The sequence below is a fragment of the Protopterus annectens genome, chromosome 9.part0 (assembly GCF_019279795.1).
Source record: "Protopterus annectens isolate FY-2018-M chromosome 9.part0, PAN1.0, whole genome shotgun sequence".
Taxonomy (NCBI): Eukaryota; Metazoa; Chordata; order Ceratodontiformes; family Protopteridae; genus Protopterus; species Protopterus annectens.
Window position 1 is genome coordinate 621,509,645 of NC_056743.1, and position 144,179 is coordinate 621,653,823.

At 40.1% G+C, this 144,179-nt stretch overlaps 1 protein-coding gene across 1 annotated transcript; it reads right to left on the reverse strand.

Moving 5' to 3' along the window:
* Positions 1-4,456: 4,456 nt before the first annotated feature.
* Positions 4,457-82,792, reverse strand: LOC122810553 (LIM/homeobox protein Lhx9-like). The gene is made up of 5 exons (XM_044082134.1): positions 82,595-82,792; positions 56,060-56,262; positions 13,739-14,118; positions 12,101-12,303; positions 4,457-5,606 (listed from the first exon to the last, which is right to left on the reverse strand). Exons 1-5 carry the CDS (start codon positions 82,790-82,792, stop codon positions 5,301-5,303), a joined length of 1,290 nt encoding a protein of 429 aa, XP_043938069.1. The 3' UTR covers positions 4,457-5,300.
* Positions 82,793-144,179: the final 61,387 nt, after the last annotated feature.

Genomic DNA, 144,179 nt, shown 5'->3' on the forward strand with positions numbered 1-144,179 from the left:
CTTCCACAATATCAACATAACAGTTTGGAGGGACAGGTGTATTTTGCAGTATGGAACAGAATCCTCATCCATCAGATAACTGATAAAGAGAGTGCTGTCTTTACAAATGAAACAGAGGTCTTTGATACAACATTGATAGATGTACTCAATTTTTATGAGAGCTTTGAAATCCTACAATTTATAACCAAGACTCAGATATTAAGCAGAGCAACCCTCCTATGGCCCAGACTGGAATTTAAAACAGACTTTTGCTACACTGGAATGTCCAGAAAACAGACTTAAGAAAAGAGCATCATGGAGATTACAGCCTTGGAATAACAGGTTGGGCAGTCATCAACTCATCCCAAGCCAATCCATACTGGATCCTCTGGACCACCACCAGCTAAGACAGGCAACTGGTAAAGCCAATTATCTTCTTTTGTTCCCAGGTTCCATTCTGGGTGAAGGTAGAAGACTGTGCAACCCATATATTGATATTACTGAAAGGCAAAAAACAGAGGCAGCCTGAAGTCAAAATGAAATAGTCAAGTAACAAATTTAAACAATACTATAATAAAAGTAACCTGCTCATTCATGATTTGTCCCATTGTAGTAAACATTAAAAACAGAAGCAATGCCTGACAGGTTAAGACAGTGACAACCCAGTGTCAAGGCATTCAACTACAGACCCAAAAGGAGCAAGCTAAGGACTATGAGAATATGTTTGCTAGTAAACATTCCCATAAAACTCTATGCTTAAGTGCCAGACCTAAACCTTAAACACAAGCGTGATCAAAGATGCAACGTATACTACTCATCACAGGACATGTAAATAGCGGAGAATAGAACAATAAACATTATCTGACATGGTTTCTACTTCTCAGATAAAGCTTTGACAGCAAAATCCCCAAACATCCAAGCGAAATGCTCCAAACACAAGCAGAGAATCATCTACAATCCTAAAATAATTATACAATTAATTTGAACACGGGAAGTTAACAATTAGAAGCATAAACATTCTGTATTTGTATTTTCACATCCAATAATACATGGCAAGCAACTTATTTCTTCAAGCAACCCATAACTGAGCCCTCCCCCAAATAGACATAGCATTTCACATTACGTATCTCAAACGGCGTACCTCATCTTTTATCTTGCCATCGGCTGCAGGCTTTCTCTTGCATGCTCCTTACCGTTCTGGCAGCAGTGATCAGCACGCGGGAAACAGCATCATTCTCCTTAACTTTGAATGTGAAAAACACACATTTAACTTCCACATGCTTGTGTTTAAGTGCATGTTAGCGTGCGATGAAAGCTGCACGCATGGATCCTCAATTGCCTATGTCTCTTTATTAAGAGACAGGTCTTGCAGCTGATAAAGTGGGGGGGTGCGCCCTCCCCCTCGCTCTATGGTTCCGGCACCCTTGATTGTGCTCAGGGAATTCATTTTCAGTGAAATGATGCTTCGACGAAATGAGTTTCAGTAAAATGCGTTTTCTATCAAACAAAGTAGACCCATATATATATATATATATATATATATATATATATATATATATATATATATATATATATATGCAAGCCCTTCATTCCTCCTTTTCCCAGCTAGCTCTCTGGCATCTGAGTTGCTAATTGATTTTGGGTCACCAGCAGCAAAAATATATGTCCTGCTTCTACAACAGCGAACAGCAAGACAGAACACTTGGATAATGGCAGTAAGCCAGGTGTCAACATATCCTGAGCTATCTTGTGGTTTTCCCGTCTACCACTATGCAGTGTATAAATTACTGAATGCCAACAATATAACAGAAAAACTGAAAAGCATGACTCTGTGTGTTGCAGTGCCAATGGAGACTAGCTCACCTGTAGCCTGTGAGCTTCAGTCATTCAGGAGAATATAAAACAAGGCATCCTACTGGATGGCACTATGGTGCAGGGTGACATAACCTTGACCACAGCGCCAATTTTCTTGGTTTTACTAGGAGCCATCTGGAGAAGAATAAGAAGATATGGCCACTCTTTGCTCACCCATCCTTGTGGGAGAGAGGGAGGTGGCAGTGCCCAGGTGAGTCACCAAAAGCCTAATGGTATAGCATCCATAAAAACCAAGCCATCTTGGATTGTGGCAATTGCCAGATGGCATCTGATCCCTACAATTTGCCGCTATAGCCCACCAGGACAGGAGAATGACTAGATCAATGGAGGGCTAAAGAATCAGACAGGGAGACCCCCAAAAAAGTTAGTCAGTTTGCCAGGCCTGAGGTCAGATCATATCCACAACTATGTACTAGGGGCTTGGAAGTTTTATTCTCACTCATCTATAGAACCACAATGCCTATGTAAATGCAATGAACAGGCAGCTGAGCCTCAGTTTGCACTTCCAAGATCATATGCTTAGCATACCTTTCAGCCTCTTAGTGCAATAAATCTGGACAAAGCCCAAAATGGGGGACAAGAGCCCCAAAATAGGGACATATTTTAAATATTGCTTTTATAAAATTAGAAAGTTGCTACAGTAACAGGGCTTGTTTTAACATATATTTTATGAAGGGTTTGAAGTCTGAAACTCAAATGTATGTCATTATTTAGTGATTTGAATCCTCAGATCAGCCCAGTGATTTGCCAGAATACTACAAATTTTATGAGGAACAGACCAAAAATGTGAGCCAAAAATGTGGACATTATGTGAAAATCTGGACAGTTGAGGGGTATGATGTCTGGGGAGGATGATGGTGCCACTCTACTTAATTCTGAGAACATCTGAGCAACATATTTTTTAGGAAAGGGGGATGACTGAATTTTCAAGTTTAACAACATGAGAGGGTATGCCGCTGGAGTCCCATAGGTTACGCCACTGGGGGCAATCAGTATACTTATGGTGTTGTGCCTGTGGATCGCGTATAATCAAGGACAGGGTTCATTTGCATTTATGTACTATCCATGGTATACAATGGAGATACACTGGGGTAACCCCAAGTACAATATGTTACTCACTATAAATCATGTTTTATGGATCACAAAAGGCACTGTTATACTGTTCTGTGGTGAAGTAGCTATGCTGCATGGTGCCCTGAGCTTGAGTAACACCCTGTGTTTATCAGCACTTTAATAACATTAAGTACAAGTCCTTTCTCAATAATGCATGTAAGTCTTATGGCTGAAGACCTGACAATGGTGATGAGCTTCATGTTCCAGTCCCAACTGTGTGCTGATATCACAGTCATGTGTGGCTGGACTAGCCTTCTTAGACATCAAATGCAGGAACTTTCCAAATAACAAATATAAGGAGGCCCATACTTTATGCACAGTGAAAAGAAGTGGACATCGTTAGCATTGGTATGACTCCTAACCCTAGTCCTGTGAAGCCAGGTGTATGTGTATCGGACTGGGCATGCCTCAGGAGTGTGGACTTTGGAGAGAACATGATACATGACAGGGTAAAAGATGGAGCTGTTCAACTGTCATACTTGCTGCAAAAAGTTTCTCAAAGTAAGATATACAATTTCCAGCTGTATCTTTTGTTTTATTATTATTTTCTCCTGCTCAGGAAACATTGAGCTTTCTGCAATTGATGGAATGTTTTGCTTCTGCAATGTTATGTACATTTTAATGTGCTATCAGTGTTACACTATCACTTTGCAGAAGTTATGAAACATCATAATGACTGTATAAGCAGCTTTCAAATGCTACTACTGCTGACACATGAGAGAATGTCATGTACAAACATTTAATTTTGTGTTAGACTAGCACTCATAGGCTAACCAGCTTAGCTAGTTTGATTCTAGTAACTGAGCAATTAGCAGTGCACACAGGTTAAACACACAATTATTTTTTCCACTAATTTCTTTACATACAGATGTTCTTTGTTCCATGAGTTTCCATACATCCTTTGCAAATGTCATTAATATATGTTTAATACATTCCACCCCATCCAGACGATGATACTTACTTCGGAAATATATTGTACTGCATGAGTACTTTTTGCCCAAGAGACTTTTGTAGTAGAATGACATATTAAATTGTGTCTAATAATAATAGCTACTTTTGTGGAATTGTTAAGAATATCATACAAAAAAGCAAGCATTAATTAAAATAAACAAATTTTAATTTATAAAATTACAGCTTATATAAAGGAAATCACCAAAGTACCAATTATCAACATAGGCAGCTCTCCTCAGATTAAGGTTTTCAGCATAAAAATATTTGACTTGCTTTCTATGTAAAAAGTAAAGACTTTGAATGAGGAACATGGTGGATGTTGCTTAACCTTTGTTTGCGGTTAAATTTGACTGTCCCATACCCTTTACAGTGTAGTATGACTGAATGGTGTACATGTTCTTCTGTGTGCAGCAAATGGAGTCCCACAGGATCTACCATATTGTCTGACTGTGAGAATTACTCTCGATAGAAATATAACTCAGTCAGTCCTTTCAGTTTTTAAGGTTTTCTGCTGAAACATTTAACTGTGGGTGGGAAAACGAGGCAGAGTCTGTCTCTATGCACATCTGACCCATGTAGTAACATTTTGCACAATGCAAGAAATAGATGGAGCATTACTTATAATTTTTACTTCAGTGCAGTTTGTTTTATGCTGAATCCAATATTACTTGCTTGTTTTTTCGGCATTACAATAATCTCTGCAGTAAAACAATGGATTGTCATTAAAGGAAGTGCGATGACTAAGAGGACATGTTATACACATAGCCTTTAAAATAAATAAATAACAATGCAAGCTGTGTACACACCAAACTGTCTAAAATTACATTTCCGTCATTCTTCTAACAAAAGGAAGAGTGTGTTATTTTCTTCTAATTAGTTTCACTTTTACTGGTCTACTGCACATTTAATCTCACACAGAACACGTCAAAATGCATGTCAAAAACTATTTGGCTATCCAGTGGCCTCAATACCGATGCTGTTTAAACCAAGGCACCTTGAGGTTAGTTAAGGACATTTAAATATGTTGCATATCAATTTTGAAACAATCAATAAGCCTAACAAACCATTGAAAGGATAAGTGAACATTAAAAGTACAATGCACTGTACATGTGAAGTCTTGGATTTTTTTTTTATTTGTTAATTTATGAGCCAAAGTTGCTCATTTAAATCTGGAATGCATTTATGTTTCATGAAACTGGAATAAACTGTTCTACAGCATTAAAGTGTGACTCGTTATATTTTTTGTTAAAACATACGGTACAAAAGTGATTTATCATTTCATTTCTCTGTCACTGCTTCAGTTTATGCTTTAGTGCAAACAAACAGGGTAAACTTCCCCCAAGTTAATAGCAGTTGTTTCTCCTTGACATACACATACATTTTCAAAAAAATCCACCCTGTGGGCTTGGGTTGACCACCTTTAAAGGTTCTGCAGGATCAATGTTCAGGAAGATAGGCATCATGGGTACCAGCGTTGACCTTTGTGGTGTACAGAAGGGACTTGAAAAGTCAGGCAGTGTGAAAAGTGGACTTGAGGTTTGCAAGGTCGAGGCAAATGTGTCGGCTGACTGTTCTGTCTGTGGAGACTGCAGCTGCTCTGATGTGGTTTCAGGAACACTGTCTGTATCTGTGTTCTCTTCTTGGGAAAGCGATTTTCTCAGCTTGGCCCGAGCATTCTGAAACCAAACCTAGGGATATTTTTTATCACAGATAACTTAAGCAGTTAAACAGAAACCCCTCCCACCCATTTCCTTGGCACTGTTAAGATTTCTTCTGGTACAAAACAACAGATACGTAATCAGCTCTCATCTGCTACTAGCACAGAGACTGTTTAAATCCTCCTGAGAAATGGAGTAATAGCTGATAATTACATGGCTCTGAAGTATTATTTTTACAAAGCAGGTTCTAAAAATAAAATGAAAGAAATACAGAAATAGACACAGATATTTTTGCTTAAGAAAATATTTTTGGGGCACAAAATAGACTAGAAACACAAAAATAAACAGCATTTAAAACAAGGTTAACATTAGTAGTTGAAATCTATTTAGTTAAAATGACTGCTAACCCCTGAAGTAAATTTAAGACATTAAAAATAACAGTCGTTAAACCCCTGGTTTTGATACCAGATTTGAAACCAACAACCAAATTCATTAGCAGCTCAGGGTCTGAGTTCTCACACAAAAGTAATTTCATGCCATCTTTTGTTGCAGAACTCCTTAAATAATCAGTCCCTACTGCACAAATCAGACAAACTTAATTACAGAAACTCTTGGAATCTGATTACAACCTAACCAGTGACTTACACGTTTGTAACAGCTGCATGTCTTACCTGAAGTGGTTAATATACTTCTGTGAAAATGGTCATGGTGGAACAGCATACCTTTTATCACTTAACACTCAGCTCTGCTCATACCTGATCAACTACCCTGAGGTTTTAGTATTTTCTAACAACTTTAGCAGCCTATGTGTATTACTGTTTGAAGTACTAAATGACAGATAAGTGTGTGTAACTTTCCTAAAACATCTTCTATAAGCTCATATTTTTTTTAAATAAAGAATAAGAAACAGTATTAAAATAAAGCAAAACAAACATTGATGTGTAACTTTCCAAAACCTCTTAAATAAGCTTGACTTTGTAAAGCAAAACAGAAGATGTGGTAACACAAAGACCACTTGTCCTGTCCCTTTCTGCACAATTTGCTACTGTCTGTGATATCACTCATCATGCTTGTCTGGATTTGTCATTTTCTTAAAGAACAAGAAGTTTTCGATGTTATGACCACATTTACCTCCAATCCCCCATAAATCCATAGCAACCTTACATGCCTCTAGTCTAAAAAAAACTGTAACAGTGTGAGTTGTGTACATTCATGTAAAAAACATCTATTCAGATATCAGTAGAAGAGTTCTCTTATTCCTATACAGATGTCAACCTACGGCTTGTCTGCACAGCACAACAAAGTGAGGCTCAATCTTCAGGGATGTCTCCAGAGCTTGCAGGAACAGAAGTATAACGCTCATCCACTCATGTGAAGGTGCCTTTCCCATAGATTCCCAATGCAAACCTAAAGTGTACCCCTCAAGACATATAAAACATAAAGACAGCATCAGAGAACAGGGAATATAGGGAAATCCTCTCTCTAGGTTAAAGGTGGAAAACCACCATCCTAAAGAACAACAAAAGAGTCCAAAACAAGGAAGAGATCTAAGAGGCAATAGCTGCAATCAGTGAACCATCAACTGGATGACCTGTTTAAGGAGGTAAGGCCAGTAAAATTGTGAATGTTATTGCCATAGTTGGCTCCAAAAGAGACACAAGAAGTTGAGAATCAACTCATTGTACACAACACAGCTGGATAAATCCATGAATTCATAGCCCTTTCTAAACAAAGAAGATGTATCCGAATTCATCCATCCATGCGCATGAGTTGCAGTCAACTCCAGCAGTGGCCCAGTGAGTAGCTACCATCACCCATGGAGTTTACTATGTAAGTAGGGAGCAGAAAGAGAGTGTCAGACCTTTCCTCCATGTCACTTGCACACCCAGTGCATATAGCATCTCCAATCAAAACACTGCGTGTCTTTGGGAGGTGTGAGGAAACAAGGTTACCTGGAGGAAAGCCAAGCGAAGACTGGGAAGACATGCAGACTCTGCACAGAAGGCACCCCAACTGAGAAGGCACCCCATTCGAGACTGAAAACAGGAGAATCTTGTTCTGAGCAGCAACAACATCATCCATTGCATCACTGTCACCCATTCATCTATGTCCAGAATTCTCTGTCTAAAGGGAATGCACTGCACTACAAACAATGAAGGCATGACCCAGATGATGGTAACCCCAAGCAACTACTGCTAAAATAAAACTCAGGCTCACACACTCTAGTGGCTCCTGGGTGGGATCTGCCTGTAAACTGTAATGCAGATAAGGCAATGCAACAACATATGGATTTCATTGGTGTTGGTGTTTCAATAAGCTGTATTATGCTGTGGACATGGTCTGTTGTTTTTAAAATATATTTGTTGCTTACTATGGATTATGAACTGGCTGCAACTTTTGTAATTGCAGCAAGTCCTGTTGTATGTGTGTTTCAGATGGATGCCCTGTTCCAGGAATTAGGCTGGCTGAATGGAGCTTCTTCACAATAAATAGTTCAACATTTTATACCTGTAGGAAACATGATTCTGACAGTCCAATACTTTGAAGAAGGGAGCTGTCCTCTACCAACATTTTATACCCGTAGGAAACATGATTCTGACAGTCCAGTACTTTGAAGAAGGGAGCTGTCCTCTACTATTGTATAACATGTAATAAAATATCTCCTTGCCTGAGCTATATCACAAGCTGAAGTTCAAGACTTTTTGCCTCTCATGAGTAATATTATTTAAGCAATAACTAATGGGTTTTGATATTGTGGCCAACACCATAGCAAAGGCCAGTCTCTGTTACCATGGCAAACACCCTGCTTAAGACCCAGGTAGAAGAAAAAGATAGAAAGCAGCATCCTGTATTGAATAAATATTGGCTATATGGCAAAATATGGGAACCTCTTGTGTGGCTTTCAGATGCTGATGTGCTAAATGTCATCTATCATGCTTATGAACCCCTTTGAAAAGTTGACTAGTAAAATTATCATCATAGCTTGAAGGATGACCATACAAAACTCTGCATGATTGATTTGAAAACTGAAGTTATTTAAATACAGTACTAGTCAGGCCTCACAACTCATTGAGATCAGGATAAGACAAGAATAAAAGCTGCACCTTTTTTGTGGTGAAAATGTCTCTAAGGGCCCCATGGTTAGGAGTGAAATGTCTCTATGGGCCCTATGGTCGGGAGCGGCTTCTCTGATGCCAACTATGTTAGAGGGGGGATGAACTAGAAAAGATCTAAACAATGCAATATATGTCCCCTTCCTATGAGATGCACATCTGTCCTGACAGTCCTCCAGACTATGCCAAAGCCACAGAACTACCTTCCTCCAGTGCAGCAACAGAGAAAGACAGAGTGTTAGAACTGTCAGGAAATGAAATACATCCTCTTATGAGATATACAGAAGGGCTTGGATGGGCTTTGTTCATTTTAGCAACCTTCTTTGTCCTAAATAACCAAAAGCGTTTAGGGGTATGTTGTAGATGTCTTAAGTAGTAGAAACTGACTTTTCCTCTTCTGAAAGTCCTCAAAGATACATTGGAACAGTTTACCAAGAAGAGTATTGCTCTGACAGGGGCATCTAGAGTACCATGCCATACTTCCTCAGGGAGTGAGAACAGCCTGTGTCTTGCTGCTCTCTGGAGAGAGATGTAATTAGCTGCAGTCTTGGCCATCATTTCTACAAAGCTGAATGTATAACAGACTACACGGAATTCCATCTTAGGCATAGCAATAATGGCTTTCTCTACAGTTACCTGCTCTTTTGAATTAGGAAATATGGACCACATTTGCAGAGAACAGTCCACCAAAGAAGTCAAATTGAGACATAGAATGAGTAATTAATTATCCAAATACACAAGATGTCAGAATGTTCCCTTCAATACACTTTTCAAATATAAAGGACATCAGAAAAGAAGGCAGAAAAGGAAATGAAATCCCCCTGTTATTGGTTGAAGCCCACCCTAAGGAACAAAAAAGGGTCAAGAATATGGATGAGTTCCAAGAGGGAGTGAGTCAGTATCAGTGAATCACCAACTGCAAGGCCCACATAGGGAAGTGGTCCAAAGACATGCGTTGGCTGAGTTATAGATGATTTTGCCATACCTGCCAATAGTCTAGGGTCATCTGCCAAAGAAAAGGCCCTCAAATTCTGAGGTTCCTTGAACATATGCTGAGCAGGACAAATGACAAGATAAACCTCGCTGGACAGTGCAAATGTCATGCATTCTTAGAAAAGGGAGGGCCCAAATTCACGTAATTCCAAGAAGCAAGCACTACATTCCAAGGGAGAAATTATACAGGGTCCTACCTGCATTGACACTGTATTAGTATTAGTACTAGGATTAAGTTTAGGGTTAGTATTAGTATTACAATTATTAGTGTTAGTATTAGCATTAGTATGCATCTACGGGAAAGAAGAGATGTTTGAACACACCAGTGTGGACTTTTTGTACCCAAGAATGTACCCAAAGAGAGGGGGGCCCACAAGAAGTAAAAGACAGGCCAGGATGTCTCCAATGGCGGAGGTCTCTCAGAGAGAGGCCAGGGATGTCTCCAATGGAAGAAGATGAAGTCTCAGGAGAAAAATTGGTAGGGAAGAAGTTTACCAATCCCTTTCATTCTTAAGCAAAGGACGGAGACTCCATGGTTGGTCTCAAATCTTGCATTCTCCTATCCATTCAACATTAAGTAAAAGAAGCCAGTCATCTGACTGACATGTAGTATGATGATGGTTAAGGATATAACAAGGAGGTGTGCACCAGTGGGTGAGACAAATGACCATGATGACAGTACAAGATCTAAAAGGCCAGTGCAGCCCGGCACTGCTGTAATCCCTAGCTTTTTGATCATCCCCTTGTACACCTGCTTAACCATCTGCACAAATATGGAACAAAGATTAAATATCCAGCAAGAGAATGAAGAAGGCTGAGGATCCAAAGATTTGAATAGAGTAGTCTGTAGATACCTTTTCATCCCCTTTTACTGATGGCTATAGACTCAAGGAGAGGCAAAGGGAGTCAATGCAGTGCATGCTCTGGCTTAATCTCATGCCAGTTTGAGGAGGAGAAGTGAGGTAACCTCCTTTTATCTGAGTAAAACTCCAAGCTTATTTTCATGCTTATATCTAATCCCGAGTATGGAAAGTCTAAAAAATAGAAAACAGATTATGAAGTAAGAAAAACAAGTAATAAAACCAAGTAGAAAATAAATAAAGATCTGAATAAAGTGTAGGGAAAACAATGGCACAGTAACAGATACAGCTGCTGTAGACTCAGACTCTTAAGACACTGCAGGCATAGCCTTACCTTCTACCCATCTAAATAAAGCAGATCAATTAAAATAAGTCCTGGCCACCGGGTACCTTTCATTCTATCCACCTAATAAACTATAAAAATTAAATATATAAACAGAATAAATAAAATAATACCTTGCATGTTTCTGCCTGGGCACTTGAACATATCCCCATCTCATGTTTCTGCCAACATGCCCTCCATCCATTTCATGTGTTGAAGACCATTTGCTAAGGCATTACATGTTCATGAAGGTCTGTAGTGTCTCAGCAGTGCCAACTCTGAAACACCAGCAGTGGCAATAGCCATTAAAGCTGTGATCTGGTCCAAAAAAAAAAAAAATCAGTATTGATGGTGGTCTGGATTTATTATTTGTGCTCAGTGGTAAACCTAGATAGTGTACTCTTTATAAGTATTAGTCATAGGAGTTTTCCAATGAAATTTTAAAAAGAGATATGAACTGTGTGGGCATTAATAAAGAATAAATGATGAGTGGAACATATACAGCCCTTGTACCTGGTACAGAGGCTCTCTATATAAGCCAAGGGGATATACCATCACTGAGCGTAAGAGCTCAAGATTCTTAGCGTCACATGATGTGTAGCTTAGCAAATACCTAAGTGTTAAGCCACCTTTAGTGAGTACCTTAAAGTGAAGGTAGAAACACTGCATGAGAGTTTTTTTTTTTTAAACATAGATTCATTTAATATAATTATAATTATCATTTAATATAAATGGGGCCATCTCCATTTCTAGCATATAATAGCATCTTGGTAATCTCCTGTCAACACTCTGGCATTGAGCAGTTCTATTCTGCCTTCATGGCAGTGAATATTGTTCTATTATGACCCTCTACTTTCATAACTTACAGGTGTTGTCCATTAGGTCCCTGTCTCCCCAGTGATGTCTGAGAATTTCTCATGCCCTTCACTTCCCTTCAACACTGAAAGAGACCCTTCCTGACACTAAATGATGAACCATCAGGAAGTCTGCACTGTTTGACACTTTGACAGGAAATTTGTGCTTCATTAGTACAAGATCTGCCCGCAATTTTACTTCACTTGACTTACACAACAATTATACGGAGCTATTTCCCCCACCTGATGCTGTGTATCCTCCATTTTTATGTCACCTCAGAGAGACATAACAGGTGACCTATAAGGCATCCCCGAGTGCCTTACTCCTCCACTCTTACTTTGATAAGACATATTGAGACATCTGAGATGAGTTGGAATTTACCTGCAGTACACGCTTAGGTAAGCCGGTTTTCTTTGATAGCTGCTCCCAGTCCTTCCCATCTGGATTGTGTTTGACAGCAAAATAGGACTCCATGGTGCGTAGTTGGTGGTTCTTGAAGCATGTTCGAATCCGTTTGGTCCTCTGCTGTGGACAGCCATGTCGCGACTGCTCATGCAGTGCAGAAATGCCACTCATTACTGATCCTGGAATAAAAATGCATACAAAGCCGTAATAAAGAAAATGCCTTTGTATGAGGTTCTTGCCATAAAAATAGATCTTCAAGGAAAAGGTACTTTAAAACAGATAAATTTCTTATCAAGAGATTGGTTATCTTTGGATCAGAAACTGGCAGGGGTTACTGGTTACTTGTTAGGTAAAGCCTGGTTTGCACTAACACCTGCAGAGTGGCTCATAGAAAATCTGGCATTATCCCAAACCAATAAACGTGTCACAAAACTATAACGTCAAACATTAAATGGTGATAATTGTGACACACGCACAACTAGAGGTTAAAGAAAGGGGGAGGGGCTAATCGGCAAGGATATCTACTGCTACTAGGGTCTCTCCTTTAAAGATATGTTGTTATGGTAAATAGAACATGCCACTATACTGTCTTGACTGCAAGTTCTTACAAAAGTCTTAAATGGATAGAATCAGACTATTTTGTTTTGCTGCTGCACAGATGGTAGTGGATAGTGGTTAGATTATCTATCATAGGTCCCTGTGATAGCCATAATGCACAACATAATCCTGCTATTTATGTAATTACTGACTATTGTATATGCATTATCAGGAAAAATAATAAAATGCTGAATATTCCTCTCAGTAGATTTAAATGACGATAGATGTGAACCTGGATGTGTGTTTTAATGTATGTCCTGTCTCAGGGTCTGCATCTTAGCATAATGCGGACAAATAGTACCATTTTACTTATATTGTTAACAAATGAATGACTGTAAATAACTATGACCATCTGAAGAAGTCTATGTTTGGACAAAAGCACTCAATCATGAATTGCAGTGGTTTTACCAATAAAGGATTGTTTCTTTTTACAACAACTGTGAATTGGAGTGGTTTCTACCATTGTTGGATTCATTTGTTGTGGTCTTTGGCTTTCTGGTCAGTTGTTTGTTGTTCATTCCATGACTAGGGGAAAATAATGGGACACAGTGCAGATGTAGCCTCAAAGGAATATCACAGTCACTCGGCTGGAGCGCCTTCTGTGTGGAGTCTGCATGTCCTCCCACAATCGAGTGACGCTAAAGATATGCAGGTAGGTGCGAGCGTGAATGGGCATGCCTTCTTTGAAGGTTGGGCATCGGGCTAGCAACTCGGCACTGTAAAAATCCACTGCCAATCATGAGCGGACTGGAGTTCCGCTGTGGTGACCCCTAACTGGGAAAAGCCGAAAGAAGACTATGTAACAGTGTAATAAATAATTAAAAATGAGATTCAAACGTAGTCTAAGTATTTTTTGTCAGATAAATTTGAATAAGGCCTTCTTGGAAGTACACAGACAGATGCCTTTTACGCCACTCAAAGCCTGAGTAACTCTACATTTATTCAGGCAAAGTATTCATTGCTCTGTTCTTCCTCATTACTTATCTTGGGCTCACATGGAATGGAAATGCTACTCACCTGCAGGAACAACATTGCTCTCTGTATGGTGTACATGGCTCCTCCTCCTTCTAGATCTGGGTTTGGGTGGTGCTTGCTCAAGGCTTTGAATTCTATGAGACAGTCTTTCCTCCACCTTTAGTCCCTCATCCCAAAGTATCACTGGAGGCGATGGCAGTGATGTTGTCGTTGTTGTCACTAGTGACTGCTCAGACTCATAGTGAACGTGACAGTAGATTTGTCCTTCACGCATCCCAAAGAGATCACCTGTCAGCAGGGGTCTGTCACAGCTTCTACAAGTGAAACAGCCAAGGTGAAAGACTGCATCTCGTGCTCTCATCACCATTTCTGAAGCCAGAATGCCCAGATGACATCTGTCACAACTTTTTACTGAAAACCGCCTAGGTTTAAGAAAAAAAAATCAGAACAATCAGAGCATACTTGCAGGTTATAAAGATCATCTTTTGGCATCGTACACTTGGACAGAATTTTTTCATTCATATTGCATCTCAAAACATTTTACAGTATAATTCACAATACTTCTGTAATGCTGGATTAAATTCAATATTATGTGAAAGGGCTCTCTGAAATGTATTTGACTCATTTGTGATTGCCTCTCACAAGTGCAATCACAAGTGAGTGAAATCTTCTAAATGCAAACAGCATCAGGGAGTAAATGAAAACGCTGGGAAAAGACATTTTTAGGGGGATCCCCATCCCCTGCTACTTACATATAGCACCTGTAAAGTCGTACCTTTATGGAGAAAGAGGAAATCAATGGTATACTGGCAAACTGTTTTTCCAGGGAAAAGATGGCCTTCACACACTAGTGATCACACAAATGAGTGTTTATCACTACTGTTTCAGAAACAAGCCTTTCTCCCATGGTACAATAATAGCTATGTTTGTAACGAAAAAGGCAAAGAATTCTAGTTCAAGACGTGCTTTTCCCACCACAATATTTTAGTCATAAAGCTATTTTCCATTCAGTACCTAAAGTGCACATTTATATAACAATTCATTATACTTAATACAGCTTTACCTCACGGACAGTAATTATTTTATTACTACAAGTTAATTGTTGACTTCTTTCTTTCAGACTTTAATTTATACCAAATAGGTAGCAATATGAGTTTGTTGATTCTTCATGAAATAAGGAAAAGAATCATTTTAGAGGATTTGTCAAATGTGTCTGCCACATGGCAGGCTGTATATTCCAGTGAGGTACTCCTTTATTAGAAATCTAGTCTTCTGACAGGTGTCTTGGTTGAGAAACTTACTTTGGTACATGGAGACAGATGTCCTACAGTGGTATCAGCATGCACAGCTTCAGCATACTCATTGTGCTCCAATACACTATCATTATAGTTGTCCATCCCATCAGGCAGCATATGAAAATGTCAGAGTACTACACTGTCTGGCCTTCATCATGTGGTGCAGTGGGTTCATTTCAGACTCCTCCCTTTTTCCAAGGAAATGATAATTGCCTTAGGATGTTCATTCCTTTTCCAAACTAGGATCACCAGCTTTAGACTCAGACGTCTCCTCCTTCTGTCCATCTGGATTGGCTGTATTGTGCTTCTTAGATATGTAAGCTATAGATCCTAGTTCTGATATGCTCCTGATAAAAACTGTAGCACAGCAGCATAACTTGGCCATGTCTGTGACACCAGTTATTGACTAGGCCTTAATGATGGGCTAACAGAAGAATGGTCAGTGTAGAATGGATCAAGTGACATGGTGTTTCCCAACCAGAGAATTGGGATTTTGGACATAGTTTCAGTGGCTTCATGTAGTGGCTGGTAGACTCATGTGGGGAGTTAGTTGGAATGGAGGAAGCGCACTGCAGACGTTGTTCATTTTTCTTTTTTTTTTTTTTTTAATCAGGAGTGCAAAAAACAAAAAAAAGACTGTAGCTTCTTCCTGTCACCGTGTGACCTTTCCTACATTTCTAGACTTCCACTGATGAAACAGTCCCTCTTTATCTTCAAGGCTGATTTCCTCAAACAAATATCATGAAATCAACTGATGGTCACATTTCTTTGAAGGAGTAGTTCCTAATCATAACAGTGGGAATTGCTGAACATCATGTATAATTTAATAAAACCACTAAAAGAAGTGATCTATACTAATAGATATGACCAAGCTCTTGGTTGTGGTAAATCTATATTGCCTGAGAAAGAAGCTTTCTAAAGCAGCAAAAAATATATACTACTGCTCTTTTATAGATAATAATTTTGGAATCAAACATTAATTTATAAGCAGTGGAAAATTATAACATTTTGTTATATCATGGATATTTGGAGACTTGATGCATGTAACAGTGAAGGTGCATTCATTTTATTCAAATGACCCACTTTAATATTATATCATACACCAAATAGTACCGCACAGTGATTTGACTTTTATATGTAAGACTGTGGATCTAAGATAATAAAGAGACTTTAATCATCAGGTATGAATTAGGATTATTTTGTTTCCAGAAACAGATCTTCTTTCCTGCTATTGCACATCAAGGTGATGCTAACCTCTGGTTTAGATGCATTCAGCTTGTTGACATAGTCAGCATCTCAGGAGTCAGATTTACTTTGCTGGCAGTAAGTACTTTGGCCTGGAGGTTCCCTCTGTGGGAACCCCTTCTTCTTAGTTCCAGTCCCATAGGGTGGCACATTTATTTTCAGATGCTTTTTCTGACTGCTTAGCTTGGTGGCCCAGTGGCTCACCACCCTATTCTCCATGTACAGTAAGCAAGCTGATACCAATTTTTCCACTTTCTAACAAACTGGAAAGTATTCTTTCTTCACTAGTGGTTGGCTGCCATGCACTGGCTTTTACTATAGGCAATGGCTGCTCTTCTGTCTTAGTGACTTCTATTCATGTTTGTTTTAATTTGGTCCTTGACATGCTTGGTTGCTACACATTTTGGTTTGAGGTGCTCTACTTCTCTATGTACTTTTATCTGAATAATGACTGTGGGAGTTGAGCCTTCTCTGGCTGCACTATTATCCCAGGATTCATTCATCTGAACTTTGTTTGGGTACAGCCCTGTGGCTGTTTCTGTTCCAATGGCTTAGTGCTTGGGATTTAACTCATATAAAGGTGGTATGAAGGACTGTCCTCGTTGTTATCTAATAAGAGATATATTCTTATACTATCAATTGAATTTGTAGTGCACACGCAGGTGTAGCTGAAGAGATATGAGTTCCTTCCTACCTGACTCTGGTAACACCCCTATTAGCCCCAACACACCAAGGTGGCAAGAATGACAGATTTTTTTCTAGGTGACACATCTAGTTTAAAAAAAAATAGCACATCCACAAACAAATTATTTCAACAGTGCACCAGTTAGCAATAAGACAAGGTGAGATATGCATGCAATGAAACCATACATCCACCCCCTTCCCCAGAACTCAACAGAAAAGGTCTTGACATTCAAACATGCACAAAGAAGGCAATATCATTGAGCAGTAAAGCTTTATAATGCAGCAATATGAACACAGGAGAAAAATGCAATGTCATTAGGCAGTAACAGAGTTATAATACAGCAATACAGATATGAGAAAATGCAATGTCTTTGAGCAGCAAAATTCTTGAAGGCAACAGTACTAACATGAGCAAAATGCAATGTCATTGAACAATGAAGATTTATAATGCAACAATACAAATATGAGAAAATGCAATGTCATTGAGCAGTACTAAGACCCTCAACCCCCCCCCCTTGATCAATTCTAAAAAAAACAACTATGTAACACTCTATTCTACCTTGTTCACTGGCCAGTGACTACTTACAGTCTTGCTGCCGGCATGATGGGGCCCAAGCTGTAGCTCATATGAGTCCCAGTTATTTGTAATCTGCAAAGCATTTAGCAGGGGAAATCCACAATCTTATAAAATATAAAATGATAGCCAAAGCCTCTCACCACTCCATCCAGAATATCCTAGTGACCAGGCACTGTGGTTCCTCTGATGAGAAAAGTAGAAAAATCACCTGCCAGAACTCTGGTAATCATCTATGGCATCTCTGTACTAGGCCCAAAGGAACTCCTTTCTTGCTGAATCATATGCAGGTGAGGAACTACTGGTTTCAGACCTCTCTCCTGATTCCACAAAAAAACATCATCCAGGATTTCAGCAAAAGACAGACACAATCTACCACTTCACTTCCCTGTCCCCAAAGTACTAGAAAAAAAGTCCAGTCATGCTGCAAGGCCCTTTTTCCCTTCAGCTCCCTGTTTCAGTTTTCCCTCCTTCAGCTAGTGTTCCAGAGTCTCCTCTTTCACTTTCAAAATTGTCTTTTATATTCCTGAAAAGAGCTCCACCTTGTGGTGTAATGAAAAACTACAGTCTATTACCTCTACAATGAAATACAGTGGGAGCTACACTCTCCTCCCACTTGAAAATCTTGTGTCCCCCAAGTCAAAGGTAGATTAGCAGCAAAATATTTACAAGCAATAATGCACCATCAACTGAACAATATTTTTGCATTCAAAAGGTACATTCCACCAAGGGTAATCAGCCATATCCATAACTTGGGAAGGGGTGTCACCACTAGAGTAGGAGGCATAGGGATCATGGGTGCAGACTCTATGATGAACTGTGGTCACAAGTTCCTGTTTACTATGTCCCAAACTGTTATATGTAAGTCTCTGTGGAGGCCGAATCAGTCTCTGCAGTTTTGATTCGGAAGAGACAACTAAGGACTTTTGCTCGGGAGGTTTGTCACCCACATCACATTCAATATCCAGTTCTTCAGTAGGCATATTGTCTACTTCTAAGATCTCCTCTTGTATAACTTCACTTTCATTTTTCGTAACGGCATGACTGTCCTCAGCACTATTTTCTGAAGTTTGTATAGCAGGGCCTCCATCAGTATCAGGTTCTGTAAGAGGCAAAGAAACATTATTAGTCTGTTAGGTCTGGGCTGCTCAAAATAACAAGGAATCAATTTCGGTGCATTTACATTGAGATTACAGCCCATGGGGTCTTGAACATCCCAAAAAAGAAAACTCACTGAAACCCCAGTCATCATCACTGTCCTCCATTCCTTCAGCAGGAGGGAGCATAGGCTCTTGAACAATTGAGTGGATAATTCCTCTCCGCCTTAGCCTTCTGGATCACCTTGAGTTAGGCTTCCGCTGAGCCATTCTGGATTCTGGATTCATGAGTCTCACTGATTTTACCAAAGGCATTAAGTTGTTGCAGTACCAGGTTTTAATGGGTCCTTCTTTCCCCTCTGGGCAAACATGGTAGACAGAGATATTAGGTAGCTGAGAACAAATTATGTAAATCTCAGATCCCCAGTGGTCAGTGAGTTTATGCTTTCCTTGTAGTCCCAAATTTCTCAAACGAACTGTCCCCTGGCTGCAAGTCATGCATGTTTACTTTTTTGTCATAGTGAGCCTTGTTTCACTGATGTCTTTGTCCTGTTGATTCTTCAGCAAGTTCATAAGCCCGTCTGAGGTTCTTCTTGAGTCTCTCCACATAACTGCCATGAGATCGCACTGGTGTATCATCAGCTGTGACTCCAAAGGTGACATCAACAGGAAGATGAGCTTCTCTTCCAAACATTAGCAAGTAAGGCGAGAATCCTGTAGCATCATTTTTAGTACTGTTGTAAGCATGCACCACTGAGGCTACATGTCTACTCCATTGACTCTTCTTCTCAGCAGATAGTGTCACCAACATGTCTAGTAAAGTTCTGTTGGAACCCTCAGGCTGAGGATCCCCTTGAAGATGATACGGAGTGGTGTGGCTTTTTTGGACTCCTAACAGAGTGAGTAGTTCATGGACAAGCTTGCTCTCAAAATCACGTCCTTGATCAGAGTGTATCCTTTTTGGCAGGCCATAGTGTACAAAGAACTTCTCAACTAGTAGTTTTACCACTGTAATACCTTTCTGATTGAGAGTGGGAAATGCTTGAGCATATCTGGTATAGGGGTCTGTCACCACCAGCACATTATTGATCCCGCCTTCATCCGGTTCAATGCACAGAAAATCTATACAGACCAGTTCCATGGGTACGCTACTTTCCATTTGACCCACTCAGGCAGCTCTGGTCGACAGAGTCTTTCTCTGAATGCAACGAAGACATGTATGACAGTAATCCTCAACATCGTGCTTCATGCATGGTCAGTAGAACATGTCTCATACCAGACCTATAGTTCTGTCATAACCAAGATGACCATGCTCATCATGCAATGACCAGAGTATTACTTCTGTATACTTCTGGGGAAGCAACAATTGCATTTTTCAATGTTGAGTGCACTTGGACATCTCCTATACATAGTCCATTCTGTATCTGGAGTTTGTCCCATTCTTAGGCCAAATGTCTTGCCAGAGGATGAATATCCATGCAAAGCATATTTACTTGTCTCTTCTCTAAAGCAGCTACCATCAGCCGACCTAAGGGGTCTTCTCTTTGATCTTTCCTGAGGTCACTGTTACTCAAAGCTGGTAGCGATGAAGCCTGTAAAGTGATCAGATTACAGTAAGCTTGGGGTATGCTTGCTGCAGATAGACCCAACGTCTGGGCCCAACATTCATTGTGTTGATAGCAGGTTGCAATCTGACACATAGCTCTCACCCCTGGTGTTGGAATATCCACCTACTCATTGTCAGGGTATAAATCTCCCTGAGGTCTTCTGGACAGACCATCAGCATCTCCATTTTCATGTCCTGGGTGATATTACAAACTGAAATTATAGTTGCATAGAGCTACCATCCATCTGTGGCCAGTAGCATCTAGCTTTGCAATAGTCTGGATGTATGTCAGAGGATTGTTGTCAGTCTGCACTTCAAATTCAGCCCCATAGAGATAGTCATGCAGCTTGTCCACTACCACCCACTTTAAGGCAAGGAATTCCAACTTGTGTGCAGGGTAGTTTCTTTCTATGGGGGATAAACTCTGATTAATAAAAGCCACAGGTCTCAGCTTCTTGTCATACCCCTGGTAAAGGACTCCTCCTAAGCTATCCCTGCTAGCATCCACATGTAAAGTGTATGGCTTTGCTGAGTCAGCATATGCTAGCACAGGGGCATGTGTGAGGCAATACTTAAGCTGTTCAAATGACTCTTCGCACTCAGGAGCCCAGCGACTCTCAATGAGTTTTTTAGAACCTCTCGGTCTCTTAGGTTTTTTCACAAGGATATCTTCATCTGTTTCATCTGCTTTCTCATTATTTTGGAGCAAATGGTTGAGGGGTCTTGCTATCTTTGAAAATCCTTCCACAAATCTTCTATAGTAACTGCACAACCCCAGGAAAGATCGCAGCTCTGTGATAGTTTTGGGTCTGGGCCAAGATGTCACAGCTTCAACTTTGCTGGGATTTGTGGATATTCCATTTGCAGACACTACATGTCCCACATATCATGGAAAGTTGGAAGAATTTGCATTTGTCCAATGACAACTTCAGGCCTTCCTTCTCAATCCTGTCCAATACCTTCATCAGTCTTTCCTTGTGCTCCTCTAAGGTCCTCCAAAAACAATGATGTTGTCCAGGTAGACTAAGACTTCCAGGAGATGCATGTCTCCAACTGTTCTTTCCATGATTCTGTGGAAAGTTGACGATGCATTTGATATACCTTGAGGTAGGCGATCAAACTCAAAAAATTCCAAACGGGTGATGAAGGCAGTCTTCTCTTTATCTTCTGGGTGCATAGGGATTTGATAGTATCCACTCCTTAGGTCTAGCACACTGAACCACTTACTACCTACCAGGCAGTTTAGAGCATCTTCAAACTGGGGGGGTGTATACTGGTCTGGAACGGTTCACTGATTTAGAGTACGATAGTCAACACACATGCGAATGGACACATTCTTTTTCCTGACAATGACAATGGCAGAGGCATATGGGCTTCTTGATTCTCGAATTATCCCTCTGGCTTTTAGTTCTTCCAAATGTTTTCTTAAGTCCTCCAGGTCTCCTGGAGCTACTCTTCTGGAACATTCCCTGAATGACCGACCGGTCCTCTTTTACTCTTATTAGGTGTTCTGCACTTTTTGCACAGCCCACATCTAATTCACTAGTAGAAAAACAATTTTTCTTTTTCATTAATAGCTCTTTAACTCTGGTTAGCCACTCAGAGGGCAAGAGACCACCTCCTATATCAATATCTTCCAGCTTCAGCTCGTTGACCCTGCTCTCATTCCTTGTCAACATGGAAGCAAGTAAGCGAATGGCAGCATAAACATTTCCTAAAACCACTTGTGAACGCAGGACAATGGGAGTACTTCCTTTATTCTTTAACCCCACAGGCAAAATGTCATAAGGATGCTTTAACTTGTCCACAGGCCAAACTTCTGGGACTAGTTCCATCCCCAGTGGCAAGTCACTTTCTGGATCCATTTCCATCATGAGATGAGAGGAAACTGCTTGTCCACACATCCTCCCTATGGCTCTCAAGCAGGTGACCTGACCAGGATGAATTATATGCTCTTTCCCAGACAGGGTCCACACATGACCAATTTCATCTTTCTTACTATCCTTCTCCCTTTGAAGGGCACAGAAAACGGATCTCAAGAGAAGATGTAGTGTTAGGTGTTCCTGGGTCAACTGAGGCATTAGCATTCTTCTGACAAGGTCAGTATTTGTCCCCACTAAAATAGATGCCAAATCCTTTCCTTTTGGCCTGGGGCACACAACAGCGAGTGTTTCAAAAACATCTGTTGACCCAACAACTGAAATGAAAAATTCTAACTTGAGTGAAACATAACCATCATAAGGGAACTTCATGTCACTTAGCCCCCAGATCTCCAAATCCTCTAACTTTTCAAGTGGCAAATGCTTTAAGTATTTTTGGTAGAAGTCTCTGTACAGAATGTTGATTTGTGCATCCATATCCAACAGTGCTTTACTATACACTCCTTATATTTTTACTGACACAACAGGGGACGGTTCTAGTAGGCCATCGGGTAGTTTCTGTTTCCGGTGCTGTTCAGCTGTCTGGCAGACAGCATGTGGTTGAGGTACCACCGGTTGACCTCGCCATTTTAATGGATATGACTCTTGCTTAGTAATGCTTTGCGGTCTCAGATGCTAAGATTTTGGCTGAGATGGCTTTCCATTTCAGTTGTTCACCTCAGATGAGCTAGAAGTGTGCATAGTAGGTAGTTTCTCTCCCCTATTACAAGGATTTGTGTGGAAAGGAGATCCAGGATGCTGTCTCTTGATGTTAGATTTTATGGAGCTCTTTGTAACTGGGCACTCAGCTGGCTCCTTCACTGAGGCCCTTTGAAGTTTTCCTGCATTGCACTGGCCAATAATAGTTCATTCACTTTTTTCAAGTTCTCTGCATTAGGATACTGTCGCTTTATATGCCCTGCATCCCCACAGTGAAAACAAAACCCAGTAGGAACTCTGAACATTGGCTGATTCAGTTATTCCCTAAGTCCTTTTGTGGAGGTTCTAGCTGATGTATTTCTCCCTTCAGCTAAAGTTACCATGGCTTTCTGCAATTCTGTAACTGTCTTGGTGATTTGAGCTATGGCATTGCTCAGGGAAGACACCTGCATCTGCAACTGTGACACCTCTACATTGCGGACACTCTGGGCAACAACTCCTGTTTGTGTAGTGAGCATGACTATAGGCTCCTGCTGATGTTCACTCACTGTTTTAGTTGCTGTTGAGCACTGAGATTTGTCTTCCAACAGGGCTTCCTCTTCCCTCACCTCTTTAACCAACTGAGAATAAGTTAGAGTCTCTTCTCTATTTCTCATCCTTATTTTCCACACAATGGGGTCCATAGCTTGAGCTCCCTGTAAAATTTGTCTGATCTGTACTTGGTCAACTACTTTCGGTTCCACCCCCCCCACTCTTTAGGATGATCTGGTGGAGCATTTTATCTAATCGCTTAATGTAATCAGATAGTTTCTCACCAACTTCTTGGTATGTATTTTCAAACTGATACAGTAGGTCAGCAGCCCTCTTGGTGCTTCCAAACACATCCTGAAGTACTCCTAAATAGTCCATGGCCGTGCAATCTTGCTTACCCATCCTTAGGTTGTGTATGGTATCCGCAGCTAATCCCTTTAGACTTTCAGCTATCCGCTGCTTCTTCTGAGATTCTGGGATATCCCACTCCTCTAGGGCTTGTGAAGCCTGATCCATCCAGGATTCAAAATCTTCCTCTCCCTGAGGTGTGGTTTGTTTGCCAGAAAAGAAACGCAATTTGCATTAGCCAAACCCAGTGAATGGCTGTAAAGGCTTTAAGCATTTTTCTACAATATTTCCCAAAGCATTCAAAACTTCAGGCCCTATAGTATTTATGGGCAGTGAAGCTGCAGCTTCTGGTGTAAGGTTCTGACCTACTTGGATAGCTTCCACAGGTATTTTCTATGTTGCTGAGGTAGTGCACTTCTCAGGGATTACCACATGGACTGCACTCTCACCTGAAATTTGTACACTTGACGGTATATGCTCATACACTAAAGGACTTTTACATTCTAATAAGGCCAATGTGCTCTGTTCAGTAGGGTCCATAGTGCTATCTAACAAAAATCCACACCCTAAAACTGGTAAGGATTCTGTGACTTGATGTATTCGCATATCAGTCCATGTGACCCCCTGGCAACACCAGAACTAAGCAGTGCTCTGACTGAGCATTGTGCTGTTTGCACCACTTAATGGCTACTTCTGGGTTCATGTTTCTGCTAGATTTGCTTTCCACATGTACAGGAGAATAGGGTGGAGTCCAAGGCAGGACAGGCAATCCTGGACGAGCCCTCAAATGTAGTGCACCCGCAGGTGTAGCTGAAGAGATATGGGTTCCTTCCTACCTGACTCTGGTGACACCCCTATTAGGCCCAACACACCAAGGTGGCAAGAATGACAGATTTTTTTTTCTAGGTGACACATCTAGTTTAAAAAAACAATAGCACATCCACAAACAAATTATTTTGACAGTGCACCAGTTAGCAATAAGACAAGGTGAGATATGCATGCAATGAAACCATAAATCCACCCCCTTCCCCAGAACTCAACAGAAAAGGTTTTGACATTCAAACATGCACAAAGAAGGCAATATCACTGAGCAGTAAAACTTTATAATGCAGCAATACAAACACAGGAGAAAAAATGCAATGTCATTAGGCAATAACAGAGTTATAATACAGCAATACAGATATGAGAAAATGAAATGTCTTTGAGCAGCAAAATTCTTGAAGGCAACAGTACTAACACGAGCAAAATGCAATGTCATTGAACAATGAAGATTTATAATGCAACAATACAAATATGAGAAAATGCAATGTCATTGAGCAGTACTAAGACCCTCAACCCCCGCCTTGATCAATTCTAAAACGAACAACTATGAAACACTAACAGTACTAACATGAGCAAAATGCAATGTCATTGAACAATGAAGATTTATAATGCAACAATACAAATATGAGAAAATGCAATGTCATTGAGCAGTACTAACACCCTCAACCGCCTTGATCAATTCTAAAAAAAAACAACTATGAAACACTCTATTCTACCCTGTTCACTGGCCAGTGACTACTTACAGTCTTGCTGCCAGCATGATGGGGCCCAAGCTGTAGCTCATATGGATCCCAGTTATTTGTAATCCACAAAGCATTTAGGGGGGAAATCCACAATCTTATAAAAATATAAAACGATGGCCAAAGCATACCTCTCAACCTGGAAACATCACAAATCTGGACAAGGCCCATGAAAAATAGGTACAGATCTGTAAGCTAATTAACATAACATTTGCATACATAATTATGTAACCCCACCCACTTCAATGGACTTGTGGGATACCAACTTTCAAATGCAAACTGAAGAACAGACAACCAAAATATGGCACCAGAGTCCCCCTGCAGCCATTCCAATGTCCCATTACCTGGCTATTTCACCCCATTTACCATAAACACTAATGTGTGCATACTGCTTTACTAATACAATGATTATTTGGATTTTATTTTTGCATTTTACAGCCCAATGCATAAACACCAATAGAAATCTGCTAAACAAAGCAACACTGTCACACAACGAAAATAGACTTGGCATTAAAACTTTTCTGCCCTTGTAACTCACATTCATTGAAACAGCATTGAAACCCACACCACATTCAAAGAAAATGCATTTGACCAGTAGTGGATAAAGATTACCTATAGGCTATTTTCAAATCATTAGCCCCTTGACCACAAAACAAGAAACATACATGTTTTCTTTGATACACCTTCCTGACTTTATTAAACTATATTCCTTGTATAATACAGCACACTTGTTAGAGCGCATTTTACATTTATTGTTTGAACATTTTTTCCAGTTGGCTGTAGGCAATAAAACAAAATGCATGAAGCAATAATGATAAAACTGCCCAATTCAGAACATTTCCATCATAAAAGTCTGCTTCCAGTGTGTCCACAACCACACTATAAATAGAATGACAGTAGTGTAAGCCATAGGCATCTTGCACATCTTCTCACACTTATTTTCAATTTCAGTTTTTTTTTTGGGGGGGGAGGCACAAAAGGCCAAAAACCAGGGACACATTTTAAACATAGCTTGTATAATTTTGGAAAGTTGCTAGAATAAAATGTGTCACCACCCTGCATTTCACTGGCAAGTCTCAAACCTAGGACCCTATACATTACAGTCAGAACAACATACCACTGTGCTAAATCAGCAGTTGCCAGAAAGATAGGAAGACTAAAACTTATAAACTCCACAAATAACCACAAACTATTGAACAATGAATCCAGTAGTGCAATAACAAGTGCCGGACCAAAGTTAAATTGAAATCCAAAGCTTTTATTGTGATATATATTCACAATAAAAGCTCTGGATTTCAATTTAACATTGGTCCGGCACTTGTTATTGCGCTACTGGATTTATTGTTCAAGACTAAAACTTAAATGGCTATCATTTAGTGAATTCAGTTTTCACTTCTCTCAACCTCTTTGCACAAAAAAAACCTGGACAAAGCCAATAATGGGGGAATACAAATTCAGTTCTCACTTCTCACAATAGCTCACAACTCTTAGCACAAAAAAACTGGACAAAGCCAATAATGGGGGAATACAGTCCCAAAATAAGAACACATTTAAAATACTGATCTTATAAACTTAGAGAAAATTGCTAGAATAAAAGGAGTTGTGTTACCATTTATTTTCTGAAGAATATGAAGTCTGAAATTCAAATGCCTTATTATTTAATTAATTCAATACTGCAGTGATATGCCATAAAAATCCTGAAAACCACAGATATTATGAGGAACAGTTTCAAATCAAAAATATGATGCACAAATTTACAAGTGGTGGTGCTGGGGATTTTAGGCTCTTTTTACCCTGTACCCAAGGTACAGGGTTTGAGCCTGAGTACCTCTAGCCCTCTTTAGGGTACATACACTTGCCCCTCTTTAGAGCACACTGTAGATGTATATTTGTCCATCTTTAGGGCACATTGTAGATGTATATTTGCCCCTCTTTAGGAACACATTGTACTTGTTTATTTTTATTTTCGTTGTTGCTCCACCAGGAAGTTATGGTCCCTCACCAGGTCGCTTTTCAGAAAGCTATGACATTCACCTGGTCATACCTGTTGCTTTATTAAGCAAGTGAGACACCTCATAGGATTCCTAGTTGGCCCAACCAGTTTTAATGATGTCATTAGGAAGCATATACATTGATGATGTGGCATAACTCTCACAGGGTGAGAACAATTAGCATCGTCACTTAAACATTGCTGCTGTGATGACAAAATAAACATTCACAACTTTAATGACTGGTATTAAAGAAATACATTTTAAGTTTACCCCACCTCACACCACCTTATTAATGTTGGCTAACCTTAAACTTGTCACGTGTCACACCCTACATCTGACCTGAAAAAAAAAAAAACCTTCCCGTAGCACTACCTTTATGTAATAATGTAAGACAAACATGGACACAAAAATACGAACCAGTCCAGCACATACCGCTAACATTTTGTATATCCCCTTTAACCCCAGCACTAACCCACACACTCTTATCTCTCTCTCTCTCTCTCTCAAACACACACACACACACACACACACACACACATGCATGCATACACTAAAGCTGTGCATTTGCTTAACACTTTCCTTTACCCTATCACACACACACAAAATCACGGTACCTTACTTCTAAATATACAAGGTTCCTTACTTCTAAATACATCCAGCCAGGTTCCAGAAACAGCGAGCATCTTCTTCTAAATAAATCCATAATAACTCCAGCTCAGCCAGCGAGCACCTTCGTCTTCTAAATAAATCCATAACAGCCAGCCTTCTAAATAAATCTTTTCCGGCTCTGGCGACTTGCCGCTCACAAAAGCATTTGAACTAGAGCCGGAAATACATGCGCAAGCTCAATTCCAACAGGATGGTGGAGCTGACATCATCATGCACACGATGATGTTAGCTCACAAAGCGTGAAAAATAAAAAAAAAATTTAAAAAGCGTGGAAAAGAAAATAAATCGGAAATGAAGGGGTGCCACTCGGGAATCGTGACACCCCATTATTTGGACCCCAAAACTCAGTAAAAACTGAGTAATTCAGGACAGTTGGGAGGTATGGGCCAAAGCCTCTCACCACTCCATCCAGAATATCATACTGACCAGGCACCGTGGTTCCTCTGATGAGAAAAGTAGAAAAAATCACCTGCCAGAAATCTAGTAATCATCTATGGCTTATCTGTACTAGGCCCAAAGGAACTCCTTTCTTGCTGAATCATATGCAGGCGATGAACTACTGGTTTCAGACTTCTCTCCTGATTCCACAAAATATCATCATCCAGGATTTCAGCAAAAGACAGACACAATCTGCTACTTCACTTCCCTGTCCCCAAAGCACTAGAAAGAAAGTCCAGTCATGCTGAAAGGCCATTTTTCCCTTCAACTCCCTGTTTCAGTCTTCCCTCCTTCAGCTAGCGTTCCTGTCTCCTCTTTCACTTTCGACATTGTCCTTTATATAACTGAAAAGGGCTCCACCTTGTGGTGTAATGAAAAACTACAGTCTATTACCTCTACAATGAACTACAGTGGGAGCTACAAATTATAAAAAGATCCTAATTGATGGGTCAAGAAAACCTTCCTGCCATCATGAGAATTTCATCCAGTCAGCATCAGCCACAGCTTCCTGTAAGTTAGATAAGTGTGTATTAAACATTGTTTGTTAGTAGTGAGATGCCACATTTTCACTGTTATTGCTTGATTTGTGGAAAGGTCCTCACTAAGGGGAAAACAGTTGGATATCAGGGATGAGCACACTTATGCACTCAGCATGTGATGTCATAGCATGGATTGGCATAAAACATGCATTCATCCCCAATTAGTAACTTCTAGAAAAAGAAGTAGAACTATCATTGGTAAAAAAAGGATGAAGTGCAATTACAAGACTAACCAAGGAGGGTTCTCTTGCAGATCAGCTAGTATGTTAAAAAAAATTCTGTTGTGTCCAGGGCTGGATTTAAACATACATTGTACAAGTGTTGGAGACTTGTATCCATCCTTCAGTTACAATTGCTAGGCAGTAGCACTTCAGTGAATGTTTAAATTTGTACATCAAAGGGAAGTGGCATTTTTTACCAAGATGTTGAAGAAATCATACCCATATATTCCTATGTATTCACACAAAGACATCCATTATAACTAGTTCATATAAGACAGATTCAGAGAGTTCATGCATATGCTCTGCAATGCTAATGAGCATAAATATTATGCCCAAAATTATGCATCTAAACCCGTCTTAAAATGTTCATTACTAAAGTGTCATTACTGAGCTGCTGATGTCATTCTAACATGTGATCCTGGAAAAGCAAGACAAGAGTGCAGAGATGGAGAAGAAGATGGCAAATGCATTTTCCATGGGGGTTCTGACTGATTCAATGTACTACAAAAACTGTTTTCCTCGGACCAGGACCAAATCTGCAGTACATCAGCATCTGTTGAAAGTGTAGCATTCTACATGTCTGATAGCTGTGCATGGGCTCCATTGAAGGATCAGAGTGCCCGGTTTTGAAAGACCAACTTCTGTGGGGAACATATTTTGATTTTTATTGACCAACTTTTTGCAGGAGAACTTTACATGCTTTAAATAGTCAGAGGTTTGCTCAGCTTAACACTGTTCACTGCTGAGCTGTAACAGTGTTTCACTGTGCAATCTAAAGAAGACAACAGGAGACTGTAAAGGTGAAGGAAAAAACATAAAACATTTTCCCATGTGTTCTGACTGATTCAATATACTACAAGGACTTCAGCAGCTTCTAATGGCAGAATCTGGAGTATACCAGTCTATGGCAAGAGTAGAATCCCCCACGTGATACTATATTTGATCTTTGGTTTCACTACAGGTAGGTGTGCCTGGCTTTGATTGACAGTTTCTGTGGGGCTGTAGGCTTGATTTTGCTTGGTCAGCTACTACAGAGGCTGGGCCTTACAGATATTAATCTAAAAGAGGTTTGCTCTGTTTGACACTTTCCTGCATGGAACAGTGCCACTGAGCTGTGTCAATCCCAGTGATTAAGCAGCACAAGGGCCTAGTCTGCAACAGGTTAGGCCTCACTGCACATTACCTACATTTTACCATCTTTTCTCTGTCTCTTTAACTTCTGATAGTTGCACTATTGTGATTGATTTCTATTGTGTATCTTGAATTCACTACATTTCTGATACCTATTCATTAGCCTTTGACTACTGACTTAGTCACAGAGCCACATTTCTGTGTTGATTGCTTTATTAATTGATATATCAATGGAGCCCCATTTTAGTACTTTGATGGTACCTATTATCTGACTGCTCTGCTCTCATTTCTTACTCATACTACTTCAAATTCAATGCATTTATTGATTATTGCTTTATTAACTGAACCCCATTTTAGCGCCTGCCATTGCATATTTATTAGCTGAAGAACACTCATTGGCCATCTACTGTTGTTATGTTTGCCCACTTTTTCTTGTTACAGGTGCTCACTTGGCAGTGTGATTTATTTATTTATGCTGATGCCTAATTGTTGACTATGGTACTTCAATATGTAACTCAGTGAGACTTTTCACTTCCTGCATATATGCTAGTTGTTAGTAATTTGTTCACTGCTACTTTTATGTTAGGGTATGTTTCTGATAATCTCTCCCCTTTCTAATACTACTCTAAATCCTAGAGTTATCTCATTATATCTTCAGTTTTTTTTCTTTCCCTTTGGAAATCTTTATTCACTCAACCACTTCACTATCCTTACTTCACTCTCTCACTAGTCTGCCTAAACCTACCAACACAGCAATAGTCAATCTTTAGGCTAGAGCTGTACTTAAAGCAGCCCAAGTGACTAGCCTGTTACCACCACTAGAAACAGCTTTTTCAGTCAGTAGCTCACACCACCCTTTGTTGCCACCAACTTTGGAGTTACAGACTGATAATGCTGTATCCTTGGCCAGCCTAATCTCCCAAGTATCCAGAGGCAGTGGAGTGACTGTCTTATGTTTAAAGACAATCCACTATTATTACCTAAGAAATTCAATTCATTTGTGTGAGATGCATATATGATTGCTGACTGGAAATAGATGTGTCTGATTCTGTCACTAAACATACCTATAGATATTCTGAGATAGTAAAAAAATTACCCAAGTCCTCTAAGACACATGTTGGATCACCTTAGCTACAAAGCCCAATACCCACATAAACCCACTACTCTCACAGATATACCAACATCAATGTCTACAACACATCAGCATATACTGTTACAAGGGATCACCCAGCTAAAATAGGCAATGTCCTTAAGATAGATGCAGCCTACAGAGAAATAGATTATAATACCTTAGGGGGTCTACTTATTGGTGACACCATTATCAGACATATAGATTCTACTCTTAGTAGATTGGTAAATGAAAGGGTAATTGTCAGTTGTCTCTCATTAGCTTGTGTTAGGGACATCATCCTGGTATTCTGGTGACTGAAGTATCCAAGATAGGAGTATGACCTTGTTGCTCATGTTGGAATGAGCAGTCTCAGGAAGTCCTCACTGAAGGAGATGCAGAAAGAAATGGTGGACCGCTCATCATATATTCTTAAGGAGGGAACTACCTTTTTGCCTTTGTCTAGAATTATGCCTAAATAAAAAAAATGTAAATGATGTCATTCTAGGGGCATCTAGTTTGTGGCAACCAGGAATAATGTGGTAGACAGCCTTCCAGCTTTGCCAAGAATAGGCGGCACTTGCTAGGGTTTTCACATACTGACAAAATGCCATTTTCAGTCTGATAGTGTTTTTTTAGGCAAAGTAAAATTATTCAGTATTCTGTCCTAACAAATTGAAATCTTCCTTATGTCAACATGTCGGTGCTCAACACATGAAGCTTCAGAGGAAATATTTCTGACTTGGGAACTTTTCTATACCTTGAGGGCACACATGCATTCTATTTCAAGGTTCACCACTTTTCATTCATCCAGGACCACTAGCATTAGCTGGGTCATATTCAGATTTATCAGAGAGGTCAAACTCACATTTCTGATCATAAATGACCTCATCTTTGTTACTCTACATGTCCAAATCACTCTCAACAAAAGAAAAATGTATTTTTATATATCATTATAGGCCCCCCATGTGGAATACCTAAACATGATACTCTAGCTGGAGTCAAACCAAACACTTTTTGTATTAGCAGACTTTAATTGCCAAAATACGAACTAGTCCATTTTCTCATTCAACAGTTATACCAAGGCCTTTCTCTTTAGACCAAATAGATGCTGTCCTTATAAGAGGCGTAAACCTCCTAGACCTTATTATAACCATTCCTATGCCCTCTTCGTAACCCTACATGTATTCCTTTCCTGGCTAAAACAGATCACATAGGCATCACATTCTGCCTCAAAAGACAGTTCCCTAGTCTCAATAATTCATATATATATATATATATATATATATATATATATATATATATATATATATATATACATACACACACACACACACACACACATATATATATATATATATATATATATATATATATATATATATATATATAAATAATCTGCAACTTCGGTAAAATCAACCTGCTAGATTTTATTAAGTTTTTGAGAAACGTAAATAGTCCACTTATCCCACATCCCTGAACATTGAGACAGCGGCCATTACAAAGACATTTCATGATCTATTAAATCACTATACAGAAAAAAATGTCCCTTTCTGTCATAAAACAAATACATCAAATACTCAATCTACTGGAGTCATAGACGCAACAGATTATCTAACAAGAAATACGCTTCTAGCCTTATATAAATCTTGACCCCTCTCAGCACATAGAACAAAACTGAACCATATTAGTAAACAACTCTGAAGCACCAAGGCTGGCTATGAGCACAAGATAGCTACCAATAGTAAAGGCAATTTTGGCAGTTAATACAGAGGATTAGATGTATGAGCTGTTAATGAGTCACTTCCTGTATACTAGGGTTTGATTAAATCTATCTCCATTTGCCTAGGATAGGCTCCTCAGTGGTCTGTTGGGCTGCATGCCTAGTAACTACTTATGAACCTCTGAATAACCATAAGTCATTTAAAAAAAAAACTCCAGCTGGCCAGACAATATACCCAGCTACTTGATAGTAAGCCTAAACCATCAGCTAACCAACCCTTTACTATACACCTTCAGTCAAAGTCTTTCCACGGGATATTTATTTATTCATTTATTTATTTATTAATTTATTTATTTATTTATTTTATTCATTTGCATTTGTTTACTGGAATAATCCACAGGGTCATCAACAGCTGATTTTCAGTGGAGGACTGAGGAGAAAAGCTCCACAATAACATGAACATAGAGGTGAATATGTACAATGTGAATACATTTCAAGAGTATGTACAACAAAGGCAAAATAGTTAACAATTAATGGTAAAAAAAATGACAAATAGAGAACAACTAAATTAAGGTTAGCATTACATAAATCTTTCTGCCACTAGAATAGTGAGGTTTTCACCTGACATTGCTGAATAGTGGCTATGAAAACATCAATGCCATCATTAAGTAAAGGCAGCTAGGTTAAGAAAGATGGGGAGGTGATAGCAGTGCGAATCCAGATAGAAGACAGGTAGTCTCGCAGAGACGTTTTGAAAGAGGTAAGATTCTGGGTAGTTCTGTTAGTTAATGGTAGGGCATTCCAATTTTTGGCTGCAGAGCAAGAGTAATGAAGCTGGCCAGCTGAAAGGTTTGGTTTGTGGATATGTAATTGAAGAATGGAGAAAATGCATACTCATCCTTCTCCATAAGGCTGCCCTCTGGACTGACCTCTGGTAGTTATAGGCTCATTAGTATCCTTTCCATAAAGCCATGGAATATATCACTGTAGAGCTAATCAGTAACGATATACAAAATCTGCAGACTCTAGACCCCTCACAGTTCAGACTTATCAGGGGTATGTCATACATTCTTAATCTTTTTTGTGACTTCAGAAAAGTCCACAGAACTCTAGATAAAGGACTCTCTATCCACAATGATTATCTAGACTTAACTGACAAGCATTTATAGAGGAATGATATATTTCAAATCCAACTTAAAAAAACAAATCACAGAAAAAAAACAAGACACTAGTTTTTATTCAACTTTACTTATTTCATCTACTATTACAAAGACTTCCTCGGAACTAAAAAATAGCACTACTAACTTTCTATTTAAACACTGAATCACGTGTCATGTGACTCAACAAGCCAATAAGAATGAATACATAGTACAATGTTAATACAGTATAAAAAGGAAAACAAACTTTAATGCAAATTATAATGTGTTAAAATAATATAAAACTATATAATGTATTTTAAAACACATGGGAAGTGTGTATCTTGATGTTAACTTTAATACCTAATGAGCATTTTCTTCTAAAATACATTTAATATTAAAGTGATTTTAAGCCCTGGAGAAACAGTGAATTTATTAAAACTTGTCAGTGTAGCTCTTTTTTCTTTAAAGCATTATCCAAGTCACCACCCCTTGTATCCAAAGTGACATGATCAATCACAACCCCCCCCCAGAAAACTCCTAAAATCTGCACACTTAACAGGATGTTTATGCAAAGCATTTTGTTGTCCTTTTTCTGTAGATTATACAAATACTCATAAATAAGTTTTCATAGTTTTTTGATGACCTTACCCATATAACAGCTGTCACATGCTGTGCAAGTTGCTATGTAAACAATGTATTTAGAACTACAAGAGTAATGGTGTTTAGCACCATAACTTCTAGACAAACATTGTATATAAATATAGAATCCTTCATAAATGTAACTACCCCATTTACAAGAAGACATTTATAAGTCCCTCTGTGTTGAATTCCTGTATGTAAGTATCAAATTTTAACATTGTTTTAGATATTGTTTCTCCTTTTCATAACAAAGTTAGGTGTACTGCAAAAAGCATAATGTAATTCTTCATAACCAAGAATAATCATCTAATTGTTAGAGAGCACTCCATTAATACATTTGCTGTCCACTGATGTATTGACCATAAAGGCCATCTTGTAGTCTAATTCCTGCTTAGTACTGGTAATTTGCTAAATACTGCATATCAAAATGGGACCAAATTTAGCATGTCTCAAAGGCAAAATTCCAGAGGGAGGGTGATTCATCCCTTTATCTGGAAAACCTCTGTCCAAACATACAGCCTTAAAAAAATCACATTCCCCTAAAACATGTAATCTTTGGATGTGAATATATTCTAATTAGTTGTCCCGTTACAACATTGTTTTTCAACTTTAATGGGTGGCTACTTGAAGAATGCAAATAATTATTCACAAATGTTATTTTTCTGTAAACATTAGACTTAAACCACTACCTGTCCAAGTCCATAATTATGTTTACCTCTCAAAAATGTATTTCTTTATCCTTACTACTTACTGTGATTTTCAAAAAATCAGTTCCCTGATTTAAAATAACTACAAAACTGAAAAAAGTCACTTTCACTACTTTTCAGAATGAAAAAAATAAACAATGTATTGCTTGTAGAAAAATGACACAAACAGATCTAACTTATATGCAAAATCACTTTGCCACCAACCAAGAACCACATCAGCAAAAGCAAAAGCCGTGAGATCACCCATAGCTACACCATTCAAGCTTGCATTGGAACAAAGTCATAAAACTCAGTTGTTTGTAGGCATCATGGGGATAAAGTAATTGAAATATAAAATTTAATTCCATGTACCTGATACAGTGAGTGCTCCATCAGATGTACATGACTGGCTTTCTGGAAGATTGGTACGTTTTAAAAAATTTCATGATGTGAATGCAGACTTAGGTTCAGTCAGGAAATGTTTAACTTGATTGCTTGTTTAAGAGTATGGCTTTAGTTTATACGAGTAGTTTATTCTATTAAACCATATCTTTCTTGCTTATACTGTACTCTCCAAAGATAGCTCCAGTAGCTTTTCACAGTAAACTCAAGAAGAAGTTGAATTCCATGGAAAAATTAAGTATGCTTAAGAAATGGATTCAGACCGCTGAATGGATTAACAGTATGGTTATTGTTGCTAAGCCAGATAAAGTGTGTGTGTGCGTGTGTGTGTGTGTGTGTGTGTGTGTGTGTGTGTGTGTGTGTGTGTGTGTGTGTGTGTGTGTGTGTGTGTGTGTGTATGTGTGTGTGTGTGTGTGTGCGTGTGTGTGTGTCTGTGTATGTATGCCTATGTATATATGAGACACACACAAAATTTTAATAAACACATGAAAAGAGCAGCATCCACATCATAAATATGAAAAAGTTGTGTTTTCCACCTAACAGGCAAAGCATTTTTTTTTATTTTTGATGCACTCCATGAACTTTAGTGAATAAAGCTTGAAGATGTATGTTCCTGTGTTGTTTTAAGAAGGTGCAGACTGGAGAGGTGCAGATTTTTAACACTTCCATTTGGTATTTTGCCAGCAGTTGAAGTGTTTCGTAGAGAGCTGTCACACAGAAAATTGGAGATCTTGGTAGTGGTTTTAAAAGAAATGATGAAAATGCTGTATAGTTCAGACCAGACAAGAGAATACTGGGACACTGAGTGTGAAACCTGAGGCAGAATATCCTCAAGATGAATAAAAACATGTGTAAAATCTGAGATACAGAGCTAAATTTTGTGGGTCATGTCTTCATGTCAGAAGACATGAAACCAGATGAAGAGGAAATAAGAGCAACATCTTTCCAGGAGATATAATTTCTAAAATTTAAAGTTAATGCTCACTCATCACTCAGCTACTTGGCATAATTCTTTACTGTCAGCTAGACATTGACACTAAATGTATTTCAGCTTGAGTCAGAATTTGCAAATATGAAATACTCTCCTTTCTTTATATAGAAAACTGTATTACTCTTGAATAACACCTACAGTTATGACTGTTAATGATGGAGGGGTGAGTTGACAATCACACTAGACATACTATTGTAAGCCATGTCATGGGTAGTCTCCTGTTGTCTATGTTTGAGTTTCAACAATTTGGTTTACACTTTTTTGCCTCTTTACTCCAGGCATGCATTCCTTCCACTCAGTACTTTAAAGAAGTCTGCTTCTCCATCTGTTTGTATGTGTGTGTGTGTGTGTGTGTGTGTGTGTGTGTGTGTGTGTGTGTGTGTATATATATATATATATATATATATATATATATATAGATAGATAGATAGATAGATAGATACATGCTGAAAAGCACTGCTCCCCATTTTTATAGACTACAGAACAACTGGGTTCCCCAAATGGCAAACCATTTAATAAGCATTATGACTTTTGTGACTTAATCTAGTCACATATTTTTGCTGATTTTTCTCATTTACATGAAGAGCTCAGTCAGTTGCTTAATCATAGCCAATTGCAATATTGTGAAAGGTTGGACATTATTTCTCTTTACATATGTTTACTTAAGCTGTTCATAACAGCAGTGGGTAACTGTATATATCATTTATGTATCCTTAAAGTACTTGTGTATTTTCTTGCTAAAAGCAGTAAAGAGACCTGGTAAATATTGCAGCAACAGAAGAAAGTCTCCATTCTCAGTCAGCCACTTTGCACTGCCCAGCAGTTACATGTTTAACTGTACTCCACTTCACAATATTTCCTTTATAGTAATGCCTAATGGGATACCATGGCCAGCTATATGGAATCTAGGAAATCATCAACTCATTTTCTATGTGTAATTCCTTGGCAACACCACTGTGTATATGACCCCACTAAAAGCTTATTATATATTCCTTCACCCCTGACACAACACCTATTACTGTGCTGACACACCTAGAAAAACATTACAACAATGATATATTATTGTATTCCATATATGCCATTCAATAAATAAAATGGGACATCATCATGAAAGGTAAGAATTTAAGACCAATGAAATGTTCTTTTATTACAGTAGAATCACAGAGCATACTGCAACACCTTTGGAATACCTAGAAGGGAAAAAGTGATTATCCATTCTCATGTTATCCAAATATTGCTGAGCAAGTAGCACTTTATTACCTTTTATAATAGATACTTACTATCTGGTGTCCACTTTACTCTTCATCTCATACTTTTCACACATGGCACACTGTTGCACAAACATTTCCATACTACCCAACTCTATAAGTATCATTGTCCAGTTCTCTGTTGTTGGTCCTTCAAACCATCTATCCCCCACTCCAAATTCTTGTTTGATAGCCATTCCCAAGTATCAGTTCCTCACTCCCCAGCAAATCATTGGTTTTATTGACTGGTCTATATACCTTACTGCCAGTCTTACAACAGCACTGCCTTTCTTCATAAACATTCTCACTGCTGTTCATTACAATCTTTTGTCATGTGTATGTATGGGACTTAGGGGACAATTATGCCCATGGTTGTCACACGAGATTAAGAAACTTAAGAAAAAAATTGGACTTTGCTGGAGATCATGGAAACAAAATCAAAATGATATATATCTCTTCATAAAAATTACCTTAACCTAAGGAAACAAAGTGCTGTAGTAACTAACACTGCTAAAGCCAGCTACCCATGAGGTAAACAACCAACATCTATGTCTAGTTTCAAACTGTTCTGGGAAGAACTTAAGCATATTACTGGTCACATCCACAGCAGCTCTCACCTCAATACTATGAATAGCATGGAAACAATAGTTATAACCATGCAGAAGACTTTAATCTTCCATACATGAAATCACTAACTCAGTCTGTCCTATTAGTAATGGTTCTCAAACTTCCCTCAACAGTTTTACTTAACTGCCTCTCTACCTTCATGCTGAATTTACAGCCACTTTCTGCTTTAGCAAAATCACCATGAAAGAAGCCAAAAACTTATTTAACAACATTAAACAATCCAAATAAAAGTTTCATCCCATTTCTCTTAACAAAACTGCATGCAAACTTCATTGTTAAAACCTCTTAGATGCATCTAAAACCTATCCCTTAATACTGGTATACTACCCCTGCATCAAGGAATGCTATCATTATTCCCCTTCCAAAGCTACCCTTCCCCCAATCCCAAAAAGACTGGCACCCTATCTCTACTCTGTCTATTGAATAAATACTCTGATAAACTTCTCTACAGACAACTGGTCTCTTATCTGACAAACAACATGGCTTCAGAAATGCTTTCATCACCATAAGAGCTCTACTGACTGTTACCAAATACATGTACTGTAACATAAAGGACTCATTACTGCTGGTATTTTTTGTAGGCATGACTAGAGCTTTTGAAATGGTTGACCACATCCTTCATACCAAGCTTGTCAATCTTATCTTTGGTCAAAATACTTTTAAATGCTTCCAAATCTATCTGGTGAACAGAACTTCCCAGGTGCATTCAAATGATTGTGTCTGCAGTTGGCCCACTCACCACTTGGGTCCCTCAAGGTTCAGTGCTAAGCCCTCTTATTTTTTCCTTATTCATCATTGACCTTCCAGATTAAGCACTCTACTCTACACCGATGACATTTTATTAATTCAAGTTAACAAATGTCAGCATACTTTACAAATCCATTTACTACAATTCTTCACCTCAAACTCTGCCAATGGGCCTCAACTAATAAAGTGTTAATAAACCTTAAAAACATAATGCTCTTCTCTTCTCATCACAAATTCACCAAATACCCACAATTACTATATCAGACTCCCAAAGAATTTTCATACCCATGGTCACAGAGTACAAATACTTGCACCTGTCTACCCATACGGCTAACATCATGTTTAAAGTTCTCTCCAAACTGAAGCCATATTATAGAATCTCAACACTTTCTTTCACCTGTCACTAGATTGGCCATAGCTAAAAATATTCCTCTTCCCAAACTGGAATACGATCTTCCTCTACTAACCTTTCATTCTTCCCGGAACACTAAGTGACATCAGACCACTTTAAACACAATCTGCTGATCTCCACTTCTGGCAGGCAACTAAACACATCATTGTCTTCTTCTGCAGAAGGTAAATTGGCTCCCAGTAACTGAAATATCCACCTACTTACTCAGTTCACTAATTTATAACATTTTAAATTAGGTATGCAACCCAGCATTAAAAACCTCCTTCCCATTAGGGAACCAAAGAATTGCCTTAGAAATTCCCATAGTTCCTTTCATAGGACATCCTTAAAACAGTATTTGGTGAATGGGCCTTTTTAAGGCTTGGTCCTGCCATGTAGAGCAATCTCCCTTCTGACCTAAGTGGCAAAGAAACAATTACAGATTTAAAAACAGCTCTTGTTGAGCAACTTCAGAGAGATGTAGCATGTTTATGTTTTATAGATGATGTCTAGCAGCTCTGCCATGTGCTCCATTTTGTTCACTGGACTTATCACCTTGACTATGTGACCGTTATACTAGGCAGTAATCATTATGTGCATTGTATACTTTGTCTTCCAGTATTTCATGTACAAACTACCTTATATATAAATATATTTATACTAACTAGTTCCGCTATATAAGTTTGTAAATAACTTTAACCTTATTATCATGTATGCATAGTGTATAGCTTTACCATTGTATATTTCTCTTACTCTGTCTTTTCCCTATTTTGGGCCCAAGTTGTAGCTGAAAATGGTTGGACCAATTTACCGACATGGTTATCAAATAATAAATAAATAAAATATAATTGTTAATGTACTGAATGTTTATTCAGCTTTATGCTAATAAAACAAGTTCCTTTATCTTGGAGCAAAAAATCAAGTATGTCTTCCCCAGACTCTTGCATGGTGTCAAAATTTTGCCCTTTGGATTCAAACTCGCAAACACATTTCGAGGCTTCTTGTGTTTCAATAAAAAGTTTCACTCGTAGGAAAAATTATCATGGAAAATACTGGATACGGCATCTTAACCTTTAATTTCTTAACAGTATGTTACTACATGGCCTCAAAAAATTAAATTGAAGGTAATTTCTGCATGTCTGACAGGAAAAGCGTTCAAAAATAGTCCTCTTATTTTGCAGAATGTACCAGGTTTTCAGAGCATATTGAATGCTTGCTTTTTTAGGTACCACTGTAGTTTAAAGTTGCCCTGTTGTTGCCTTCTGGCTCTGGCCAAGAAACCTGATGTTCTTCTATGATTTCTGCACAGTTTGTCTGCCCAGACAGTTCAGCACATCAACATGTTTTCGATAAACACAATACAATTCATCCCTTCTTATTTTTTGTGGACTCCATTCACACGGTAATCCTTATTCTATGCCATGTCCTGTTACTCAATTAATTTGAAATAAACAAAAGTGCCAACTTCACTTAAAGACCAAACATTCCTCCACTACTTTCATGACATTATTCAACTGCTCATTTTTACAAACAGATAGTTGTATTTAGGTTGTACTTGGCTCTTCCACAGTTGCATGACTTCCTTAAGCCCCCTCCTTAGTGTTGTGTTCTAATTAATTATAGGCAGTTTTACTGAGGTTTAACATCTTTGGGCTAGGATGACAAGCCATCAACTAGGCTAGCGACAAGAGCATGCTGCATGAGAACATGTCCAATAACTGTCATTGCTGGTCACAGATGTCCATTGTCCCTATGATCCTACAATACTCAACAGGCTACATAGTCAGGAGTAAGTGAGTAATGGGTCCATGGCGAGGAATATCCTCATCTGTGTGACATCCTTGTGAGACCTGCCTAAGCCATGGACTGGTAACCTGATAGCTTCTTAATGAGAAAATTTAATGCTGGAAACACCTGGAGCATGCATTCCCAATCCTCCCCTCAAGAAGTGGTGAGCAGGCTCTGTTTTATCACTTTTCTCTTCTCCCATGCTGACTCAAACAGGTGGCTGAACCACTAATCAAACTTTGGTTTCCTTGGTGGTACTCAAGAATGGGTCTATATTATAAGATCGACGGTTAAAAACATCGAACACCATATGGTCGACACCATATGGTCAATGTCTTCAAACATCGAACTTATAAAAACAAAAGCAAAAAAAAAAAAAAAAAAGAAAGAAGTAGCCTAATGGGTTTAGGTAGGGGGGCAAGCCCCCATGCACCCCCCACACCACCCAGCTACTTAAATATACCAACTCAGCGACTGCACTACATTGAAGTAAACGGAAATCTCCCCTTACGGAGATTTCTGTTTACACGTTCGATGTTGTGCGCTTTCGCTATTCTTGTGTCGACAATATCAGCTTTGATATTGTTGGCTTTCGAGAATATAATATAGACCCACTCAAGACTTTAGCACTCTAGGCCATCAGAGAGGGTACCACATTTTATAGGTGCTTCAGTTACAGAACAGAGTATTACAGCAATTTTATTACCACTAACAGGCACTGTATCCATAAATGCCTCTCATTTACCATAGACATTTTGAATTTCAACTGGGATTGTCTTTAATGACATCTCCATGCTTCACTGAAATCAGATAAGTTTCAATGTAGCTCAAGGACAGCTACCTCCTTGTCTGTATCCATCATATAGTCTGCTGATGCTCCCAAAGCTTTGGTCTTCCTGGACTCTTTTTATCTTCTTATCAGCTGTCAGCATAATTACAAAATTAACTTAATATGTAGGTTTCATTTTATTGTATTCTGTAATCATTTGTTATCAATTTCCAAGATGCATTTCAACCCGAGGTACCATGACCTCATTCTCTTCATAATAAGATATGTAGATGTAAACAAGTCAGTCATATTATAGGTACATACCAGCCAGAAAAGGAATGTGTAGCGATTCTGCAAAAGCCAAACTGGTTGCTTATGGACTGACAGCCTTTATGGAATGTGAAAGAAGGTATTCTCAGAGAGAAAAAGGTGCTACTTCACTCAGTATATATAAGCATGACAAATCCTGTAGTTCAGCTGAAACAGATTATAAACCACGGTAGAGCAGATTTAAGAAGTCATTTTATAAAGCCAGCAAGGCTGCAGAGAGTATTGTTGAGATTACATTTTGTTGTGAAGTGCACGACTAGAAAAGACATGCATATAGCAGATATGTAGAGTCATTAATATTTAGCAGGGAAACAAGAGGATTTTCTTGAAGAGTACCTGGAAATAAACTAGCTAATCCCACAGCAGCCTATGGCTGAAAATATGATTATAGCGTTTTGGCAGTGCACTAAGAATAAAAATCAGAAGATGCAAATACTTTGAGAGAGGGCAGTGAAAGTCTGTCCAGAACAGAGGTGTGCTGTGAGGAAGAAAATTAAAAGTGTGGATGAATTTCAAAAGAAAGTAATTGGTAAGAACACATGAGGTTTTATTAGACACTGGAAAGGAATAGTCTGCCATGTCTTGTACTGGTCAAGAATGTTAATGCAGAATGAGCAGGAGGGTTGTGAATGCATGCATAAAACACATATCACATCATTAAGAGAATATATGGCTTGGTATTCAGTTCCAGAATGAAAGTGGAGTAAAGCAGGAACAAACGTGCTTCAGATTCAATGTTCACAAATTGTTTTTCAAAGTGTCCTGAAGTCATAAAGTTAATTAACACAAGAAATGATGTGATCATTGCATTGAAAACTGTTTTCTAGATATGGTATGGCATCCCTAATGTGGTAATATCAGATAATGGACCACAGTATGCAGGCATTGAAGTAAAGATATTTTCACACCAGTGGGAATTTCAGCATGTGATCTCCAGTTCAAACTCTCCACTGTTAATTGGTCATCTGGAGAGGACAGTTCAAACTGTGAAGAACTTATGAAAATAAACAAGGATTATAAACAGCAGAGGTGTAAGAAAGGAGTCTGGCACCCTGAATGAATTAACCAGTTTGCACTCTATTAAACTATAACATGCATTTATAATGTTTGGCTGTGTTGGTGACCCATAAAAATGGTATCAAGGACTGAAACCCCATGCCACTCTGACACTTGAATTAACAGTAGATGCTATTAGGTAAATGTATACAGCTGTATTAGAATGTGGGAATACTCCCTTGCAGGGTGCAAGTATCTATTAAGTCTATTATTACTGGGTCAAAAATTAAACAGAGTAGCACCTACCGCTTCTTCCTTTCTTTGGCCTGAAAACCTGAGTATTATAAGACAGACTGAAAGAAAATCAGTTTAAACTAAAATGTTGCTATGAACAAAGAGCCAGATGTCTACTGTGAAACAGCGGTATGCATTGCATGAATAAGAACACTCATCCATCTACCTACTTCACTGAATTAACTACTGGGAACTTCAACAAGGTGTCTTTATTCCTTCCACGGGCAGGGTATCAGAGAGAGTGACTCTCCTAGATCTGCTAGCTAAAGTGATTTTACCTGGACTAATACTTTGTACTCAGTTTATTATGTTATCTGAAGGGAGGTGCCTGAGGAATGCATACACTGCTGCTGATTCCCTTCTGGGTGAAGAAAGTAAACCTATATTTTTTTGTTTGTGACTTGCTGATAGAGCTGCTGTCTGATGTTCTTTGTGTTTCACTGTTGCAGTCATCGCATTTTGGGTATCTGCTTGCAGGTAGCCCTCAGCCAGCCTGAATACCAGAGTCTTGGGTTCCTGCATCGGATGCTGTCTCTTCTTCCATGATGTCAGGTCGTCAGGGGTATAAAGCATACAGCCGATGCCATTACATCAGTCTTTCTTGCCGTGCGGTGCCTGAAGCAGAAGCAGTTCGCAAGTGCCGGTCAGCCGACTCCTGAAATTTTCATTTTCGAGTTTCAGAACCGAAGTCTTCAAAAAAAGATAAGTACCCTGTTGGGGGTCTTTTTTCTTGCTCCAACCAATGTCAGTTAAAGTTAACAATTGTCTTACCTGTGGAAAGCAAATACCTCATAAAGATTTTCATTCGTGCTGCATTCCTTGCTTAGACCCAGACCACGGCATCCCTCGCTGTCGGTTTTGTGCCTTGTTCAACCCCCAAACTATTCATCATCGGGCTATATTTGCAGCAAATTATTTTGGTACTCAGTATCCATACTCCGAAATGGCTTCGCTAAGCCATCCGACTACTGATCTTCTGAAAAACCGTAAGGATAAAGACAGAGACAGACCGCATAGGTCCAAAACTGCCGACAGTGCTTCCGTTAAGTTAGTAGCCAGTCCGCCAGTACTCAGTGAGGCACTTTCGCAGCCCCTGATACCCACTACTTCAGATTCGCAGGGCTCTACTGAGACCCATTTGGAGTATGCCGCGAGATGCTTCTTCGACTATGGAACCTGCTTATGCTTCTACCTTGGTTGGCTCCAGAGTCACTGCGCAGGCACCGGCTTCTGAAGGTGTATTCAGGCCTACAGACTTATATTTTAAACCAATGCCATCTTCTTCATCCAGGCCTAAAACTCGCACCATGCCTAGAAAACCGACATCCAAACTGCATGGTCAGGCCCATATGCCTAAAAAAATAAATGTTTAGAATGCTGAAGACCTTATTACCTTAATTAGGGGAAGCCAGCCTTCCCCCTCTAAGAGACCTAGAACTGATTTTCCTTCTGATTCTTCTGATCAGGAATCTGATATTTCTGTTTCTTATGATTACCAGGATTTACCCTTATCTACCTATCAGAATTCTGATGCAGAGGATTCCATTCCCTCTGCTTCCCCTCCAGAAGATTTTTCTTTTGGTGAAACCTTGCACACTCTTAGGAAGAATTTCTGCTGGGAAGGCCAGGATTACTCTGACTCCAAAAAGAGGCTTAGAGAATTCTTACTCCTTCCTCAACACAGACCTTTAGCTATCCTTCCTGTTCTGGACATTGTAGGTGATGCTTTCTTAGAATCCAGCCTTTCCCCAGACACTTTACCTCCAGCTCCCAGAAAACCTGACAGGTATTACAGAGTGCCTGACTCTCACAAGTTCCTCTTCAAGAAACCTACTGTGGATCCAGAGACCATTTCCCAAGGACCAAAGGGTATTAAGGCTACTGCTGCAAAAAATCCTACCCCTTCTGATAGAGATTCTAGAGCCTTGGACAGATGGGGTAAGAAGGTATACACTTCTGCTACTTTGGCCATTAGGGCTTTAAATTGCCAGTTTCATATGTTAAAGTACCAACAGCATATTATGGGACTACTTAAGCAGAAGATGATGTTGATTCCTGACTTTGCTGAACACAAAGAATTGCGGAATTTAATGCATTCTGCAGAACAAGTTGGTAAACATACTTTGCAATGTGGTTTTGACTCTTTAAAAGCATCTTGCTTCAAAGGCATGCTTGGCTTAAGGAGCAAAACTTGCCAGATCATGTTAAAGCTAAATTAATGGATGCTCCCTTAAACCAAGACCACCTGTTTGGCAACAAAGCAGAAGAAGTCCTCAAAAATATGGAGGAAAAAGCTAAATCTATGCAAACTGTTAAAGATTTTCTGCAAGTACAGCCTCACGGATTTAGGAGGCATTGGCCTTTCAAAGAATTGGTCCTTTCCAGTCTCTTGCAGGCCTTCTCAGTCCAAACCCAGGAACAGCAGACCACCTAGGTTACAGTCTCAGGCTACGCACAGGCCTAAGCAGTGGGGGACTCCCACTTCCAAAGCAGGGAGTAGTAAGGCACCCCCATATGGAAAAATGGCGCAATGACTTAACCTTAACCCTTCCAAGCCCTGCTCTACTGCCTGCTCCCTTAGGATAAAAGCTCACCCTGCATGCAAAAAACTGGGAACTCATGACCCAGGACAAATGGGTTTTGAATATAGTTTCCCAAAGATACAGATTCCACTTCCACACCCTACCAACTGCAAACGGTTGGCCAGACCTACCCCCAAATCAGTGGGCAGAGGCCCAACAGCAGGTTCTCTCTCTTCTAAGTATCAGGGTTATTCAACCTGTCCCAGCAGAAGAAAGGGGACAAGGTTTTTATTCAAGACTTTTCCTGGTACCCAGAAAAGACAGGTCCTGGGGTCCTATTCTGGACCTCTCTATTCTAAACACGTTTTTGGTAATCCCAAAATTCAAAATGCTAACACTTCAACAGCTGCTTCCTAAGCTAGGCAAAGATGTCTGGTTGGCAACCTTAGACTTAAAGGAAACTTACCTGCACATTCCATTAAGGGAATCTTGCAGGAAATACCTATGCCTCAGGGCAGGGCCCATGCACTATCAGTTCTCTGCACTACCCTTTGGCTTATCTACTGTGCCCAGGGTATTCACAAAGTGTCTAGCTCCAGCCATTGCATTTTGCAGGCAGAGAAAAATTCAAATATACCAATACTTGGACAATTGTCTGATTTAGGCAGAAAGCCAGGACTTGCTATTAAATCATCTGGCAGGGTGGCCTGGTAGTTAAGGTGTTTGCCTTACAAACACAAGGTGCAGGGTTTGAGTCTCACAAGGGATAATTCGCTAGGCTTAAAATGACTTGCAAGGGCAATTAGCCTAGTACTAATCTATGAACCAATGAACCTATTCATAAATAAACTTCTAACCTCTCTGGGGTACATCATAAATGAAAAGAAATCTCACCTACTACCTTGCCAACAGATTGTATTCCTGGGAGCAAGCTTGAACACAACTTCCCAGATGGCTTTCCTCACTCCAGAGAAACAAGTTTATTTGACAAGCTACTTAAAACTATTGGCCACAAAGACCCATGCTATCTGCAAGGAAAATTCTGCAAGCCCTGGGGTTCATGGCCTCTTGCATTCTACTAATTCCATATGCAAGACTGCATATGAGGAAACTACAGTGGTATCTAAAAAGCCTATGGTGTCAACATTCTCAGGACCTGGAATCAATGATTCGTATCATTCCTTGTATAAAGACAGAGTTCCTTTGGTGGGCATAGGCCTGCTATCACAACAAGGGGCTCCATTTCACTCTACCCCCTGCTGCCCAAACCCTAACAACAGATGCCTCAGACTATGCATGGGGGAGCTTGGCAGGGCAGTGCATTCAGGGCAAATGGAACCCGAGACAGATGCACCTGCATATCAACCAAAAAGAAATGTTAGATGTACAGAATTCCCTGACAGCCTTCAAAGACCGAATTCTTCCAGGACAATTATTGGTAAAGATAGACAACACCACAGTTATGTGGTACATAAACAAGCAGGGGGGAACCCACTCGTACCCTCTCTGCAGACTAGCCATGGCTCTGTGGAACACAGCCTTGAGCTACCAAGTGCACCTGCAAGCTCAATTCCTGCCAGGCAAGCTAAATTCACTGGCAGATGACCTAAGCAGAAATCTCATGGACCCACATGAATGGAAACTGGAACCAAAAATATTCAACCTCTTGAAGAACAAATGGGGGACTCCAGAGGTAGACCTGTTTGCCTCCCCTCAGAACTACCTATTGGACAAATTCTGCACAAGGACTTCCCACAGTCAAGCCTGGAAAGTGGATTCCCTGTCCTTTACCTAGGAAAGCCTCTCAGTTTATGCCTTTCCCCCTCTGCCTCTCTTCTCAAAGGTTCTGCTAAAGATCAAACAGGACAAGCCAAGGACAATATTGATTGCACCAGACTGGCCATGCCAGCACTGGTGCCCCCTCTTACGCAGTATGACACTACTGGAACCATGGCACCTGCCTCAGACCCCTTCCCTGCTGTCCCAGCAGGTGGGCCAGATTCTGCACCCTCAGCTTCAAGCCCTGAACCTTGCAGCCTGGCTAATTCCTTGAGCTCCCCAATAGCATCCCTCAGTAAGCAGGTGCTAGATGTCATTATGGAGGAAAGGAGGCCTAGTACTAGAAAATCCTATGCTGAAAAGTGGAAAAGATACTGTACCTGGAGCCAGACTCAGGGGATGGGCACAACGGTGCCCAGCTTACCTCATATTCTTCAGTACTTAACAGAAATGCTCCACAAGGGCCTATCTTTCTCCTCAGTTAAAATTAATGCCTCTGCCATTTCAGCACATTATAATACTGAGCCACCCCTGTTTTCTCACCCCCTGCTAAAGCAATTCCTTAGAGAGGCCAAAAACATAAGACCCCCCCCAGGAGAGCCCCTACTCCATCCTGGGAACTTAATTTTGTATTGGAAAAGCTCGCTCTCCCTCCCTTTGAGCCAGCTGCAATTGCAGAGTTGAAATTCCTTTCTTGGAAAACAGCCTTCCTTCTAGCCATCACTTCAGCTAGGAGTGTCTGAATTACAGGCCCTTATGGCGATGGAACCCTTCATTATCTTCCATGCAGACAGGGTCTCTCTCGGGGCCAACCCTTCTTTTATCCCCAAGGTGGTGTCTAGTGTGGCCCTAAATCAGTCCATTCATCTGCCTACTTTTTTCCCTAATCCACAAAACAAAGGAGAACGAATACTGCACTCTCTGGATGTGCACAGACAACTTAGATTTTATTTGGATAGGACTAAGCCTCTCAGAAAATCTGAACAGCTGCTAGTTGGCTTTGCTTCAGGGGCAGAGGGGAAGGCCATTTCAAAGCAAACCATTTCTAAATGGATAGTCCATTGCATTAATTTCTGCTATAAGCACCATGGAAAACCTACCCCACAGGGGATAAGATCACATTCCACCAGGGCTGCATCTACCTCTACAGCCTTCCTCAGAGGTGCCCCTACCAGGGACATCCTAGAAGCTGCTACCTGGAGCTCTGTACATACTTTCACCAAGCATTACCACATGCCTATTTTTTCTAAATCCAGAGCTAGTTTTGCCACTGCAGTCTTGCAGGGCTTAATACCTGGTCCTAATGCCCTCTTATGTCCTCCTCCCTTCCTTAGCTTTGGGAATCTACCCAAATTTGATGAATGCAGCAGTGAGACATGAAGAACATAGTACAGTTGTGTGTACTTACCATAAATGCAGATGTTCGAGTGTATTCACTGTTGCAGTCCTGGTTACCCTCCCTCCAGGCCCCATGACTTATCTTGGTTCTAGCTTTCCTTGTTGTTTGGTGCATTTAAGCTTTCTGGTGTATTTGTTTTTTATTGGAGGTGTACCATAACATATAATTGCTTTCCATTGTGGGGGCACCTGACATCTGGGGCAAGAAAAACTGATGTAATGGCGTCAGTTGCATGTTTTATACCCCTGACGACCTGACGTCATGGAAGAAGAGACAGCATCCGATGCAGGAAACCAAGACTCTTGTATTCAGGCTGGCTGAGGGCAACCTGCAGGCAGATAACCCAAATGTGATGACTGCAACAGTGAATACACTCGAACATCTACATTTATGGTAAATGTACACAACTGTACTTTCTACCTGCTCCATTTTGTTTTCTGTTTTAACAAATGTGCATGACCTGGTGATTTTGTTCTACATGAGAGATAGACACAAATTATCTAGGCTGCACATTTCACACATTTTGTTCACTGATTAAATTGTTTCTTGACTGCATTTTTTAAAACATTTTAATTAATTGCTGCATTATTTCTGCTTTTTACTGATTTGTTACTGTGTCATTTTCTGCACTTGATTTCAACTGTACTGTTAGCAAAGACAGCATAGTCTAGAATCAGATCTGCTGAATCCAGCCTATTATTGATACACCTGGGAATTAAACCGCCATCTTACATTAAGAAGAGTTCCCCCTGCACACTTATGGTAAAAGGCTGTATAGCAAGCCTTGTCTGAGCTGGTGATTGCTGGAGAAGTATTCACTGTGTGCTTTCCTGTTGGTAGACTAGTTTAAAAGTTTTTATTTTCACCTGTATTTAAGCCTCCCGTTTGCATGAGTTTGTGCTCAATTAACCAGAGCTACTCTATGTTTGGCATCTTTTGCCAGAGATCAAGAGTGTTTCTGCTGAAATCCAAGGTGTCTAAAGCTAAAAACAAGAAAATAAGTATACCAAAGTAGATATTGAGTAAGAGAGCACAGCGGTTCAATTAATCAGGACTCCTTGTTGAATATACAGGCTTTAATCCACAGTTCCAACAACGACAACAACGACAGTCATAAAACATATAATGCTGCAGCTGATGAGCACTTTCACTCACAAAATGAGCTTCTTCAGATCAATTGCTGCTTCCCATAGTGCCCCTATATATACACATACATCAATAAAAATCAATTAATTATTAAAGTTGCATCCCTTAGTAAAAACATTGAAATAGTTCATATAACACCTAAGACATGTTTCATTGCAATACATCCTGTAAACATATCTCCTACAGTGTCCATAAATACATAAATAATTCTTAAAAACCTATATATTAAAACTTTTGAATACTATTTATATATATGTATATAAAAACATATGACACAGTCAGACTTAAAGACTAAAAACAAGCAAAATGCCAGTAGGTCAGCATGTAAACATCTAAACATCCACACTATAAACTTTTTGCAAAATCTTCAAGATATTTTCCTATACTACTTGTGTTTAATATTAATGTTCCTTCTTTTCCTGAGAGCTGGTTTTATTGAGGCTCTCTCAAGAAAATAAGTATATCCAGTGAGTCTACTGCACTTTTAAAACTGTATTCTAACAGCTGCATTATTTCTGTTTCCTACTGTTTGTGACTGCATCATTTTCTGCACTTGATTTCGACTGTACTGTTAGCCTAGATAGCATAGCCTAGATTCAGATGCACTTGAGCACTAAACCAGCCATCTTACTTTAAGAAGGGCTCCGCTGATCCCTTGTGGCAGGAGTGGAAGGTTCATTGTGTGCTTCCCTATTCTTAGATTATCTTAAAAGTGCTTATTTTCACCTGCATTTATGCCTCACATTTGAGCGTTGGTGTGTACAATGCAATGGGGTTAGCAGTGCCCTGTATAAACACAAATGCCTTTGAAATATAATTTTTTCCTGCACATTTGTCAGTGGAGCTATCCCAAGCTTCTTTGCTGCACTATGGGCAACTCAGCTGCACACTGAGCAGGGTTGCCACACTTATCATCCCTAGTCTTCAATAGAACAAGCCCCTTTATTAGTCCAAGCGCAAAAAAATAGTCTAACCAGCCACTCACTTCCCTAATAGTACATACGGTAAAAAACCTGCTATAATGGCCAGGCACTTTCCCATCATTTTTCCAGCCATCCTGATTGACATGGGCATCTTGAGGCAATAAAATAATTGCTTCATGTATAATGACAGCCACTTACTCCTAAAATAAACAAATACCCTATGTGAGAGATGTAATTACAATATGAAATTGGGTAATTTCTCTGATGTAACAACAAACTGGACATCAAACAACTTGTCAGCTCACATACTTCACCTCTCACACAAAATGAGGTCATGACACATAAGCCCACATATATGGAGGTGCTCACTAGAAACCTACTAAAAGATCAAAGACCTTCCAGACGTAAACCACTTGCACACACATGCAAATAGTAACCACTACACATAATAACACATACACCAGTGTCTCAGCAAAACACTTCAAAACCTAATGTGAGACAAACATAGTGTATGTCTCTCTCACCAAGCAGGACAAAGAGAAGGTCAAGGTCAGCTTCCTGTCAGGTGCCAGGATCCGTCAAATCATGCATGTGCTCAAGTCACTCAACAAGTACTGTTCTGACTCTGTCATAATCCATGTTGGAGTGAATGACTTTTGATGTACCTTCTGGACTATATGAAGAAAGACATAACTGAACTATCAGATTATGTATCCCAGGCAGGTATGACTCTAGCCCTAAGCAGCATTCTACCTTCCCTCAGGATGGTGCCATAATATAAACAGCCCAATACCTTAGCCATGGGAGATTTCAGCTCTCTCTACATCATCTGGGAGATGTAGATGAGCACAAACATGCTGCCCAAGGTTCCAGGACTTTGTCAACACAAATGCTCTGGAAGAGATAGTCTGCACCCCCACAAGGGTCAAAAATGTCCTAGACATAGTACTCACCAACATGGGGGAATCACTGCTCTCCCACCTGTTTGATGCCATCTCTGGTAAAGTCAGACCATAAATCAGTCTTGTTCAAAGTAACTATTGGATCTGACACCCCCACAAGAGCAAAAAAACTAAAAAACTTTTTCAAAGCAAACTACAGCCCACTAAGTGATGGTATACAAAGTTTTATACTTCCCACAATCACAGACAGCAATGACGCCTGTGTAGAGGTGTACACAAATGCCCTATATAAACACTTAAACAACTGTATAGACTCAGCTGTAACTGCCCAGATCAAAACCATGTCCTTCTGAAAAAAAAAGCCACCCTGGTGAACCTCAAATATAAACAGATTGTATAACAAGAGGAAGAAACTGATGTCTAAGAACAAGAGGGAACTGACTCAGCAGAGGAAGAATTCCCTCCACAGCTTGAACAAGCAAATTAGAAATCGTGTAAAGTCCTCTAAAGTGTACTTCTTCTTTTCCCGGTTAGGGGTCGCCACAGCGGATCATCTGTCTGCTCATGATTGGCAGTGGAGCTTTACGGTGTCAAGTTGCCAGCCCGGCGCCCAACCTTCCACAGAAGGCACACACACACACACACACACACACACACACACACACACACACACACACACACACACACACACACACACACACACACACACACACACACACACACACACACCTAGGGCCAATTTTAGAGTGTCTAATCCACCTACTGCATGTCTTTGGGATGAGAAAGGAAACCAGAGCACCCGAAGGAAACCCAGGCAACCACAGGGAGGACATGCAGACTCTGCACAGAAAGCACCCCAGCTGAGAATCGAACCAGAAAACCTCTTGCTGTGAGGCGACAATGCTAACCGCTGCACCAAAGTCCTCTAAAGTGCACTATGAAGCTAAAATAGCATCCTTAGCCAATGATAAACATAAGGCATTCTTTAACTATGTCCAAAATCTAAAAGGGAATGCCCAGCTGTGTGCCGAACTGGTAGTGGATGGCACCACTGTACCAGAGGAAATTGCCAACCTGCTACCTGACAGATTTGGTGCAAACATCACCCCCCCCCCCATCTCCACCAGCCATACCCCAAGGCATACGTGACACCAGTCCTCTGCCTAGTATCTCTAGACATCAGGTCATATCTGCACCCTCCAAGGCCAAAAACACAGCCTCAGTGTGACCAAATAACATCTCAGATTACTTACCAAGCAATCTAAAACAGGACCTAGCAGACACACTTGGCATTCTTTTTATCCATAGCCTGAGAACTGTCTTTGTTCTAGCAGAGAGGAGAACAGCAACAAGGGGGGCATCAACTGACCCTGGGAACTATAGACCCATAAGTCTAACAGCTTCATCTGAAAGACCATGGAAAGAATCATCATGGAACTTATCAACAAGGCTATAGGTGATCTTCATACTCTATACTCTACCCAGTTTGGTTTTGTTAAGGGTAGATCATGCTTATTAAACTTAGTAGACTTCTTTGACAAAGTCACCAAAATCCCTGGATGAAGTTAAGACAGCGCATACCACCTATCTTGAACTAGCCAAGGCTTTCAACACAATCTGCCATTCAGATATCATTGAGAAACTCATCCAGATGGAGTTCAACCTTTACATCATTAGATGGGTAGCCAATTGGCTCAACGATAGAATGCATAATGTCAAAGTTGGTGACTCCACCTCTACGAGAAGACCTGTCACCAGTGGCATACCATAAGAATCTGTACTGGGCCCTTTACTGTTTGGAATGTAGTTCTCTGAGGTCCAGGCTAAAGTAAATAGCCTTTGGCTTACCAAGTTTGCTGCTGATTTAAAACTGGGTGCAATCATTAAGCCCCTTAGCAATGTTAACATATTACAGGAGGGGCTAACACAGACAAATGATTTGTGCCAAAGCTGCAGTCTAAAACTAAATGTAAAAAAGTGCATTATTATTGCCTTTGGCAAAGTGAAATTCCCTGCTAATTACAATATTGACAGCACCTCCCGAAATTCAAACCCAGTGGTGTGAGATCTGGGAACACAGGTTGATAGCAGTCTGTACTTTGACCACCAAATTTCCACAGTGGTAAGGAAAGCCTTCTATGTTGTGCATCTCATAAGTAAGGGCATCATATCCACGTCTAAAGATGTTATCTCCACTGTACTCGACCCTCATCAGACCATTAATAGAGTACACTGCTCCCTTTTGCATCTACCTCACCAGACACCTGCAGCAGCTGGAGAGACCACAGAGGTTTCTCACCATAAAAATACAATGCCTCCAAACCATGAGCTATGTAGATAGACTGAAAGCCCTGTCACTGCACTCTGTATCTTATAGGCTGCTGAGAGGTGACTTGTGCCTGGCCTACAGGGCAGTCTCTGACCCTGCCCCGATGGAAATGCTGCACATCTGCAAGTCAAATGGCACAAGAGTCACTCACTCTAGAGATCATAACCTAGCCGGTGACATAAACAGAACATGCCAGAGAGACAGATACATTTCCCAGAGACTGCCGCTACTCTGGAATAAACTTCCACTTCACGTGAAGCAGAGCTCCTCACTGACCGTATTCAAGTGCAACCTGGACAAATGGATGGGAGACTGCAAATTCACCTTGGGGGTGGCACCCACGTCCCTCATGGACAGGGGTAGTCAATGCTGATCATAGACTCGTTCTGCAAATTACATCCATCTAACCAAGGAAAATTGGGGCAACTCGGGATTAACTTGCCTAGGCTTGAAAGGCTCTAGGGCAGCTAGCCTAGTAACTTCTTATAAACCTATTAACCTATGAACAAATCAAATTGTTTTCTGTGGGGAACTTACAATCATCTTCATCTTCCAACTGCTTGTGAGTTGCCTACTGCTAAAATTACAGGTATACATATAATTTTGTCTTTGCAGCCTACTATGCTAGTTTGTTTTCAGTAGTAATTCTAGCTTTTCTATACATTGTTTATTCATAGTGTTTTATTTTGCAGATGCTAGAAGAATTTTTTTCTGTACCTTAATAAGTGATCTTACCCCCACTATTGACATTACATAAAAATATTCACCTGCAGGTAGATATGAGTGTTTTATCTGCTACACCTTTTCTCTATCAGTTGTCCCCTTTTTTTGTGCAACAAATGTATTTCTAGCACTAGTACCATACTTTGTATGACAGTGCAGGTAAATAACTGGTGCTGACGAATGCCTTTTGAATTTTTGAACCATTTAGAACACTGTTTTCTCATATACAGTACATGGACATCCTTGCAATTACCTGTAGTAATCACTCTTGCAGTAGATGTTGCCTTCTTTTGAAAAGCAGGTCAGTTCTGATTCCAGTGGTAATAGACAGACACAACACTTGAGACAACGTGAATGCCATTGTTTGTCAGCCACAAACAAGAAGTACCGGTCACAGATTTGTGCACCACACCCAGCACATAAAACAACCTTCTCCTCTCTGTCTGTCTGGGGACCCTGTATAATAAACAGAAAACAATCTCAGTGGAATTGTGCATAGCTTTATTTCCAAGCTTTTCTGTGACAATTGCAAAGAGCTATGTTAGATTCACACACCAATGTCTGATGACTAGAAAGCTGTATGTACACAGCTGTAACATTAATAAAAATACAAAAAGAGGCATGGTTATGTTTTTCCATGTACACAGCTGTGTAACACTAATAAACATACAAAAACTGGTATTGATAAGTTCAGGCTCTCATATGTGCTATTGTGATATAGCATTTTTAATAATACTCCAAGTTTTACCAAGCCTGTTACTTTTCCCCCTTCTCATAAAATGTGTTTCTGCCTTCTCAAGTTCATTATTTTTATCAAGACTTTCCAGTATATTCCCTATCCCAACATTCCTGCTTCATCCTAATTTCTCAGATAGTATTTAAGGAAATCTCTAAATAACCTTTTGTTTGTAAGACACTCCGTAGGGGAACAGCCATGTAGGGGTTGAGGATGCAAAACCAGAGAAGATGGAGGGGGGGTTAGTTGCTATTCTGTCTTAAACAATGGGTTGGGTCTAGGATGTTAGTGATCGCTGACAAAGAGGAACTTTCTTTTTCCTCTCCTTTTAGTAAAGGCAAGCATTTAATTGTGGTATATTTCACTAAGACTCAGTAATGTGTGCCTAATCCAGCTGATGGAATTCAAACTGCATAAGTATTTTATACATCCCCTTATTTAAGCCTACCAACTCAAATGTTGTACAACATTAGAGCAGGTTTTAAATGTGGCTTGCATTTGATCAAACAGGACTTGTTGACTCAAATAAATTCCATCTGTACATTACTGGGAAAGTTTTTTTATTTTATTTTTTTATTTTACATTTGTTGACTGGGCTAGTCCAACTGGATACATGTCCATTTTCAGTAGAGGCCTGGGGAGAAAATCTCCACATTTACAATATTATTTACAGTAAGAGAGAATTTACAAAAAAAAAAATTGAGGCACATTACAGTTTTTTTACTTTACTTTGGAATTTTACTCACAAATTTAGTACATATCTGGTATAGTTAGTCATAGCAATGAAATCACAAGTAAAAACTGTTTCAACTGTACAGATGCATACTTTTTTAGGTAACAGAAAAGTATCTAGCGCATGCAGATAAGATGAGTAATACCCATTGGTAAGTGAGGTAGTTAGTCAGGGTTAGCACAGGGGTACAACCATTGTGCTTTAAGGTATGGTTTCAGTTTGCTTTTAAATAGGGTGCTTGAGGTAAGGGAGGTTAAATCACTGGGAAGAGAGTTCCAGGTTTTGCTAATAGTGTTGGAGAACAGAGAGTCACCAGCTAAATTGTTAGTTTTACATATTTGCACAAGTTGTTTATTAGATGAGCGCAAGGTCTTTAGGTTGCTATAGGGGGTAATAAGATTTGTCAGTATTGGTGTGTTAGTAGGTTGATACAGGATCTTGTGGGCAACTGTTAGTTGGTTAAATGTTAAAAGATTTGGCAGCTCTAACCATCCTAGCTATTAAAGATTGTGACAATGATGGGTTCTGCAGGAAGACCCAGTTGCAAATCTGGCAATGTTATTGTAGGAGATGGCCAGCTTGCTCAAGTTGCTTTTACATAGTTTAGTATATATAGGGGAGGCATATAGTAGGGTAGAGATTAAGTGGGTATGGGCAATAGTGGACCTGGCTAGTGGGGTTAGAAAGGGTTTGATTCTATAGAGGGAACCTAGTTTCTTGCTGACTGTTTTTATAGTACTGTTTATATGGGAATCAAAGGTAAGGTTGTTATCTGTTAGTGCCCCAAGCAGTTTTGTAGTGGGATCTGGAGAGATAATAGTACCATTACTTGATGTAACAGTAAAATTAAGTGGGGAGGATCTACGGGTGGGAGTAAATAGTAGAAGCTTTGTCTTTTGGGGGTTCAAGATAAGATATCGGTGTAGAAGCCATTTCTCAATTGTATTAAACACATTTTGGGTTAGTGACTGTAGATCTACTGGAGAGGTGGCTGAGCATATCAATGTTGAACCATCTGCATACTGGATACAGGTAGCTTGAAGTATTGCAGCATGTAGGTCATTTATAAATATGGAAAATAAGAGTGGTCCTAGTATGGAGCCTTGAGGGACACCAAGGGTATTCGGGAGGTTAGAAGATAAGTTATTCTCCCATAATACAACATGTTGCCTGCTGTTTAGGTAGGATTGGAACCATTGTATAGCCACTGTATCTAGTGACAGGTTTTTGAGTATGTTAATGAGTAGTTGGTGGTTTACCATGTCGAATGCTTTTGACAAATCAATAAAGAGGGCAAAGGATAGAAGCTCATTATTCTAATATTTATTAATGTGATCAGAGAAGGATAAAAGAGCAGAGGTGGTGTATGAAATGGTCTGAAACCATGTTGGCTGTTAGCTAATAAGTTGTTTTCTAATAGGAAGCTTAACAGCTGTTTGTGAATGCATTTCTCCATGATTTTTGCCAGTGGAGATAATATGGCTATAGGTCTATAGTTTGATAATTTGTTGGAGTTACCACCTTTATGCAGGGGGATGATATAGGAAATTTTCCAGATTGATGGAACTTTACCTTCAGTAATGGTTCTATTAATCAGGGTGGATATGGGGTAGGCTATGGCTTTTGCAGCTTTTTGTAGGTATTCTGCAGGTAGTAGATCTGCTGAAAGGGTGGTAGGTTTAAGTTTTTGAATTAGGGTACGGATAAGGGATGTGGGGACAGGTTGAAAGTGAAATGATTGAGGTGTGTTAGAGTTTGAGGTGGTCGAAGATGAGGTGTCAGAGGATAGCTGATTGGCAAGTGATTGAATGGTCTTTGTGAAGAAAGTATTGAAGGTGTTGCCTATTTGCTTGTGACTACTGTGATCAGAACCTGAGGGGGTGGGTGTGAGTGGATCAACTTGGGTGTAGAAGTTTATTAATGCCTGACCAGAATTTCTGAGGTTTGTTTTGGTGGGTTTGTTGGAGCTGAAAGTAAAAATTACTTTTGTCCAACTGTATGGCTTTTTTTGTTTCATTTCTTAGCTGTCTAAACTTTAATTTATCTGCAGGGTCTTTAGTAGTGCGCCAGTTTGCCCAGACGTTGTTTCTAAGGAGGAGTTTTTGTTTAGTCGCTTTAGAAAGCCATGGGGCTGGTTTAACTCTAGTTCTAATTGTACGAGTTGGTGCTTGGTGGTCAAGAATAATTAAGAATTTGGAATTGAAATATATAACTGCTTCTTCTAATGGTAGTTGTTTTAGGGGAGGCCAATCCCATGCTTTAAGTTCTTTTTGAAAGGTATCAGGGTTGAAATATTTGTTGGATCTTATTGTCCTATATGTGATTGGGTTTGGAATGTCACTCTTATTTCTAATTAAGAAGGTAAGAGAATGGTCACTTATGTCTTCGGGGAGGGTTTCTACTAGGTAATTTTGGTGGTGACTATTTATGAGGATCCAATCAAGGATGCTTTCCTTGTTGTTAACTTTATTAGTCCTTGTGGGGGATGTAATGGTTTGTGTAAAACCGTAAAGGCTTATATGGGTAGAAGGCTGTTCTGTGGTACACCTCTTCCAATTGATATTAAAGTCACCAAGTACTATAGTTTCCTGTGGGTAGTTTGTGGAGAGCCAACTAAGGATATTCTCTAAGGGTGTTAGTGTTATTACCTGGGGGAAGATAAATACAGATGATATAGATAGATTTATATTTATTAAGCTGAATTTTGGAAATAAGGATTTCTGTATTACTGGCTAAGGGTGGATTAGATTCTATGGAGTTTACTTGTAAACCAGATTTGTATAGTATAACTACTCCACCACCCTTTTTAGCTTTACGGTCTAGTCTCAAGATATTATATCCAGGTGGTATTACCTCATTGTCTGGTGTTGTTGCCTTGAGCCATGTTTCAGTGAGACATAGGATGCCAAATGAATGTACATCCATGAGAGCATGCAGGTGGGCAACCTTATTGTTAATGCTCCGAATATTAAGATGGGCTATTAGTAGTGAATAAGAGGGTCTAGTAAGCAAATGTGAGTTAGCAGGGGTTGTAATGTGTGGCTCTATATTTGTAGTAGAATTTGGGCCTGGATTTGGGTGGATATCACCATCTATTAAGGAGTGAACTTGTAGTCTCAATACAGATTTTAGAAGTTTATTAGGTTCTGGAGTTTCCTATCCCTTGAGTTATGACATTTAAAGTGTGTCAGTCTATGATATTTAGCTGGTAGGTAGTTTGAAGTGCTGGGTATGTTATTATGGCTATGAGAGACTACAAGTGTGGGTGTGGAGGTTTGTCTTATGGGGTACTGGAACCCTAGGCAGTTCAGGTGTTCATAGAGAGTAAGGTATGGATAGAATAGTTAGTAGTGAGAATAATAGTAGGAACATAAGCAATGGTGAGGTAGATGCCATAATGGAGTGTTATAAACAGGTTATTGTGGAGGAAGAGTGCTGATTAAGTACTTTGTTAAGGGGTCTGGTTATATATCTTTAAGAGGTCTATCATGTGGTTGGTTGTATGGATGTGGGGGTGGTCAGGGTGTATAAATGTAGGAGTAGTGGGGGCGGGTGAGAATTGGGGGCAGGATAGGGGAGCGGAGTGAACCCGCAGGGTGAATGGAGTGGGTATAGCCAGTGAAGGACTGACTCTATGAAAAACAATCAGTGTAGTTCTGCCTGCCCATGTAAGAGTATGGGAGATACTATGCAGGGCAGTTGAATGATATACAGTAAAAAGTAGAAAGATAGTTTGGAACTGCAAGAGAGGTAATTTTAGGAGAAATCAGAGTGCCTGAGAGTTAAATGTTGATAGTTGGGTGGATGCCTATAAATGAGCAAGGGACAGCTGCCAGCAGTCCACCCTGTAAATCTGTCAATTTAGTGTATGTACCACCTATCATCTTTAGTATCATATCTTACTGCTATACCACCAGGCTGACCATATGTCATTTTTTTTAAAAAGTAACCAGTTGGACAACATAGGGAAATTTTCCCCTTTCCCCACTGTAGTGTAATCTCAGAGTTGGTATATTTAGTTAGGATGGTGTGGGGAGGTGTGGTCCCCACATTGGATGGTCTGTGTGGCGTACACCCCCACCTGGGTGGGTTGGAGATAGTGCGGAGTATTTTTCTTTACACGGTTAAATTATTACTTACCATGGGAAACGTTTTGGCAATGTACTCATTCGTTAAACTGAAGCTTTGGTGAACTCTTCTCTGCGGTCATCTTCCAGTAAGTGGTCTTTCATTTATTTGAAGTAGACCGATTATACAGATGGTGTCTGCCTGATTTGGACCTTATTCTCCAGGGATGTAGTTGAAAGCACATAACCATTAACGTACTAGTCACAAAGATGCAGCTATGACAAGACATATTAATTCTTCAGCAGAGCCAAAAAATGAGTATTCTTCTGCAAATGCACAGCAGAGTGGCAAAAAGGTGGGCTCACGTGGCAATCTGGCAGTTTCATATGGGAGGAAAAAGAAGTAAGATTATGAGGTGTTAATGAAGTACTTCCTGTTTTCTCGCAATTTGATTGCCTCAGCCTCCATTTACCTAGTGTACGATGCCGAGCAAGTCACTTAACCAGGCAGTGCTTCCAAGCTAACTCTGAAAAAGGTCCATGTTAAACAGTGTTCTCTCCTGATTAACAAATAAAATATGTGGTGCAAGAGGCATGTGCAATTCATGTTGCTGAAAAAATGGAAAAGAAATTGTGGTGTAGTCATGATTAAATGAATTAAAATAAAAATACATGGAAAAGCAATTATATTGTTAAGTTGTAACATTATAAAACAACTTCTGCAGTGGGAGTTTGTGACACAGACATTATTTTTAATATGATAGAGGAACAAAGTCTGTATCTGCTTTGGGTCCATAAGACTAGGCTTGCACCACACCTCCAGCTGCAGCACTGGCAAAAAATGCACATAAATGCACAAAATCATACTCGGAGGCTCTAAATTAAAAACCTGCAAAAGCATCCGAGACCTCCAAAGCAGACACCCAAACAACCTGCACCTCCAGTCACAAACCAGACAACACATAAAACACAAAATCAGTGTGCAGCACAATCACAGCCCTTAAGGCGAAATAACATACCTAACACACTAGTAATAGGTGACTCTATAGTCAGGCACAGTGACACCCCACTCACTAGGCTGGACATGCAGAAGGTTACTGTTAGCTGCCTGTTGGGAGCCAGAATCCACCACATAACACAAGCACTCAGGTCACTCCAGAGCAAGTACAAATATGACTCTGTCATTGTTTATGTTGGTGTGAATGACCTGAGACGTACCTCCCTGGACTACATGAAAAGAGACATTGAAGAGCTCTCTGATCATGTAGCCCAGGCTGGTATGACCCTGACCCTGAGTAGCATTCTGCCCTCACCAAGAATGATACCTCAGTATAAAGAAAAAAATGATCAATTTCAACAACTGGCTAAGCTTCTGTTGTCATTCAAAGGGGATCCAGCATCTGTCAGCCTGGGATGACATGCTCGACAAGCCGCATTGCTTCGCAAAAGACGGCTTGCACCTGTCACCCCTAGGCTTTTGAATACTGGCCAAGGCTCTTGCTGCCCCCATAGTGCCTTTTTTAGGCAAGGCTCAAAAGTCAAACCCACCTCCGTAAACAGCACAAGTAACAAAAAACTGAGAGTTATGCTACTCAATGCCAGGAGTCTAAATCTCAAAATGCATGCACTCAAAGCACTCCTCAGTATGGAGAACGTCGACATCTGTACAGTAACTAAAACCTGGTTCAAGGCTCCAGAGAGCACCCCAGCACTACCAGACTGCAACTCATACCACACGTTTCGGCCACTGAACACAGACTGAAACACAAAAGGAGGGGGTGTATCCATATTCATCAAGGATACCTACACCTCCAGGTTAGTGATGCAGCATGATACCTCTGAGATCATCCATGTGCAACTAGCATCAGGCAAATCTGCAATGCAAATTGTGGCCTGCTAAAGATCACCCTCCATGACTCAGGACCACCACTCCACCTTTCTGGAGACACTGGAAAACATGAAGGTCCTACTGAACACCCTGATATTGGGCAATTTCAATTACCCTACCATTCACTAGGAAAGCTGCTCGAGTACAAACTCCCAGGCCCAGCGCTTCCTGGAATTCATCAACTGAAACACCCTGGATCAGCTGGTAAACTCCCCTACTAGAGGTGAAAACATATTGGACCTGGTCATCACCAACATGGGTGACAGGTGTTCCACACTGGAGGTCAACCCGTCACTGGTTAGATCAGACCATAAACTAATCACTCTGGATGTCCACACCCCACCACCACCCCCAACTAAGGAAACCACAGTAATAAACTTTTCTAAAGCAAACTTCACCTTACTTAAGACAGAGGTGGTAAGTTTCACAGCCCCCACGCTAAAGGATAACACTGCCCAAGATGCAGAAACCTTTACAAATGCACTCTATGAGCAACTACAAGGATGCATGGATTGTGCCATCCCTAGCAAAACCAAGACTCACTCCTCTAAGAGAAGGAAACCAGTTTGGTGGACCCCTGCCATAAACAGGCTATACAATAGAAGGAGGAAACTAGTTCAGAAAAAAAAAGCAAATCCCAAGAAGGAAAGACATCCCTGATAAGTATCAGTAAGAAACTAAGGTCCTTCATGAAATCATCCAAGGCGAACTTCGAAAGAAAAATAGCCAAGGATTCAAAAGATAACCACAAAGCCTTCTTTAGCTATGTTAACTCGCAGATATGCACTGAACTAGTGCAAAATAGCACAAAATATACTGAACCTACTGATATTGCCAACATCCTGGCAGATAGATTCAGTGCAAACTTCACCCCTCTTTCACCTCCAAAAGGGCCCACAACAATACCGGAAAAGTGTAGTGTCCCAAAGATCACAGTCGCATAGGTGAAAACAGTCCTTTCAAAAGCTAAAAACACAGCATCAATGTGACCAGATGGTATCCCAGGCTGCGTCTTGCATGAACTACAGAACAAACTAACCTCCCACCTAACCACGCTGTTCATCCTCAGCCTCTCCACAGGCGACGTGCCCATAGAATGGCGCACAGCATCTGTTATTCCTCTCCACAAAGGAGGGGCCACAACTGACCCTGGTAACTATTGCCTCATAAGCCTGACTAGCCTGGTCTGCAAGGCTATGGAGCGCATCATCATGGAACTCATTAACAAAGATATTGGGAACCTCCAAACACTTGACCTGACCCAGTTTGGCTTTGTTAAGGGCAGATCATGCCTACTAAACCTGGTTGACTTCTTTGAGACAGTCACCAAGGCCATAGACGAGGGAAAGGTGGTTCACACAGCCTACCTTGACCTCACCAAGGTTTTCGACACCATTCCCCACTCGGTTATTACAGAAAAACTCACCAGCCTGAACATAAGCCCCTACGTCACGAGATGGGTTGCCAACCGGCTTACAGACAGAACTCACACGGTAAGAATAGCGGGCTCCAGGTCCAACTCTAAATCAGTCACAAGTGGTGTCCCGCAAGGCTCAGTCCTGGGACCCCTACTGTTTGGCATACATTTCTCAGAATTACAGGGAAACACAGGAGGACTATGGTTAACCAAGTTCACCAATGACTGTAAACTTGGAGCCATAATTGACTCTCTGGCTGACACGGACATCCTTCAAAAGGGCCTTACTGAGACGGACACCTGGTGTCAAAGTCATGACCTCAAGCTACATGCCAAAAAATGCATAGTCATCCCATTTGGGAAAAACAAAACACCCATGAATTACCACATAGGTGTCAGCCACCTTAATACAGAAGAAGTAATAAGAGATCTGGGGATTCAGGTAGATAGTAATCTCTCCTTTGACAATCATATTGCCAAAGTAGTTAGGAAATCCTTCTATGTGGCCCATCTAATTACTAAAAGACTTGCACCTAGAAATAAAGAGATTATAGTGTCCCTCTACTCGTCACTCATTTGACCCATCATAGAGTACAATGCCCCATTTGGGATGTACCTCACAAGACACTTCCAACAGCTGGAAAGACCACAAAAGTACCTCACCAAGAGGATTACTGGCCTCAAACATACTATGCAGCCCGACTGAAAAAATCTCCGGCTCTACTCAGTGGCATATCGCTTACTCAGAGGTGATCTCTGCCTGACTTACAAAGCCATGTCCAACTCAGAATTGATGGACATGCTCCACCTAAAGAAATCCAAGTCACTGCGAGCCACGCAGTCTAGTGAGCTAAACCTCACCACAACAATAAATAGAACATGCTGGAGGGATAGATTCCTGTCACAGAGACTCCCCATGCTTTGGAACAAAATTCCAAACTACATTAGGCAGAGCCCGTCACTAACACTCTTCAAGAGAATCCTTGACGAGTGAATGGGTAACAGAAAATACACCCCTGGGATCACTTCAATGGCTCTGCTTGACAGAGGCTCAGTTAATTAATCAATGTGGCGGCGAATGCCGATACGCTCTGGCTAGGCTTATAAAGGCCCTCGGGCAGATAACCTAGTACTTACCTATGAACCTATGAACTAATGATCAGGTGCTGAAAGTAATCAACAGATTGAATGCCTGTAAATTAATATATTGTGTAAAAACCAAATAAAACAATTTTCTTGTATTAGCATAATTGATTTTTGGGGCTTTTTTGTACCTGCTAAAGTAAACACTGACAAACAGTGTTTCAAATGAGAGCAGACAAAAAGTATATGTGTGTGTTGCCACAACATTGATTCACCTTCTATGTCATTGCATGAAACAGTCATTATGTACCAATATGTGTGATGCAAGAAAGGTTAAACAGCAAGGAAAAAATGCCTGCGATTGATCATGGATGTAATTTTAAAATGGCTGAATATATTGGACGTATTAGGAATAACGGGTCACCATCATAGCCCCAGCCTCTTAATAAATCCTCATTCACTGTACAGTCCATCAAAAACAAAATCAGCTGATTTATTTCCAACTCCTTCCCTCCTTCAGGTACACCATTGCACCGCCATCTCTAAAGTAAGATGGCTGTCAGTCACTTACAGTTTTGAGCTACTTTTTGGGTCTTTTCTTTTCAAGCTACTTCAACCAGGTATATTCCTAAAATATTCCAAAATAAAACCACCCCATACAGTCTCTGCAACTTCTCTATGTTGACTTCCTCTCTCCAGACCCCTCCAATCAAATTGTGCTGTACTGTCCACTAGTTCTCCATTCTTGCTCCCAAACTCTGGCATCCCCCCTCCCCGAAAATAAATCTGTTTCCCCATTTTCAGAGCACAACTCAAAATACACCTCCATGTGCTTTTCCACTGGAGACATCACCTAACTCCTTTGTCATTTACACTTCTATTTCCACCCCCTGATCTCGCTTGCTGTTTATCTCCCATATTTACTAACTAAATTAATCCACATTTATTTTTCTCCTCTGTTAATAATATTTGCTCATTCTTTCAACCATCTGCTGAACTTTGTACCTACTGTGATTACTCTGTGTTTGTGAATTAGTTCTGACTTTTTTATAAATTTCTTCACTCATGCTGTGCCTGCCAATGGTTTATTGTGATCAGTGTATTATCATGGTAAAATAGTTAAATGGCATTAATAAATTATTATTTTAAAGCTAGCATTGAGAAACATGAGCTCTGTATGTTGACAGAACAGAGCTGTGTTATGCAGGAAGTTTCTGAAAGACAAAAGCTCTTAGCGTTTCTACATATAATGGACACCAAAACATATGACTGTCACTTGATGTCATAGTACTAGCTAAACCTTCTGAAAATTATTCAAAGTGATTGTAGTGACTTCCTAGAAGCATTTGAAACTGAAACCTTGATTAGTGAGTACTTTCTTGTTATAGGCCCTAAAACTTACTACAATCTATAACATAGCCTAATGAACCAATGTTCTTACTACTTTTCTAAACATAAAAGACTATCGTATGATTATTGCCATCTCTATGTTCTATTTTGTGTCTAACCTCAAATTTGTTAATTATTAATCAGGTGTCCTAAGCAAGCAATAATGCCCAACAGGACATGCATTATCATGAATTAACAAACACTCAGAGGTATTTTTGGCCCCAACATCACAGATGGAGGGACTTACCATCCTTGCAGTGGTGTTAAATCCCTAGTAACACCCACTTTTTTGTGCTTAGAAAATGAGCTTTTGCTTAAATTCTTTTGTATTTGTTTCATTACTGCATATTTTTCTATTTTTGACATAAAATAGTTCCTTTGCTTAATATTTCAAACTTGCTGCAGCATACTCAATTGCTGTTGAAAGTATTTCACATCTAAAATATACGTTATATATTTAATGCCTAGACACACACACACACACACACACACACACACACACACACACACACACACACACACATCCTGCCTACATAGAAACTTACACATACGTGCCCAGCACTTAAACACTTTAAGTGACTACACCTCAGATGTCTCACTATAATCAAATGAATGAAAAATAAATTAATAAATAAATAAATACATAAATTGCAACATAGCTCTCAAACTCCATCACCAGAAAGCAGAACATTACCTTACATAATGTGGTAGAAATGGGTAAAATGTGGAATGCATACTAATAGCTTATTAACAACTTCAACTAGGAATTTAAAGGATGATTAAAATCAGATGCAAGCTAGGGTGGATAAAAGGGGAAGCTGTCTTGGGTGCAAGGTGCTCTAGATGATCCATTTTTCTTTTCTTAATTATTTTTCTTCTCACATAAATGTGAGGCTAGGCAGTATAGAATTAGGGCAACCAGGGTCTGAGGGGTGCCAGACTGGGGAGAGGCACTGCACGCCAAATAAGCCAGCTATATCTCTAGTTAAAATGTATTACTTTACACCTTTAAAAAGCTTTTTAGCTAAATTAATATGATTCAGTATTATTTAACATGGGCCTTAGTTTAAAAAAAAATTCTTAACACTTAAAGTGTGACAGGCCCTTTTAATGCCAAACATTGAGGAAAATAAACATTTTAAGATTAAAAATGAGTAATATTCCTCATAATGAGGTATACTTGAAAGGTATGGAATGCAAAGCTTTACAAACAACTCTTCACCTGTTTCCCTTAACTGTCCCTGATTTTGCTGCAAAGTTCTGCGCTGTCCTTCACAGATTTGTTGATTTGCCGGCAACTCACCGAGGATTAAAGTTAATTAATAATGCCAGGTATTCTAATTTCATACTTTTTAGGCTATGTGTATTAATTGACTGCCTGCTACAGTCAAAAGAAGTTGGTACGTGCTACCTCTGTCTCACTGATGCTTTTTCTCTTCTCATATGCACAGATGCACATGCATACACATATGTGTGCATACACACACACACACACACACATGCACACACACACACCACTTATTTTTTTATTTTCCATTCACTAAATAGAAAAGCCGTGTTTATCAGTAGTAAAAAAAAAAATAAATAAATTGGCAGCCATTTGCTTTTTTCATGTCTGAGTTTCACAGCACCTTAATATGATACAATGAAGTGGCAGGCTTGTTTTTGTATCGAGGATAACCTGCACATTAACACCCTGTTGTACAATGTTTTTTTCTCTAATCAGGGTGAAGATATATGCTTTCCCTATTCTCTAAGACAGTTTAGCAACTGCCTTCTGCATATTAACTGCTCACTGATTCTCTCAATTGACATACAATATATAAGAGATGTAACTATTTAAAAACATGGAGGCAAACCTCTTTCAATAGCTCACAGTCAGTTAACATCATACCTCTACAATGCCATGTCATTCACAACACACCACTAAGCTTTTGATATATGGTAAAGTTGTAAAGAAAATATTGCCAAAGCCTCCTAGAACACAGTCTAAAAGATTCCCTCACAAGGCAACACCTACTCCTTCAGCACGCATACATTTTTGCAAATCCATGAAACTTACCCAGGAGTCATCACAAAAGCTGGCCTCAGCCTAAAAGTCCCACTAACTCTGCTTCCACAAAGGGAAATATCTTAGTCATAGGTGGCTCTGCAGTTAGGCATACAGACTCCAGACTCACCAGAGTGAGCAAGATCAGGGTGACTGTAAGCTGTCTGTCTGTTGCCAGGATCCAAGATGTCACAAGGGCTCTATGATACTTTAAACTAGACAAAAATAGAATTATGATTTAGTGGTGCCCATGCAGCAGCGAAAGCTCTGAGGTGCTCCAGCCAGAGGGATGCAAAGAGAGACATGATGCAAATTAACACCCATGTATTAGAGGTAGCAAAACACTGGTCTAGAGTAATATGTTGCGTTCATCTAGAATGATGCCTAGATACAAAGCCAAGATAATTGTTTTTAACAATTGTCTAAATAGTTGCTGTCATTCTAAGGGGCTCCAGTACATGGTGGCCAGGGAGGAGATGGTAGATACAATGTCAGGTTCACCAGTATGGCTTATGCCTCGCATGCCAGAACTTCCACTTACTGGCTAAACCCCATACTGACCCAGACGTGTATTTTTTAGACAGATGTCCCCATACAAGACATTCAATACATTGCAAACACAGACTCAAATTCAGATAATATTATGGTAGCACTTCACAAAGCTTGGAGTCTAAAGTTGCCAAAACTTGAGACTCTCCTGTAACTCAAGTGCATTCATGTTTGTGTAGCTGCTGAGACATGATTTAAATACAACACCACTATATACCCAACTGAACACACCAAATTGCTAGGAGTGGAAATAGACAATAAACTAAAATTTGACATTCACATATCCATGACCATAAAAAAAGTCCACAAAAACTAGGAACATTATACAGAAATAAGCAACTTCTCACCAAAGCAGCAAAGATTTCAATAGCAAATCCCCACCTTATCTCCACCCTACTTTATGCCTCTCCAATATATACCAACCTAAGGCAATGCGATCTAAACAAGTTAGAGATCTGCTACAACAAAATCGCCAAATTCGCCACAGGGGCATCCTACCATAGTCACTACTGTCTCTCACTTGCTGAACTGGGCTGGCTTGAACTCCCTCACCTCCTTCAATGGTATCAACTCTTACTCGCCCACAAACTAGTAAACCATCCACTAAATGTCCCATCCCTCCAGAATCTTCTCTAACTCTATCGCACCACCAGACCACTAAGATCCAGCAACAAAAATCACTTGCAGATCATTAAAGCCAATAACTCTGCTGGTGAAGCACTATTCTCTTGCGCCATAGCCAAATTATGGAACTCCCTCCCACCCACAATTACCTCCGTACCATCATGCACCCACTTCAAAACTTTACTAAAAGCACACCTAAAAACATGCTGTCTATGCCCTTGCAACTCCCACTCTAAAATCACCCACCCCATCCAACCACTACCTTTCTTTCCACCCCACTAACTACCTTGATTATAGCAAGCTCAGATGCTCATAAGCCTAGTACTTATTATACAGCAGGAGCTTCTTATTGTAACATTTGTTAATGTCTGTTATGTACTTCGCATATAAAGATTCTAGTTTGCTACTGATGTACTATGTTCTTCATCTGTAAATATGTTTGTAATTAATTGCTATGTTAATTAAATTGTTAATCGCTATGTAATCCAATGTAACTACTGTCTGTTTATTTTAACTGTGGAGCTTTTCTCCCTGGGCCTCCGCTGAAAATGGACCTACGTCCAGTCGGACACTCCCAGTCAACAAATGTAAATAAATAAATAAATAAAAATAAATTTAGATCACTCCCTCTTTACCAGGGTTTGGTTTATATTATGCCTTGGTGCCCATGTGTAACTGCGGGGAACTGTCTGTATTTGTCAGAAATATCACATCACATGAAATTACTTACAACCCTAACTAGGGAGATCCCAGAGATCCAAATCACCCATAGTAAATACAAATATTAATTCATTGCTAGCTACAGGTCTCCATTAATATCCCCCAGAGATCATGAGTATTACCTAAATACCACAGAGGGGTTATATATCAAAACAAATATCTCTTTGCTAGGGGACTTCAATTACCTAAGCATTGATTGGCACATTTATATTTCTAAAGATATGAGCAGCATTTTCTAGGTGTTATTAATACTGATGCAGTGAAAAAAATTGTAAAACTACTCGCTAGAGGTTGTAACATCCTTCACCTGGTCCTTGCTAACCTAGCCCATGACAGTACTCCAACCCACTTCTCCCAATGCATGGTTTAATAGGTTCATAGGTTCATAGGTTCATAGGTTCATACTAGGCTATCTGCCCTAGGGCATTTATAAGCCTAGCCAGAGTGTGTTTGGCTTTCGCCACCCATTTTAAATTAATTTTGCCCTTTTTCGAGGTTAGTATACTGTGCCTCTGTCTAACAGTGACACAGAAGTGATACCCGGGGTAAACCTACTATCTCCCATCCACTCATCAAGATTCCTCTTGAAGAGAGTCAGTGAGGGACTCTGCCTAACCTGGACTGGGATTTTATTCCAGAGTGAAGGGAGCCTCTGGGTTATGAATCTGTCCCTCCAGCATGTCCTATTTATTTCAGTGCTGAGGTTCAAGTCTCTCGAGCGCGTAGCTCGATGGGATTTGGATTTTCTGAGGTGCAGCATGTCCATTAATTCCAGGTTGGACATGGCTTTATACGTCAGGCACAGATCGCCTCTGAGCAGGTGGTATGCCACTGAGTAGAGCTGGAGTTTCTTTAACTGGGTAGCATATGGCATCTGTTTGAGCCCTTTGATCCTCCTGGTGAGGTATTTTTGGGGTCGTTCCAGTTGCTGCAGGTGTCTGGTAAGGTACATCCCAAAAGGGGCATTGTACTTAATTATGGGCCTGATGAGGGATGAGTAAAGAGGCACGATGACCTCCCCTGATCTAGATGTGAATCCCATCATGATTAGGTGGGCTATATAAAATGTTTTTCTAACCACTTTGGCCACGTGGTTGTCAAATGAGAGATTGCTATCAACTTGGGTCCCCAGGTCCCTAATTACTTCTTCTGTGCTTAATGGATTACCACCTATGTGGTAATTTGTGGGCACTTTGTTTTTGCCAAAGGGGATGACTATGCACTTTTTGGCGTTAAGCTTGAGGCCATGGCTCTGGCACCAGTTGTCTGTTTCTATGAGGCCCTTTTGGAGGATGCTTGCATTGGCTGGAGAGTCGATTATGGCGCCCAGTTTGCAGTCATCTGCGAACTTGGTCAGCCACAGTCCTTCCGTGTTGGCCTGTACCTCAGAGAAATATATACCGAACAAGAGAGGTCCCAGGACTGAGCCTTGTGGGACGCCACTTGTAACTGGTTTGGAGTCTGACATGGCTCCAGCAATTCTAACCATGTGGGTTCTGTCCTTGAGCCAGTTTGCAACCCATCTAGTGACATAGAGGTTTATATTTAAGCTGGTGAGCTTATCTATAATGCCCGAGTGTGGTATTGTATCAAAGGCTTTTGCGAGGTCCAGGTAGGCTGTGTGGACCACCTTCCCCTCGTCAATGGCCTTGGTGACTGTTTCAAAGAAATCAACCAGGTTTAAGAGGCAGGATCTGCCCTTAACAAAGCCAAACTGGGTAGGATCCAGTGTCTGTAGGTCCCCAATATCTTTATTTATGAGGTCCATGATGATCCTTTCCATAGCTTTGCAGACCAAGCTAGTCAGGCTTATGGGGCGATAGTTTCCAGGATCCGTTGAGGCACCACCTTTGTGGAGAGGGACCACTGTTGCTGTACGCCACTCTTTGGGTACATATCCTGTAGTAAGGCTGAGACTGAACAGTAGTTTTATGTTTGGGTTTAGCTCTTCTTAGAGTTCATGTAGGACGCAGCCTGGGACACCGTCTTGTCCCATTGATGCTGTGTTTTTTGCTTTGGAGAGGGCGGCTCTAACCTGAGCATCTGAGATGTCAGGGGGCAGCACTCTGCTGGGATAGATATTTGCCCTTTTGGTGGGGAGGGGGGGGTTTGCGTTGAACCTGTCAGCTAGGATTTTGCCAATGTCTGTGGGTTCGATGTATTTTTTGTCATTTTGGACTAATTCTGAGCATATCTGGGAATTCCCACCCAGGTTCCTAACATAACTAAAGAAAGCCTTGTGATTATCCTTAGTGTCCTGTGCAATTTTTCTCTCGAAGCTGGCCTTAGACGATTTTATGAGTGCCCGTAGTTTTTTGCTAATACTGATCAGAGATGCCTTCCCTTTTTGGGATTTTGTTCTATCATGTAGTAGCTTCCTCCTTCTATTGTATAGTTTGTTTATGGCTGGGGTCCACCAGACAGGATGTCTGCCTTTGGAGGATTGGGTCTTGGTTTTATTTGGGATTGCATGATCCATGCATTCCTGAAGGTGTTCATAGAATGCGTTTATAAAGGATTATGTGGTCTGGGCCATATTTTCCACAGGCTCAGGGGCTTTGAAGGATTCCACCTCGGTGTTGAGGAGTGTGAAATTTGCTTTAGAGAAGTTTTTCACTGTGGTTTTCTGGGCAGGGGGTTGGGGTTGGAATGTGAATATCTAGTGTGATTAGTTTATGGTCTGATCTTACCAGTGAGGGATACACTTCTGGTCTGGAGCATAGAGTCCCCATGTTGATGATGATCAGGTCCAGTATGTTTTCCCCTCTTGTGGGAGTGGTAACAAGTTGTTCCATAGCATTTGAGTTTATAAATTCTAGGAACCTTTGGGCTAGGGCATTGGAGCTAGAGTAATGCTCCCAGTCTATGTTTGGGTAGTTGAAGTCGCCCAATATAATGGTGTTTGGAGAGACTTTCATATTTTCCAGTGTTCTCAGGAAGGCCGAGTGGGGTCCCTGGGTTTGGGAGGGTGGTCTGTAGCAGGCTATAAACTGGAAGGCAGTTTTACCCACTGTTAGTTGCACATGGATAGTCTCTGATGCTTCGTGCTGTGCCACCAACCTGGAGGTGTGGGTATCTTTGACGAATATTGATACTCCCCCTCTTTTTGTGGTTCGGTCCAAGTTTTGGGGCCGAAAAGCATGGTATGAGGTATAACCTGGTAGTGCTAGGGTGCTCTCGGGAGCCTTGAACCAGGTTTCTGTTACTGCACAGATATTGATGTTCTCCATGCTAATTTGAGACAAATCATTTATTTTCTCTGATGGTACCACCACACAACCAAATGAGGCCATCTTTAGCAACTTCTCCAGGGGAAGCCTACTTCAGCTTGTAGAAGACATCCTTTCAATTCACAACAATCCCCCTTGGTAAATGGACCCAACTGACAAGTGTGGTCCTCCAGAGTTTTTTTGCGGCCCTACTCTACTTTCAGGTAGAACACTAAGCCTAGACTCCGAGATACCAACACACCTCTCACTCACTAGCAATTCCTAAGTGGGGCTTGTCTTCCTGACCATGTAAATTTACCTAACACTATGGATGGACAATTCCCCATAGTTTCTCCAGCCATCTTTGTCGACATGGGCATCCTGAGACAGTGTAGCAACTGTCTCATGTTCACAGACAACCCTCTACTCCTACTCCTTACAAACTCAACATATGAGAGATGCAACTATATTATGAATCTTAAGTCCATGCTCTCTCACACACGAGTCAGTACATATGACAATGAGGGGGTTGTCAACATGCACGTCTCACCTCCTACTCCACCCAAACCCACATCACACATACCTAAATATGTAGAGATCCTCACCAGAAACATTCTTAAAAATAACCAGAGACCTCCCAAACACAAATACAAGCACGCTGTACATAATTCTTTCTCTGCAGAACACAATACACATAATAGCTCACACACCAGTGTCTCACCTGTCAAGCTCTTAAGGCAAAACAAAAAGCCAAACATATTAGTCATAGATGGTTCTATCATGAGACACACAGATGTCTCTCATCAGGCTGGATAAGGAGAAGGTCACGGTCAACTGTCTGTCAGGTGCCAGCATCCACCATATCTCACATGCACTCAAGTCTCTCAACAACAGGTACTGTTATGACTCCGTCATAGTCCATGTTGGTGTGAACGACTTGAGACATACCCCACTGGACTATATGAAGAGAGACATGACTGAGCTCTCAGACTATGTGTCTCAGGCAGGTATGTCCCTAGCCTTAAGCAGGATTTTACTTTCACCTAGGATGATGCCTCAATACAAACAGAAAATGATTGACTTCAATAATTGACTTAGTTACTGGTGTCATTCTAAGGGGACTCAGAATATGTCAGCCTGGGATGACATGAACGACAGATGCTTTGCCAGAGATGGTCTTCATCTGTCACCCCTGGGATTTTGGCTACTGGCCAAGGCTCTTGCCACCCCTGTGGCAGTGTCTCAAGGACAAAATTCTTATAAACAGCCTCAAGGTTATTCTGCTAGATGCTAGGAGTCTTAACCTGAAACTTCACTCACTAGAAGCAGTCCTCATCTTGGAAGGCATAGACATTTGTGCAGTCACAGAGACCTGGTTCAAGACTATGGGGAGCACCCCAGCCATATCGGGCTACACCTCCTTCCACATATTCAGACCACAAACTGAAGGTGTGAAAACTAAAGAGGTGGTGTATCAATATTCATTAAAGATAAATACATCTTCAGATTGGTTCAACAGCATGATTTCCTGGAGATACTTCAGGTGCAATTAACTGTTGGCAGGACACTCATTTAAGTCATTGCCAGCTACAGGACCCCCTCCATGAATTAGGGCACCCACTCTGCCTATTTGGATCTACTTGAGTCTATCAAGATACTTTCAAACACCATGGTTTTGGGTGACTTTAACTACCTATCCATTGACAGGATAAGTTATTTGTGCACAAACTCACTTGCTCAAAGGTTCCTCGACTTCATTAACTTCAATGCCCTGGACCATCTGGTTGACACCCCCACAAGGGGTGCCAACATCCTGTATCTGATGTTTACCAGCATAGGGGAACACTGTATCACCCTCATTGTGATGTCTTCCCTGGTGAGATCTGACCACAGATTAGTCTCATTTGAATTAACTATCACACCTGCCCTCCCCCCCACAGCAGCAACTAAACTAAAAAACTTCTCCAAAGCAGATTATAACCTCTTACAGGATGGTATAAATAGCTTCACTGCACCTCCCACCTCATGTGGAACTGGCAGCTATGCTGAGTTCTACACCAATGCATTACACAAACACCTGTATAACTGCATTGTCTCGGTCGTATCTGATATGACCAAGACAAGCTCCTCAAAGAAGAGCACCTGCTTGGTGGACAACTTCCTATCCCAAGCTTTACAATAAGAGGAAGAATTTGCTGTCTAAGAGTAAGAGGGAGTGAGCCCTAAACTGGAAACACTCCCTCCTCAGCTTAAACCAGCAAATAAGACTTATTATGAAGTCCTCCAAGGCAAACTATGAATCCAAATTAGCTTCCTCAATTAAAGGCAACCATAAGGTATTCTTTAGTTACATCTGTAACCTAAAAGAAAAGGCCAAACTTTGTGCTGAAATGGTAGTTAATGATATCACATATACTGAGCCTGTGGACATAGCTAACCTGTTAGCTGACAGGTTTTGTGAAAACTTCACTCCCTTGTCCCCGTCACACATAGCCCATGACATCCCTACCACCTGTCCTCTACTTTGTATCTCTAATGAGCAAGTCATAAATGCCCTCTTTATGGTCAAAACACAGCATCTATGAGACCTGATAACATGCCAGGCTGTGTCCTACATGGGCTCAAACAAGAATTAGCAACACCATTGGGTGCTCTTTTCGATTATAGTCTAAGCACCGGCTTCATCCCAGCAGAATAGAAAAAGACCACTGTTATCCCCTTGCACAAGGGTGGTGCTTCCAAAGTCCACAGGAACTACAGACCTATTAGCGTGATTAGTGTTAATTGCAAGGCCATGTAGCGAATCATCATGGACCTTATCACCAAAGATGTAGGTTATCTCCAAACACTTGACCCTACTCAATTTGGATTTGTCAAAGGGAGATCATGCCTGTTAAACCTGGTGGACTTCTCCGAGACAGTCACTAAGGCCCTGAATTAAGGTAAATCTGTACATACAGCCTACCTAGACTTAGCCAAGGCTTTTGATTTCACCCCCCACTCAGGCATCATTGACAAACTCACCCAGTTAGGTATCAACCCTTATATCATTAGATGGGTCGCTAACTGGCTCACTGATAGAACCCATGTAGTCAAAGTAGGGGAATCCACCTCCAACAGCAGACCTGTAACCAGTGGTGTTCCATAGGGATCAGTCCTGGGACCTCTACTGTTTGGAATTTATTTCTCTGTAGTCCAAGCTAAAACAAAAGGTCTGTGGCTGACAAAAGTTTGCTGATGATGAAAACCTGGGAGCGTTCATAGAATTTCCAAATGATGCCAACATCCTACAAAAGGGTCTTACACAAACAAATGATTGATGTCAAAGTCATGGCCTTAAACTCAAAAGAAAAAAATGTATTATCATCCTTTCAGTAAGAGCAATGCTCCTGCTAACTACCACATCAATAACAACACTCTAAGTATGAGTATGTACTCAGTGGTGAGAGACCTGGGCACAAAGGTTGACAGCAGCCTTAACTTTGATCACCATGTCTCCACAGTGGTAAGAAGGGCATTCTATATTTCTCATTTTATAAGTAATGCCATTGCCTCCAGAAGAAAAGAAGTTATAACCTCTCTGTACTCTTCCCTCATCAGGCCAATAAGTGAGTACAATGCCCCTTTGATATGTACCTTTCCAAGCACCTGCAGCAGTTGGAGAGACACAAGGAAATTTTAAGTTCTTCAGCATCTGTGCTATGAGGATTATCTGAAATCACTGTCACTTTGTTCTGTTTCATACAGACTACTCAGAGGTGAACTCTGCCTTGCATATAAGGCAATCTTTAACCCGGCTTTATTGGAAATGCTGTATAACCACAAGTCAAATGGTACATGGGTTACTCACTCTAAAGGCCTTAACCTGGTATGTGACATTAATAGAACCTGCTGGAGTGGCAGATTTGTCTCCTAGAGGTTACCACACCTTTTGGAACAAACCCCACTTCATGTCAAGCAGAGCAGCTCACTGACCATCTTCAAACGCAATCCAGGCGATTGGATGGGTAACCATAAATTCACACTGGGGGTTCTACCTGTGCCCCTCTTGGAGAGGGGAAATAGGTGATGAATGCGGAAATAAGGGTAAAACTTGGCTAGGCTTGTAAGGGTCCTAGGGTCATTAGCCTAGCAACCTCCTATAATCCTAGGAGAGGGTTTATTTTTCAATATCCTGTCATAAGTCACATAATTTCTGATTTGCTATTATACCAGATTGGGGGGGGGTAGGTATATATATCAGCACACAAGACTGTACCACATTGATGATTACAATTCATAGATTTACTATGTTGAGAATTTGAGATATAACATTAAAAATATACTGATATTTCTGCAGTAGCAAATTCAAGTGTAATAGAGTTACTGCTCTGTATGTTTTTATTATTTTTCTTGTGCAATCAGTGGATTAGCCATAGCTAAATGTGCTATAAGGGTAGTTCAGCAGAGGAATTGATGTTCTATTGGGGTCAGTCCGAGTCCAGGCACTTTTTAGTATATCCATGTATCTGTGTTATATATTTCTTGAGGTATTAACAGCATAATTAGCCTATTCACATATGACGAGGGATGAAAACAGATGGAAGAGTTTAAAAAGAGATTGCAATAGACTAAACAGATGGGTAGATAGCTGAGGTTCAATGTTGCAGTGAGGTCTTACACCTAGGGATGAAGGACCTCAAAAGTGAGTATAGCTGAAGGGTGCAACCAAAATACTATTTATTAAGAAAAAGAAATGGGACCTCTAGCTGTTGCACAAATGCACCAGCAGGTCCAGACTCTGAAGGTTGGGATGAGTGCAAACAAGCTACAGGCAGACAAATTCAGCTCTACAGCTTATATAGAACGGAAATTATTGAAAAAGAAGAAAGGTAGTCATACCACTAGAAATCACCGGTCAACCACAGATGGAATATTGTACAAAATTCTGCTACCATCTCAGTACAAAGTGATAAAACTAGACAGAAACAGTACAAAGGAAAGTCACAAATCACAGTGAGGGGGGGGGGCATACAATGAATAAGTTTTGGAACTGCATTTATCAACTTTGGAAGAGTGGAGGAGAAGGGTGTATGAAACGAATAAATAAAATGACAGACAGTGGCTTAAGTCATCGTCCTGAAAAGGAAGGCTGGGGGAAGCACAGGATGCAGCTAACCAACTGCAGGCATTAACTTCATTGCGGATACAAGGATGGACTTCTTCACAGAAGGGCAATAAAAAGCAAGAATATGTTACTGGAGGAGATGTTGGGCCAGTGAAGATGTTTTTGAAGGCATAGGGCAGATGGTGGAGCGGAGAGTGGGCAGGGAGAGCAGGAGTACAGTCTTCACTTGTATTAGAAGGGCAGAATTGGGGTAAAATTGTAGCTTTTTCAGATGTCATGCATATGTAGCCAGATGATAGCAGCAAGCACTCTGGCAAATACACATATAAAACAAAATCTAAAAATGTAACCTTTACTACAAAGCCTTAGACTGTGATATACCCCTTCAGCACCAAATTATTCAGGACAGCTGGCAGTAGCTCCACACACAATCCGGCAAAGTTCTGCTTAGGCATCAGCATGTTAAACTATGTATGCATAAATGGTGTGAGTGTTTAGATGTCTCTGCACATCTGATTCAGTGGAACATGACAGCAGTACAAATGAACATCAGTATAAAGTGGTGTTATTTGAAAAGGTAAGAATTTTTTATAACATCATTGTACAGTCATAAAATGCCACAGCAGGGACAGGAATAAACTAGATTTTACCCATGCTGTATGTGTGTGTGTGTGTGTGTGTGTGGGGGGGGGGCTTAGTTTGGTCACTTAACAACACCACCTACCATCATGAAAACATTACTTACACCCTTTCTGTGGTGTATCATTATAATATAGTCCCTTTATTCCTTGAGTTTTGTCTTCTATCTGGAAGGTGATTAGAGCAATATTCCTATATATATCGAGCCCTTCCAATGACTCTCAGTGCCTTCTACCTTGTTTCTGTCTGTACTGTATAAAACTTATGAATACTATATATTTAACCAAAATACTAATTGTTTCTTTCTCTCCTGACCATCAGCAGTACACTATAAGATAATTTCACAGCATCTTAACTGGCCTTTTCTAATTTATTCGAGTATCTCGTTGGAACACAGTGGAGTACATATGACTCAGTCATTTTGATGTTTCTCAATTCATCACTCTTAACAAGTACAAACTACGTATATTCAAATTTAGATGCATTCATCCTTTTCATCTCAGAATATCTTTGGAACAAAATACAAGCAGTACCCTGTGCAACTCAGCAATCTGTTTCTGTACCTCCCTGTATCATCAGAAACCTCTGTTAAAAATGCTGCCCAAAAACCTCCTCTATAAATCTGAAAAGATTTTTCTTCAGTATAACTCTGTTTTGAGATTACAGAAATGTTACTACCTGTTACTCTTTCCAGAGGACATTCCTTATTTGGCAGTTATATCTGGCAAAGAAATGTGGAAAATGAAAAATGTTCTGAACATTTTCTAAATTCATTTAAATGTTGTTGAAATCAGTAATTCTACAGCTGAAGCACTTTAAAGTGATGTAAAACAGCACATAGATCTAAAAGTGAACAGTGAACCTTTAGCACAGGGAACTAAAAGTGAACAATGAACCTTTATTTTTGGTAACAATGACGAAACAGGCTTTGGTTTGGTCTACAGAATTTCACATTTCTCGAATGAATGCCCCACTTTGGTCATGTGAAGAGGTGATAATGCAATAAAACTTCACATAATCATCGGGTTTAGCTGAAATGAAACACAAAAACTTTGCTTATCTGTTAATAAAGCAGACTCAATGAATAAACAAATCCTTGCTATGAAAAACACGCCACCGGCCACCGCTACATCTGAGTTATCCTGTGAAAATCAACAAAATGGAAGCTAACCCTGAAGGACAAACCAAATTGTATCATCTCATCAATAAGTTAGGGAGTTACCAATAATCTCATGCTTTCATTAGCTGAAATTAATAAAAATGAGTTATATGGTACATCATTCCTTAGAGTACAAAGCAATACTTAATTCAGTGTGACAGAGTAAATGAAAAACATATATTATGCAATTGCATAGGGCATGAAGATGTAAAGGAATGGCACCTTAATGTGCCAGGCTCTAAAGTACACAGCACAGCCAAATGATAATGAAGCACTATTCTCTGCTTTTCAGTTTTAGCACCCAGTTCAGTAAAACTGGAGCTGTGCTGGGCAGGATCCAGCCATATGTCAGATTGTGTAGCTTACAGCATTATATTGTAACTCCCATTATGGTAAAGCTTCTGTCTCTTTGAAAGTCAGTCAGTCCCATAGGCACAACATCATTTCTTGCTACCATCCTGTCATGAAAGCTAATAAATAAATAAATAAAAGTTTTCTTGTTTTCCCCACCCTTACTGCTCACTTTGAAATGTTTCCTACAGATGGGTTTCTACCATTCTCTACAAGGCATATGGCATAAAAGAGGCCTGGTTATGTATAAATAAGATGCATTAACAGCTGTTATCAGGAATCACTACCCGCTTCATTGAAAAGGTTTAGTGTAGCCTAGAAATGCAGACCAGCAATTACAGAAAATATTTGTGGTATACCAACTGCATTACAATACCACTTCATAGGGTGTTGGAGGGGTTATATGTTTAATTATTCAGATTATACTATGTGTTACAGTGAACACTACTGCTATGATATTCTCTTTGGTGTGCCTACAACTACCCCACTTCATCTGCTAACCCAATAAGCTTCTTAGGCACAAGTATCTTTGTAGCAGGATATCAATAGAGCACTTTCTGGTCAGTCCCACAGTATCCAAATGGAGATTGCTAGAATCTAACCCAAGATTACAAGTTAATGCTTGACAACAATTAATTTTATTTATTTATATCCTACCAGTTGGGAAAGATTTATGTGTGCACCCCAGTTGAATGTGTTGGCTGCCAGGATTGGCAGCTCACTGTGACAGTCAAAAAAACATACTGATCACACACCTGACTTCTGAAGATGGCGTGTATGGAAAAAGGTTTTAAATGTAGCTATGGACAATTTTGTATTTTTATTCTAAAAATTCTAATGTAGTCTAGCCAGCTATGATTTATTTACTTAATTTTGCCTTTTCAGAATTTGTGTCTACAGAAAGATTTATACAATTTCTGTCCTTATTTTTCTTATATTATACATCTAACCTCAAGGAAGATGGATTCCACTGAAATAAAAAATACACAGACCAACTGTTCCAGGACTCCATCCTGTTCATCCCTGCCTTAATTCAAGATAAGGGTCACCATGACGCAAAAACTCACTTGTTTCAAATTCTTCTCTTCCAGCTTGTATTGAATATTGCCCTCTTCCAGTAAGGTTTCCCTGATACTGCCTTCAGGAAAGCTGTGCACCAGAAGTGCAGGGAAGTGGAATCCACAACCACCTTCCATCAGATTCTGTAGCTCTTTGGAGTCCGACTGAGCCACTGGGGATCCCACCAACTTCCAGGAGTGCAGCATCTATTGTGGTACTCAGAGTCCTGTTCTACTCTGTTCAAATCTAGAGGGCCAGACATAAAAAAAAACATAATATAACACTTAAAACAGCAAGTTATGTCACAAACAAAGTAATTTTCATTATACATTTGAATTTCTTTTCAAGAACTTTTACTAGTTAAGCCTTGCAGTTCATAGGTATGTACTAGGCTGTCAGCCATAGGTTCATAGGTGTTTACTAGGCTAACAGACACTAGGGCCTTTTTAAGCCTAGCCATGCATCCCAAATCTCTGGCAAGTTCTGGTATCCTTGATAAATGTAAACAGGGGCTTGGGAGATGAAACATTTACAAACAGGGACTCTAAGAGATGAACAATTTACAGGCTGCCTGTGTCCAGTAGAGGCACAGTAGTCAAAACAGGGATTATTTTCGTGTTCCCTATCCAACTGTCCAAGTGAATTGAGTGAGGGAAGAACTTTTCTTCATGTGGATGGAGAGCCTGTTCCAGAGAAGTGCTAGTCTCTGGGATACATACCTATCTCTCCAGCAGGTCCAAGGTTTAGGCTTTTAGAATGGGTAATTCAAGTGCTGTTTATTTTGTGGATATACAGGAGGTCCATCAGAGTGAGGCTGTGACACCAGTTTCCCTGTATGCCAGGCATAGATCTCCCCTCAACAGCTTGTAGGAGACAAGATAAAGAGTAGGGCCTTGAAGCGGTCTACATAGGACATGTTACTTATGCCCTGTATTCTTTTAGTGAGGAACCTATGTGGATGTTCCAATTTTTGGATTGGGTTGGTTAAGTACAGACCAAAGGGGGCATTGTAGTCAATGATAGGTCTGATGAATGCTGAATACAGTGGAACCATGACATCTTGGACCTGGATGCCATACCTTTGTTTCTAAGTTGCACAACACAGTCCTCACTACTGTAGACACATGATGGTCAAAGGCTAAATTATTGTCTATGTGTATCCCCATGTCCCAGATTGCTAGGTCAGGTCTTAGGGGTGTGTGTGTATTCAGTATGATAATTACCAGGATGTATGATATCTTGAAGGATATTATTATGTATATCTTGGAATTTAGTTTTAGCTCATGGCTCTGAAACAAGTTATTTATCTGTGTCAGCCCTTCCTGGAGAGCATGTGTGTTAGTGGGGGTTTCTATGACTGCTCCTAATTTGCAATCATCTGCGAATTTAGTTAGTCAGAGGCCGTTGACATTTGTCTAGGCTTCAGAGAAGTAGATGCCAAAAAGGAGCATTCCCACAGCCAATCCCTGTGGGATGCCGCTTGTGACTGGCCTCTTTGTAGAGATGGACTCCCCAATTCTAACTTCCTGGGTCCTGTCTGTAAGCCAGCTGGCTTTCCACCAAGTGACATAAGGGTGCATGCCTAATGTCTTCAGTTTGTCAACAATGCCTGAGTTTGGTGTTGTGTCACATTCCTTGGTCAGGTCAAATTAGTGCGAACTGTTTTGCCCTCATCCATTGCTTTGGTGACCTTCTCAAAGAAGTGCACCAGGTTGATGATTTTCTTCTTTCTGTTATACAGCTTATTGATGTTGTGATTCCACCAGGGTGGCTTGTTTTTTGACTTAGTTCTGAACTTCTTCCTGGTGGGTACAGCTGCCTCTATGCAGATTACATGCTTGTCTAGAATTTCTGTGAACAGTTCCATGTAGCCAGCAGTGTTCTCAGGGTTTATGGGGGCCAAGTTATAACTTAGTAGGAATTTAGCTTTAGAGTAGTCCCTATACATTCCAAGGTTAGCTGACGTTCTGGGTTTCATTTTTTTTATTTTTTTATGTAAAGTATTATAATACCACACCTTTCTAGTCTTTACATAATACTAGATCACACCTGCTTAATGGAAGGAGGAGAACACTGGCCATTCTAGACTGTGCTTTGATGACATTTATCATTCTTCTTTCCCTTCCACACCACCTTTATCTTGATGGACTCCCTGTCCACCACCCATTCTAGTCGTCTATTCCATGGATCTACAGCTCTAGCTTAAAGATGTACTTTCACAATGCCAGGGAGTAGTTGTTCTTACAATGTGCTGCCTATGTCTCCAGCTCCATCTCTGTCATTCCTGATCAGAACGAGCCCTTCTCATCTCCCTGACATGATCTCGTGCACCTACATTTTTTTCATGACTCTTCTGTGCTCTTGTCCAAGAGATACAGATTCTCAAATCTTTGTTCATAACTTTTCCTCTTCATGTCACACGTTTCTAATAGCTCTCCTCTGGACTGCTTCCAGCAAACTGAATGCTTGTTTCTTTGTATGACTTCTGTAGGACTGTGGAATGGGGGTTAGCATAATGGCTAAGGTACAGGGTTTGACTCTCAGCTTTGAGTGGGAAGTTGGCTTGGCTTAAAATTGCCAAGGGCAGCTGGCCTAGTACTTACCTATGAACTTCCAGAGGTCCACGTGCTACTCAATGTGTGAGACCAGGCCTGGTAGTGGCGGAAAGTATTCTGTCCTTTTTCTCTGCTTCTGGTATCTGTCCTGCTGAGCATATATCCCAGGATTCTGATAATGTTTTCAATGGCCTCTCTCTACTCATTTTGGTTCTGTACAAACATGATGACACCTCTGCTCATTTCCTGTTTTACGTCCATCATTTCTACTTTCCCAGATGATATTTCATAACAAAGTTATTCTGGTCTAACTGCAACTGTTTGCAGTTTTCTGATCTGTACCCTAATTGCCTTGTTTATTTCCACCCATTCGGGTATTCCAAGTCCTTTCTTAGACTCTTTCCTTCTCCTCTAGTTATGCATCTGACTTTGTGTTATTATAAGTAGTTGATCCTGCTCCCCCAGATAGGTCTGGAAAGAGAGCTTAATAAGTAATACTGGACCCAGAACCAACCCCCACAATACCACATTAATCAGTTCCTTTATTCTTGGCATCATGTCTCTCAATGCAACCCTCTATATCCTATCCTTCAGCCATATATAGTACAGTTTAAAGGCTTAGTTTACCCCAGCTGTGCAGATTTCATAGTAGCTAATTCTATTTAGATGAAATGGGGAGCTTGGTGAAGTGTAATGTAGGCCATGTCTGACAGTACTCCCCTAGGAAGATCTTCCATGATCCAGTCATAAAAATGGATCATGTTCATCTGATAGCTCTTTCTGCCCATAATGCAAAAATAATACAGTGATGTGGAAGATGGATACACAAACAGTTCCAAAAGTAGAAGAATTGGGTCTATTAAAAAAGAATTTACATTTGAACTTAGATATACTACAATACATGTAACTCCATATGAATTACAGAAGGAGGCAATTTTGGGCACATTCCGGGTGCTGACAAGAGCACTCTTGGCTAATATCAAAAACTGAAACAATACTAATTTCATGAACTGTAATCGTACCCTGACTTAGGAATGGGGTCTACTCCAGTTGCGGCATTAGAAACCAAAAACACTTGAAGAAATTAAACCTGGAGAAAACAGAACCCATAAAATTATATTAGGCATTATTCTGAAGACTGTTATCCTTAAGAAATGCATAATTGTCTTTCCCTTCAGGATTTTCTCTAGAACTTTCACTGACAACACTGTTATGCTAAGATTTTTGTTGCTCACAGGTTTTTCCTGCTCTTTTCACTTTATGCAAAGGTCCTATGCCTGTTGTCTTTCTATCCTCAGGCACTTCTTCACTGACTAGTGACCCACTGATAAACACCACAATGACACCAGCCAGCACACTTATCAGATTTTTAACAACCATGGAATGCAGCTCATTGGGGCCTCACACCTCATTTTCAAATTGGGCAACCAGTTCCACTCTCTCTCTCTCTCCACACATCCTTCTTTTCTATCCTGAAATTCACCACACACACACACACACGCACACACACACACACACACACACACATGCACACAGGCACACACGCACACACGCACACACGCACACACACACACACACACACACACACACACACACACACACACACACACACCACAATTCCCTACTGGTATAACTACCCTCCCTTCCTTTAACCTCATGAAGGTTGAGTTTTCTGTGATCTCCATCATTCATTGTATTCTGTGAACTTCATTATGTCCCTTCCCAGCCACCCTTCCTCCTTTCTGCTGTACAGCTTAAAAAAAAACAACTCATTCCTCTTCTTGACCTCCACATTCCAACTTCTTTTTAACATGTGTTTCGGCTGCCCTAACCTCATTTATCTCCATTCTGATTCTGTCCATATACTGTACATTCCTCTCCCTACCCCCTCCCTTGCACATCTCTTTTGTCTAATTCACTCGTTTCTTATTGTTATACAGCCACATCATCCTTATACTCTTTCCCTTTCTGTCTCTTCACAGACATTTATCTAAAGCCTTGAGTAGTCTGTCTTTGACAAATTCCTTCTGCTTGTTCACTCTTTCACTTTGTTTCTACTCTGTTGTACTGCTGAATGTCTCCCCATCTCAACACAACCTACCTCTTGAAATACCACATCCTCAACTTTTGGTATCTAACCTTTCCCCCATTATAAACTCTACAATGGCAAAATCACTGTTAGTTTGCAGCACCTTAATCTGAACCTCCTTGACACCTCTGACTTGGTTAGGACAACATGCAGAATGCTATATTTTCTGGAAGTGACCAGCCGCATACAATAATAATCATTTGTTAACCAGTAAGCCCACTGGAAACATAGTTGCTTTTCAGTGGTGACCAGTCTGCAATGTCTGGTTAAGGGCTTGCTCAAGACCACACAGTAGGTAATTGAGGGCTGAGGGAATCAAACCTTCTGGACATAATCCTTCTTCAATACTACAAACTTATAAAATTTCTTTAATCTTATATACAGGCCCAAAGTAGTCATGTGGTTAGCAGCCCAAAAATCACATGACCATAAGTATCACTCAATAATGCAAAGTTAAAACAACACAGATAGCAATGATTCTATAGTACATAACAAAAAAAAAAAAAATTAAAATTCAGCTTGCTAATATGATTAATAATCAAAGTTACACATTATTAATCATATTAGCAAGCTGAATTTTAAATTATTTAATTTTTTTTTTTTTTTGTTATGTACTATAGAATCATTGCTATCTGTGTTGTTTTAACTTTGCATTATTGAGTGATACTTATGGTCATGTGATTTTTGGGCTGCTAACCACATGACTACTTTGGGCATGTATATAAGATGAAAGAAATTTTATAAGTTTGTAGTATTGAAGAAGGATTATGTCCGAAAGCTCTGCTATGTTTTGTCATTAAAGTGGTTTTTCCTTTTGGATTGTCTGCTTGCAGTACTTTGGCACTTTTGATATTTGTTTGGAATCAAACCTTCTACCACAGGAACTACAGCTCTCCATGCTCCAACTGTCGGACCCAAGACATATCTTTTTTCTTCTTTAGATCTCCCAGAAATTTTGCAACATTTCTTGTTTGAGTGCTCCTTAATTAAAGATTCTTAGTTTATTTATTTTTAATAAAAGAAAAATTAAATGTTTTATTTTCTACTGATCATGTGATATATAGGACATGGGAGAAGATATAAAGAATAGATTGTGGTACTCTTTTGATTTTTTTTTTTGCCTCAGCACCTACTAACCATCTGGCTGATTTTCACAATTCTCTGGCATGGCCAGAATATAGGTGGCCTTCAGGGGAGTTTTGCTGTGCACCCTAACCTTCCTCTTTGTGCTACAGTAAGCATTCTGGGAATGCCTGTGTAACTGGCATAGTGTGCGAACATCACTCAGTGGATGATATAGATCCTGAAGTATGCCTGTCTACAAATGTGAGTGGATGTGCAACCTCATCCATCATCCCATGTAGAGGCAAGCAAGCACTGCTTCCTCCTTCCCTTCCCTCCCTGGCTAACCCCTTCAAAACCTGGAGCACTAATTTAACCAACATTAACTGGCTCATATTCAGGATTCCAGAGCGGTCCGGCCATCTATTACCCCAGGGCCAGCCTGACTGTGGTACCTGGCAGGTGGCACTTCCTACTTTGCAGTGGCATATTGACACACAGAGTGTTTGTTTAACTGTTCAGAAAGTAATCCTCACTTTGTGCAGGATTGGGTCCATGTGGATCAGTCTACTACTGTATTTAATAAACTTAAAAAATAAACACGCTTGCAAGTAAGTTCATGCAGATGGGATAAGCAGACATACTTTAATAGATTAAAAAAACCCACTGCAAAAGACTATTCCCAAAACAACTTCAGCCTTAATATGGACACAGATACAGTCTTATTGTGGTGTTCCATTAACAACGTCAGCCTTAATATGGACACAGATAGAGTCGTATTGTGGTGTTCCATTAACAACGTCAGCCTTAATATGGACACAGATACAGTCGTATTGTGGTGTTCCATTAACAACGTTAGCCTTAATATGGACACAGATACAGTCATATTGTGGTGTTCCATTAACAACGTCAGCCTTAATATGGACACAGATACAGTCGTATTGTGGTGTTCCATTAACAACGTCAGCCTTAATATGGACACAGATACAGTCGTATTGTGGTGTTCCATTAACAACGTCAGCCTTAATATGGACACAGATACAGTCTTATTGTGGTGTTCCATTAACAACGTCAGCCTTAATATGGACACAGAAACAGTCTTATTGTGGTGTTCCATTAACAACGTCAGCCTTAATATGGACACAGATACAGTCGTATTGTGGTGTTCCATTAACAACGTCAGCCTTAATTTGGACACAGATACAGTCGTATTGTGGTGTTCCATTAACAACGTCAGCCTTAATATGGACACAGATTCAGTCGTACTGTGGTGTTCCATTAACAACGTCAGCCTTAATATGGACACAGATACAGTCGTATTGTTGTGTTCCATTAACAATGTCAGCCTTAATATGGACACAGATACAGTCGTATTGTGGTGTTCCATTAACAACGTCAGCCTTAATATGGACACAGATACAGTCATATTGTGGTGTTCCATTAACAACGTCAGCCTTAATATGGACACAGATACAGTCGTATTGCGGTGTTCCATTAACAACGTCAGCCTTAATATGGACACAGATATAGTCGTATTGCGGTGTTCCATTAACAACGTCAGCCTTAATATGGACACAGATACAGTCATATTGCGGTGTTCCATTAACAACGTCAGCCTTAATATGGACACAGATACAGTCAGCCTTAATATGGACACAGATACAGTCGTATTGTTGTGTTCCATTAACAACGTCAGCCTTAATATGGACACAGATACAGTCGTATTGTGGTGTTCCATTAACAACGTCAGCCTTAATATGGACACAGATACAGTCGTATTGTGGTGTTCCATTAACAACGTCAGCCTTAATATGGACACAGATACAGTCGTATTGTGGTGTTCCATTAACAACGCCAGCCTTAATATGGACACAGATACAGTCGTATTGTGGTGTTCCATTAACAATGTCAGCCTTAATATGGACACAGATACAGTCGTATTGTGGTGTTCCATTAACAATGTCAGCCTTAATATGGACACAGATACAGTCGTATTGTGGTGTTCCATTAACAACGTCAGCCTTAATATGGACACAGATACAGTCGTATTGTGGTGTTCCATTAACAACGTCAGCCTTAATATGGACACAGATACAGTCGTATTGTGGTGTTCCATTAACAACGTCAGCCTTAATATGGACACAGATACAGTCGTATTGCGGTGTTCCATTAACAACGTCAGCCTTAATATGGACACAGATACAGTCGTATTGCGGTGTTCCATTAACAACGTCAGCCTTAATATGGACACAGATACAGTCGTATTGTGGTGTTCCATTAACAACGTCAGCCTTAATATGGACACAGATACAGTCGTATTGTGGTGTTCCATTAACAACGTCAGCCTTAATATGGACACAGATACAGTCGTATTGTGGTGTTCCATTAACAACGTCAGCCTTAATATGGACACAGATACAGTCGTATTGTGGTGTTCCATTAACAACGTCAGCCTTAATATGGACACAGATACAGTCGTATTGTGGTGTTCCATTAACAACGTCAGCCTTAATATGGACACAGATACAGTCGTATTGTGGTGTTCCATTAACAACGTCAGCCTTAATATGGACACAGATACAGTCGTATTGTGGTGTTCCATTAACAACGTCAGCCTTAATATGGACACAGATACAGTCGTATTGTGGTGTTCCATTAACAACGTCAGCCTTAATATGGACACAGATACAGTCGTATTGTGGTGTTCCATTAACAACGTCAGCCTTAATATGGACACAGATACAGTCGTATTGTGGTGTTCCATTAACAACGCGAGCCTTAATATGGACACAGATACAGTCGTATTGTGGTGTTCCATTAACAACGTCAGCCTTAATATGGACACAGATACAGTCGTATTGTGGTGTTCCATTAACAACGTCAGCCTTAATATGGACACAGATACAGTCGTATTGTGGTGTTCCATTAACAACGTCAGCCTTAATATGGACACAGATACAGTCGTATTGTGGTGTTCCATTAACAACGTCAGCCTTAATATGGACACAGATACAGTCGTATTGCGGTGTTCCATTAACAACGTCAGCCTTAATATGGACACAGATACAGTCGTATTGCGGTGTTCCATTAACAACGTCAGCCTTAATATGGACACAGATACAGTCGTATTGCGGTGTTCCATTAACAACGTCAGCCTTAATATGGACACAGATACAGTCGTATTGCGGTGTTCCATTAACAACGTCAGCCTTAATATGGACACAGATACAGTCGTATTATGGTGTTCCATTAACAACGTCAGCCTTAATATGGACACAGATACAGTCGTATTGTGGTGTTCCATTAACAACGTCAGCGTTAATATGGACACAGATACAGTCGTATTGCGGTGTTCCATTAACAACGTCAGCCTTAATATGGACACAGATACAGTCGTATTGCGGTGTTCCATTAACAACGTCAGCCTTAATATGGACACAGATACAGTTGTATTGTGGTGTTCCATTAACAACATCAGCCTTAATATGGACACAGATACAGTTGTATTGTGGTGTTCCATTAGCTGGTCTTACCTCTACTTTCATTTTCTATTTTTTTTAACATCCAAAAAAAATAATACAAATCTTCTGAAGATATGACTTGCAAGATCTTAAATGGATTCTGATTCCTAACACTACCATAGGTATGCTTTAATTATGATTATATCCCCTAATGTGCCCTATGGAAGGACTTCAAGTAACAATCGATTATTGTCAACCTGAACTTAAAAATGGAGTTGATTGCTGTCCAGATTTATACTGCTGACTCAACCAAACCCTTCCCTGTTGAAAAACGTTTACAAAAGGCTGAGACCTAGTCACCAAGACAGTAAATTTATATTCCAGTGCACTATTTTTATAAGTACTGGTTCAGTGAATGACATTTGTTTACAATGTACAGCTTATTACATGCTGACTTTTGCTGAACATGAGGCTTTTATAATGTCTCATTTGCCTCTGATACCTTAAAACTGTCCTTCATTTTTACATGGTCCTCACAAAGTGCTTAGTAGTTAGGTATGCCATGCATTCCAAGACATATTTTTTGTCTAATATGAAGCAGTTCAACCCATCACAGTACATGTCAACACCTTTGATATAGTCCATCATGGTCTGCATAGTCCAGCTTCAAAGCAGAAGTAGCAGAATAGAATGAGTGTCCTCTTTTGCAAACTTGATGTTTCCTAGCAACACTGTCCTTGAAATGGGTATATATGGGGCAATGGGATTTACACTGATGTTATGCTTAATAAATATTTAAGTCATTTTCTTCTTTGTTTGTATTTTTTTTTTTTTTTTGTTAAGATTGCTCATCTCCCACTAATAAACAGTGCCTTTGGACCTCATATGCCTCCTGCCAGCACACTGTATCCCATCACGAAACCTACTACTAGATCACTATTGCTTTATTTGGCTCATTGCTGACAGCCCAGTATGACTCCATCTGAAGCATCTAAAGTATTCTTATATTCCAGAAGATAGAACTGCATACCTGCACTCCCTGACTGGATGAGATCAGAACTGCCACTCCCTGATTGGATGAGATCAGGTTCTGGTAGTCTATCTGTATTCTTGGCGGCAGTGCAGCACAGTATCATTATGCAGCTTGTAAGGAAACATTTTTTTACCTATTCCTACTTAGTTTAGAGGCTCACTGCATTGGAGTCAGACAAGAAAACCTATATATTCTCTATACCTTTTATGTCTTTACAGTATAACAGCCTTCACTTAGTGCATTTATTTTATTTTATTTATTTATTTTATTTTACATTTGTTGACCGGGCTAGTCTAACTGGATACATGTCCATTTTCAGTAGAGGCCCGGGGAGAAAAGCTCCAAGCATAAGCAATAACAATGTAAAAAAAAAGGAAACAAGTGTAATAAAGTCATATAAGGTAACAGTACTATGGTAACATTAGTAAAAGGAGAAAAGTAAAATGGCATTAAAAATATTGACTATAAACATTCAGGTAAAAGTTAAACTAAATATAAATAAACAAATGCATTAGATAGAATTAGGGTATGTGTAGAAAAATTAAAGTTCTTAAATTTTATCATATTTCTAAGATTAAAGCAAGAAGAGAAGTAACTAGTTTTGGAGGCAAAGAGTTGGGGGGGAGGGGTAGGGTAAGAACAGGAGTGAAATAAAAGTTTCAGTCTGGGTTTGCACAAGGACAAAGCCACTTAGTTTTTAGATGTTCTTTTATGTGTTTTTTGAATTGAGATGCAGATGCTAGGGTAGATAGTTCAGGAGGGAGCTGATTCCAGTTTTTCCCTATAGTGTTTGAGAAAAGTGAATCACCAGCTTTGTTGTTAGATTTAATTGAGGAGACAAGGAGTTTATTTGCAGAACGCAGTGTAGCCAGATTTTTATATGGAGAGATCAGATTAGAGAGGATAGGGGTATCATTGGGGTGGTGTAGGATCTTTTGTGTGATAAGTAACTGTTGACAAAGTATATGGTTTTGTATTTCTAACCATCCTAGTTGTCTAAGGTTAAGACAGTGGTGGGTTTTAAAGGGAGAGCATGTGATGAATCTAGCTATACTATTATAGCAGGTAGAAAGTTTAGAGATGTTGTTTTTAGATAGGTTAGTATATATATAGCAGAGGCATAGAAAAGGGTAGAAATGAGGTGGGTTTGTGCGATAGTTTTCCTGGCTAAGGGGGTAAGGAAGGGTTTAATTCTGTAGAGGGTACCAAGTTTTTTATTGACAGACTTTATGGTGGAGTTAATATGGTCGTCATAGTTAAGATGATTGTCGACTGTGACACCTAGTAGGTGGGTGGTAGTATCTGGTGCTATGTTAGTAGCATTATTAGAGGTTATAGAGAAGAATGGAGTGGGTGACTTATGAGCTGGCGTAAAAAGCAGTAGTTTTGTTTTTTTAGGATTAAGGAGAAGGCGATGTTGCATGAACCAGTTTTCTACTTTTTGGAATACAGTTTGGGTTAGGGACTGGAGGGAGGCTATATTGTTGGAAGTACACATCAAGGTAGAGTCATCTGCATATTGAATGCAAGTGGCATGGGGTATGTTCAAGTGGAGGTCGTTAATAAATATGGAAAAAAGAAGTGGACCTAAGATAGAGCCTTGAGGGACTCCAATATTTACAGGAAGTAAGGAAGACAAATTGTTATCCCAGAGTACAGCTTGCTGTCTATTTTGAAGATAACATCTGAACCATTGTAATGCTTGTAGATCGAGAGAATGGTACTTTAGTTTTTCAAGAAGTAGGGTATGAGTAACCATATCAAAGGCTTTTGACAGGTCTATAAACAGTGCAGAGGAAAAGGAGTTATTATTGCAGTTTTTGTTTACAGTGTCAGTGAAGGAGAGAAGAGCAGTAGTAGTACTATGGAATGTTCTAAAGCCATGTTGGCAGTTGGCTAGTAGGTTATTTTGTAGAAGGTGGTTGAGTAGTTGTTTGTGAATACATTTTTCCATTATCTTAGCTAATGGGGAGAGTAAGGCAATGGGTCAGTAGTTAGTGAGGTCAATTGAAGTTCCACCTTTATGTAGAGGGATAATGTGGGATACTTTCCATATGGTAGGGATTTTGCCTTCAGAGATAGTTCTGTTAATAAGGATAGATATGGGGTAGTCAATGGCTTGTGCGGCAGTTTGTAGGTATTCAGATGGGAGACGGTCAGTGGATGGGGTGCAAGGTTTTAGTTTAGTAAGTAGCTTGTAAATAAGAGATGTTGGAACAGGGTGTATATGAAAGGTTGGGGAAAGAGTATTAGAGGAATTCGATGGAGAAGCAGGTAAAGGTGGTAGTGAGCTGGCTAGGGATTGAATGGCTTCTGTAAAGTAGTTATTAAAGGCATCAGGGATCAGGTTGGAATTATTTTGGTTGAAACCTGCTGGGGTGGGAGTAGTAGTGTTTCCTGGCTGAAGAAGTTTATTGATTCCTGACCAAAATTTTTTTGGCATTTGTTGTGTAGTTTGTTGGAGATTTAGGTAGAAGTCTTTTTTATCCCTAAGGGTATCTCTCTTGGTAGTATTTCTTAATTGTTTAAAGAGGAGGTGGTCAGATGGGCATTTGATAGTTCTCCATTTAGCCCATATTTTGTTTCTAAGGAGCATTTTTTGCCTAGTTTGTTTAGTTAGCCAAGGGGCAGATTTGGTTCTTATTCTAATGGAGCGGTATGCTGAGTGGTGATTTAGTATTTGAAGAAAGTTAGTATTGAAGTAGGTTACAGCCTCATTAAGTTCAAGATAAGTTAGTGGTGATCAATCACATGCTTTTAGTTCGTTTAGAAAACTGTCAGGATTAAAGAATTTTTTAGAGCATGAAGTTATGAGATTATGAGTAGTTGGAATGTGAACTTTTTGTCTGATAATGTAAGTGAGCATATGGTCACTGATATTATCAGGAAGGGTTCCCGGAGTATAGTTGTTAGGGTGGCTATTGATAAGGATCCAATCAAGGGTAGATTCTTTCCTGTTAGGTTTGTGAATTCTAGTAGGAGTAGTTATTAATTGAGAGAAGCCATAAAGATTTAAGTTGTTAGTTGGGGTCAGGGAATTACAGGTGAGCCAGTCTATGTTGAAATCACCCAGTACAATGGTCTCTTGGGGTAGTTGGGTTGATAGGTAATTAAGTAGGTTTTTGAGAGTATTAGTATTGTTTCCAGGGGGAAGATACATACAAATAAGGTAGATAGATTCTGAGTTGTTTATTTGGAGTTTGGTTGATAATATTTCGGATTTGGTGTCAAGTAATGGGATCTCATTAAATAGGGAAATCTGAAGATTAGCTTTATAGATAATAGCAATTCCTCCACCTATTTTGGTTATGTGGTCATGTCTAAGGATGTTGTAACCTGGAGGGGTAATTTCCTGGTCTAGGGTAGAAGGTTTTAGCCATGTTTCTGTGAGACATAAGATGTCAAAAGAGTGCAGGTCTAGGAGTGCATGTAAGTGTGAGATTTTATTGTTGATACTTCTAATATTAAGATGAGCTATTAGGAGGGAGTTAGGTGCTTTAGATAATGTGGAGTGCACAGTTAAAATTATATTATCTAGGCTATTGGTATTATTATATTTGGGGCCTGGGTTTGGATGAATATCACCATCTGAGAGGAGGAGGTGACATTGGTGAAGTAGTTGAATTTTAAAAATGTTATTGAAGTTATTGAAACTTTTTTTGGAAGTGAGGTATGTTACATGTGTTGTTCTGTGATATTTTGGGAGTATGTAGTTAGAGGTAGAGGTTATGTTACAATGAGTAAGGGTGTTGATACAAGTAGATGATAGAGTTTGTTGGAAATGATGGTTTTGTTTAAAAATAGTAAGGTTTTCAATGAAGATGAGGGAATAAGGTATGGTTAGAGAGGCTATTATACAAGTTAAGGGTAGCATATATGTGAAAATAGTTATTTGTGTTATAGCCATGGTAGAGAGTAGTTATTAGATGAAAGTAGGTAGTGTGAGTAGATGGGGTAGAAAAATAGGAGAGGATGTTAGCAGAGGATGAGGAGGGTTAAGAGTATAAGGTTAGAGAATTAATGGAGGTTGAGAAGGAATTGCAAAGGGAGGTAGTTAGAGCAGAGGATGGATTAGCATAGGTAATAAGGGTGTAGTTCAGGTGAGTGATAATTAGTATTAATTATGTCAGAAAGTGATAAGGGAGTGGTCTAGTGTTATGGGGTTTTGTGATTGGTTGGGAAGTAAGAGGGGAGTGATTAGTAAAGTATAAGTTTCGGAGTAGTGGTGGTGGATGGGAATTGGGGGTAGGGTAGGGGAGCGGAGTGAGCCCGCAGGGCGAACGGAGTGGGGCAGACCCAAGTAAGGGGAGCAGTGAGAAGAAACAATCAGTAAGGAGGAAGGTAAGCACAGGAGACAGTAACAGAGAAGTCAATGTGAGAGTCTGTAGAAGGAGGACGTAGATAGAGAGGGGAAAACCTGGGAGAGTAAGGGGACGCCTGAGAGGAGTGGAGGTAGAGGGGAGGACTAGGTAAAGAGATGTATAAGAACTATGAAGGAGATGGGTAGCAGGGTTAAGAAGACTTTGCCAAAAGAAGATAAAGAGAAGAGTGCAGCAAGTGTGAAAGCTTTAGAGTAAGTGGTAGGGTAACCAATGAAGTGAGATTACAGGTGGGTGAAGACTGCCATCTAGTGGCCAAAGTCTGTAAGAGCTATATAGAGATGGAAGCAGTGGGATATAAAGATAAAGTAAAGTAGTAAAAGAGGATAGAGGGGTGTAACAAAGCAGAAGGGGAGCTACAGTAGTTAGAGGCAAACAGTAGAGAACAAAGATAGTAAAAACAGGGGGGGTATGGCTGCTCGCAGATATGGCAGGAGAATTAGTGCACCTAGGAGGAGCAGAGGTTAGATATTTAGATGAAGTAATTAAAACAAACAAGGATTTGTTTGTAACATACAATAATAGTTGCCGTGGCTTTTAGTCCAAGGGCAATTGGATTACCCTGGACAGAAAATACTCAAGCAGGTTTAGGTAGGTGGGTTGAGCTGGTCTTGGAGTCGAGAAGGGCACAACAAATGTGGAAAGGTGAGAATAGAAGCTTTGCAGAAAGAAATAAAAAAAACAAAGTCAAGAGGGTTAAAAATTGACAGTAGGTGAAACAGAAGTCTTATCAATAGTAGTACAGTTTTAACAGAATAAATAATTTAGGACAAAAGTGGTTCTTAAGCACCAGGAGTACACAACATCAAGTTGTAGAACAAAAGAACTAGAAACTAATAATAAACATCAGCAATCAGGTTAAAACGGACAACATAGTATAGGTAGTATAGTATAGGTTAAAAGCCCAGAGCAATCTCCTAAATACATAAAATAGCTTGACTATCTAACACAGCAAAGTGCAGGGCATTCACCTGTTTGCAGAGATAATTTCACTATGTATAACACATCAGCTATTCTTGAAAAATACATTAGAATATAGACAATGAAACTATTAGGATTAAGCTACAAACAGAGCCTTTTAACTAAATGATATACATTTCAATACTGTAGAATTAAGCTACAAACAGAGCCATTTAACTAAGTGATATACATTTCAGGTTAAACATGGGACCAGAAATAAGCTAAGAGTAATAATGTGAGGATGTCTTTCAGCAGTCTGGTTAGAAGAGATAATATATAAACAGTGATAAAGCCGTTATATCACAAAATATAGCATGAATAATATATGCAACTGGTAGTAAGAATCAATCTGCCAATATTTAAGTCTCAGGATAACAGTAGGGCTTTTAACAGAGGCGACTGGTTTGTATAATAGCTTCATGATTAGTTTATAGAGTTAGAACTTACACCAATTTCTAAACATGTGAGCTACAGAGGCATCTCAGTGTAGCCGTGTAAATTGTAGTCTCAAATATCTCTTGGAATCCAATTCCTGTCGTTTTCTGCAATTGTCGTATAATATGGGAGATTTAAGGGAAGAAAGTACATTTCCTGATGTACATGCATGTTCGCCCATCACAAAAGGAGCCTTATTCTTAGTTAAGAGCACACTAACTTGTATTCAGTCCTAAGAACAGGATCCCAATATCATAAGACGAAACATAACCACTGCACTATGATACCAGCCATTTTCCACATACAGTATCAGTCATGAAGAACTGCAGCCACATTAGGAATGATTTGTGGCCACACCATGAATGCCACAATCTGAGGTAACACAAACTAGAGAAATGTATTTTGCTTCTGACCATCTATTTACAGTCACCTCTGAATGTGGGCAAGGCTCCCATTGCTAAATACTGCCTCACGTAATGGCTAATAAAAATTAGCAGTCTGGGGTGCTGTGCAGAAATATGGCACACCAAGCACATCAGATTTAACATCTGGGAGCAAATATGTAAACTGCCTTCTCTCAAACAAATAACATTAAATGAGTTGCAAAACCAGAAAATCACAAATGGAAAACAAACAGCTAGAAGGTATACTGGTGATAACCACATGCATTATTATCAAGCTAATGCAAGCAAATTTTTAAAGGCTATTGTCAGATTCATAAGATATTTGTAATGACCAGTTCAACCATTAACTCTGTCTTTCTACTGAACAGCTATATTAATTGCACAATCATCCCTTTAACATGAATAACAAAGGCAGTATTAAGCTCCTAGGTAGTTTGCTTACTGAAACAGAAGTTTGGCATTAAATAAAGATCAAACATTTGTTCATTTACCAAGTAATAGATGATTCTTCTTTCAAATACACAGTGTATAAGCTGACTTCAGGACACAAACAGATGGCTTGACTGCAACCGAGATGACCCAAGACCAATTAGTGGCCTGGGTGCTGAAGAGAGGACAGTGAAATCATCCAACACTCTCTTCCATTATTGGAAGTGGACCCCTGTTGTATTAGGAAATAGAGGTCCACAAAAATGGATAGGCCAATAAAAGACATAATATGACAGAATGGACTACTGAGGATAAGGAAGACATTATGCAATGTTACTTTTATGCAAGAAGCTCAACATTTCTAGATAGAAGCTATTAAAGATTGGGAGAAATAAGATGAAAGAAAAGTACTTGCCCAAGAAAAACTGTCAAAAGCTTCAATGCAAATTTGCATTTGTTAATACAACAGATCCATGAAAAGTTTTACATAGACAAAGAAACTTTGGGCTGGCTAGAAAAAAAAAACAACAGAAAAAGTGCAAAAATATAAAGAACAAAACCCAGAAATTTTTGAAAGGTATACAAAGAAATATGAACACGGGAAAGAAAAAGAGATCTGGTATGGTGCAATATTTATGCAAAGGAGAAAGCCAAACTAATCAATACAAAAAAGTAGCTCCAAATACATTTGAAGAGAAATACATGCAAAGGCACTCAGATATGGAAAAATTGCATAATACAAAAAATAAGAAAACAAAGTGGAGACTTAGAACCAAGTATTAGTAATGGGATTACCTCAGTGTCACTGCTCAACAGAGGCACAACAAAATAATGGGTATAGTTCCCCATACTAAAGGGGTGGCGTAAGCCACAAAACTATGGGCTAGGCTTGTAAATGCCCTCGGGCAGATAGCCTAGTATGAACCTATGAACCTATGAACCTAAGAAGTTAAACAAATTGAAACGGAAATTATGGAATACCTACAAAGTGATGGATTTAGTGTAGAAAATTCAACACAGGTTATGTCACAGAATGATGGAACAATGAAAAACAGGAGGAGCAGTAGCCATCTGAAAAAGAAATATGGACATGGGAAAGAAAAATTATGCAAAGGAGAAAGCAAAACTAGTCAGTACAAAAAAGCAGCACCAAAGATATTTGAAGAGAAATACAGGCAAAGGCACCTGGATATGGAAAATTTTCACAAAACAAAAAAAAAAAGAAAACAAGGCAGGAAAGTAGAAAAGAGGATTAGTAATGGAGAAGTTAAAGAAATAGAAACTGAAGTTATGGATTACCTGTGAAGTGAAGAATTTAGAGTAGAAAATCCAACACAGGTAATTCCACAGCATAATGGAACAAGACATCCCCAAAAGAACTGGAAGCATCCAATGATTTGCCACATGATAATGCTCTGGAGCCTTTAGTAGGAAATCAGTAAAAAAAGCTCAGTTGGAGTTGCACAGCAAGTGAAGGAGCAGGAAATAGTGGCAACACTGACACAGATAATGCTGTGGAGCAATGAGTCAATGAGTTCCCGTATGAAGGACCAGCAGATGACGCATATGCAACTGAAGAAGATATGTTAAAGGAAGATGTTTTGGAACTTTCTATAGAATCCCCACAGGAAACATAAAAGAATGTGCTCTCCGTTTAGGAGAAAATGATCTAAAGGAAGTATTGCTTGATTTAATAGAGATGGCTAGACATATTAGGATCAATGAAAGAAATAGTTTACAGGAAGTAAATAAGACCCAAAATGATAAGTTGCTGTTTGTCTTTCGGCTTTTTCCCGGTAAGGGGTCACCACAGCGGAACTCCGGTCCGCTAATGATCGGCAGTAGATTTTTACAAAACGCCGAGGTGCCAGCTCGACGCCCAACCTTCAACGAAGGCACGCCCATTTACGCACGCATGTATTTTGAACGCTACCCAACTGCGGGGAGGACATGCAGACTCCGGAAGACCCAAAATGATAAGAAGTCTGATAAAACAGATAAACACAGTAATCAAGACTATTAACAGAAATATGATATAACAGAAGTGAATAAGACATATTAATCTGTGCAGTCAAATTAATAACAGATAAAGTCTTACCACAAAAACACAGAGAAATAAGGGAAAGAAAGGGAAGAAATAGAATGCCACCATGGAAGCGTCGAATAGAGAAAACTATAAAGCAATTAAGGCATGAAGTGTCACTGTTAGAAAAAATATAGAAAAGGGAACAGAACAACAAAAAAGAAGACAGATGTGGTAAAAGCAATGCACAGTATCAGAAGCGACTAGAACCTTTCATACAGTATTGCAAATAATAAACTAAAGATATAAGCAATTTATTGATGAACGAAAAAATATTTATAGCAAACTGGGAAACAAAGCAAAAGGAATAGAAACACTATAAAAAAAGAAGAAAAAGACACATTTTGGATACATATGAAGACTAATGGAACATAACAAAGATGCTGAATGGAAAGAAAAATGAAAAGAGACAATAAGAAGTTCAAATGTATCCAAAGGAAGTGAGCTGAAGTTAACAGCCAGAGAAACTAAAACAAAATTAAGAAAAGCTCCTAAATGGAAAACCCAGGCCCAGGTGCAGTATCTAACTTCTGACTAAAAGTATCAATATCTTTACACAAAGATTTTGTCTTGAGTAAGAATTACTTATAGGCATGTCCTGAATGGGTGCCAACCTGGTTAACAACAGGAAAAAATGATACTCCTCCTTAAGAATGAAACTGTTAGCCATTTTAAAAACTATAGACCAATAACTTGCTTCCCAATGATGTACAGACTATATACTAGAATTGATACAGACAAAGTTTATAGTCACTTAGAAGAAAATTCAATCATGGCAGTAGAACTAAAGGTTAGCAAAAGGAAAGTCAAATGGAACAAAGTTACATTTGTTGCTAAATAAAGCCATAGTAGAGAACTGTGAAAAGGTGAAGAATCCAAGTATGGTATGGATAGTTTACAAAAAGCATTTTACAGCATCCCACATTCATGGATAAAGGAATGCTTACAGATGTATAAGATACGTCCTACACTGATGAGTTACATTACAGTGACCATGAAAAAGTGATAGACCACTTTACACTTGAGCCGTGACAAAGGGCAATCTATAACCCCAGGGATAAATTTAAAAATGCAATTTTACAGGGCGATTCTTTGTTACTACTGCTCTTTTGCCTTGCCCATAACATATTAGGCTCTTTACTGAACAGTCTGGGTCACAGTTACAATTTTGCACCCAGAAAACAGCTTTGTTTATAGACTTCTCATCTACTTTTTTGTGGATGACATAAAACAGTATAGCTCATCAGATGAGGAGTTGAAAGCATAACTGCATGTGGTTAAACCTTTCTCAGATGATATAAGAATGTCATTTGGTCTTGTTAAATGTGCAGTAGCAACATTTAAAGCAGGAAAGTTGCAGTACCAAGAAAATATCAGTCAAAACAGGAATATGATATAAATGAACTTGAGAAGGAGGGAATGTATAAATATTTGGGAATAGGTTCATAGGTTCATTGATGTGTACTAAGCAAATGGCCCTGGAGCCTTTACAAGCCTAGCCCATAGGATTACCCTGGCATCATACCACCCGACCTTAGTTCCCAGTGCTTCTGTCGAGTAGAACCACTGGAGTGATCTCCGGGGTGAATTTTCTATTTCCCATCCACTCATCAAGATTTCCTTTGAAGAGGGCCAGTAAGGTTCTCTGTTTGACATGTATGGGAAGTCTATTCCATAGCATATGCAGTCTCTGGATTATGAACCTGTCCCTCCATCATGTTCTGTTGATTGTGGTAATGATGTTGAGTTCTCTGGAGCATGTGGTGTGGAGGGATTGGGATATATTTATGTGTAGCATTTTTAACAGAGCTGGGTCAGACATGGCTTTGTAAGTCAAGCAGAGATCGCCTTTAAGTAGGTGATATGAGACAGAGAACAGATGGAGTTTTTTTGAGTCTGTCAATATAGGACAAGGCAGCCTAGGATCCTCTTTGTGAGGTACTTTTGTGGCCTCTTCAGTTGTTGCAGGTGTCTAGTGAGGTATATGCCAAATGGGGCATTGTACTCGATGATTGGCCTAATGAGGGAAGAGTAGAGGGAGACAATGACCTCTTTCTTCCTGGATGCAAAACCCTTAGTAATGAGATGTGTCACATAGAAGGACTTTCTGACCACGGTGGCAACGTGGTGGTCAAAAGAGAGGTTGCTGTCAACCTGTGCTCCCAGATCTCTTATAATGCCTTCTATGTTCAGTGGACTACCATTGATGTGGTAATTCATGGGAACAAGGTTTTTCCCAAAGGGGGTAATGACACATTTTTTGGCATTGAGCTTAAGGCCATGTTTCTGACACCAGTCACTGGTCTCAGTGAGGCCTTTCTGTAGGATATCAACATCACTTGGAAAGTTAATAATACCTCCCAACTTGCAATTATCTGTGAACTTTGTCAGCCAGAGTCTCTTTGTATTGGCCTGGACTTCAGAGAAGTGGATACCAAACAGGAGAGGACCCAAGACAGAACCCTGTAGGACTCCACTTGTGACTGGTCAGCAGTCGGAGTTGGAGTCAGCTACTTTCAGACTGTGGGTTCTCTCTGTGAGCCAGTTTGCAACCCACCTAGTGATATTGGGGTTGATGCCTAGCTTAGTGAGTTTTCTATGATTCCTGACTGGGGAATGGTATCAAAGGCCTTGGCCAGGTCAATGTAGGCTGAATGAACCACCTTGCCTTCATCCACAGCTCTGGTGACTGACTCAGAGAAGTCGACCAAGTTGAGCAGGTATAATCTACCCTTCACAAAACCAAACTGTGTGGGATCCAGAGTTTGGAAATTCCCTATATCCTTGTTTATTAGGTCCATGATGATGCGTTCCATAGCTTTGCATATCAGGCTCATCAGGCTAATGGGTCTATAGTTCCCAGGGTCTGTAGTCACTCCTCTCTTGTGGAGAGGGATGACTGTAGCAGTGCGCCATTTGGTAGGGACAAAGCCTGAGGTGAGGCTATGATTGAACAGGGCACACAGGTGAGGTGCCAGTTCAATCTGTAGTTCATGTAAAACATAGCCAGGGATATTGTCAGGTCTCATAGAAGCTGTATTCTTGGCCTTGGACAGTGCTATTTTAGGGGTAAAGTTGGCACTGAATCTGTCTGCCTGTATATTGGCATTATCTGTTGGCTCAGTAGCTCTGAGCAAATCTGGGTATTGCTGTGGAGATTCTTTACATAACTACAGAAGGCCTTGTTGTTGTCTTTACTATCTGCTGCAATTCTGTTTTCATAGCTAGCTTTAGAGGATTTGATGAGGGATCTCAACTTTTTGTTGGGGCTGATAAGGGAGTTTTTCCATTCTTGGGACTTCACCTTATTCTGCATCAGTTTCCTCCTTCTGTTGTAGAGTTGTTTATGGCAGGGGACCACCAGATTGGCTTCCTTTTTTTGGAGGAGAGCATCTTGGTTCTATTGGGTATGACGAGATCCATGCATTTGTGTACGTGTTTGTACAGTGCATTGGTGTATGATTCCGTGGTCAGGCAACTATTCTCCATTTGCATGGGTGCTGTGAAGTTAGCCACCTCTGTTTTTAGGAGCCCAAAGTTAGCTTTGGAGAAGTTTTTCATGGTGGTTACCTTTGTGGAGCAGGTGAGAGGGATGTGGATTTCCAAGGTGATTAGTTTGTGGTCGGATCTAACCAGGGAGGAGTTTACTATTGGTGTAGAGCAACAGTTGCCCATGTTAGTAATGACCAGGTAAAGGATGTTGCTACCTCTAGTGGGGGTAAGAACGAGCTGGTCCAGGGCATTGGAATTAATGAATTCCAGGAAATGTTGGGCAAGTGTATTGGTACATGAGTAGTTTTCCCAGTTAATGGAGGGGTAGTTGAAGTCACCCAGTTTGAGAGTGTTAGGTTGGACCCTAGTATTCTCCAGGGTGCTTAGGAACATGGAATGTGAGTCTTGGGACATGGTTGGGTACCTGTATCAGGCTACAACCTGAATCGCTGTCTTACCCAGTGTTAGCTGCACCTGAAGTATCTCTGATGCGTTATATTGGGCTACCAATCTGGAGGTGTGTGCATCCTTTATGAATATGGAAACACCACTGCCTTTGGAGCCTCAGTCCAAATTCAGGGGCCAAAAGGTGTGGAATGAGTTACAGCCTGGTACTGCAGGGATGCTTTGTGCTGCTTTGAACCAGGTCTGTGTTACAGCAGAAATTTCGATGTTCTCCATTTTAAGGAGTGTTTCGAGAGAGAGCATTTTGATATTTAGACTTCTAGCATTGAGATTGCATTTGTTGTAGCTGTTACGGCAGTAATTTGTTCTTTGGAACACCACCTAAAAAGGCACTATAGGGGTGGCAAGAGCCTTGGCCGATATCTGGAAGCCCTGGGGTGACAGATGCAGGCCATCTCTGGCAAAGCATCAAGGTCTGTCAATCATGTCATCCCAGGCAGACAGATACTGGATCCCCTTAGAATGACACTAGAAACTTAGTCAGTTGTTGAAATCAATCATTTTCTGATTGTACTGTGGTATCATTCTGGGTGATGGTAGGATGCTGCTCATACCCACCTGGGCTACATAATCTGTGAGCTCCTCCATGTTTTTTTTCATGTAGTACTTGGAGGTAGGTTTCAGGTCATTCACACCCACATGTACAATGACAGAGTCATATTTCTACCTGCTGTTGAGGGACCTGAGTGCGTGTGTTATGTGGTGGATCTTGGCACCTGACAGGCAGCCGACTGTTACTTTCTCCTTATTCAACCTAGTGAGTGGGACATCACTCTACCTCACTATCAAGTCACCTATGACTAGTGTGTTGGGCATGCTGTTTTGCCTTAGGGGCTTTGGTTGAGTGGCACACTGTTTAGGGGAGTTATGTGTCTCGTGATTAGTGTTGTGATGGTTGAGTGCATTTCTGCCTTAGAAGTCTCTGCTGTTTGGGTAGATTTTTATTGAGAGCCTCAGCGAAGGTGGGTGTGTGGTTTGTGATTTTATGTAAAAACAGTGCTGATGTGTGTTTTGGAGGGCTATGTGTTCCATGTGGTGTGGTGAAAGTGTTGACCTTCTCCTCTTGACAAGCTATTCCAGTCTTGGCTGGAGAGTGCGTGGTTTCTAATATGGATATATAAGTGCATCTCTCACAAGTCTGAGTGTTGAGAGGTAAGAGGAGAGGGTTGTCAGTGTGCATGAGGCAGTTGCTACATTGCCTCAGGATGCCCAAATTCACCAGGTTAATAGGAGAAAGCACAGGGAACTGACCTTTAGACATGCCTGGAGGGGTGGTCATTAGTAATAAGTACTGGAGCTGTTTCCTTGTAGAACGTTTAGTGCTGGTAGCACTTTTGTGTGGTACAATAATTGCTACAAGAATTCTGGTAAAGTTCTAGACTAATAAGCTAGTAAAAGTTCAGGAGAGGAGAGAACTAGCAGATCTAGGGGAAAATTGAAGAGCAGACTTTGACACCACAAAGAAGCTTACAAACAGTCCTGGATACAGCAATTCAGTACCTGGACCAGACTAGTTACAGGAAAGGCGGGAAAAGCACAAACTCTTGCTTTTAATCCAGAAAGTTGAAAGAGATGGAAAAACTGCCCAAACGACCAATAAACTACAATTCATGGGCTAGAAACTATCCCTCTTGTGGTAGATAGGCTACCTAGTGCTTACCCCTCCCACTGATAAGCTAGAAAGCTTCCATTCAACACAGAAATGCTTGGCAGGCTAAGAAGTTTACAAACAGTCTTGGATACCACAAATCTGTATCTGGACTAGACTAGTTACAAGAAAGACAGGAAACAAGCTTAGAATTTTTTTTTTTACAGAAAAGCAGCTAGACCAGCACTAAAAACAATTCAAGTGAATTGCAAGCTAGCACACTTGAGTGTGTAGCAATATTAAAGCAAATATAGTTTAAATAAATGCAATTTATTCAAACTGCATTCTGAACTGAATTCAATTATTGTTTTATTCAATTCTGAACAATTAAAAAGTGCCAAATATATACTTATCAGCTGAGAAGCACACTCAGTCAGAACATAAGGAGATTATAGCAAAGTTTTTTTTTTTTTTTTTTTAGTAAAGTGGAAAGGGAGAAAGTAGGAACAGAAAATAATTCAAGGTTAAGAACCTAAGTGGGTTGGCCATCTCAAATTTTCTCCCTGCATTAGATAGAATGAGCGAATGACATTAGACTGGAAGGAGTGTCCCAGATCAAATTTACAGTAGGGGTGGGCAACTGCAAAGCCACCAAGTATGAGAACAAGACACCAATAGAGATGGGGGATGGGAAACTATTACAGCTACTAGCTACACTATTTTAGGCAGAAAACACTACAGAAATGTTTATCACAGCAGAAAAACAGCAGTGAGCCACTAAATTAAAGCTTTAAACAAATAAAAGAGCAAGGAGACTCTAGAGGATGCTTTTAACTGCAAATTGTAGTTTACTGGCCGTTTGGGCAGTTTTTTTTTCCACCTCTCTCAACTTCCTGGTTTTGAAGCCCATGTTTGTGCTTGATCCCCACCTTTCTCATAACTAGTCTAATCCAGGTACAGATTTGCTGTATCCGGGACTGTTTGTAAGCTTCTGAGCCCCCCAAGCCTTTGTGTTGGAGTGCAGCCTTCTAGCTTATCAGTGGGAGTGGAAAGTACTAGGTAGCCTGTCTACCCCACAAGAGGAGTGGTTCTTGGCCCAGGAATTGTAGTTTATTGACCATTCGGGAAGTTGTCCATCTCTTTCAACTTTCTGGTTTAAAAGACCGCATCTGCGCTTGTTTCCCATCTTTCCTGTAACTAGCCTACTGGAAAGCCCTAGAAAGCCTTAAACTGATATAAGCCTTCTATCTTAAAAGAGAGACTTTGGAGTGATTGAGTATCAGTTTTCTGTATTTTATTGCTGTACTTAACTGTTTTCCGCCTAAACATTGATTTTCTAGCACTTATTGTGATTTAAAAGCTTGTTTTTTTTCACATATTGTACTTATTTGACTGCCTGCACTTATAAAAAGTTGTTTTTTGTTTAAATAAATTGTTTAACTGTTGTAGGCTGCACACTATAGTGTGATAGCCTTTTCTGATCACTTGTAGTTGTTTAAAGCGGTTTTAAGTGTACTTTTTACTGTTTTTGCCTTATCTTTTAAAAAAAAAAATAAATAAATAAATTTCTTGTTTCCCGCCTTTCTAAGCTAGTATAGTCCAGTTTTCAGGCTAGTGCTGAATTCAGGGCTGTGTTACAAGTTTCTGCGTTGCCCATACCTTACTTGGATAGAGGGGAGTTTCTCTGTTCACCTGTGAGAGAGGGGAACTTTGAGCAGCCATCTGTGCCTGGAGGAGTGGTTCCATCCCAGAAGTTAGTAGTTTAAAAAATGTGTTGCATGGTTTTGTGCGCCGGGCAGCACCGGTTAGCTAGGGTTAAATTATTCCCAGCTCCACTAAGTCTCCTCTTCAGTTTTTCACTTGAAACTAGTCTAATTCTCAACCTAAGCACTCAAAAAGCATTCTACAGTCCAGCACTTGCTCAGACCTAATAGCATGCACTAATATACCCCGACATTTGACTGCCCAGCAGGGCAAGGCTCTTTATCCACCCCTCACCAACCAAGCGACTAAGCAGCTCACCCTACTATTCAGGCATGACCAAAGGGCAACTTCAGGTGTACTCTCCAGTCCAGCTGGTGAATATGGGTATCCTGAGGCAATGTTACAACTACCTCATGTACACAGACAGCCCTCTCCTCCTACCACAAAACACTAACATATGTGAGAGATGCAATTATACAGCCAAGCTGGAGGCTAAGGTATCTCCACCCAAGACTGAAACAGACAGTCATGAGGAGAAGATTAACACTTGCACCACACCTCCAGCCTCACACAGACCTACTAAACCAGCACTGGCAAAAAATACACATAAATACATGAAATCATACTCGGAGGCTCTAAATAAAAACCTGCAAAATCATCAGAGAGCTCCAAAGCAGACACCCACAAAACCTGCACCTCCCGTCGCAAACCAGACAACACATAAAACACAAAATCAATGTGCTGCACAATCACAGCCCTTAAGGCGAAATAACATACCTAACACACTAGTAATAGGTGACTCAATAGTCAGGCACACTGATGCCCCACTCACTAGGGTGGACAAGGAGAAGGTTACTGTTAGCTGCCTGTCGGGAGCCAGAGTCCGCCACATAACACAAGCACTCAGGTCACTCCAGAACAAGTACAAATATGACTCTGTCATTGTTCATGTTGGCATGAACGACCTGAGCTGTACCTCTCTGGACTACATGAAAAGAGACATGGAAGAGCTCTCTGATCATGTAGCTCAGGCGGGTATGACCCTGACCCTGAGTAGCATCCTGCCCTCACCAAGAATGATACCTCAGTATAAAGAAAAAATTATCAATTTCAACAATTGGCTAAGCTTCTGGTGTCATTCAAAAGGGATCCAGTGTCTGTCAGCCTGGGATGACATGCTCGACAAGCTGCGTTGCTTCACAAGAGATGGCTTGCACCTGCCACTCCTTGGCTTTTGAATACTAGCCAAGGCTCTTGCTGCCCCCATAGTGCCTTTTTTAGGCAAGGCTCAAAATTCAAACCCCCCTCCGTAAACAGCACAATTAAAAAATTGAGGGTTATAATATTCAACGCCAGGAGTTTAAATCTCAAAATGCATGCGTTCAAAGTACTCCTAAGTATGGAGAATGTCGACATCTGTGCAGTAACTGAAACCTGGTTCAAGGCTCCAGAGAGCACTCCAGCACTACTGGGCTACAACTCATAACACACATTTCGGCCACAGAACATGGACCGAAACACAAAAGGAGGGGGCGTATCCATATTCATCAAGGATACCCACACCTCCAGGTTAGTGGCGCAGCATGATACCTCTGAGATCATCCATGTGCAACTAACATCAGGCAAATATGCAATGCAAATTGTGGCCTGCTACAGATCACCCTCCATGACCCAGGGCTACCAATCCGCCTTTCTGGAGACACTAGAAAACATGAAGGTCCTACCGAACACCCTGATCTTGGGAGATTTCAATTACCCTACCATTAACTGGGAAAACTACTTGAGTACAAACTTCCAGGCTCAGCGCTTCCTGGAAATTATCAACTTAAATGCTCTGGATCAGCTGGTAAACTCCCCTACCAGAGGCCACAACATATTGGACCTGGTCATTTATCAAATAGCTGACTAAAGCTAATGATATTTGTAAAGATGGAAATGTACATTATTCAAAAGAAAAAAGACAAAACTGCACCCTGTGTTGAGGTATCCTATGTACACATTTGTCAGTATTACTAAAATCACAAGAAACACAGGTGTGGTAGCCAAATGAAGGAAAACAATATGTTTTAGATTATTCCAAACTACTCTATAAAGTCGGGGCACCAAACTCTCTTACTGTGTTTTTCAAAGTCTCAGCTTTAAAATGCACATTTTCTCTTTATTGTAGATAGATATACCAGCATTACTTTTGCAAAAGATGTTGACAAGTGAGTATATATGTCATGCTACTGGTAAAGCTCCCTCTCCTTAAAACAATGTCTGGGCACACAGTGCCAAGAGACTGCACTGTACTGTACTTGTGCAACTAGCCCCCATCTCTACCCATGGAAAGTTTTCTCTGTAGTGACCACTCCTCCTTTTTCTGATCATTAACCACTATCCTAAGCTCGGTTCTGAATACAGAATGTTGCCATCAGAAATAATAGCATTACTTGGCTGCAGATTGGCCAGCCACAGTTCACTTTTCTCTTCAAAAGCATATTTTCTATTCTTGAAATTATTTCATTCTCGCTTCTCATCTTCCCAGGGGTATGGTATTAAATACTAAAAATACAGTGAACCACTCCTTCACTTAGTATTCACTCATTTTTAATGTGATATAACCATCACTGGCCCTAAGTAGAACAGGTGCTCAAAACGAAGGTGGAAAACATGTGCTCTTGTGAAGAGCGTTTTATAAGCCTTTACATATAGGGCTCATTGTGATGCTTGTATCTTCCAATGAAATGCCCATTCTTTTGCCTGTGTCACATGTATTCTGTTAACTGCATAATAATGGGATATGTTACCTCGTGCATATTTGCCACAGTCCTTTATAATGTATATTATATCTATTCAACTCTCATTCTATCTTGTCATTTTCCCCTATTTTCTAATACACCTTTTCTCCTTGCAAGGTTTGTTGGGTAGATGAAGCCCCTCCTACCAAGAAATAAGTGCAAGGCAGAGAAATGGTTCTGGAAAGGTCACCAGCCCACCACAGGATAAATACACACTCACTCTGTTCACATATCTGTGGGCAGTTTAGAAGATCATCATTTCATATATCATGTCTTTCAGAAGTGTGACAAAAATAGAGACCTCCTCAAAAATCTACTCAGACCCATACAGGACATGCAGACTTTGCACAGAAGGTTGTGGGAGTCAAACTGGTACTCCAAGTGTTGTGAAACAGAAACATTAAAAAACACAACACTGCTCCATCTTACTACATATTCTTTAAATCCTGAGTAGTCAAAATGCAAAGAAAACCAGTTGGTTGACCCTTGTTACATTGTAAGTTTTTAAATGTCCAGGAACCCAATGACAATGCGAGAAGACTAATGTAGTTCTCAGTCTTCTATGGGCTGGTCCTGTAGCACATGATTATTCCAACCGTAGATTATTGCTACAGGGTTAGCAGCAGTTTGGAGTATGAGGAAAGGGTGACCTGGCAAAGCCCAATGCTCCAGAAATTTCCATACATCATGGTACAATAGAAGGAAGTACATATGGATCTGCTTAGTACATTTCTAAATGCATTTATAAAAAAAGTGAAAAAATGGTGGAGTTATATCTTCATGCAGTGGGTTACCAGAGGCTAAAAAAAATATATATTGAAGTTATAATTGATTAATGCATTCCCTTCTGCACTTGCAAACTACATCAAAATTAATCGCATTGTTTAAACTCTGTGTTTTCATGTTCATTGATATGAAACAACAAATTTATTATATTTATGTCTAAAGGTTGCAGATTAAGAAAGTCAAAGATCCAAAGTTTACATGCCTATATATTACAAAACATCATTCCTATAAAGTGTTAATTGTTTGAATATAGCACACAAAAATGAATGCAGCCCTGAAAATTTCACACACCCAGATGTCAGACTCAGCCAGTATAGCTCTTTGTCTCATGTTACATGTAAATGTGCTCAGCATTAAATAAATGATAAAGTAACTGAATACTAGGGCTGCAGTTCCCAGCATCAAACATAGTTGGGACAGCCTAAATATGTGCTAGTTTTGTATGATTACCATGCAATAGGGATGATGTTACAGATAAGAGCATAGCTTTTTGGGTAGTATAGCTATATGAATACTGTAGGTTCTCATGGTCAGATATACAGGAAGCTTACTGCTATTTTGCAGGCTGGTGACATGCTAAAAATGCTTTATTTCCTCTCCCTATGCTGAAAGTTCCCGAACTACTTGGTAGAATACAGCATGCATGGGTTAGACCTATCTCTGAGATGAATGTCCTCTTATTCCATGATATAATACAGAAAAGGTGACTTGGTTACACGTGAGCACCACATGTCATAAGGTACTTCACCATAGCACAGGATGGTCTCTACAGCTATCTGCTGCTGCTACAGGGTTCCTGATGTTCTAGAACTTTACATTAGAGTTTATGCACACAAATTTCACTACCATAATTTCCTGTGTGTGTCTATAATTCATATGTTTTGATGCCTTTCTGGATCTCTCTTTTAGCTACTTTGATTTATTTATATAATGGGATAAGAATACAGCAGGCCAGGCTCCCAGCAACTCTGATGCAACACATCAAATTATATGTTTTATGACAATCCTAAAATGCTCCAATATAATACAGAAGAATGAATAATGCAAACATTTGTCAAAGCTACAAGTTACTATGAGACATAATACAGGCCAGGGGAAATCAGTGCTGCTATGTGCTTGTCTTTTTAGTTCTCTCAAGTATTGGGAATATAAACTGGGCATATGAAGAATCTAAGGCAGATACAACATAATTCTGCAGGTTTTAGGGACTCCAGCATAATTAGCTAGAGGAAACACAACTATATTTCACTTTTATATGATGATAAAAGTTTGTGATGTTAAATAGGACAGCAGGTAAAGTTATGTCTTGTATTCCTGACTTTGTGGTAATGATACTGGAAGATCACTGCAGTTCTGCCACAGTATATGAATTTTGCAGATGTTTGTAACACAGAAAAGCAGATTTAGGCACCAGTTATTGGGCATTTCTGATTGTTAAGGTGGTCAGCAACCTCCACTAGGCACATTCTCTCCAGGAGTGCACTAAGGCTAATGTAATTGTCAAAAAAAAAAAAAACCCACAGACCTGTCCGCCATGCAGTTTTTCATAGAATGTCCAGATTTTTGCCTCATATTTATAGTCTGTTTTTCATAAAATTGTGGTTTTCTGGCACAGTATTGGCAAATCACTAAAAGCTAAAGTCAGAAAATAATGACAGACATTTGATACTAATGCAAAACCTGTTATTCTAACAAATTTGTAAGTTTGTAAGAGCAATATTTAAAAAGTGTCCCTATATTGGGCCTTTGTCCCACTATCAGTTATGGCTTTGTCCAGATTTCCTCCTCTAAGAGGTTGAGAGGTAAAATAGTCCTGTACATTTTAATTATTAAATTATTCCATCACAGTCAAACACCACTCGGCAATTAACTGCCAACAATAAATTAAACATCAGGGGTGTGTATTTTACAGATGATCAGATTTGGAAGCCAATTGTTTTACGACACCAAACTGATGGCTTCCTTTCCTAATAAGTCCTGTATTTCTTGTACTTGCTACAGCTATAGGAAAGCTGCTCTATAAACAAGGCATTATATTGTTATTGTTACTGTAATTGCTATTGTCAAACATAGCCCCTATGATAATCTGCACTACTAATGAGCTGGCTGTTACCAGTTGCAATGCCACTAATCGAGTACAACATCTTCAGTACACTTTGAAAAATCTACAAATGCTTTCATGGCGGAAATGTTTTCTCCAGTAATAAAAAATACCTAAATGTAAAATAATAATAATAATAAATTCTACCTGTCGTAGTTTACACCACTCTGAGTCGTATCACTTCTGGCAGTTGTCCATGTAAACAGGAGCATTCACGACAGCTTTTGTCTAAACTTTTGTGTCTCTCTGCTTCTACCTTTGAGGTTGGCAGTAGTATGTTGGTGCCTTCCGATTGGGTGTGGGGGTCTCCAGAGTGCAGGGGGCTGCCCTGTGCATAAAGAGGCATGGCAGTAGGTAATTGCAAGCACTGGGACCAATTTAAATTGATAGGAAAATATTGAAGCTCTTTTAACCCTTCAGGTTCAGGATCAGATCAATGCAAAACAGAAAGCTGGCATGGGTTTTTCATTACCTGCAGATCTCTTTGCCATGAAACTCTTTGAACTTGTAGATAGAAATACTGTAATAGAATAGGCTGACCCACCTTCTCCTGTTCCCTAACAATGAAAATGTCTGCAATGTCTGCTTTATGCAAGAAATGAAGGACACAAATATAAATGTATAAGTGAAAAGGAGGACTGTCTAGCACAGTACATACACAGTGTTTCATTTATTGTTATTGTTTGTTAATTATTGATTTTATTTTACTGCGTGAACAGTGGAATCAGAAAATGCTTTCTGGGTTATTCCTGCTCTAGGAGTAATCAGAATAAATAAATAAATACACTTCTGATAATAATGTTTTACAACATATTGTTTATACTGTAAAGCTGAAGTCCTAGGTATGAATCCTCTCACTTCCATGTTCACACTCCCTGATTCAAAGACAGCTACTTAACTTTTTTTGCTTGTAACTCTCCACTATAAAAGAACCGTAACTATTCTCATTAGACTGCATATCTGCTAAAAATAATAATCCTATTGCTGGCATTTTAATGGCTAGTTAAAAAAAGTCAGAAGATATAATAGATTTTGGGTTATATCTCTTTTTATGATGTGGCCTTCATGTGTTTTATTTTTGGGGGGGAGGGAGGTAGGTGTTTTACTATTTTGCAATGCATAAGGACACAATGCTGCAGAGAAACAAAAGTATTTTGTGCCATCTCGTATATCAGTACACATTTAGGTTTAATCAAAAGTATTGTTAATACTACTTATGGAAAAATTTCAGTGACATTTTTGGGAAGCTGCTTAGTTCTGCTTTGACAGGTCAGATGGTATAGTGGTATGTTGGTGTGATTGTTGAGGACAGTGTCCTGGGTTTGAGCCTTAGCAGGGCTGACTATTTAAGCTGAGGTAGTGTAGTGGTTAGAGTCCTGGCTTTACATGCAGGCGTTTATGGTTCAAGTACCAAGCATTCTCACTCCTAGCTTATACAATATCATAGGCCACACTTCCATATATTTTAATCAATTTATATAAATGTTGCTTGAATCACAGATCATACCCCTCACGTCATAGCAGACCATTTCTATGAGTAAACATTCGGAGTATTCTCCATTCCCGACATCCCTTCTCTTACTCCTGCTCAGCATTCTGCTTTATAAAATGTCTTCAGTTATAGTCATAAATGAATGTAAGCTGTGTACAAGTTTCAAATACATTATTTCATACATTTTCTTTTTTTATTTCTTTTTTCCTTCCTTGCTTCTGCTTTAGTCCTTTCTTTCTCTCTAATTAAAATCATTTCTGAAGTAACTTTCCCAGATGTCTAGTTATGCATTTTAAATTGTCTAATAATGCCCCTGCTGTAAGTGCAGTAAATGTTGGTTTTACTGTACAGGAGCAGATTAAGACATTTGTTTTACTGAGGAGGTAGCACATTCAAAGATGCTGATGGGTGTAAAAACTGTAAGATATATCCATTCAATTTCATACCCGTGTTAGCCATTTCAGAATCACAGGGAGCTAGAGCCAATGCCAGTATGCAAGCAATGAGCGTAATATGAGAAACAATCCTTAACTGCATATCAGTCCACAACAGGATGTACAAACACTCTTCTGTGCAAAGTACATACAGCTAGGAAGAATTTCAAAAATCACCATTTCACCTATGTGTGCATTTTTGGGGATGTGAGGGGACACTGATGACCTCCAGCAAAAGCAAACAAGTATACTGAAAGAGAATGAAGACTCCACACCCTTACCAAGATGCAAACTAAAATCCAAGCCCTGTGAGATATAAATGCCTCCTACTGCATGGCTGTGCTGCCCACAAGCAAAGTAAATGCATAAGAGAAATTTCTGGGATTCAGAGGGAAGTAGCCTGGCGATATAGTCCTTAATTAAGTCTTTTCACAGCAATAAGTGGAGACTATGTAAGTGAGCAATCCTTTTCAGTAGTTAAATTCTAAGTTTCTGTGCACTTTGAGCATTAAGGTCAGCACACAGCATACAATAACCCAGTATTGCTATACACCCTTTTTAATGTCACTGCTTGCTTTTTGTATTGGTTTGGCAGTCAGAGACCTAATATATAGATATTTTCCTGAATAACTAAAAGCAGCTCAGCATAGTCATTCAGTTCCCACGCAACACGCTGCAAAATTAATGCCACTGACATATTGTGTACTGCTGACTGTAATGCATTTACCTTAATGGAGTTTGCATACAGCTTCCACTTCAACCTGCAGGGGCTTAATTGTGAATCTTGGAACTACAAGGCTAAGTCTATTAAAATGGAATATATGAACAAAGTCTGAGGTTGTATTGCTTTATAGTATTCACTGAGGAAGAGTGGGAAAATAAATAAGTAAATAAATATATATATATATATATATATATATATGTGTGTGTGTGTGTGTGTGTGCGTGTGTGTATGTGTGCTTGTGTGTATGTATATATATATATATATATATATATTTATATATATATATATATATACACACACACACACACACATATATATATATGTGTGTGTGTGTGTGTGTGTGTGTGTGTGTGTGTGTGTGTGTGTGTGTGCATATATATATATATATATATATATATATATATATATATGGTTTTACTTCATATACTTGAAATACTGAAATCTCGAATTTCAGCATTTCGAGTGTATGAAGCTGAAACTTCAGAATAGTGAAAGTGCATAAGCGCGAATGTGAATATGTCAGATTCGTGCTTATGCAGTGATGCTACGTTATGGGAAGTGTTTGCTTGGGATGTTTGTGTTCGGACTTTCAGGTGAGTGAGTGTATGTGAGCGTTCTTGTAACTGATGTGTGTGTGTGTGTGTGTGTGTGTGTGTGTGTGTGTGTGTGTGCCCGAGGGATTGTAGAATGTGTGTGTTTGAGTTTTTTGTTTTTTCTCTGTTTGTGCGATCTCGGAGTTAGTAAATAAAAGTAGGGGGGTGTAGAGAGTGCAGCTTATGTTTAGTGTAGGTATGTGTATGTGTGGTGTTTTGTTGTTTTTATGTTTTTTGTGTTGTAGGTGTTGTGGTTTGTGTGTGGTGTAGTGTATGTATGTTCGGGCTTGTGATTTTGGCTTTATGGGGTTTCGGTATTGTGATGGTTTCGACTTTATGCACTCAAAATGCTGAAATTCGAGATTTCAGTATTTCGAGTATATGAAGTGAAACTATATATATATATATATATATATATATATATATATATATATATATATATATATATATATGTAGAGGGAGCAAAGGTAATGGGGCAATGCATCCATACAAAAAAAAAAGGCTTTAATGGCACTACAGCAAGTTTCAAGGTGAACTGGAAGTTTGTTTTTTTTAACTTGGCAAGCCCACTGGATGCAGGTGTCCCACTTCATGGATAGTGAGAACTGGCTAAAATGACTTGCACAGTCACATAATTCTATGTTTTTTAAACTTTACATTTAATAATTGAAGAGGTAATAATTATGGATTTTGTACTTTTAGAAAGCCATTAAATACACAATAGCATTAATAAATACATGGAACTACAGTTGTGATATATCTTTTACTTACTGTGACTACTATAAAGCTGTCCTACATACCAGTTAAGTCTGTTTATGGTATTATGCATATGCTACTTTTAGAAAAATAGGTATTAATGTGTGTATTAGCAATATGCTTAGTGCATTTAGAAGCTTGAAAAGGGTTAACACATTTATTCTATTTCATACTGCATAAATCTGTACAAACTGCAGTTGCTTTCTGACCTTGTACTGTTAGCTAAAAATCTTGCTTGTGCCTTGGAAATTTACTGAGAAGCAGGTGATTTCTGGTTGTGTTAGGAAAATAATGAATAGAACAATACTACTTTTATGAAACTTAGACAAGAAGTTCCGCTGTGCCATGAGAAAATACACAGCTGTAGAAGTTACAGATAATTAGTACAAAGCCTGCTTGAAAATATGAACTGCAATCAGCATTTGCTTGTATCTGTATTAGAAAAGTACCTCGAAAAGTAACACTGTACAATAGATGCTTGTAAACGGATTAATAGTCACCAAGGCCAGGTTGTTTTTCTGAAAAGTGTCTCACAAATCTAGTCATGTCAACAGAAAATCTGAAGTAACATCTGCTGTAGAACAATGCTAAAAGTTGTGTTTGATTACATCAGCTTAGAAGGCCATGTCTTGTAAAATAGTATAAGAATGAACATACTTCCTGTTAGTAGTTAGACAAATCCTTGTATTTGCATGTTTTTGTCTCCTTGCTGCAAGTAAATTAAAGTGCCTTAACTGAACCTTACGTGTATTGGTCTTTGAAGTTTTTTCCTGTGACAGATTGGTCCTTCGGACCGGAAACCTTCACTTCACCTCGGATCAGACAGGCCAGGTGGCTTGAAACCGTACGGGGAAGAAACCACATCGATTCTTCTTATTTGAAAAGTCCTCTGACTGAATTGTCGTACAAAAGAGGCCAGCCACTTTCTGATCTGCGACTGAAGGACGGGTTTACTCGAACCAGGTGATCAATCACGAAGGCTCAGGTAAGGTGAATCTACCTTCTTTTCTGTTTTAGATCAGGGACTAGATTTGTATTTGTTCTGTTAAGACTTTATTTATAAGTCAGGGACAGAAAGATTACTGTCTTGTCATAGATTAGGGAAACAGAGCAGATAGGCAGTCATTCTGAAGAGACTATAAAAACATCCGTGGTACCACGTTAAAAATAAGGAGTTATGTAACGATTAAAAGGGTAGAACAAAATGGGTAATAATTGTACAAAAAGGTCCCAAAATCCGCCGTTAACCGAAGACGCGAAATACATGCAGTCACAGCGTGCTGATAATATTAAATACTACTCAAAATGGTTTAATAAGTATGAATTTGATGGTAAACTAGAAAAATCCTCACTTGTCAAACTTGTCAAACAGCTTAAAAATGATTCTAGAGGTCAGGTAAAAAAGCAACGTCAATTAGGAATTCCTCAGGCACACAGGTGGATTGAGGAAGTAAACCGAAGGGAACAAAAGAGTAATAATTCAAAAGCAATGTTTTTAGATAAAGAGGACAATAACTTAGTAATAGCATCAGCCCCTCCACCTCCTTTACCAGAATATGAGGCAAGTGAACAAATTAGCCCACCCCTGCGATATCCTGCTGTCATTGCAAGTAGAGACACTACAAAAGCGAAACCATTTATTAGAGATCCCGTCGAGACCAGGTCTCGAACACGGGCAGGAAACTCAAAAGGGGACATTGAGTTATACCAAATGGGTAGAAATTCACGATTTATGAGTGAAGAAGAAATATGCCCACTTATAGAAGTGCCTAATCCTCAGGCAGGGCAAGAGGGTCAGGACCCACTATTCTAGTGTATAGACCCTGGACTCCGTAAGACATCCAGAAAGCCACTGAGGGAATTCCCCATCCAAAAGTTAATTTTAGAAAGTTCTTAGAAGATTTGCAAGGAATGAGGCTGAGGTATAATTTAAACGGAGAAGAGGTAGAAAAAGTCAGACAAATTGTGGGACCAGATTGGCACATGATTAGTGGTGACTGGAATCCCCATGATATTGCACTCAGGCCCCTCCCACATAGCAGCGCAGAGTTAGACAACAGAGTGAAAGGTCTTACAGACCGAATTTCTGAGAAATGGAAGCCTAGGGCAGACTGGACTTGCATTAATCAATGCATCCAACAGGAAGGTGAAGCTGTTGACCGATATTATGCCAGACTATTAGAATGTTTTAATAACCATTGTGGAATGCAGGTTCCTGAAGATCAGACACATGATTCCCCATATGAGCAGCAGTTAAAGAATGCATTTTTGAAAGGCAGTATTGCACCTATAAGCAGTTTCATTACAAAACACATGGTAGATCATCGTACATGCAGGTTACAGTCATTGCTTGAATATGCTAGACATGCCGAAAGGCATTTTAATAGCAAAAAGCAAAAGAAAGCCCAAGTATTTTCTGTAGAAGATGGAGCAGAAGTATATGTAGTACAGTCCGGGGAAAAGGGCAAGAAAAATGCCCAGGGGAACAAACAACCTGATCAACAATTAGAGGACTTTAAAGGGCGAAAGAAAAGGGGTGAATGTTTTAAATGCGGTAAGAATGGACACTTGGCAAGGGATTGCAAGAAAAACAAGAAGGCAACCACGGAGGATAAGGAGGGTGAGGACTGACTATGTGATAGTCAGGAATCACTAGAAGGGGATAGCGGAGAAAGGAGAAATGAGTATGTGATAGAGGGAGTAGAGAATGTGACAGAAGAAATAGAGTAAGTGCAAGAAGTCACGGATAGTGAAGAAAATGAAATATTGGATTTGGCTTTATTGAGCTTAGAGCTCTATTTAGCAGACACGAAACCAGAAGTTACACTCCTGGTAGAAGTGAGGGAAGTCAGATTCTTGTGTGACTCAGGGGCATCATGGACCCTGGTACATCCCTCTAAACTGCCAGAGAATTCAGAGTCACCTGATTACATATTAGTGAAAGCAGCTAATGGACAGCTGTATCGGGAGCCCCTCTCCCATAATATTGTGATAACTGATCCTGTTTCAGGATTGACCCAGAAAAGCACAATTGTTGTATCTGCAAAATGCCTAGTAAACCTCTTGGGCAGAGACCTTATGCAGCTATTTGGTATAGCAGTAGTTCCGACTATGCAGGGTATGGAAGCACAGCGACAAATTGATACCTTTGCAGTGCAATCGGTGGGTGAAACATTTTATTGGTACAGCCAGGACTTGGTTACGACTGGTCCAGGGGCGGTGACTGAGGAGTTGATGAACGTAGCCATCAGCAAGTTCCCCTCCCTTGACATTGATAAACAACATTTGTTGCACTGTACTCTGTATTATTGTAATACACCAGGACCTGATAAGGAATATGAGCAAGAATTGTTTAGAAATCGTGCAAACAAATTGGTATTACGTAATCTGTACTGGGACACAGAAGGGAACAGTGTAGTCAACTGTTCATTGCCCCAGGAGTTCTTTGCACTTTATAAATCTAATTGATTACCGTGTTAGCCATACCTCTCAAGTGTACCTCATTACGAGGAATGTACCTCATTTGGGGTCTTAAAAAGTTCACGTTCCTCGAAGTTCCTCAAAGTTCCACATTGAAAGGCTCTGTCACACATTCAGTGTTAGGAATTTTTTTTAAGTGAAATCCATTGTAAATAGAAATGAATCATACTAATTCATTAAAAGATCTTCCTTATAAGTAAAAGCAGCATATTTTAACCATCCTATGACCTTCCTAGTTGAAGTTGTTAGTAAGCCATTAGTACGTGTTCCACATTTTTCCCATTTGTTCCACATTATGAGGACTAGTGTTCCTCATTTTAGTGATGGAAGGTTGAGAGCTATGGTGTTAGCTTAACTAAGGACAAGAATGTAAAATGGGTAGACTTAGGAGAAAAAGTCACGAAATGGGAAAAACAGACAAAGTTGGAACTGTCAGAACAAGGCATACAAATGCAGAAGCTGAATTGGATAACTCAGACCCACCCAGCTGTACACTTGCAGTCTAGCAAGGACAGCTGATTAGCACTCCTATTGAAGGAGGAAGAGAATGCCTTACAGAATATACCAGAAAATCTCTGGTCAACAGGAAAATCAGAGGTAGGACTTATTCGTACAGCAGGACCAGTTACTATTACGCCAAAGTCGGCATTTAGACTACAAAAGAGACAATATCCCTTAAGAAAAGATGCAGAGGTAGGAATCAAACCTATTATAACAGCTTTACTTAAGGAAGGGGTGCTGGTGGAATCTCCCGATTCACCATGTAACACACCCTTATTTCCTGTTAAGAAAGCAAATGGAGAATGGCGTATGGTCCAAGATTTACAAGCTGTAAATGATGCAGTAATACCAAGGGCATGTACGGTGCCAGACCCACACACACTGTTGAATGATTTAAAACCTCAACAGAAGTATTTTTCTGTGGTAGATATCAGCAATGCGTTCTTTTCGATACCGATACACCCTGACAGCCAGCATTGGTTTGCATTCACATTTCAGGGGAAAAGGTATACATATACGCGACTACCACAGGGGTATTGTGAAAGTCCAACAATATTCTCACAAGAAATGGCAAGCAACTTGGCGGGATTTACCCCACCAAGAGGTAGTCAGATTTTGCTTTATGTTGACGATATCCTGCTGGCGTCCCCCACCCAGCAAGATTGTAAAGAGGACACCATAGCGCTATTACAATTTTTAGCCACTGAAGGACATAAAGTAAACAAAAATAAACTGCAGCTTTGGAAAAAAACAAGTTAAATACCTAGGATATGTAATATCCAAGGAAGGTAGGACATTAGATGAGGACAGAAAAATAGCGATTTTACAAGCACCAAAACCCACTACCAAGAAGGAAATTATGTCCTTCCTGGGTACGACTAATTTTTGTCGGAGTTGGATTCCAAACTATGCCTTGGAATCTGCACCGTTGACTAACCTGATTTACAAAAAGTCTATGGCAGCACAGGATCTATTACAATCGACACCAGAAGCAGAATCTGCTTTCTGCAAACTGAAACAGTTAATAGCGTCCTTATTAGTTTTGGGATTACCAAACTATCATAAACGTTTTTTCCAAACTGTAGATTGTAAGCAAGGTTATATGACATCAGTGTTAACACAGCAGCATGGGGACAAGCAATGCCCTATTGCTTATTATTCATCACAACTGGACCCAGTGGCATGATCTTTATCTCACTGTGTACAAGCAGTAGTTGCAGCTGCAATGGCAGTACAGGCTTCGACCTCAGTAGTGTTGTTCCACCCTCTCACATTGAGAGTGCCTCATGCAGTCACGATTATTTTACTACAAGAAAAGGTAGCATATCTTTCCCCTGCTAGGCATCTTTCCTGTATGACTATATTGTTGAGCCAACCTCATATGACAATTGAACGATGTACGACTTTGAACCCTTCTTCCTTGCTCCCAACCCCTGCAGATGGCACACCACACAGCTGCCTGCAGGTGATTGAGCAAAAGACACTGCCTAGAAAAGATCTTACGGATGTTCCCTTGGACGATGCCGAGATGACATACTACGTGGACGGCTCATGCAAAAAGGGTCCTGCAGGACAGAACATAGTAGGATATGCAGTAGTTTCTGATACTGACATTATAGAAGTGAAATCTTTACCACATAGTTTATCTGCACAGGCAGCAGAATTGATTGCCTTGACACAGGCATGTACCTTAGCAAAGGGTAAATGTGTGAACAGTTTTACTGACAGCCAGTATGCTTTTTCTACAGTACATGTTTTTGCACAACAGTGGAAAAATTGAGGAATGATAACATCTACCAGCAAACTAATCAATCATGCACAGTTTATTTTAGATCTTTTAGAATCTATTCAGTTACCTCAGAAAGTAGCTATTTGTAAATGCACAGCTCATACCAAGCAGCAGGACAGGATTTCAAAAGGTAATGCGAGAGCTGATACAGCTGCAAAGCAGGCAGCTTCAGAAGTATTTCTTTTGAATGAGGAACTACAACCCTCTGAGATTTTAGACTTAGAAATGTTAAAGACAATGCAAACACTTACTATGCAAACTGAAAAACAAAGATGGGTAAAACGAGGAGCAATTCTCGAAAAGGGGCTGTACATCTCTAAAGAAGGAAAACCGATATTGCCATCTAATTTGTTTAGATATGCAGCTTTGTTGTGCCATGGGCAGTGCCATGTCTCAACAGGGGGGATGGTACAGCTGGTGAACCAAGTGTTCACGATGTACGGATTTACAAACTACTCTAAAAAATTTTGTTCGTTATGCCATATCTGTAATAAACATCATTTACAAGGGGCATTAAAGCCCAAGCAAGGGAGTTTCCCTACACCACTGTATCCGTTTCATACTATTTGTATGGATTTCATAGAATTGAATAAATGTGAAAATAAGAAGTATTGTCTTGTCATTGTAGATATGTTTTCCAGATGGGTGGAAGCCTTTCCGACTAAAAATCCAGATACTACAACTGTGGCCAAAGTGCTTGTTAAAGAAATCATCCCTAGATTCGGCATTCCGGAAAGGATCTACAGTGACAACGGCACACACTTCGTGAATCAGACCATACAGCAGTTAAGTAAACAGTTTTGTATTTCTCTAAAGAATCATTGTGCGTATCACCCACAATCAGCAGGGCTAGTAGAGAGGCATAATGGGATTTTAAAGAGTAAGCTAAGAAAATTAATAACAGAAACACAGAGAAACTGGGTGTACTGTCTGCCCCTGGCACTGTTGAGCATGAGAACTGTTCCGAATGCAAAAGGATTGACTCCTTTTGAAAAGCTCTTTGGAAGGGCTTACTATATACCTCAGTGGAAATCTCTCATGCCCGCAGACCAGGAAGCTGACAAGTACATTAGCAGAGTGTATGCGTAATTTGTTAAATTCTAAACATTTGTTGCAGTTAAATTCTGTTTCAGATAAAGAACGAACCAGACCATCAGAAGTGGCAGTGCCCCCTGGAGCGTGGATCTGGCTGAAGATAGGTAAGAAGAAAATTTGGGCATCTCCGAAGTGGGAAGGTCCATATCAAGTGCTTTTGTCAACACCCACTGCAGTCAAAATTGCATAACGTGCCTCTTGGATCCACTTGACGCACTGTAAATTAGTTAAAAACTTTGAACTGGACAAAAATCTTGTTACATGCCAACAGCAAAAATGATAGCGTCCAGAAGAAACAGGAATGCAGAACAACCCTTTCCTGAGAAGTATTGCATAATCATCCTGTTAACTGTATTAGTGACAATAATCTTTTTGTTGTGGCCTTTTCTTTTCCCAGCCACGCAGACTGAACTGAATAAACGTGACGTGCTACTCATAAACTGGCATCCAAACTTTAACACTTACCAGGCAATTAAATATGTGTATGCTGAGACTTTCAATGTTTCGAATTGCTGGATTTGCACAGCTTTGCTGACAGCATACGGGGGGGGGGGTTATTAATGACTACAGTCCCCTTAGGGGTCAATGAGACCTGGCAGAACTTGATTTATGATACTTCAACCATTACAGCACAAGATAAAATAGCATTGAACTTGTCTGTTCCACAAAAAGGAACTGTGTGTTTTTATACAGATGATACTGTTCAGGTGGGTTGGAGCAATTGCAATGTGACTGTTCCTTATAGATGTTACACTAAAGGTAACAAAGTAGATCTTTATTGTAATACAAACTATGATTCATTTATTGGATTGATGCACAAAACACTTAATGAAGTAAAACATAATTCTGTTCTTTATAAACAGCTGTCTATAACTGATAGAAAAATGTTTCATGCAGGGCGAGTGTATATTCGTAGCAAGGTTACTACTAAAGTAGAGGACCGTTATTTTGTGTGTGGCAGAAAGGCATACAAATGGTTACCTGAGAATTGGTCTGGCAGTTGTTTTTTGGGTTACCTGGTTCCGGCCATATGACACACTGCAGTTTTGCCTCATGGGAAAATTCTAAATGTCCGAGAAGTCGTCAAGAAACCTGTAAATCCAGTGGGACAAATCGATGCACGTTGGAAAGACCATCACTCTCTAGGCAAAGGACTGACACTCATGGACTTGAGTGATAGCGTTATATCGTGGGCAGGCATATTACCAGCATATGGAGCAGTGAAATCGATCTGGGAGCTGAAAAAACTGTCAAAACTTCTTGAAGTAATGAGCAACGCAACTTTTTCCGCTCTCGAATTGGTGACTGATGAACTGAATGCTATGAGAACTGTAGTGCTCCAAAACCGCATGGCTCTCGACTTCACCCTAGTGGCGAGAGGTGGTACGTGCACTTTAATCCAAGAAGAATGCTGTCCGTATATTCCTGACCATAAACACGAGATAGACAATCATCTTGAGGTAATTCAGCAAGTGCCGGCCATGACCAAACCAGGCCCAAACCCACTGATGGACTTTTTCCATAAATGGTTTAGGGGGGGTGGGGTGCTATCCTAATGAACATTCTGATTGCCATTTGTGTAGGTATGCTCCTACTGGGAGTATGTGTTTGTTGTGGTATCCCCTGCATGAAAAGACTGATTAAAGACCTTATAGACATGTCAGTTTCTGAAACCTTATATCAAAGTATTGAGTTTGAAGAACTGTTAAAAGACTAAAAAGCTTTCATAAGTCTAAACTGAATGACTCTCTTAACTGCAAATCCTGAGTGGAAGAGGTTAGGAGAAGAAAACAAACTGTTTATGCTTATTTTGAAAGTAGAATAAAAGTATTAATGGGGGGAAATGTTAGAAAAATATGTATTAATGTGTGCATCAGCAATATGCTTAGTGCATTTAGAAGCTTGAAAAGGGTTAACACATTTATTCTATTTCATACTGCATAAATCTGTACAAACTGCAGTTGGTTTCTGACCTTGTACTGTTAGCTAAAAATCTTGCTTGTGCCTTGGAAATTTACTGAGAAGCAGGTGATTTCTGCTTGCATTAGGAAACTAATGAATAAAACAATACTACTTGTATGAAACTTAGACAAGAAGTTCCGCTGTGCCATGAGAAAATACACAGCTGTAGAAGTTACAGATAATTAGTACAAAGCCTGCTTGAAAATATGAACTGCAATCAGCATTTGCTTGTATCTGTATTAGAAAAGTACCTTGAAAAGTAACACTGTACAATAGATGCTTGTAAATGGATTAATAATCACCAAGGCCAGGTTGTTTTTCTGAAAAGTTTCTCACAAATCTAGTCATGTCAGCAGAAAATCTGAAGTAACATCTGCTGTAGAACAATGCTAAAAGTCGTGTTTGATTACGTCAGCTTAGAAGGCCATGTCTTGTAAAATAGTATAAGAATGAACATACTTCCTGTTAGTAGTTAGACAAATCCTTGTATTTGCATGTTTTTGTCTCCTTGCTGCAAGTAAATTAAAGTGCCTTAAATGAGCCTTACGTGTATTGGTCTTTGAAGTTTTTTCCTTTGACAGCTACATTTGTTCCCTTTTTACTTGTCTAATCTAAGGAAAAAGAACAATATGTTACACATTAGAATATTACTTAATATTGTTTTATTTCAAGTTATTTTCTCAAAAAACATATATTATTGAGTTGGTGCTGTCATTATTGTCTCTAAACTAAGATCCTTGAACTGTACACTCTATCATATTTAAGCATGACATTATTGCCTATGAACCAAGATTTTTGAACTATACACGTTATCATGTTTAAGCATGATATAACTTTGTTTTTAAAAAATATGCTAATACGCTATGTATATGTTTTTTGTCAATATATATACACATATATACCCTGACTTCCTATGAAGATCCTAGGGTGGTCGCGGTGGTGCAGTGGTTATCTTTGTCACATCAGAGCAAGAGGTTTGATTCTCGGCAGGGGTGCCTTCTGTGTGGAGTCTGCATGTCCTCCCTGTGGTTGCAAGGGTTTCCTCTGGGTGCTCTGGTTTCTTCCCACACTCCAAAGACATGCAGTAGGTGGACTGGACACTCTAAATTGGCTGTAGTTTTGAGTGTGTGTGCGAGCGAGTGGTATGGATGAAGTACAATGGCAGGGCTAGCCACCCAGCAGTGTAAACTTTGGCTCGAGATGATTGTCACTGTTGAAGTGACTCCCTGATCCCATGTGCAAAATGGGAAAAAGGAGTTAAGGATGGATGGATGGAAGAAATTCTTAATCTTAAATAGAGGGTTTTTATTTGTTTCAGTGAGTTAACTTTTGCCAGTTCTTCTTAAGAGTGCAAAACATAAATAAAAAAAAAAAAAAAAAAAAAGGAAAAAAGAAAACTCCTAAAAAAGTTTTTTGACAGTTTGGGAGTCCCCATGTACTCCCCTACATGATGTAATTTGTCCTCACATTCCAGTTACTTATATATACTAACTCCATGGTCCCACTACAATGAAGAGGAGAGATTTTTTTTATCTGTATCATTTTTATTTTATTTAAATTTAAGAAACTGTAAAATATACACCATGTAACATAAAATTTCTTAGTGTAAAACATTCACCTCAATCTATACAAGACAAAACTGCACTGCCTGTAACATCTATTTCTATACACCCTTTCACACTGGGTACCCCTCTTTTAATGTTAATCCCACCCCATCTATATAAAAGAAATAGACAGGGAATTCAGAGCTCTGAGCCTTAATTTACACCATTTTCTTGGCTGTATTAGCCATTGTTTTACAATGGAGTGATCAACCCTTTTATCTGACTTCCTCTTTATCCTGTCTACTTCCTAGTACTCCAGTACAACCCTTCTTCCATTTGATCCTGATACCCCCCCCCTCCCCATATACATCTCACTGAATAACCCCTCCCTTTCAATTCCCAGCCTTTTTTTGATGCAATGTCAGCCTTCATAACACAGGATCTGCACCTTTGCTTCTCATCCTCCCATCCTTCCATCCATTAACAATATCTGTATTCCCCCAGCTATGAAATGAATTTCCACTCTTTCTTGTTTTTACCATCTACTTTTCCTTTCCATAATCCAAAACAAGCATAATTCACAACAAAACTCAATTTTCTTCCTGTTTATATTCTTCCACATTGTTATTATTCTCTCACAAATCCCATTTCATCCCACACCAAAAGCACAAAGTATGCAACTGGTCTGTCTCCAAATCCCCACATCTCCAGCATCCATCTTCCTATCTGACCACTCTTTTTTTAATGTCACAAGTGGCTCATGCATTCTATGTTGCATACTTCAATGCACACTTCCCACTGGACAAAAGTGGCTCAGTCTTCTACCCACTTTCCATATCTCATCCCAGAAATTATACTTTAACCAAATTCTGCTTTTCTTTCCCAATGATTCTTTCATTTTTCCATAGCCCTACTCACTCTGCCAAAGCCTAAGGTCCTGTAAATCCCACAGTTCCATACTACCGTCTCAAGCCCTTCCTCTCCATACTCATATTTCCCAACATCTCTGCATTCAGGTGTCCTCTAAACTGCACCTGTATTTCAACCACTTTCCCCTACCACCCCATAATCATTCTTCACCTCATTAAAAAGCTAAAAAGATCAGTGCTCCTTCTGCCATCTCTCCTTCCATTATATTCCACTTTAGCAAAATCTTCCTCTTCATTTTACAAACTTCTAAGCAGCAGACCTTTCTGTTCCATCTAATTTGATACTTTCCCCACATTCAGTTATCCTGATTGTACTGCACTCCATATGATGAAAATATTCCACATCTATCAAGCTCCCCTTCCTCCCATGTAACCCACCTTATCTCCATATTTTAGTGTTCACTCAGTCTCTGTGCCATATGTGTTGCTTCACATCTAGAAACTGATTTATGTCACCACTCAACATCTTTGCTATTCTTCTTTCTTTGCCTGTCACTTCTGCTCCCCTGACTTCTCCACACACACCTATCACGCATCTTCTGAGGGTATGTCACCATCTTGTCTTGTGGGTTGACCCCAATATGTCTGGATAGATTCAACACATTCCATAAAATCATGTAACATACAAATGCAAACCATCCTGCAAGCAAAAGTGCAGTCCCTGGCAGCTGTCCTCACCCTGGAGAATGTTGACATCTGTGCAGTTACTGAAACATGGTTCAACACCATAGAAAGATCTCCAGCACTGCATGGCTATAATGCCTTTCATACATTCTGACAACCTACTGAAGATGAAAGTGCAAAAGGCAGAAGTGTAGCTATCTACATAAAGGATAAGCACTCCTCTAGGCTGGTCAAACAATATGACATGCTTGAACTACACCATGCCCAACTAACCATGGGAAAAATCCATTACCATATTCTTGCTATCTACAGGTCCCCACCATAGGATAATTTCAAGCATAGCCATTTCATCCCAATGGAATAGCACAGAAATGTTATTTAGTATCCAAGATTGCATTTAGTAATGACTGTTCATATCCAGGAGAGTGGTGGACACTTGTGCCAGTAAGGAAACCCATACATCATACCCGAAGTTACTAGAATCACTCACTATCCACTCAATACATTACTACTCATTGGTGATTTTAACTATCCCTCCATTAATTGGGAGCAGGCCCAAAGTTTCTAGACTTTGCAAATTCAAATGCCCTGAAGCACTCGCACTAGGGGAACAAGTATCCTAGATATGGTACTCAGAAATATGGGAAGAGTGCTGCACCCCCCCCCCCCCCAAGTGTGATGTTCTCACCAGTAGGATCAGGTCATAAAGCAGTCTCCCTTGAAATAAAGGTAAAACTAGACCCCCAACTAAAACCCCAAAACTTTAAGAATGTCTCTAAGGTAAATTACCCTCTATTAAGGGATGGTGTAACTAGTTTCCAAGCTCCCTCAAATCCAGAAAACATGGAAACCAATGCAGAGTCATACACAAAAGCCCTGTATGAACAAATAAAGAACTTTATAGAAACGGAAATACCAGACCAAAATAAACCAAGGTCAAACCGCAAAAACAAGCCATGCTGGTGGAGCCCTGGTATTAATATTTGTACAACAAAAGAAAGAAAATCATGTCGAGATGTAAGAAGGGATGACCACAACAGAGAAAAAACGTCCCTCATTAGTCTAAACAAGTGATTAAGGGAACTATTCAAGTGTCTGAAAGCAGACTTTGAGGTAAAAATAGCCTCCAAAGCTAATGATAACCATAAGGCATTTTTTCAGTTATGTCAGCAATCTTAAGGGCAACACCCAACAATGTGCAGAATTAGTTGTAGATGGCATCACCTATACTCAAGAGATAAATTCCACATACGGACATGTTGAGTAAGATACAGCAGCAGCACAATTTATTTCTCACAAAAACACAAAGCTTTCAGGAAAAATCTCTTCTTATTGAAAGCTTTGTGTTTTTGTGAGAAATAAATTGTGCTGCTGCTGCATTTTACTCAGTGTATCCATATCTAGAATTTATCTTTTGTGTGCTACTTTGTATTCCAACAGTTTACCTTAGTGCTGGTTTCTCTGACTGTTTTTTTTATCACCTATACTCAACCAGAAGACATAGCAAATTTGCTGGCCAACAAATTCAGCTTAAATTTTACCTCTCCATCACCCCCAGTTCTCCCCAAAAAATACCCTCTACCACTCCTCTACTAATTATCACCAAAGAACAGGTTGCCACTGCACTCCCTAAAGCTAAAAACACGACTTTAATGGGACCTGACGGTATAGTAGGTTGCACTGTAAACAGCTTAAATCAGGACTTATGAGGCCCATTAGGATGTCTACTTAACCACAGCCTCTGGACCGGCTTTGTCCCAGTAGAGAGGAGGACAGCAGCGGTCATCCCTCTGCATAAAGGGGGACCATCTACTGATCTAAGAAATTGCAGACCCATAAGTTTGACTAGTCTTGTATGTAAGGCAATGTAAAGAATAATCATGAACCTGATAAATAATGACATAGGAAGCCTCCAAACTCTGGACCCAACCCAATTCAGCTTTGTCAAGGACAGATCATGCCTATTGAATCTGGTGGATTTCTTTGAGAAAGTCACTAAGGCCATTGATGAGGATAAAAGAATACATACCACCTACCTTGACATGGCCAAGGCATTTGACACGATTCCCCACACAGGTATTATAAATAAATTGACAAAACTGGGCATAAATTCCTATGTCACCAGATGGATAGCTAGTTGGCTCAAGGACAGGATACATGGGATTGAAGTGGATGAATCCAGATCCAGAAAGAGGCCTGTTACTAGTGGTGTGCCACAGGGCTCAGTACTGGGAACACTCCTTTTTAGGATATACTTTTCTAAAGTGAAGGCTAATGTGGAAGGCCTCTGGATGACAAAGACTGCAAGCTGGGTGCAATCATTCAATCCCCCACTGAAGAAGATATCCTTTAGGAGGGTCTAGATCAGACAAATTATTGGTGCCAGAACCACGGCCTAAAATTAACCACAGCCTCTGAACTGGCTTTGTCCCAGTAGAGAGGAGGACAGCAGCGGTCATCCCTCTGCATAAAGGGGGACCATCTACTGATCTAAGAAATTGCAGACCCATAAGTTTGACTAGTCTTGTGTGTAAGGCAATGTAAAGAATAATCATGAACCTGATAAATAATGACATAGGAAGCCTCCAAACTCTGGACCCAACCCAATTCAGCTTTGTCAAGGACATATCATGCCTATTGAATCTGGTGGATTTATTTGAGAAAGTCACTAAGGCCATTGATGAGGATAAAAGAATACATACCACCTATCTTGACATGGCCAAGGCATTTGACACAATTCCCCACTCAGGTATTATAAATAAATTCACAAAACTGGGCATAAATTCCTATGTCACCAGATGGATAGCTAGTTGGCTCAAGGACAGGATACATGGGGTTGAAGTGGACGAATCCAGATCCAGCAAGAGGCCTGTTACTAGTGGTGTGCCACAGGGCCCAGTACTGGGAACACTCCTTTTTAGGATATACTTTTCTAAAGTGAAGGCTAATGTGGAAGGCCTCTGGATGACAAAGACTGCAAGCTGGGTGCAATCATTCAATCCCCCACTGAAGAAGATATCCTTTAGGAGGGTCTAGATCAGACAAATTATTGGTGCCAGAACCACGGCCTAAAATTAACCACAGCCTCTGAACTGGCTTTGTCCCAGTAGAGAGGAGGACAGCAGCGGTCATCCCTCTGCATAAAGGGGGACCATCTACTGATCTAAGAAATTGCAGACCCATAAGTTTGACTAGTCTTGTGTGTAAGGCAATGTAAAGAATAATCATGAACCTGATAAATAATGACATAGGAAGCCTCCAAACTCTGGACCCAACCCAATTCAGCTTTGTCAAGGACATATCATGCCTATTGAATCTGGTGGATTTATTTGAGAAAGTCACTAAGGCCATTGATGAGGATAAAAGAATACATACCACCTATCTTGACATGGCCAAGGCATTTGACACAATTCCCCACTCAGGTATTATAAATAAATTCACAAAACTGGGCATAAATTCCTATGTCACCAGATGGATAGCTAGTTGGCTCAAGGACAGGATACATGGGGTTGAAGTGGACGAATCCAGATCCAGCAAGAGGCCTGTTACTAGTGGTGTGCCACAGGGCCCAGTACTGGGAACACTCCTTTTTAGGATATACTTTTCTAAAGTGAAGGCTAATGTGGAAGGCCTCTGGATGACAAAGACTGCAAGCTGGGTGCAATCATTCAATCCCCCACTGAAGAAGATATCCTTTAGGAGGGTCTAGATCAGACAAATTATTGGTGCCAGAACCATGGCCTAAAATTAACCACAGCCTCTGAACTGGCTTTATCCCAGTAGAGAGGAGGACAGCAGCGGTCATCCCTCTGCATAAAGGGGGACCATCTACTGATCTAAGAAATTACAGACCCATAAGTTTGACTAGTCTTGTATGTAAGGCAATGTAAAGAATAATCATGAACCTGATAAATAATGACATAGGAAGCCTCCAAACTCTGGACCCAACCCAATTCAGCTTTGTCAAGGACAGATCATGCCTATTGAATCTGGTGGATTTCTTTGAGAAAGTCACTAAGGCCATGGATGAGTGTAAAAGAATACATACCACCTACCTTGACCTGGCCAAGGCTAATGTGGAAGGCCTCTGGATGACAAAGTCTGCCAATGACTGCAAGCTGGGGGCAATCATTCAATCCCCACTGAAGAAGATATCCTTTAGGAGGGTCTAGATCAGACAAATTATTGGTGCCTGAACCATGGCCTAAAACTAAATATGAAAAATGCATTATCATACCCTTTGGGACATCACCCCTGCAAATTACAACTTCAGTAGCAGACCCCTAAGAGTAGACTCAGAGGTGAGAGATCTGGGTAAACAAATAGATAGTAGCCTGAACTTTGACTGCCTTGAGTCTACAGTGGTGAGGAAGTCCTTTTTTGTAACAGAACTTATAAATAAAGGTATGGCATCCTGATCCAAAGAAATTATATTTCTGCTGTACTCAGCCCTCATTAGACCAATAATCAAGTACAATGCACCATTTGGCATGTACTTGACTAGGCATTTGTAGCTGAAGTGACCTCGGAGGTTCCTCACAAAAAAATACAGGGTTTAAATATATGTCCTATGAAGATAGACTAACAACACTATCTCTTTACTCTGTCTCCTATCTACTATTAAGGGGTGACCTATGCCTGACCAGCAAGGCACTCACAAATCCAGCCCTGATGGAGCTGCTACACATCCATAAGTCAAATAGCATGAGGGTCATCCAATCTAGGGATCTAAACTTAGTCAGTGAGCCAAACAAAACATGCTGGAGAGACAGATATGTGTCTCAAAGATTGCCCCTTCTTTGGAACAGACTTCTTATTCACATTGAGCAGAGCCCTTCCCTGGCCATCTTCAAAAGCAGTTTGGATTAATGCCTGGAGAGTTACAAATTTACATGTGGGGCAGTACCTATGTCCCTTATGTGCAAGGGCAGTCTGTAAGATACTCAAGGCATTGGCACAAATCCATGCCATCTTCTTGCCTCTAGGAACCATATGTTGGATAAAATTGGGTTATATTGACTAGGCTTAAGCTGTTAACCTATTAATCTCCTGTGAACCTATAAACCTATATTCAACCAAATTTTCAGTAAACATGTAGTCTCCCACAACTCGACATGACAATGAAAAATCCAGTCTAAAATAAATGAAAGAAAAAAACAAAAAATCTGAACTCATAGCCTTAATTTACATACATTTCTTGGCTGCACCTGCCATTTTTTAACAAATGAGTCCTCGGCCCTTACCTGACTTCCACTTTATCCTGTCTACGTTGACTCCATTACAACCCCTCCTCCCTGCTGATCAACATACATTGCTCTGTCTTCTTCAATTGACACAGGCATTTTTATCCCTACATACTGCATTCTCCCTTGCTGCCATCACTAATCTATCTTACCCCATTCCTCTCTTTCTAATGTCCTATTACAGACATCTTTGTTTTTTTCTCCATTTCACAAAAATGTCTAAAATGTATTTTACCTGCCTCTCACTGGTTCATAGACTATCCTAGTACTTGTAAAAACCACTCCAGTGAAGCATCAAAACCACAACAATAAATCTGAAAAGAAACACTTCAAGTCAGAACCAAGGATTCATTTTAAATTAATTTAATAAAAAATCAAAACACATAGATTGAGCACTTTCGTCCTTTTTAATATAGGACTTTTGATGAAGTCCTATATTAAAAAGGATGAAAGCAAAAGTGTGCCTAGATAAATCTGGGGGAGCCCTGCAGTACAATCCACGTACATGTACTGAAACATTCACAGTATTTGCCATACTACACAACATCATTCTGAGAAAATAGCTTCAGCAGGTTCAGCAAGGGGAAGGGGCACACATCCCACCACCAGTGGCAAGGTCACCACAGTCACAGTCAGATGAGGTGTCAGAGGGGGGAAGCAGTAGCTGCTGTGGATCTAGGCAGACATATGTGTATTCAATATGCCCTCCAATTGGCTAAGAGACAATGCATAGCACACTCACTCTCCACCGAAGGGTCTAAAATCTTGCTCTTACACACATACATATAGTAACATTGATGCCAGGCAACTCTCACAACTTTTACCTCCCTGTGTATTGACTGTGTCAATCAGACAGAGTAAGCCCTGAACTAAAACTGTTGCAACTGCTGAATTTACAAGGTAAGAGTTGAACCTGAAGTGTATTGTGTAATAATATGAATGACTGGCATATCCTTGCATGTTGTTACTTGGTAGTCTAAGGAAGTAAAAGGTGAGAGAATTGCACAGAAATGATTTTAACATGTGACAGCAGAGACTTATGTGACTTATATGTGTCCATTATTAAGTAGTAAGCCTCAGGCATCAAAGATTCATGCAGTCATAGCTCTCAATAGTAGTGATGGTCACTGTATGCCCTCAGTTTACCACCATACATTTGTACTGGAAAATCATTAAAGAGAGAAGTCAGAAAGTAATGATACATACATACTGCAGTTTCAGACTTCACAACCCTCACAAGATCATTCACAATAAAGCTGGAAAAGTTGATGTTATCAACTGTCTAACTTTCTAAGACAAATATAAGTCAAAGGTACAATTACCAGTTCAACATCACAAATGCAAATATACTAAGCACTAAGTCAGCTATGCACCCTGAGCATCACACACAAAGCTTATGTGTCCTTGAATTCAAAAGATATATAACAGGGATATGGCACAGTTATTATCCCCTGCACAGGTAGTTGGGTGGGCAGAAACCTAGGCTGACAGAAAAGGTTGGTGAGTGTGTGTGTGTGTGTGTGTGTGTGTGAGTAAGAAAGAGAAGAAGGCAGACATTTGGATAAACCAACAGATGGCCAGTGAGACAAAATTAGTTGTAAGGTGCATGGCTGAACCATGTAACTGTTGTCTGTGTCTGTAGGGGCTCACCAGGTGAAACTGGTGTATGAGTGTCTGCATGAATTTCTATTGCATTGCATATCACCTCAGCACAAACTAGGTATCCTTGTAATGTCAACTGTACCTAATCTGTATGTTTGTAATCTGCTTGACCCTTTTTAATTATTATGATAATTCTTTGAATTTGAAACAATTTATTACAGTCATATATTGTGTATGTGAATGGCTGTAACTGTTTAGAGCTATTTTACTAATGTTATTCTGCTTTGAACTTATTATTTTTTACTGTATAAAATTTTCTGTGCTGGAGCTTTTCTCCCCTGGCCTCTACTGAAAATGGATTTTATTCCAGTTAGACTAGCCCGGTCAACAAATGTAAAATAAATAAATAAATAAATAAATGAACAGAGCCAAGATCTGTGCCAGCTCTATGTCTTGGTATGTCAGACAGGTGTAAGCCGTGCAAGGTAGAGGTGGCAGTTTATTGTTGTCATCCCCAACCACAAGAACTGGCTCCACCAGCAGTTGCACTGGCACATCCATACCCACGGTCAGATTAACTTCTGCTACCTGAATGTGACTGATGTCTGCTGGATGGGCTCCCAGGACAAGTACACCCAAGACTATGACCCAATGGCCTGTCATATCTGGGTGTGGACAGCTCACACACTGGTAGAGCAGTGGAAGCACTGCCACTATGGGAGCATGATCAGGCACAGCCATGTTGGCTAACAGCAGATGATGTGGCTGACCTACGCCCATGAGAATGCCATCCCCCTCCCAACAGATGTTCCATCACAGCCACCACTCATTCCAATGTGTCACTTAAGTGATCCATTGAATCGGCAGTAAGGTGGAGGCAGTCAAACATGTCAGCCTATGCCACATCTACAACCCTAAGCATTTCTCTAGAGCACCTATGGAAACATGGCTGTGTCTCCATGATAGCTCTAAACATACATTGAGTGGCACAGGAAGAGACACCTAGATCAGGTGGAGGATGGAAAGCAGGCCTCCTCCAAGTACCCCTATTAACTCTCCTGTGTAGCACCTTGCGCACACTTTGGCTATGGCCAAAGTCAACAGGCACTGAAGCCACAGTAACCACACCATCCCTAATCAGTTGTCTTGCCCTCCACCTCTCCAATATCTGTGGGATCTCTGGAATGGATAGGCATAGGCCTACTGTCTGTATCAGATGGAATTTCAGGAAATGGTTGTATGTCAACCACAGTGTCAGATACATCCTCTGCACCCCCTCCCAACTGTGCCTCTGTTTGGCCACCATCATCATCAGAGGCTGATGATACTCTGAAATCAGGTGGTAGAAGTCCCATACTTTCACTGTCAGGATCACCTGTGATAGTAAGCAACAAAAAAATAGGAAAAATTAATACCTAAACTACTATACTCCAATATAGACTAGCAAAGTAACAGTGCTGCCACTGTTAGACAGTACAGAATACACACAACAGTTCTGACATCAACATCACACACTAAAATATTTCTTTGAATTGCTCATCAGTACTGACATAGGTTCATAGGTTGATACTAGGCTATCTGCCCTAGGGCATTTATAAGCCTAGCCAGAGTGTGTTTGGCTTTCTCAACCCTTTTAGATTAGTTGACTGTGCTTCTGTATAGTAGGTCATAGAAGATAGCCCTTTTAAGGTTAGTTTACTGTGCCTCTGCCTAGTAGGGACACAGAAGAGATCCCAGGGGTAAACCTACGATCTCCCATCCACTCGTCAAGATTTCTCTTGAAGAGGGTCATTGAGGGGCTCTGCCTAACATGGATTGGGATTTGGTTCCAGAGTGAGGGGAGCCTCTGGGATATGAATCTGTCCCTCCAGCATGTCCTATTTATTTCTGTGCTGAAGTTTAAGTCCCTGGAGTGTGTAGCTCTAAGGGATTTGGATTTCCTGAGGTGGAGCATGTCCATTAATTCTGGTTTGGACATGGCTTTATACATCAGGCACAGATCGCCCCTGAGTAGGTGGTAAGCAACTGAGTAGAACTGGAGTTTCTTTAGCCTAACTGCGTAGGGCATCTGTTTGAGTCCCTTGATCCTCTTGGTGAGGTACTTTTGGGGTCTTTCCAGTTGCTGCAGGTGTCGGGTAAGGTACATCCCAAATGGGGCATTGTATTAAATTATGGGCCTGATGAGTGATGAGTAGAGGGGCACAATGACCTCTCTTGATCTACCTGTGAACCATTTTGTGATAAGGTGGGCTATATAGAAGGTCTTTCTAACCACTTTGGCAACGTGATTGTGAAAGGAGAGATTGCTATCTACTTGGGTCCCCAAATCCCTAATTACTTCTTCCGTACTTAATGGATTACCACCTATGTGGTAATTTGCGGGCACTTTGTTTTTCCCAAAGGGGATGACTATGCACTTTTTGGCATTTAGCTTTAGGCCATGGCTCTGGCACCAGTTATCCGTCTCTGTGAGACCCTTTTGGAGGATGCTTGTGTCAGTTGGTGAGTTGATTATGGCACCCAGTTTGCAGTCATCTGCGAACTTGGTCAGCTATAGCCCTCCCATGTTAGCCTGTACCTCAGAGAAATATATACCGAACAAGAGAGGTCCCAGGACTGAGCCTTGTGGGATGCCACTTGTAACTGGTTTAGAGTCTGACATGGCACCTGCAATTCTGACAATGTGGGTTCTATCCCTGAGCCAGTTTGCAACCCATCTTGTGACATAGGGGTTGATATTTAAGCTGGTGAGCTTAATTATGATTCCCGAGTGGGATATTGTGTTTAAGGCTTTTGCGAGGTCCAGGTAGGCTGTGTGGACTACCTGCCCTTCATCTATGGCCTTGGTGACTGTTTCAAAGAAGTCGACCAGGTTCAAGAGGCAAGATCTGCCTTTAACAAAGCCGAATTGGGTATGATCCAGTGTTTGGAGGTTCCCAATGTCTTTGTTTATGAGTTCCATGATGATACGCTCCATAGCTTTGCAGACCAGGTTAGTCAGGCATATAGGGCGATAGTTTCCGGGGTCCATTGTGGCACCACCTTTGTGGAGTGGGACCACTGTTGCTGTACGCCATTCCTTGGGTACATATCCTGTAGTAAGGCTGAACAGTGACTTTATGTGAGGGTACAGTTCTTCTTGGAGCTCGTGTAAGATGCAGCCCGGGACACCGTCCGGTCCCATTGATGCTGTGTTTTTTGCTTTGGAGAGGGCAGCTCTCACCTGTGCATCTGTGATGTCAGGGAGGCTACACTCTATTGGGATAGACATTTGCTCTTTTGGGGGGGAAGGGGGGAAGTTTGCACTGAAACTGTCTGCCAGGATGTTGGCAATGTCTGTGGGTTCAGTGTATTTTTTGTCATTTTGCACTAACTCAGACCATATCTGGGAGGTGCCACCCAGGTTCCTGACATAACTAAAGAAGGCCTTGTGATTATCTTTAGCGTCTTGTGCAATTTTTCTTTCGAAGCTGGCCTTAGATAATTTTATGAGGGATCATAGTTTCTTGCTAGTACTGATCAGAGATGCCTTCCCTTTTTGGGATATTGCTCTATCATGTAGTAGCTTCCTCCTTCTGTTGTATAGCTTATTTATGGCTGGGGTCCACCAGACAGGTCTCCTGCCTTTGGAGGAGTGAGTCTTGGTTTTATTTGGGATAGCATGATCCATGCATTCCTGTAGGTGTCCATAGAATGCATTTGTAAAGGATTCTGCGGTTTGGGCCATATTTTCCACTGGCCCGGGGGCTTTGAAGGATTCCCACCTCAGTTTTGAGAAGTGTGAAGTTTGCTTTTGAGAAGTTCTTCACCGTGGTTTCCTTGGCTGGGGGTGGGGACGAGATATGGATGTCCAGTGAGATTAATTTATGGTCATATCTTACCAATGATGGGTATACCTCTGGTATGGAACATGGAGTCCCCATGTTGGTGATGATCAGGTCCAATATGTTTTCCCCCTCTTGTGGGAGTGGTGACCAGTTATTCCATAGCATTTGAGTTTATACATTCTAGGAACCGTTGGGTGAGGGTGTTGGGGCTTGAGTAGTGCTCCCAGTCTATGTTTGGGTAGTTGAAGTCACCCAATATGATGGTGTTTGGAGAGATCTTCATATTCTCCAGTGTTCTCAGGAAAGCTGAGTGCAGTTCCTGAGTTTGGGAGGGTGGTCTGTAGCAGGCTACAAACTGAACGGCAGTTTTGCCCACTGTTAGTTGCACATGGATAGTCTCCGATGCTTTGTGCAGTGAAACTAACATGGAGGTGTGGGTATCTTTGATGAATATGGATACTCCCCCTCCTTTTGTGTTGTAATGTTTGGCTTACCATGTGCAGATGATGATATCCTCTGCATGCCAGATGGTCCTGGAAGAAGGTAAGCAAAAGGTAAGTACAACATCATCACAATTAACAATAACACAAGAGGCAATACTTTTTCCCCTTTATATGTTCATTAACTATACTTTCAACAAGAACTTGCATGACAACTCCAACCTAAGCTAAGCAATCAGAATGTGTTGTTAACTCTATCAGTCTTTAATCCCCCTAAAAAAATTCTTGAGAAACAGAAGTAATGAATTGATTTAACTTGTTTTACTACATAACAGTATTCAACAAGTGAGATACAAAAGCCTACCTGGAGTCTCTTCCTGGAACATGCTTGTTGTCCTTGAAATGGTAGCACCAATGTTAAGGACATGCTGTTCTACATTTTACTGGGAGACATCTGGATCCCTGACAGTGGACAGGAACTCTTCATTTTCTGTTAGTGGTGGCTCTGTAGCAGGCCCCCCAGTACCTATCTGATCACATCCCACTGCAGCTGCTCTCCTCCATGCAGAGGAGATCATGTCAGCGTCCCTATGGCACACCTGACCATATTTCCTGCTGACGCCACCCACTGCATTAAAATCTGCAACAATCTGCTGCCAAATCTGCATTCTGACTGACATATATCCATGTCTCCTCTCAAGCAGGAAGGCACCATGTTGCCTAAATGTGTCAACAATGACATGATTCGCAGGTTCAGTGAAGTGTGGTTTTCAAAGATTGGGACTCCTGGATGGCATAGTCCTAGATGTCCTAAAAGACACCAGAAGTATAATACATATAAGTATCACATGACTACAAAATAACTGTTCCCAGATAAAACAGAAAAGGTAGTATTCCAGTACTACCCACTGGAGTAACACAAAACAGTCTAGAGATCTGAAGTACAAACAACAGGCTGGATGCAAAAAAAGGACAGTAGCAATAGCAACTTATCCTTGTTTGTGCCATAACAGAAATGCAGCTTTGCTCGCCAAGAAAAGATCAGGTAAATGATACATTTTGCTAACAAACCATTTTTATAATGCTAAAAGTGCTATCAAATGAACTGTCCCTGAAACAAGTCTACAGATTTAACACAAAACATTCCATTTTAAGTTATTGGCAATCATATATACCTGTGAAATGCCCTGACAAATGTCCCCATGCCATCAGTACACTTCTAACTAATGCATATAGATAAATGTGTAAAAACCTTTGCTAATCTCGAGATCCCACAATCTCGACTGTCAAAATCCCGAGTCCATAAATTCGAGATTGTGGAATCTTGAAATCGTAAAAACAAAACAAAACAAAAATATAAATAAATGACAGCATTTAAAAAAATGTTTTTTCTAGGGGGGGCAAACCCTCCTGCACCCACCACACCCCCTGCAACCTAAATATACTAATTCCGAGATTGCTGTAGAGTGAAGAGAACAGTACTGTAGATTGCTATACAGTGCGGAACAGGAACATTACCTTTCTCTTCACTGTAGTGCGATCTCAGAGTTAGTATATTTAATTTGCAGGGGGTGTGGGGGGTGCGGGGGGGGCTTGCCGCCCTGCAAAAACATGTTTTTAAATGCTGTCATCTTTTTTTTTTTTTTTTTTTTTTTTTTTTTTTTTTATGATTTCGAGATTCCACAATCTCGACATTATGGACTCGGGATTTTGACAGTCGAGATTGTGGAATCTCGAGATTTCGTATATAAAACAATTATACCGATTTTTCTTAATTACATTACAACATATGCAGTATGTAGCTGACAAAATGCAAGCATACCTTCTCAAGTTCTGCAATCCTCTGTTCAAAAATATCCCAAAGTAATAACCTCTTTTCTGTATTCTCCACATAAACAAGCCTCCTCACTTTCATTTTCCCTAGCTTCATGGTTACCTTTTTATGGTGTAGATTCAGGGCTGTCAGCACGGTGAGGATGCAAATCAGGTGTGAACTCATTAGAATTGCTGAATCCCAAATACTTTGCCCTGTGTCGCAGATGTAAACATAGTGTAGGCACTCCCTCAGTGTTTGTTTTTAATAGATAAACTCTACGAACTAGGCATCAATCTGTATGTTGCTGTATGGATAGTAAGCTTTCTGACTGATGGAATCCACCTAGTCAAAATAGGTGAATCCACCTCAAGAGTAGACCCATAATGAGTGGTGCACCCCAGGAATTGGTCTTGGGGCCTCTGTTGTTTGGGATATACTTTTCTGAGGTGCAGGCCAAAACCAGTGGGCTATGGCTAACTAAGTTTGCAGATGCCTGCAAGCTGGGTGCTGTCATCAATTCCCCTAGTGATGTGGATATCTTCCAAGAGTGTCTTACCTAAACAAATGACTGGTTCCAGAAACATGGCCTCAGACTGAATGCCAAAAAATGCATCCTCACATTTGGGGAGAGTGACATCCCCACAAATTATCACATTAATAACTAGGTCCTAAGCATGCAATCAATCATGAGAGACTTTGGCCACCCAGGTTGATAGCAAACTGACTTTTGACCACCATATTGCCTCTGTTGTACAGAAAGCTTTCTACATGGCTCACCTGATTAGTAAGGGCATCTCATTCAGGGACAAGGAGGTCATAACATCCCTGCATTCTTCCCTTATAAGACCCATTATTGACTACAATGCCCCTTTTGGCATGTACCTCACAAAGCACATGCAGCAGCTGGAGAAATCACAGAGGTTCCTCAACAGGAGA

Excerpts from the sequence above, each read along its gene's own strand:
- LOC122810553 (XM_044082134.1), bottom strand. The coding sequence starts at position 82,792 with ATGCTGCACTCCTGGAAGTTGGTGGGATCCCCAGTGGCTCAGTCGGAC. Across the intron at positions 56,263-82,594 it reads AAGAGAAGAATTTGAAACAA|GGTCCCCAGACAGACAGAGA; the intron begins GTGAGTTTTTGC and ends TTTATTATACAG. Across the intron at positions 5,607-12,100 it reads TACCTAAGCGTGTACTGCAG|GTTTGGTTTCAGAATGCTCG; the intron begins GTAAATTCCAAC and ends AAATATCCCTAG.